This window comes from Ctenopharyngodon idella, chromosome 14 (assembly GCF_019924925.1).
Source record: "Ctenopharyngodon idella isolate HZGC_01 chromosome 14, HZGC01, whole genome shotgun sequence".
Classification (NCBI taxonomy): Eukaryota; Metazoa; Chordata; class Actinopteri; order Cypriniformes; family Xenocyprididae; genus Ctenopharyngodon; species Ctenopharyngodon idella.
The window spans coordinates 7,054,680-7,198,858 of record NC_067233.1 but is presented as its reverse complement, the minus strand read 5'-3'; the positions used below and the strand labels follow the sequence as shown (position 1 = coordinate 7,198,858).

Below are 144,179 nucleotides of genomic sequence, written 5' to 3'. Positions count from 1 at the left end.
TACGTAATTCTATATTGAGCACATCAAATACTTCATTTATAGTGGGGTACAGGCTATTTGTAGTGTAGATAATATTTCATCACTCCGTGGTAAAAAAAACTAAATAGACCCAAAAGCCAACGGTATGCGGGTGCCTCTTGCTTTGCTCGCTCCACCTCTATTTATTGCTAGTGCAAAGGGCACGTTTGACGTCTCGTGTTGCCTCCCAGACAGAGAGTAGAGACCTCATAAAAAAGAAAAGAGAGCCCGTCTCACCCACCTGTTGTTGCTGAGGCGGGATGCCATAGTATGGCTGTGGCGTGGGGTCTTTAAAACCCACCTGCAACTGAGACGCTATATGGAAACTTCATCTGCCACATCTTGACCAGGCCCAAAACACAAGGATGAGTGGAACTCCCCTCATAAAGGGTCGAGCTTCCTGCTTTGATGTCCACTTATTTACTGAATCAAATGCTCATATCAAGCTTCATTAAACACACAAACAATCCACAACAAAGGCTCTCTGAAAATGTGTAACATTTGTGTACAACTGTTCATAGTTATCAGCATTTGTTTTAAAGTCAAATTGTTGTTTTGGGAATACCATGAAATCGATTCATCTGGCAATGTAACTGATAGCTTACATATAATACTTTGCAGCAGTACTTTAAAATTACAGTGTTTTACTGTAAATTAAAAAAGGAAAGAAGCATAGCATGACCAATACAAGTCTGCTATCAAATATGTTCTCTATAATTTAAGAGACAGACGACAGACAGACAGATAGATGACAGACAGACAGACAGATGACAGACAGACAGACAGATAGATAGATAGATAGATAGATAGATAGATAGATAGATAGACAGACAGACAGACAGATAGATAGATAGATAGATAGATAGATAGATAGACGACAGACAGATAGACATAGATAGATAGATAGATAGATAGATAGATAGATAGATAGATAGATAGATAGACGACAGATAGACAGACAGACAGACAGACAGACAACAGACAGACGGACAGATAGACGACAGAGACAGACAGACGACAGACAGATAGACGACAGAGACAGACAGACGACAGACAGACAGACAAATAGACAGATGACAGACAGACAGACAGATAGACATAGACAGATAGATAGATAGACAGACAGACGACAGACAGACAGATAGATAGACGACAGAAAGATAGACAGACAGACAAACAGACGACAGACAGACAGATAGATAGACGACAGACAGACAGACAGACAGACAGACAGACAGATAGATAGATAGACAGATAGACGACAGACAGACAGACAGACAGATAGATAGACAGATAGATAGATAGATAGATAGATAGATAGACAGACAGACAGACAGACAGATAGATAGACGGACAGATAGACGACAGAGACAGACAGACGACAGACAGATAGACGACAGAGACAGACAGACGACAGACAGACAGACAAATAGACAGATGACAGACAGACAGACAGATAGACATAGACAGATAGATAGATAGATAGACAGACAGACGACAGACAGACAGATAGATAGACGACAGAAAGATAGACAGACAGACAGACAGACAAACAGACGACAGACAGACAGATAGATAGACGACAGACAGACAGACAGACAGACAGACAGACAGATAGATAGATAGATAGATAGATAGATAGATAGATAGACAGATAGACGACAGACAGACAGACAGACAGACAGACAGACAGATAGATAGATAGATAGATAGATAGATAGATAGATAGATAGATAGATAGATAGATAGATAGATAGATAGATAGATAGATAGATAGATAGACAGACAGACAGACAGACAGACAGACAGACAGACAGACAGACAGACAGACAGACAGACAGACAGATAGATAGATAGATAGATAGATAGACAGACAGACAGACAGATAGACGACAGACAGACAGACAGACAGACAGACAGACAGACAGACAGACAGACAGACAGATAGATAGATAGATAGATAGATAGATAGATAGATAGATAGATAGATAGATAGATAGACAGACAGACAGACAGACAGACAGACAGACAGACAGACAGACAGATAGATAGATAGACAGACAGACAGACAGACGACAGACAGACAGACAGACAGACAGATAGATAGAAGACAGACAGACAGACAGACAGATAGATAGATAGATAGATAGATAGATAGATAGATAGATAGATAGATAGATAGATAGATAGATAGATAGATAGATAGATGACAGACAGACAGACAGACGACAGACAGACAGATAGATAGACGACAGAAAGATAGACAGACAGACAGATAGATAGACGACAGACAGACAGACAGACAGACAGACAGACAGACAGACAGATAGATAGATAGATAGATAGATAGATAGATAGATAGACAGACAGACAGATAGACGACAGACAGACAGACAGATAGATAGAAGACAGACAGACAGACAGACAGATAGATAGATAGATGACAGACAGACAGACGACAAACAGACAGATAGATAGACGACAGAAAGATAGACAGACAGACAGACAGATAGATAGACGACAGACAGACAGACAGACAGACAGACAGACAGACAGACAGACAGACAGATAGATAGATAGATAGATAGATAGATAGATAGATAGATAGACAGACAGACAGATAGACATAGACAGATAGATAGATAGATAGATAGATAGATAGATAGATAGACAGATAGATAGATAGACAGACAGACGACAGACACAGACGACAGACAAACAGACAGACAGATAGATAGACGACAGATAGACAGACAGACAGATAGACGACAGACAGACAGATAGATAGATAGATAGATAGATAGACGACAGACAGACAACAGACAGACAGACAGACAGACGACAGATAGACAGACAGACAAATAGATAGACAGATGACAGACGACAGAAAGATAGATAGATAGATAGATAGATAGACAGACAGACAGACAGACAGACAGACAACAGACAGACGACAGACGATAGACAGATGACAGACAGACAGACAGACAGACAGACAGACAGACAGACGACACTAAAATCAAACTAGAAATAACACAAAAACACTTACAGTATATAGATCCTCCTGTTGCTTGACTGCTTCTCTTCTCTGACAGACAGACAGAGAAATAGACGAAATATTTATATATATTTAAGTATATTTATATATATTTATATTTTTTATATATATAAATATGATATGATATGATATATGATATGATTGTTGTGTTTTATATATATAAAACACACAATCACACAAACACTCATATACCCCTACCTATACACACTAAAAAATCTTATAGTATTACAAAGCACATTAATTTGTGCACATTTTTGTTCTCCTCACTCGTCCCATCTTTGACATTGATTAGTTTTTATGGGACACTGTGACACTGAAACCCTAAACGGGTCGTCGGCAGACTCCTGTGGTGAGGTGAGTCATCCCTGTATCGCTGGTGGATGGAGGGAATGGGAACACATGACAGGCGAGGTTGGACAGCACTGAACTCTCTGTGTGTTTGGTGATGTGACTGTCCGCTGTTGGAACAATGGCAGGATTACAACAGAGGACTATTAAAAGACCAAAGCTGTGCATTGTAGCGGTTGACTCAATCACACTGGAACGACCATGATCTCCACCATCTGCCAAGAATGCCTCTAGGGCTCCCCTTCACTAAATGAACAGATAAGTGTTGGCAAAAGTGTTTAAGCAAAATCAAGGTCCTGAGTCAAATTTTATGCGTGCGTATGTGTGTATTTGTAGACTATCGATTTAATTTTCCAGTTCTTGATTGTCTTTGATGTTTTTCTTTTTTTTTTTTTTTTTTAAATGTATGTGACTTTAAGTGTGCGTATGTGAGCTGGAATCGAGGCAGAAACCTGAGATGCACATAAATTAATCGCAAAGAAACTTTGGCAAAAATTCAAACGAAAAGCTGCCTTATTTATTACGACAGAGAGATTGACCCATTAGGAGAGTCATAACTTCAGCCTGTCATGGCATTGGCATGTTTTTAATGGCGGAGGGACTACCTCTCTCCAAGTGTCATGACAAGTATTGATGGCTGAATGAAACCTCGTCCAGACAACAACCAAATAGGAGCCACTTGTGCTGCATTGTTTCAATGCTATCCATGCCACTTATTTTTAGCTGCTTATACAAACTATTCCACAGGTCCTCAAATGGTCATTCTTGCAAGCTCCCACATTTTCATCAGGACACAATGGGATACCTAACCCTTTATTTCCATTTCTTATCTCTATTGTTTTTCTTCCTCTATCCTTTCCCTTTTCCCCTTTTCTGCCTTTTCAGCACATTAACTCAGGTCCTATTAATAATTTTAATATTAATAATAAAAATAGAAATTAAAAACTACGGTATGGCATAATCTCAGAAAAAAAAGAGTTTACATTGAATAATAATAATAATAATAATAATAATAATAACAACAATAATAAATTAAATTAAACCCCCCTGGGACCTGCAGCTCTATGGTTTTGAAATTTAATATAATAGATAATATCTTTAAATTTCAGCTGTTCAGCATGAGTCAGGGTTCATTCAGGGGTTCAGAGTTTGAGTTCAGGGTTCATTTCACACAAATTCTGACATGACAGCTGAACTGCACCATATACCAAACAAAATAAATAATTAATTACTCCATCTAATGCTATTGATATTTTGACTTTAGAAAACCAAACAAAATAAATAATTACTCTGTCGAATGCTATTAATGTTTTGACTATATAATCTTAAGCTTCCCCACACAAAATATTACACTGCTTGCTATAATTTGTGACAGTAGTTGATGGAGTGGGGCATTCAATGAATCATAAAAGATGGAATATTACTTCAAATCCATATTGATTCTGCTTATAGAAACAAGGTGTTGTGTGGGTGTTGAGTCTGGCTCTGAAAAACTACACGGCGTTAGGAGGTATCACTTACAGTGGCTCAAAAAGAAACATCTGGGCAGGCACGACTCCAAAAAACACAAACCCTGCTGAGACTAGAGGAATATTGGAGACCTGGCAACCCACACAATTAAACTCCACCTCTTACTACATGTACATAAACACACTAAATATATAGCTTTTTGTAGTGCTTCTTTTTTTCAGAACTCACTAGAATTACTATTCAGTAGGTGTGTGTTTTAGGTTAATAACTAATAAACATGAAATATTATATGATTTGAGATCGTATATACAACACATCTGTTTTGTGTTTGATTCTGGCGATTTGTCAAAAGGGTGTAGTTAATATAAAACCCACATTCACAAGGATAATGTCTTTTAGCTACCAACGCATGAAGAAAAAGAAAGTGAGAATAAGAGCTAATATCTGCCATTAGGACTAGCAGATATTTACATAATTTTATTGATTAATTTTCATGCTTATTCAATAACAGTGTTGATAGCTGAAGATGAATAGGGAACGGAGCTTGTTTAGCCACTGGATTACTAACAACCCTTTATTGAGAAGCGGAATTACTAGTTCTCATAAACACTCGCTTATTCTGGCTGTTAGCCCTCTGCTCTTGTTCTGCACTCCACCTTCCTCCGAAAGAATCTTCCTCTACAACTCTCATAAAACTTCCTCGGGTCAAACCGTTCAACCACAAAGTAACACCATTACGACTGTCGAGCCAAACTGTCATTTGCGTTACGGAAGACAAAGAGTGTGTGGTGATACTACGTACAGTAGATATGAGGGTTTAGGAAGGGAGGTGTTAGACCAGAAACAGCATTTGCACAGCAAGCTGTAGTTCCTAGAAAGCAAAGTGTTAATGCACGGGGTCAGTGTCACTATGTTTGACGCTGATGAGGACAAAGGGAAAGCTTATGTAATGCAAACTGCACACATAGGGTTTTTCCCCTCAGCCTGACCTGATTCTGCTCAAAATAGATCAAGTCCCAGAGAAAGGAAAGAACGAGGGATCTGCAAAAGAACAGCTAAGACCGGCGGAGAGAGGAAACATTGAGGAGGAGAACAGCAGGATTCTTGGAACAGTTTCTACAACTCTGACACGTCGGGTTGTTGATTTACCGCAGAAATCTGGCCGTGAACCTGCCTATTATTGTTGCATGGATTTTCTTTTCTTTTTCAAGAATTTCAACTTCAATCGTTTGCTGCAACATCAGCATTTTCTGCAAAATTACATATGAGGGCAGTCCTTAAACATAGCAAACTTCCAAAACTGCACTGGAGACTACTTTGTGGGAGCAATGCTACATTTCACTGCTATAAAAGTGAAAGTGACTCAGTCAGCAGTCAATGAAAGCCCTTGTGAAACACTTTTACCCTTACGGTCTATGGAAGAACAAGACACAGAAATAGACAGAGTGAAGAAATCTGAGCACTTCAAAACAACTTGTTTTCAATAAAGTAATATTATAAACACACACACACACATAAATTATTACAGAAAACAATTCCATCTCTCACTCAATAAAAGATAAGTTTCAGTTGCCAAAGATAAGTTTCAGAAATCGCTGCAGTGATTATAGTCTAAAGATAGTGGATGTACCCGCTGCATTTGACACTTACGACACCATTTAAAGGGTTAGTTCACCCAAAAATGAAAATTCTGTCATTAATTAGGCTACTCACCCACGTCGTTCCAAACCCGTAAAACTTGTGTTCACTTTGGAATGCAAACCTTTTTGATGAAATCTGAGAGCTTTCTGTCCCTCCGTAAATGAAACTTTGAAGCTTCAAAAAGTTCATAAAGAGATCAGAAAATTAATCCATATGAATTGAGTGGTTAAGTACAAATTTTCTGAAGAGACTCGATCGCTTTTTATGATGAACAGATTTAATTTAGGCTTTTACTCACATATAAACATTGATCAGCGAACATAAACAGAAGCTCAACCGAACCTGAATGACACACGAGAACAAACCTCTTGTGGAAGCTCAAATGTGCTGCGTGACACCGTGTCTACCAGACGCGAGCGCTGCGACGCAATGCGTCAAAAGACAATAGAACCCATTATAATCAGTGATATTGTCTACACTGGATGCGGCGCGACGCGACAACAAATTCAGTAAACGGATTCTCCATTCTATTTCTGACGTAGTCCAAGTGCTTTGCAACGGTCGGTTTGTCACGTTCAGTGTAGACAGCTTTTAGCTATTGTGGCGCGATGCGACACGACAACGGTCGCGTCTGGTGTAGACATGGTGTAATTCTTTAACGTGCTCTTGGAATTATCGTAAATACAAGTTACCTAGGTAGGGCTGGGTAAAAAAGATCGATTTCTCGATTTTAATATGAAGCAAAGTCTCAGATTTCAAATAACATCCATCTTATTATGAAATTCAAAAAATAAATACCGTTTTGGCGCTGTTAAATGTGGCGTGACAGATGGCTGTTGCGCCTCAGTTAAAGAGAAGCGGCAGCACGGAGCGCATGTGAACTGATCCTCTCCGCTTTAATACCAGTTATAGCGCGAAATAAACATCTAAAGGTATGTTAAAAGATACAGTACAACTTACCGAAATCCGTATCATCATGTCACATGAAATCGCTCAATCAGTGTTTCAACCGCGTAAATACATCGATAAAACAGCTTGTAAACAATGTCACATAACGTCACATTTACTTCAGAAAAACCATATTCAGTGACCATATACTCATTAGTCAGCTAGAAAAATGAACTCTAGAGAGCAGCATTCTGATAAATATATGCACATTACATATTTATTATAATTTTTAATGTTCTTCAATATTTAATGCATGTTTGAATAAACCAGTTATGACAGCCACAATTTAAATGTTTATATTTCAAAAAAATTAATTGGAGTAGAAATATGATTATGTAATTCTAAACTTTATTTATTATAAAAACATCATTGAGTGTAATTTAAGTTTGTATATAAATAAGTTACATTTTAACCTTCAGTATTATAGTAATGTAGCCTAGTACCAACTGACTCTACAGCATTAGTTGAGAGATTTTTTTTTCCTCTAGAAAATTTGCCATGTATTGTATCTGATATACATCCAAAATAATCGATATCGAATCGAAATCGGAATCGAATGGAATTGCAAGCATATGAATAGAAATCGAATTGAATCATGAAAATTGTGTCAATACCCAGCCCTATTCCTAGGTAAAAATTGCACATGAACGCTCTCCCATTTCGAAACTTGAATGCGATGAGCTCATAATCACGACTTCAGAAGTGGGAATTATTAAATTTCTGATAGCATGTGAAGACAGCATAACACACGTTGAACCTCATTGGTTCTCGCGCATCAATCAAACATGCTTGAGCTTCCGCCACAACTGATGTGTTAGTTGATCATTGTTTACATGTGAATATAAGCCTCAATTAAATCTGTTCAGCATATAAAGCAATCATGTCTCTTCATAAAATTTTGGCTAAACCGATCAATACATATGGATTCGTTTTACAATCTCTTTATGAACTTTTTAAAGCGTCAAAGTTTCAATTGCGTAGGCTTATGGAGATCTCTCTATGGAGAGACAGAAAGCTCTCGGATTTCATCACAAAGATCTTTATTTGCATTCCGAAAATGAACTAAAGTCTTACGGGTTTGGAACGACATGAGCGTGAGTAATTAATGACAGAATTTTCATTTTTGGGTGAACTAACCCTTTAACTTCTAAAGCGAGTGTAATTTAAAAACATTCATAGACAAGAACAACTATAACCATGTACAAGCACCTCTTCATGAGAAAACGAAAATGTTTCCTGGCGAGACACAGAGGCTTATTTCAAATGACGAAGGCTTCTGGTCTGCAGAGCACAGGCTGTGGGCTAAGATTACAGACATCTCAAGTTTAAAAATGCCACAGCACTCTCTCTCTCAACCGGCAAACTGCATCCCACTGCACTTTTGCAGACGCTCTACAAATTAATTGCGTATGAACATTTCTGATTGAGCCATGCCTGGCAACTTCTTTGTCCACTAACAGACTGAGAAACAATTTGTAGAAAACTGGCATCTTTCAACAGCAAATTTATGGGTGAAATTTTCTGCTCTTTTTATGTTTTACATGGTCAATTTTTACCAATTTACTTTGGCAACGCTTAGCGAGGAACAAGCCTGCACCCTGCACGAGATGTTGCTTGTAAATTATAACTGATGAAATAGTCTTGTTAACATACATTTAGCGATTTCATGGCGAGTAGCATTATTGATAAAAAGACTTAGTAGGCCTAGGCCTATGACTTACCGAGCCAAACAATACAGGTTCTTGCACATGCATTTTGATGCCAATGCGGACGAAAGACAGCAGCTAAATACTTATTCAATGAAGCCGCAACACCGCTAATGAATCTGCATCCGATTACACAACGAATGAATCAATCCATTTTGTTTTAGTGATCTGATAACATACAATGCAACTATTGAGAGCAACTAGCCCTATTCTCAAATGAATAACTCTTAGGAATTGGTTATTTTAATGAATCAAAATAGGCTATACCACACAACCAGTCAGATTCCAGAACAAATTCATCTAATTAGTCGGTTGTTCAATCAATCAATCAACCAACCAAATAGATAGATAGATAGATAGATAGATAGATAGATAGATAGATAGATAGATAGATAGATAGATAGATAGATAGATGTATAGGCCTATATATCATGAATTGTTCCCAATTTTTTTTTATTTGTTTTAAAAAAGATTTGAATAAAAAAAAAAAAGATTATTACTATAGTTACTGAAACCGTCAAGGAACCCTTAACAGGAATCAGAACTGGAAACCGGAAGCATCATATTATTTATGATTCCCATCCCTAGTTGTCCCTAGTTTTTTTTTTTTTTTTTTTTTTTAATGCAATGCTGGCTCAACAATCAAAAGCAGAAATATCAAACAGCCATTCAGGCTTCTTATCCAAACTGCTGGTCTTCTAGGATGTAAAGGTTGAGCAGCAGCATCTGGGGTTGTGATCTCAAATATGGAAAATAATAAAAAGTAGACACTAAAATATTCCCTTGGCCAAGATGTTCAGCCACAGCATCACTCCTTTTCCCTTTCCGCACAATCAACACTTTTTATAACTTCCCTAAAGCTGTCAGACTAGCTAAGAGCAGTGAGGAGCACTCAAGAGTGGAGTGGAGGAGGAAAAAGAGATAGAATCATCATCAGCTACTGCTGCCTAAAAAGAGGGAGAAGAGGGAGGAGAGGAGAGTCTGCCAGTGCCTCTCTGACCTCCACAGTTTGATTTGGCAGAGGCAGCGGATAATAGGTCAACATCAAGCATGTAGAAGAGGGTCAGAGCGAGGCAGGAAGAAACAAAGAAAATGAAGATGAGAGAAAGTCTGAAGATGGAAAGAAATGAGGCAGAGGGAGGTAGACAGATAAAGAGAGGGGGTACGGTATCCCTCTTCTGTCTTCTGGCCCCCTGCCCTGCTGGTGTCTTCTCTGCAGTGTCGAATCTCTCCTTCACACCGTAGACAGCTGGAGGTGTCAACACTTGACTGGGCCTAAAGCTCTTCTACCCACAAGCCCAGCCTCCGTTTATGCTCACAAAGCAGCCGCCTGTCACAATACACACACATCCTTCTGATGCAAAGCCTTGTGTATCTTGGTGTAACTCTGTGGGTCTCTAGGCCCCGCCCTGACCTGAGGTACCGTATCATTGACTTCCCAAAGCAATTCCAGGACTGTAGCTTTTCAGCGTCTTTGTCAGAATAGCACAGAGATCCCTGTAATATGTTTGGCTATACGCCCTGAGTTGATGAATTTTTAAAGTAGATTGCTCAAGAAATATTCTTTTGATGGGCAAAAGACATAGCACAACCCGCACATCTCAAAGCTACAGAGAATAAGGCTATCACCGTAAGGGGGCAGGAAACAGTTTGGTGATGCCAAAGACAATAACATTAACATGAACTATCTCAATCCAAGCTATCACTTTCCTGTCAGGGCTCTGCATCTACAAAAGCCTTGATACTAGTTAGGGGTTAAAGTTCCTACTACAAATCACACTGTGTGGGAACACACTTAATATACTTTCTTAATAGGTTCCAGAGAAGCAAATGTCTGGTAATCAAATGTGTTTCCTTGAAATGCGTCCCATGTACCTTTTAGTGTAGACGGCCCAGAAAGAAGAATAACTGGAGAAAGACAAAAATGACATAAGAGGGGGTTATTTCCATTCGCATTTTAATTTAATAAAACAAATGAATGACTGTACTTAAAAAAAAAACAGTGTGTGCTGTCTTGCCACAGAGCAAAAGAAGATAGGAAGAGAAAAAGAGTGGAGGACAGCACATTCCTGTGGAGTGAGTTGGACTGGCTGGCAGAGATGGCCCAGAAAAGCTGAGAGTGATGAATACCATAGGCCTGTAAAGTGGAAATAGACAGTAGGAATCCTTATGATGCTTCACCAAAACCATTATACCAAGGTCATACCTCAAATTAAAAAAAAAAAAAAAAAAAAAGAAAGAATTAGAATAAATATATAAATAAAATCAAAATTTAAACAATGAGACATTAACTCCTACATTACAGATGCTGGATGAATGGACCTGGACCAACTGCATCCCAGACGAGCAAATCTCCAAACCCACAAGGGTTATTTTCCAAACCAGTATGAGATTTAAACTGAATAGAAGCATCCAAAACTAAAACTCTAAAAACAGACTACACCATTGTTTCTTCAGGTGGGTATGGGACACCAAAATATCAAGGAAGGAACTCTCTGAAAATATGTTTCTAAATAGGTATAGTTCATTCAAAAAATTTTAATTCTGTCATTATTTACTTACCCTAATGTCGCTCCAAACCTGTATGATTTTATTTCTTTATACAAGAAGATATTTTGAGAAATGTCTCAGTGTTTTTTGTCCATACAGTGGAAGTCAATAGGGTTCTTTTTGATTACCAACTTTCTTCAAAATAATTTATTTTGTTTTCCGTAGAAGAGAGAAAGTCGTACAGGTTTGAAATGACATGAGGGAGAGTACATAATGACAGAATTTAGACATTTGCACAAAGAATCGCTTAAAAGTAGCAGGTTTGAAACCATATTTCCCAATTCAGGCTTCCCAAATGTATGGTAATTTCCAAACAGGGGTGTCTAATCCTGCTCCTGGAGGGCCACTGTCCTGCAGAGTTAAGCTCCAACTCTAATTAAACACACCTAAACCAGCTAATCAAGGTCTAACTATAGGCTAGAACCCTCCAGGCAGGTGTGTTGAGGCAAGTTGGAGCTAAACTCTGCAGGACAGTGGCCCTCCAGGACCGAGTTTGGACACCCCTGTTCCCAAAGCATGAGATTTCATCTTCATAAGCATCTCTGCAAAAGTTGGGTGAGAGGTAGATATATGGAAGGGATGTTATTTTTGGAGAGCTCTTAATTTAAGATATATCTAGCTAAAAGTCGCCATAAATGTGTGAGGTAAAGCCTTTAAATACAACTGATGCCATGGCGGAACAATTTCAACATGGAGAGTGTTATTTTTCAATCCATACTCAAGTAAAACACTTTTTTTTTTAATTACACAAGGCACATAAGCATATATATTTTCAAAACCTTGTATTTCTACTTGACCGAGCCCGACATGATTTGAATCTAATCTCTTGTGATATACTTCTATTTCCAACATTTCAGCCCTGCATCACCTATACTCAAGTCATCACAGAGACACAATAAATAATAAATGATCCTGAAATTTCTGATGGAATTCCCATTTGCTGTGTGGACGTTTTTTCAGCACTACGGATTACTGTTCATTTCATGCGGTGTCCTTTTCAAAAGTATCTGCTTGTCGGCAAGCACAGATATCTCTCACAATCACCAACCACACCACAAATTAAACCAAGCCGTCAACACATTTTTAGATTCAGGTTCAGACATTTTAGATAAGATTTTAGATGAAAGCTTCCAAGGTGTTGGAAGTACAGCCAATTTCTCTGGATCACTCCCGCTCAGGTGCTCAGACTCATTTTCATTAGGGATTCCCACCCTTTTGAAAGACTGAGGTCACAGACTGTTTGCTAATTCCTCCTTGAGATACATATTTTGGTGTTGTGGATGTGATGAAGCACCAAGCATTTCCAATCAAGAGATGTGAAATTCTTCAGTCTAACTATTAGTCCAAGACAAGTGCTTACAGGAAAATAACCATGTGTCATTTTACATTCTTTCAAAGCAAGAACTCATATTTATACTCTTTATACTCACAGCTACATAAAGTCTAGACAAAAATCTTGAGATTTGAATTTGTTTCAATCAAGAAAGACAGCTTTCATCTTTCCATTGAAGAAACATTATTAGTATATAGCATTTTCTCGCCCTCAAAGTGCCATAGGCTGGCCAACAGGGCGTGCAGAACAGCAGGGGTGACAATGATTGATTGAAAGATGATTGATGACTGCAGCTGACCGTGAATCTCAGATTTCAATTGTTGTGGTTCAGGCTCTTCGCACCTTGTAAAGCGCTTTGAGAGGAGAGTGTTGCATGAGAGGCAGGGGAGAGCAAGGGGAAAAAAAGAGGAAGGCAGTGGGTCCAACAGGTGCCAGTATAGCCCCCCCAAGTCATCAGCGTGTTGCCATGCCGCCATTACTGTTCGCTGGGTCAGCAGGGGAACCCAGATGAAAGGGAAAGAACAAAGTGAGGCTCGGAAAAACAAAGCAGAAATACAAACTGAGAAACCTGAAGGAAGAAAAATGTCAAGGGATTAAAGCAGACAATCGTCAAATTAAGGTTTGATTAGTCTGATCGATGCAATACAATTTTCCATCTCAGACTGCATTTTTTTTGCACTTTACAGATCTTATAATCACAGTATAAGCCATCAACCAACTTCACTTGCTTGGCTGGAGGACCGTGATCTCCTTCAGTGAAGTCTATATGTTATAACGAGAGACAGGGAACATTGGATCGATTGGCCTCTTCTCTGGATGGGATTGTGCTGAGGCAGCTGGTTCAGGGCTCCAAAGTGACCCCGCTGGTGTCACAACTGGCCTCCATCCTTCAGTAATCAACCCCTGAGAGAGAGGTCAGGGGTTATTCAGTGTCCAGCAGCACAACCAAGCCTTCCACAACCTGAAGGATTTCCACATATATGCCATAAAACCAGGTTCATGAGTCCTGAGGTAACATCAGTGTGTCCATAGACGCCGATTTATGTTTCTGGCGACGGGTGCCACACTCCACCCCATGTAGAAAAATCACAAACATTTCTGTTGATTTCTTGAAAGCAATGGCCAATCAGAGGTGTTTAAGATAGCACTGAACAAAAACTGTGAGTGGAGTTCTGCACGCTCGCAAATCCTCTCATTATAACAAACAAAGTGTAGACATTATTATTATGAATTCATACGAATTTGGTAACTCGTAAAATACGTACGATTTAGCAAAAAATGTACAAAATCGTACGAGTGAGGTCATATGAATTCCTATGAATTAACCACCTCGTAAAATACTTACGAATTGCCATGTTGGCCAAATCCTGTATACAGTATGCTTGCTTTTCTGTTAAACTTAACAATGGTTTGTGAATGTAGATGCTTTAATTACAAATAATTTATCGGGAGTATTTATGCTGAGATGTGTAGGCGGTGCGGCACACATAAATTGAAACTATTACAAGAAAATATGTGTTCTTAAAGGGGAAGTGCATCTCCTTAAGGCCCCGATATACTTTCATCAAAGTTCTTTTTCGTTCTTCGTTTAGGAGTAAAACGAAGTTCGAAATATGTGAGCTGCGATATACTGTAATCGAACATCTGACGCCGCCCACACTGTTGAGAGCGACGGTTAGATGAATATGTAAAAATGCTGCGCTCAATAACAAAATAAACACAACAAAATTGAGAAACTAGCAAGGATTTTTTAATAAAGCATAAGAAAAGCATCTGACCATGGCAACGTGGATAGCAACGTTTGCTTAAAATCAAGCAGCTTTACTGTATTAAACACGAAAAACAGTGTCAGTCTCTCATTTCATCAGAAGCACAACTTCGTTTTCTACTATAAAGCAGCTCTCCAGTGTTCATTTTTTTACTCGCGGACGTCTGACTTCTACGGACTCGAGAGGAGAAATGAACTGGAAAAGATTTTCCAAGTGAAAGAAGGCGGAGCCTCAGCGCCTTACGTAATGGCCACTAACCAGTGGTAGTACGAAGGTGTTTACCAGCCGAAGCGAACTGTTTCAGAAAGTTCGCTTTGGCAAGCTGTTTCTAAAACGAACTTCTTTTCGGCCTGATTTTGTTCGAAATGACGTCATATCAGTTCGTTCTTCGATTTTGTTTGAAGTAGATCGGGGCCTTTAGCATTACCCTGGGTTTGGTTCACGCTCCGCCAATGATTATCAACCAAACTAAAACACATTTCTTACCGTGAGCGTTGTCGCGAGTCGCTCTCTCACTGATATACCTAATGATTTTGAAGTGAATTACGTAAAATACAATTTATCATTGTGCGAAAAAGCACAAGCTTTTGTTTCAGGTTATGTTATGTTGTAACGCTAAATATAACTGATGTGAGATCCACCAATCAGAGAGGTTCCTGAATCTCAATCATTTTTTCAGATAAATTGAATGGAGAATATGATGTGCTCGGTCATTTCCGTGGGTGCTGTGAGTGTCAATGACATGAAACTCATTTTTTATCTATCAATTTATTAAAAATATATGAAAATGACATTCATATCATAATATCACAGAGAGGACCCATGAGGCCTAAAGACCCTCATGACTGTGCTGAGGTCAAAAAAGTTAGTTCAGGTTGTAAAATGCCATGTGGTGGAAACTAAAGAAAAGGTAATGATATTTCTGAATTAATAATTGATGATTAGTTACAAAGAAATACATTGTATATTTTTTTTTAAATTATTGTTAGGATGTGTACACACATCTATTAAAGGTAAAAGGACAATAAGTTATTACTATTTACTTGAAAGTTACACCACAGTGTCATTAATTTGATCTACAAAATCATATGAAACCAACATGAACACACACAAAAATAACTATATTTAAAAATATAAATATTTTGCCTTTGGTTATCATGGACACTAAAATATTCGACTTCATATACAGGGGAGAAAAATGATCCAATTACAATGTTGTATGTCTTTGATTTGTAATGTAATGTGTGATACATTCTCATACACTGAGAAACTGAGAAAAGAATTGGATAGACATTTAGGTTACAACCCTAAGGTTGGGTTAGGGTGAAAATTAGACTTTTTTTCCCCTCTTAAAATCATTCGAGAGCTATTCATCTGCAATATAAGTACAGCAAGATGAGGCCAGAAATATCACAGAGCATCCTCCTCTCAAATACCCCTCATTGTCAGAGTCCAGATAACTCCATCAAGATACGCAAGGTGATTTCAAAGGCCTGTCTGTTGTACAGAGTCACGCCATAGGAATGCAAGGCAATAAGAACAAATAATGGCAATAATGAAATTTCTTTTTTGTCAGGGTACCTATTCATCACATAAGAGAATGGACACATGAGAAAGTCCCACTGGGGGTGACTGTGGTCAGAGCCAAAACCTCTCACCCTCTTCCAGACATGCAAAATGAAGTCATTTTCTACACAGATGGACCTAAAAGAAAGAGAATTTATGCCTAATTTGATGAAGTTGAATTTTGGCTACAGCAACCACACGTGTGAAGCTTTCGAGAGCCTTTGAGAAGGTGATAAGTCTAAATGCCCTTTGGCAAATCGCTAGAATGTAAGCACGTGTGTGATGTTAGGGGCACGCAATCTGACGGGCTTTTGTCCTTGTAACTTTAGCGCCAAAGACAAAAAGACACGTTTGGTATGTGTGGTTCCACGCACCTTGAATTACATCTGTCATCTTTGAAGGGCGCTTGGACAGAAGCAGAACTTTTCCTGTTAGCCAAGAAGTAGCGTGACAACTCACATTGAGGTATTGCCACATACAGGGAGCAGACTGAACACTCAAACTAGCCTTGAGCGTTGTATTGCTATACACCAATAAGAGAGAAGCTATGCTTGGCAAAGTTCTCCAGTGCACTTAAGAAAGGCCTTTGAACTGAGCAACACTGCCCTTCATTCACAGAATGTCCCATTATTGGTTTAAAGGATCAAGGATGACAGAATACAACTAAATAATTTCTATAATTTGACTGTGATTGCCACATTTCAAATATATAGTGCAATACTTTTACATATAAAATCAAATGAGGTGACTCACTGTTAAAATGATAATGGTGATGTAACTGCAGGAAGCCGATACAACCCTGCAACCTGCAACCACGAGGGCATTTAAATATAACACATGCTGTTGCTGTTTCCAGATAAACCAGCTTAAAGAAAGACCTCTGGAGTTAAAAACAACTGAAAACTTACTCTTGCGAATGAATTCGCGGGGAGAGTTTGTATTCCAACTTCGGAAAGCCCCCTGATGTTTGGCTGCATTTGGTACATACCAGGGGTTACTTGCCATGCGGGAGAGCAAGGTGCCATCAAGACCTCTTGGAAACATTTTATTTTAAGCAAAATTTACGAGGTCAGCACCTGCCATCAAAGTAAATTATGATAACGCTTAAGCTCGGCCCATTAGGCATTTATTCAGAACTATGTAGCACTCAACAAATCACAGACAGTCAGAATGGAATTTATGATGCCTGTCGCCCTCCATGCATTACGGCTATAAACTTTCAATGCATTTGCCGTGCATTAAATGACACTGGTGTGACTTCAGCTTTTTTAGATCTTTGATGGTTGCCCTCTACTGTGATGAAGATATCTTAGGGAAAGCTATATGTAATGCAGTAAAAAAAAAAAAAAAAAAAAACTGTACAGTACATATTCTTTATTGTTAAACGGTTAGTTCACCCAAAAATGAAAATTAGGTCATTAATTACTCATGTCGTTCCACATTCCAAGACCTTCGTTCATCTTCGGAAGACAAATTAGGATATTTCTGATGAAATCCGATGGCTCAGTGAGGCCTCCATTGAGAGCAATGCCACTGAACCTCTCAAGATCCAGAAAGGTACTAAAAACATATTTAAAAAGATGTGAGTACAGTGGTTCTACCTTAATATTATAAAGCGACGAGAATACTTTTTGTGCACCAAAAAAAACAAAATAACGACTTTTCTAGTGATGGCCAATTTCAGAAGCAGTGTTTTGAAATCGGTCATCACGAGACATTGTTGAAAAGTCGATATTTTGTTTTTTGGTGCACAAAAAGTATTCTCGTTGCTTTATAATATTAAGGTGAACTCACATGAACTGTTTTAAATATGTTTTTAGTACCTTTTTGGATCTTGAGAGGTTCGGTGGCTTTGCTCTCAATAGAGGCCTCACTGAGCCATCGGATTTCATCAAAAATATCTTAATTTGTGTTCCGAAGATGAACGAAGGTCTTACGGGTGTAGAACAATATGAGGGTGAGTAATAAATGACATTATTTTCATTTTTGGGTGAACTAACCCTTTAATACACTGATTTTATTAAAATGTTGGGCCACTACCATTAAAGGGCTCTATGTCCAAGTTTTTCACCATTTTAAATGCCATTTGCTGTAATGAAAAAAAGTAAAATGCTGTTTAAAATAATTTTAGTACACCATAGGTTGTTAACTCCCCAAAAGTGTTTAAATGTCAACAAAAAAAGCTTTCAATTGATGTATGGTTTGTTAGGATAGGACAATATTTGGCTGAGATACAACTATTTGAAAATCTGGATTCTGAGGGTTAAAAAAAAAATCAAAATATTGAGAAAATCGCAATGCATATCCACACAATTTTTTTTTTTTTTTTTTGATATATTTACAGTAGGAAATTTACAAAATATCTTCATGGAACATGATCTTTACTTAATATCCTAATGATTTTTGGCATAAAAGAAAAATCGATAATTTTGACCCATATAATGGATTGATGGCTATTGCTACAAATATATCCGTGCGACATATGACATATGGTTTTGTGGTCCAGGGTCACATATAGTGAACCACAACAGATATTCAAACACAAAAACTCAAGCAATGTTGAGAAGTAGAGGAGTATTCAGTGTTTCCCTTCTGTGGCGGTGCAATACACTGATATGAATAAATGAGCATATGTTTAAACTTGGACAGGAGCGTGCTACTATAAACGTAAATACGTTGTGCCAACAAGCTTGTGTCTTTAGCAAGCAGCACCCTGCTTATGTGCCAAGAAAAACTTCTCAGGTTCAGACATTCATAGTGGCTTTGAGGGTTTTCAAGCTGGTTGCAATGCAGTTATCGGGCTGATAAAAACAACAGATCATAAGGTAAACTTGCAGTGATTTTGCGGTTTTGCTCATCTGTTGGACCTAATTTAGTGATAAATACAACTGGAAAATAGTTCTGGTCCAAATATGCATACATATATCCAATGTTATTGAAATATCCTTCCACCATTAAGCAAAGTCAAAAAACAATTCAACTACCATCACATAAGTGGGTCAGATACTTCAAACGCATTGCAGCGATGCTTGTGAGTGAAACATCATACCAACAATGAACAGGCTCAGAGGAGCAGGCCATGCTAGATTAAAGTCTGAATGATGCTTAACCCTGGCCTCTGCTGAAATGAACGGGACTTTAGCTCTCTCTTGCACACACAACACACGCACCCATACACCAGCACAAAGGCTTTGATCCACACTAAAGTGGCTTTGATGGCTGAGGTACAGGAGCCTTGTGGAATCATCACAACCTCATCTAATCTTAGCGACCGATGCTTATTTGTACTAAGCATCTTAGAGTTACAGTGTCTTACTCTGAGATACTTTATACATATGGGCCCTTGTCCAAAGAAAATAGCACAGGCTTGGCCAAATTTGGGTTTGGTAAATTAGTGATATTTATATTATTAAAAGGAGATGTGATTCCCGTGCTACTGTGCATATTTCTGTGTGCTGTTTATGCGATTTGTGTATTATTGTATGTGTGTGTGACTAGATGGGAGCATCTGCAGGCTTTTTCATACTATTTTATCCATAAACAAAATAAAATCATTCTCTTTTGTCCATCAAAAATGAGATAAGCTGAAACAACTTCAGATCGTATTCGTACAATCAAACATTTGAGGTCGGTAAGATTTTGTTTTGTTTTTGTTTTTTTCTTCTCTTATGCTCACCAAGGCTTCATTTATTTGATCAAAATATCAATGTTTAAAACAGTTGTGCGACTTAATATTTCTGTGGAAAAGTGATACATTTTTTCAGGGTTCTTTGATTTAAAAGTCAAAATAAAACTGCATTTATTTGAAATGGAAAACTTTTGTAACTTTATAAATGTTTACTGTCACTTTTGATCAATTTAATGCATCCTTGCTAAATAGAAGTATTTATTTCATTAAAAAAAAAAAAAAAAAAAAAATCAAACTGACCCCAAATGTTTGAACAGTAGTGGTGTACAAAATCACTATTTATTTTATTAAAGAAAAGGAAAGTGCATATGCCATTCTAAGTAACCATATTTTAATAGTAAGATTTTTTAATCCATTACTATATTTTACTTGCTGCACTCCAGATGTAATATTATCATTGTCTTAAATTCCCCAAATTATTTCAACTTATGACCCTCACTACCTGAAATACATCTTGAGGAGTTTATCCAAAGGTCTGTGGAAACTAGAGAAAGAGAGTCCTCAAAAGTGAAGATCCAATAGGGAGAGTAAACATTTTAAGATTTTCTCTCTTTTCATTTCTACTTCGTTTTAGTGCTTTAGGTATGAAATAGAGGTAATATTTAGTTTCTATAAATAGAATTTGCTGCACTTATCATGGATGTTGGTGCTCTCATTATCACATGATGACACACACACATCAACACAGGGTATTAAAACGTTTGTCTCATGACAGTATCTAAAACAGAATCATAAATCTTCATAAGGAAAAGCACTGTGTATTTTCTAACGTCTAAAAGTAAAACTAAAATAAACTATTCAATTCATGCAGTCAAACAGACCACAAATGATATCATATGAACGTCATATCAGCTTTTGGGGCATTTGAAAACTTAAAAACTTAATTTCTGTGACAGTCGTAAACATTTCACAAGACAAAAAACAAAAATCTTACGGTAATGACAAATCACGGATGTGTCATTATTTTAGAGTAGAGACTGATCCATCTCTCTCTCTCTCTGTGTGTGTGTGTTAATCTCCTTTATCCTCGCATCAGGGCAGGGCGTGTCTCCCTGTCTCCAGTAATAGGCAGCAATGAGAAGCTTGAGTAAACACAATCAATGTGAAACAGTACAGCACACACAGGCAAGATACACACTCTGACAAACATGAACACACATATGAACACACACCCCACTCTCCCTCCTGCCACCCACTGCACCGTCCACAGCCACTTCCACTGCCAATTACTGCAAGTATCGATCGGCAAAAACTATCCAGCCCAAAGAAATGATTGTAGTCACTATCGTCAATTTAGAGGTAGACTTGAAATAAAAACTGCACCGTTGGACAGCGGCTGTCCCCCTCTCACACTTTATTTGATGATTTCAGATTACAATCTCTTCATCCATTATTGATGAAGATAAAGTTGTGGCATGCTGAATGTGTTGCATAGGAGATTTGGGGCTAATCCAGCAGAAAACAGGCACAGGCACATAATGAAGAAAAAAAGGCACAAATGTCAACAGTTTCACATAGGGACTGGATTAAGCAACCCCCCACAAAGAGTGTGTCTCTTCGTACACAAACACTCACACAATGTCTCAACCGAGGATTAACGCACAACCAAATAGTAAATCTGAGCTGATTTGTGTGTCAAAGTACCTCTGGAGGCGCCAGGATGAACGTAACATATATTATTCTCAGTATCAAGGTAAAAGCACAAAGGATGCTTGCATTGTCAATATTGATAATATGACCTTTCCTTTTCACTTTCTGTCTCACTCTCTGTCTCTCTCAGCCACAGTGGACTAATTAAACACTAAGCTGACTCTAGTGGAGGTTTGTGGTGCACCTGAGCAGTTGTTGTCAATGGTTCAGTAACCATCTGATCTTTTTTGCTGATGACCGAGTGCTGGCGTCCATCATGTTTGTCTCATTACCTCAATTTCATTCTTGGACAATTTTCCCTCCGGCAACCCAGGGGCATCACCACAACTGAGCACTTTCACTCGTTCACTCCAGCTGTTTATTGGTCCCCCTGCATCAGTAATTAACACTGTGTGCTCACATATATATTTTCTACTCAAAAAAAGAAAAAAAGGTACTTAAAAAGGTACTTAAACTTAATTTAGTTATACATTTAATATATATAGTATATTTGTGTATATATATATATATATATATATATATATATATATATATATATATATATATACACCTCATGTTTAAACACTATCTACATAAGAGTCAGCGGCAAATTCCCAAAGGACCAACACGATCTCATAGCAATTTGTACGTATTTTACGAGGTGGCTAATTCGTACGAATTCATATGTTTTTTGCTAAATCGTACTTCACGAGTTCACATATGCATATAATTAGATAGAGAAAAGTAATGCGTATTTGGCGTGCTGTCCAGGGGGAGGGCTCCGAGCTCGGAATTTTGGCCCGAACCCAGAGTACTCCCCCGGATGTGGTCATGAGAGATAGAATTAGAAGTGAGGAGATGGGGTGGTGGAGGGATGCTGATAAACTGTCAATCGAACAGAGGTAAGTCTGCCGTGTATATATACCTCCGTTGGCTGATTGGCTGAATGCTTTCCACCTGTGATAATTAGTCTAATTATCTGCACCTGCTCCTCCCGAATTTTGTTAATAAAACATCATGTATTTTACGAGTTCCCAAATTCGTATGAATTCCCCTAACCCCGCCCCTAAACCTACCCGTCACTGGGGTTTAGACAAATTATCTAATTAGCCACCTCGTAAAATACGTACGAATTGGTCGTGAGATAGCGTTGGAAGGATTGGTCAAGATGAAGCTGTTCTCTGCGGGTACATGAGCGCTGAATGGTCGCTGGCGGCCTGGAGCTCACATTTCCGAAAGCATCTAAACAAATTTTTACATATAAATCACATATCTGAGGTCTAAACAACTATATTCTTGCCAAAAAACTACATTCTGTTACAAAATAACAGTAGTATCTATAAAAATATGGTGGGTTTGCTCGTCCGCCATGACATTCGCTGTGAGAATGCTGACAGCGGAGTGATGGAGTGATTCAAGCGGTGAAACCGTTCCCGTGGCGATATTGGTAGAATATCACATGGCTGGAAAGACCTCTCAGCCAATCAGATTCGAGAACTAGAAAGAACTGTTTTGTGTGTGTGTGTGTGTGTGTATATATATATATATATATATATATATGGTTTGTAGATTAGATATAAAATACAAAATAGGAAGACTAGACACTCTAAAAAATGCTTGGTGAAAAACAACCCAAGATGGGTTGAAAATGGACAAACCCAGCAGTTGGGTTCAATATTTGTCCAACGTGCTGGGCAGTTTTTGTTTTTTTTAACCCAACTATTGTTTAAAAATTACTATATGGCTGGCTTAAAATGAACCCAAAAAAGGTTGGAAATTAAAAATCAAACACATAATTACTAGAGGCAACAATAATAATCAAAAGGTGAACATTTATTAATATGCAATTTAATTAATTTTCTATTGTTTAATTATTATGAATTAAACATTAATAAATGTTCATTTATTAAACATATTAATAAATGTTCATTTCCCAACATACTTTGGGTTCATTTAAGCAATACAGTAATTTTTAAACAATAGTTGTGTTAAATAAAACTACCCAGCAGGTTGGGCAAACATTTAACCAACCCAATTGAAACAACCCAATTGCTGGGTCTGTCCATTTTCAACCCAACTGGGTTGATGGGTTGTTTTTAACCCATCATTTTTTAGAGTGTAGTTTAAGCTGAAGTAACACTGTCTTGCAATAAACTAGAAGATATTAAATCATTTAACATTCAAAACCACATTACATCAGTGAAAGTTTTTGCTACCATGGTAAATGAGATGTTAATACCATATCGGCCGAAGACAACTGAAGTTGAGTGTTTTTTAAATATATACTACAGCGTTGTTGGGTTCAGTGTGGAGTGTGTGTGTGTAGGTACTGACTCCTACTGCGTGCCATATTTGTCCTTCATAGGCCCAGTCATGACAGTAAATGTTAACCACAGTGTATACTATGTGATGGCATTGCGTTCCAGAATATTCTCACGCTCTAGACGCTATATTGAAATCCTTTTTAGCCATTTCAAGAACTGTCTGTAAAACAGCCATCAAGGCTAATGAAGGGCTCTTGAGTCCTCATATTAGATAATCTTACAAATCAACCTGGCAAATGGAAATTCGCAATGTCTTGAGATGTTCCCTCCCTTTCCCCTTTTCTTTATTTCCCTCATCAGGCACTTTTCCATCTTCCTTTCTAATAAAAAGTAGTCATCGTAAAGAATTTACACCCACAATAAAGTCTCTTGTCATGGTAATACTGCTGGTCTAACATATTAGCAGTACATAAACTGATTTGTTTAATGGTTTGTGGTTTTGTGTGCACTACTTTGACAAGCAACACTGGAAATATCATAAAAACACTGCGTGAAGACAGTAGTGTGTGACAACCCCTGTTTACAGTAATTGTTTGAATATAATCTATGAAGCAGCACTGTGATTATAATCTGGGTTACATCAATAATCTGTCAAACTACAGCAGTTTTCTGCTTGAGCTTCTTGTGTATTGAATGGCATCATAATGAAACATACAATTATTTCTTGTGCCCACAGCCTGACATACTAAGTCATATTTAATTGATTCCTTGTGTGAAACTCAGTTCACCCTTAATGAATCCAAACTGAACAAAAGCAACAATAATTTGTTATGCTGAAGCAATTACCCAGCATGTCAGAGGGTCTAAACTGTGATAGAAATAGATCTTTCACACCTTCCGTCTTTTGACAGTATTAGTCAAATCATTGCACCGTACCAAGAAATATGTTGAAAACTAATTACATTTTAGTCAAATAACTGTTTTATAGGGCATGAGAAATATGCTGTCAGTTATTTTATATTGTTACTAAGATAAACAAGACATCTCAAAAGACAAATCATTCATGGAAACTACTCCAGAAGCAAAAGCTGAAAATTTTAATGATCCAGTTTCAGAACACTGTAAAAAAAATATTTTCATGATTTGTTATCACAACATTTTTTTTCTTCTGTCAAATCAACCTAAATAATTCATGTGGTTCAGATAGCATAATATTTTGAGTTTCTGTTGATTAAACCAATCGCCTTTATTGTATTAACTCAATTTTTTAATTTCAATGAACTCAAAATTAAGGCAACCAGATAACTTACTTTTTAAAGCTAAACCAACAATTCTTGTTTACAGTGAAGTTAATATTTAAATTTAGATACTGATACTCTGAATTCCATTTTAACTAATTGGCTGGTGCATGTACCATCTATTGGACAATTAAATCATGCTAGCATCACTCAGTAGTTCATCTTATTGACCTAGACATATTTCTAGCATCTCGTTATATTTATTAATTAAAAGTGATCATATGCACACCACATCAGAGTCTTATGATGAAGAGGTTTATGTGGTTGTGAAGTCTTTGAACAGAGTTTTGCTCGGGTCATTTCAGCCCACACATCAGAGCCCTGTACGATATTCTTTCAAGTGTCCTTCTACGACGCCGAAGATGACAACAGCGAATCGATAACGAGACAGAAATGAAAAGAAGCCGCCGGTCTGCCCCCGAGGCATGAAGATCTTCGAGCGACCCCTTTTTCTGAACTTTGGGCATTCCTTCGCAGGCTTTTTCAGCGTGAGAAAGCAAAGGCTCCAGCTGCTGCTGGATGAAGGTAAGAACGACGTAAGGACGCGTCGCTCCCACAGAACCGCTGCGTTGGATGTGATCGACATTCAATCGATCAAAAAAATATTAGAGGGTTCTTTAACGCACCTTAGGTTTAGATAAGAAACCTTGGCTGTATACGGTGTACACGATCAAAAAGTTTTTGATATAATTATTTATCTATATTATTATGGTTCAACAGATTTTTGTGGTCTTTAAAATCACAACAAGTGATTTTCTAAAGAAGAGAATAAAAAAGGTATTTTTGTGGAAACATTTTGGTTATAATTGTAAATTTTAAAAAGGGGGGGCGGGATTACGGAAATGAGCACTGTGATTGCTAAATAATTTTCTTAATTAAGCCGTATTAAACGATTACAGAACAGCTTTAACAAATTATTGAAAAATTATCAAATATTTTAGTATTTTGAAGCAACAATTTAAATACACTTTGTGAATTCAGGTTGATTGGGACACTTTTTCCCAGTCATCTCAATGGCAAAAACTGTCCCCATCAACCTGAATTCACTCTATAGCTTCGGAGGATGAGGGGGTGTAGATAGCGACTATATGCATCTTTATTTTATTTGCAAACAAACAAAAAGACGCTCATTTGGGTTAGTTTTTCTTTGATATATTTGTATCACCAGTAGGCTAGATAATAACCGTCAGCGTGCAAAATTATAGATAAACATGCATGTCATTTTTAGGCTCCCAGGCCTATTAACGCTGTGACAGAGAGAGCGGGGTATTCCAACACAGGCTTGGGAATTCCCCCATGGCCGAGCGCATTAATTACTCGCTTAATGGGTGTATGACCCACAATGTAAAAAACGGATTAAGCGCGTGAAACCTTCGTCCGGTCTGCTTTGCTCGCGTGAGATGCAGATGGAAACCAGTCCGGTGCACGCGGATCTTTAAAGATCATTTGCATCCAAGCCAGCTGTTCACTTCATTTTTTAAACCTGACCGACACTGTTTAAGCACACACACTTTTCAACAGAAGTTAGTATTTTAAATTACAGCAATGTTATAACAATAACAAAATTAATAAATCAAACTACTCGATTTATTGTCAGCGGATGATTAGCATCTTATCTGCAAATAGGCCTTCTCACTTTTGGATAAAAATAAGTCTAGACTGTCAAGACTACCTGTGCTATAGGCTAGCTGTAATAGACAATCATTCAAAATAGCCTACAATAACTATTTTAAACATTTCGTTCAATTCTGGTAGCCATATATATATTTATATAATTGGCCATATATACTAGTATATATATGCTAGCATATAGTAAAAAAAAGTGCATGTTTATTTAAACATTTTGGATTTCTTAATGTCAGTCTATATTTCTGCTGCTCCATAACATAAGAAAAAATAACGTAGAAAGTCTAATGGCATAGACCAATTAATTGTCAGCTATTTAAATAAATAAAATATCTTGATTTGATTTATATTTAGCCATGACAGTTTTAGCGTTCATCGGGTTGAATTTGTTCGTTGAATTAACGTATTACCGTGTTTTAATGGCTAATTTGTTATCTAATTTAGCCTACCGTTTCGCATCACAAAGTTTACCCCTTACACACACTCTACGTGTTGGTTGTGCATACAAACACACCCACTGTGGCACGCATGCACACGCACGCGCTTATACACACAAACTCTCACTCACGCCCACGCGCTGACAGTCAAAGCTCGTGAGAGGGGGGAAATGCACCACTCTCTGCGCCTTTGTACGGAAAAAAGTTGCGGTCGTGGAGGCTCTGCAGAAAATATGAGTTACTAAAGTAACTTAGTTTAAGAAACTCTGGGTTTAAGGTAACATATGCATGTTTTCGTGTTCTTTGAAAGAAGCCAGAAATATCCCTAATCGTTCTCATTGAGGAAAGAAGAGGTTACGTTCCTTTTGGACCTGGTAGCAACAGTTTATGTATCCGGACATCAACAAGGGCAAAGATAAACTTGTTCGGAGGTGTGGAATTTATCTTTTTTTAAAAAAAAGAAAATCAAGACTGGCACGGCTGCAAAGCGCCGCTTTTCAACAACCACTGGTAAGTGCACATGACACCCTATCTTGAATGTGAGACAATGCAAGTGAAGGAATTCGTTCCACCTCAGGGTTGCAAGCCATGGGTGAACTTCAGCTTTAGTGTAGTTAGATGGAGAGGCATGATAAGTGATGCTCTGGCAGCTCTCACCTTGACTTTGCAGTTGATAGTTGATAATAATATATCGTTAACACTGTGAGACAAACGGCACAGGGATAACTTTATAGTTAGAGCGTGTAATTTACATTAACACATGTAGGCTATTATTTGTTTGCATAAGCAGAAATAAATCATGCTAACGAAATTTGCTTTCAAAACTATAGCAAACAACCTTTATATACTGTTTTTAATTGCTTTAAAAAAAAGAACTCGTAGCAACATTCCTAAAATGATTTTTTTTTTTTTTTTTTTTTTTTTTTTGTATTAACATTTACGATGTAATGGGTAACTAAATTAAGAATTTAAATTAAAAGATGAATATTACATTATTATTTATAATCTTTGTTGATAAAGTTTACATTTATGCAAATAAACCAGTTAATTTTTGAAGAAGCTCTTGTCTTGTGGTGAAATATTTCTGTAAACTAATACAGTGTTTTAATTTTGTTAAATTATGTAAATCAAGTTTAGCTATAAAAAATAAATAAATTAAAAAAAAAAAAATCACACACAAATTAAGCAACACTAAAGTAAATCACCTTCAAACTCAATACCAAAATCTAATTTTTTTTTTTCTAGGCGCAAGACTCTAAGATTATATGGTCCTTTCCTTAATATTAACTGAAAACAATATCACCAATTTTAAAAAAAAAAAATAAATAAAGGTTTTTTTTCCCAATTACTCATTGGAACAATTATTATTATTATCAACATCAGTAGTAGTAATTTGTTCTGTTGTTGTTATTGTGTAAACTAAGTTTTAAATAGACTAAAATAATAATAAAAAAAAAGAAAAAATACATTACAAAAAATCTACAAGTTTTCTATACATATTTTTCTCTGTTGATGCGCTTCATTAACCACTGAATTTGCATTGATGTAGTCCAAATTATAGCCTAATCTTATTCACTGTAACGTGTGTGTATCTTACCTTTTCCATCTTGAAAATTGCCTTGCCAGAGTACATATTTAACATGACATTTATATGAAATTCAGGTAACAAAAAACAAAAAAACAAACCTACAAATATAAAAAGTAGCCGAAATAAGTAGCCGAAATCAAAACGGAACGGGGGCCCTGAACACACTCAGAAGAACGAAATAAACAACTTTACTTTGTCATTTCACAGACTACTTAGAAATGAATATGGTAAATAATTTAGACACTTATTTAGAAACACTTATTTTGTACAAATAATCTCAAAATAGTATTTAGATGAATGACTTTCGCCCTCACACGAATTGCATATTAGGCCTACTCGGCACTCGTACAAAGAAACGCACACAAATTTAATTTCCAGAGTCTCAAGCCTTCGACTAAAGGCACAGATGCGACTGCGAGGCAGGTGATATAAGGGGAGGGCTAAAGTAAAGCGTTGCATTCGGAGAGAGAAAAATGGAGAGGGAAAACGGTTAACAGCAGGATTGCATGCAAATTTCCGACTGAAATTATCATAAGCAAACAGCTGAAGCCTGGGCTAATAAAGGCCCATCTGTGTTACTTCATATCGGGTTAGTATAGAGCTGCGATAATGAATTTTGTAATATCCAACCGACAGACATCTCAATCAGACACTAATCCTCTGATTTTACCGCGGAATCACTCAACTTCGTGCGCTCAAACTGCTCTTTCTCTCACCGACACACGGTGCACTGTCTCTCCTCTTTGTGCGTTGTTTTGGAGACACGAGTCTTAATTAGGAGGGACTCGAGCAAGAGCTAAGGGATTTCAAAACAAATGATGAGGAATGTGCACATCCTATTATAGACAGGAACCATCCAATATATTACAATAAATATATCTGGTCAGATAGCTTATATATGAAGTGATGGACATGTGTAAAAACTGAATGTACTCAAACAGAAGTTGGCCTACACACGATTATTCCTGACATAATATAAACATTATATATATATATATATATTTAAAATAACATAAAATTAACGTTTCTCTTTTTTTTTTTTTTTCACAGGTGCTCAAAGTATAATCTATCAAATGGACTCCCACTGCCGTAAACTTGCATCAACCTGTGCTCAATTAGGTAAGATGATCTTGGTGACTGACAAGACACCCTCCTTGTTAGGTCTCCAGAGAAGGTCTGGATTCATTAATAGTCTATATTTGGTTGGTTTAAACAAACACCTCAACATTGTCTGTATCGCAGGTAGAAAAACGGGTCTATGTAAAAGTAAAGCGTGAGTAAAACACCTTTGCTGGTGTTTGACGTATGACTAGCTATAGGGAAAGCAGTAGCCTACCATTAGACGTTTATAGTCAAAGATGGACATCTGGTGGTAGGACAGGATCATACACGGGTAAGTGAGGACATCTTCATGATATCGCGTAGCAGTTCCTGACTGGGAATTTATCATTTTACAGCCAAAGTCTGTGTGATGTTAGAGGTTTGTGGTCTCTAAAATACTTTGAATTTGTTCAAACAAAATACTGACGTGATTCTTCGAAATGATTGGTAATAAAATGTAGTTAGGTGGTCACGTGCGTCATCAATGAATGTAAATGTAAACGTAGCCTATATCTTTTACAAGATTTTAAATGAAAATAGATATAAATTGATATATAGGCTATACATTGATATTCAGTATGATAGACGCAGGTAGATTAAGTGATCAAAAATATCCAAAGAACCTTTTTTTTTTTTTTCAAGTAGGCCTACTTTATATTTTGCCGCACAATAACCATTCTAACAGAAACGTTGACAGATCAAATTAAAAGTGTTGGGGAGAAAAACTGTAGGCCTACAGGCTACTAGAAGGCTGATACTCCATATAATCTGGCATCTTCATTAAGTTAATTAAAGCAAACTGTGAACAAACCAAAAACGCTTATTTAGTCGCATTAGTCCGTTTACCATTTTCCATCGCCATTTAGGCTACTGTTGACTATGGTAGCCTATATGATAAGAGATGAAAGGAGAAAGTGCACAAAAAAAGAAAAAAACAGCAAAGTAAAAGGGAAAAGACATTCGAGCGACTTGATTACCGACAATCTTGTCTCCTGCAGTAATATATGCAGCGCTTGTTAGATAGACTCGGGGGGAAAGTAAATGTGTAATGAAAGCCTCCTCGTGAGGAGGAATATACTAATGGAAGAATCTAATGTCCTCTTAATCCTATGGAAAAGGCTTTGTCGTCTCCCTCATATTGACTGAATTGGTAATTAATGGCTCTGTGGTGCGCCATGGCCAATAATCCACAGCAGGCAGTGAGAGCGCTCTGAAGAATTTTGAGGGTCAAGAATAAATACAGAGCAACAATCTAGTCTATAGCTATCAGGAATCGAGCTCTGCAACTTTTGCCAATGGAATTTCGATGCGCACAATTATAATTCATATTATATTTAGTCTATTTGAGGTACAGAATAATCATGGTATTATTGTAATGGTTTGTTTTTAGATAGAATCACCTGAATATAGGCCTAGACATTTTTTTTTTCCCCCAAATGGAAGCAGCGTCACGAAATAAATAAAATAAAACTGAATGGCAAGTGTGAGACAACAGACCGAGACACGATCTTTAATAACGTGCAGTGTCTGGGCGCAAATGCATTGAACACGAGGTCATATCAGCATACAAAAAACCTGCACATATAAGATTTGTCGGTTCCAGGTTCATATATTATGCCATAAATTAATATCCAGTACCAAGAGCGTGAGCTGAATCAGTCATAGATGGAGTTGGTCGAGTCATTTTCATAAGCACCTGACCTGACTGCCTTTTCTTTTCTTTTTCTTTTTTTTTTCTCCGTTTTTACCCTACTTGGAGTTTCACGTGATTTTATAGGACAAGCATGGAAGCAAAAAGGCAGATTTCAGTGGTTTACTCATTTATGTTTTAATAATAATTATGAAAGCTGCAATCAATGCTTTAATGAGATCAGGTTGGCCGCTTCTCCAGTTAGTTTCTATTTTTTATAATAGCATTTACTGTGATATTTTCATTTGAATGACAACTAAAATATCATCAGAATTTTAAAAGAAATCCAACCAGGATTTCTCCCCTGTGATAATATCATTTTATAATTTTAAATAACTAAGTTATTTGCGTAAAATAATTTCATAATAAATATATATTTTTTTTTTTTAATAAAACAATGCAATTAGTTGTGATAAGTAAATTAACGCAATGATTTGAAGGACAACAAGGTGAAGAAGCTGGAAGTCATTAAAGATGGCCAATTAAAATTCTTAGGCAAATAGGCGTCTTATCATATTAAAAACTCAGAAAGGCAAAGTGAGAGCTCTCTCCCGCGAAATAATCACGCGCACAAATATACCTCGCCAAAGTGTTTTTAGTCCCTAAATCAAATTATAAAACAAATAAAAAAGCAGGAATGAATTTAAGTAAAAATTATTTTTTTTTCTGATATTTCTATTTATTCTATAGGCATATTTAATGCCATAACAGGACTGAGATACTGTTTGTTACCAATGAATTTAACGAGGTTTTTGATACCGTCAACTCACTGACGCGAAAAATCGTTCAATTAATGTGTCAAAAGCGGAACTTTCATTCAGAAATGAGCATCTTTTAGAACATGTTTTCTTATTTTCTTGTCATTTGCTAATGATATTATTTTAATTTGACAGACCTTAATTAAAACGCTAATAAGATGCTGTATTCTGATAATACCTGCTGAGAAAAGGTTAAAACAACGCGTTTTGAGCGCCAGGTGTGCAATAAGAAATTTTAGGCGCTCTTTGCCTTCTCTGAAGCCACTTTGAACGCAGTGTCTCTTTATTTACATGCTGTTAGAGGGGGAAAAGCATCTCAAACTGCACAGGATGCATTTTCTCATTTCTTAAGGCCGTTTCTTAGTCAGTTGGCCATAAAAGCTGTCATGTATAGAGTCTAATGGTCCGTCAGATTGTGGGCGGAGTTTTTGGTGACGTCAGGACGCATAGAGCAGCTCGGTTGGACGGATAGAGGGACAGCTGAAATGAAGAGCGAGCGCTGTGATGTGCAAGAGAGTGTGTGTGTATGCAAGTGGATATAATATCACATACCTGTCCCTGTCACTCTGGCTCTCCTTGTTTCTCTCGGCTGAAACCGAGATATCTTTTTACCCAGTCGAAAAGAAAAAAACTTTAACTTTCTTTAGCACTGGGTTTATTTTATTACGTTTAAAGCCGTTTGTGGAGTGTCGCTTTGAGTGTTTTAATTGGGAAAGGAGCACTGGCAACGCTTGCCGATACTTCACTACTGGACACATTAAATTTTTTTATTATTTATTTATTTTTATATATATATATATATTTGTGATCTTCGCTGAGGAAGTTATAGCTGTTTGCGAACCCTCCGTAAATCGCTTGTATTATCCATGACCTCTATGAAGGATCCGTTGAGTTTGGACCACCATCACCACCACAATCAGCACATTACCGGGAGTAAACACGCGCCGCTTACGATGGCCTCTAGTCTGCAACCGCTTCAGCGGTCTGTGGACTCGAAACATAGGCTGGAGGTACACACGGTTTCAGACACCTCCAGTCCGGAGTCCGTAGGTAAGCCCTGCTCCTCCGGAGAGATGTTTAACTGGAGTGTTTTCGGTTTTGGTGTCAGTTATCATGAGCTGTACTGCCTCTGAAAAAGAACTGTTTAAAACTTCTCTCAGTGTGAAAACAGAGCAGGTTATAGAGAGGCATGCAAATATATCAAGGCATCGAACTGGCAGTTAGTTGATTATAGGTCTATTGAAATAGGCTACATAAGTCATGCCCTTTGACAGGACTTTATTTACTTAAATTGTGTGTGGAAAATGTGGGCTTCTCACAAATGTTTGCACTGTGGCTATTGCATTTTGTATAGAATAATGCAAACATTCCCCAACTCTAATATAGCCTCTCTTTTTTTTTTCGTATGATGAAAAAGACATATTGCGTTCTTTGCGGTTAAACCATTTCCTGAATCTTGGTCTAAGAGCATTTGTATTTGAGCCACTTTTACCGGTACTGTTGGCTTTGCCAGAAATGTTAAACATTAGCGTTTCATATGAAAATTAGTTAAGGAACATCGTTATTAAATTTAGCACGCTATGTTGTTACCAGGGAACCTACTTGATATGTTACTATGATGTCAAATATTTTCAATTCAATAAAACGGAATTAGAGATTTGTCTCCCTCACGCAGACTTCTCCAATGTGTCATAAAGCCTGAAGCTTGTTCCTCTTGAATTAAATAATTATTTAAACATACTGTATCATTTTGAATTGCAGAGAAAGAGAAGGGACAGAGTAAAAACGAAGATTCGACTGATGACCCATCGAAAAAGAAGAGACAGAGGCGGCAACGAACGCATTTTACTAGCCAACAGCTCCAGGAACTGGAAGCCACTTTTCAGCGGAATCGCTATCCGGACATGTCCACTAGAGAGGAGATCGCCGTTTGGACAAATTTAACAGAGGCCAGAGTCAGAGTAAGTTTGATACATGACATTGAAATAACATGTTATAGCCATAAAAATCGAAGACTTGATTTTTGGAAACAAATTCACGATTCAAATTCAATAAGCTTTTAAATAGCCTACTGAATAAAAAGTAGGCCTATTAAAATAATTTTAGTGTAGCCTATATACTAGCTTATTATAGGCCTACTTAACATAAAAAACTTAAAATAACTTTAAATCTTAAAATAATAATTAGCCTATAATTATAGCCTACTTTGTGCTGTAGGCTACCTTTTTAGAATGGTTGTAGGCCTGTTTAAACTATTTTGTTCATACAGGCCTATTTTATATTTGATTACAGGCGCTACATAGTGCTACAATTGCGTGATGTTAATTTAGTTTACATGCTAAATATGACTTTATTTAATAATTTAAATAAATCTGTCACTGTTTGGTGAGAGGCTAATTATAGGTGAGTCAAACTGTTTGCAAATCAACACAAGTGACGCCCTAACGATGACCTTAATGGAGTCACACAGTCTCTTTTTAAGAGGTGTAAAGCTTGTATTCTGTGATTGTCATTCTCGTGTAGTATACTTAAGGTTAGTGTGTCTCCGCCTGCTTAGGGAGAATACACATTTGAAGCGTCGGGTGGCCCATTGACTGCTATAAGAATGGATGTGTATTGGGATTCCCGGGATCAGACACGATTCCGGGTGACTGATAAAAAGTACTTAATTGGGGAACCAAACTGAGTTTGACACCAACACCCGAATCATTTAGCCTATCTACCAAAAACAAACCGAGCAGTGGCTAATTCATGTTGTTCTAATGCACACGGTGACAGCAGTTGTGAAAAGTTAGCCTACAGGCTAATCGTCGCTTTCATTGTTCTCATTATGTAGGCTAATTATAAATAAAAATTATTTTGTACATTTGTTGCAGGTGTGGTTCAAAAATCGACGGGCAAAATGGAGAAAAAGGGAGAGGAACCAACAAGCAGAGCTATGTAAAAACGGTTTCGGCCCACAATTCAACGGACTTATGCAGCCCTACGATGACATGTATCCCAGTTATACGTACAACAACTGGGCTGCAAAGGGGCTCACGTCGGCCTCTCTATCTACCAAAAGCTTCCCCTTTTTCAATTCCATGAACGTCAATCCGCTGTCGTCTCAGACCATGTTCTCCCCACCTAACTCCATCTCTTCAATGAGCATGTCCTCCAGTATGGTTCCGTCTGCTGTCACCGGTGTACCCTGGATCAAGTTTAAACAGCCTCAATAACTTGAATAACCTCAGCAACCCTTCTCTAAATTCGGGGGTTCCCACGCCGGCGTGCCCTTACGCCCCACCAACACCTCCGTATGTTTATCGGGACACTTGTAACTCCAGTCTTGCCAGTCTGAGACTGAAAGCCAAGCAGCACTCGAGTTTTGGATACGCGAGCGTGCAGAACCCGGCCTCCAATCTCAGCGCCTGCCAGTACGCAGTGGATAGACCGGTGTAAGAGACGATTGTAGAGTTTACAATCCCGAATCCCAGGAACGAGAGACTACACTTTTTGTTTCAAGGGCACTAGAAGAAGAAACCACTGAAACGCGTCCAATCCTGTGATGGAATGTCAAGCGGGAACGGAAGGCAAACGCGCCATTTCTAATAAGATTTGTTCTCGACACTAGCAAGTGCACACTAGCCAGTGAAGAGTTTAGGACTCCAGAATATTTAATGAAAAAAAATCTCATTTATTTTGACGTTTCAATTTTTGGACAGTAATTGACTGAACGGTTGTATATAGGCTATACATATATCTTAATATCATCTCCAATTTGTAGAGGCGAAAGCTGTAACTCTTAAGCATTTTCGAGAATTCAGTTTAACACAGCATGTGGAAAACGTACAGGAATCATGTCTTGCTTGCGATCAAGGGAATGTACATACTAAACGCACCAGTCGTGTGTGTGATATTATAAATTTATTATTAAATGTCTGTGTGAATATAGATCTAGAATAGCAACCCTGGGTAATAATACGCAAATGTTTCTGCGAAATGAACTTGGTTTTTGCTCTGTGTATAATATTTGGTACGGAATTTTTTGTTTCGTTTTTCAACATCCCAAAAATAAACTATTGTGTTTTATTTAATGGAAGTAAATATATTGTTCTAAAACATTTCAAAACGTTTTCTTCACAATTATTGCATTCGCCTGCTTGTATGTGGCACACATTGTTGCTTTGTGGCATTTCTAAGGTTTATAGATAGAGAGAGGGAAGGAAAACGTATCTAATACACATCAGCGTGACATGAGAAGTCCGGTGAAGAGGGCGAGATGTCCCGAGCAGATTAGGAGTCGAATATACAAGACTGACTAGAGGCTGGGCCTCCAGTGATCACCGATGCTTGAAATAACATTGCTATAAGATCGGGACAGACTGGACCACACATCAATGAACCATCTGCCGGCTGAACTCCTTTAAAAAAAAAAAAAAAAAAAATGAAGTGATGACGGTCCAGTATTAAGCTCATCAGTATCTCATATGAATAATGAATGACTTTTTATAATATATAGGCTAAAGTGTCATCCTACTGTGCAAACAAAACAGTGCATTTTTATCAGACACATCACAGTAGGCGCATATAATTAAAAGTAATCGCGACATCGAGTGCCAATTGACTGGCTGTTTGCAAACAAAGAAAGCTCACAGCATCAAATTACTGTATAAAAACACTATACAATAAATAAGGAGTGGAAAGAGGATTAAGGGAAATGTCTCGTGCTCATAATACAATGTAACTGCTATTGTAAAGTGACTAGCCTGGTTATTAAATTCTAATTTAATGAGCACTTATTCTCTCTCGGAATATTTACATTGTTACTATTGTTAGGCATTGTATGTTGTCCATCATTAGCTGCACTGAAGCATGTAGCGGATAAAAGACCTCTATAGCACAGTCAATCTCATTTATAGAAGAGCAATCAAAACAGAGAGGTATTCTACAGAGACGGGCGTGTGTGAGAGAGTGTGTTTCTGTCCATGAAATTCATGTCACAGCGCGTACAGATCAGAATATGTGAGCATTTACTTTGAGTATAGCGTGGTTGGAACAACACAAGCGTGCTGTTTAACATGAATGCTCTCATATAGTGATGATTAATGAGGCAGACAGAACAAGGGTGGAGGGAATTGTAAAATTGAATGCTACTATTACAGTTATTCAAAATAAGTATTTCTGCTGAATGAAGAGTAAAACGCCTAGGTTGATTTAGAGCGTCTACATTAAAACAACTAAAATTTATCTAAAATCCACAAAACATAAATCAGGTGTGCACATTCCTGATTCTCTCAGTGAAGAGCTCTCAATCTAACCAGGCCTAAATTATTCATTCCTAGCAACATGACGGTCTGGGGTCCCAATACACATCTCAATAAACACTGTGAGCGGGGGGCCCACGGGAGCAATACAGAGCAGATCCAGAGAGGAACCCTTCAGTCGGCCTAAACACAGCCAAGAAAGCTGTTCCCTCGATTCTCTAGAAGACTGCATAAAGGTAAGGCATTTTATTGCGCATTATCAGCAGAAAACTAAAAACATGTCCTTGCATGACGAAGAGAAGCGCCAAAAGTTTGCATTACTCGAGTTTTCTTATAGGCTTCCCTGCACGGTGTTGTCTTGCCGGGTTATTTTACGCGCCGACAGAAAAAAAAAGCTAGGCTACTTTAGTAGTTTCTTTTGGGAAAATGTTGTGAAAATGTTTAATTAGATATTTCTTCTATTGCGGCCTGAATTCTTGCTATCTGAAAAGTCCATGCAAACAATTAGGCTATGTTAATTTGTTAAATTAATTTAATAATGCATTTTGTTGCTGACAAGTACGCTACGTTTGAATGTAAAGTAATTTAATATCAATTACTATTTTTCTATTTCCAAAATTACTGTAACCCTTAATGTGTCTGTCTTTTTGAAAGTAGCAAAAAATTTATATAGCGGAACTAAATATTCCTCAGCGGCTGCTGTAATACCCAAATATCCTACCCGATAGTCTTATATTGTATGACTACTATAATAAATACTAGTAGGCTATCACTTTTGATTTCCATAATAATAGGGGATTTTGGAATTCAAACTGTGCAGTGGTCTCTTATTGGGTTTCGAAACCTTAGTTATCGAAATACAATTTAGCCTATAATTTAGTTGTATTTTAAACGCATATTTCATACTGAGTTTGAAGTAAATTTGGAAAACCATATTTAAAATTTTGCATTGGGCCTTTTTCGTTTTGATGAAATACTAACATATGCACCAAATAACACCAAAACTAATTTAACATACCGTCACAAATTTAGTTTAATCCCGTATACTTTCTGAAATCCAGCAAGGTGTAATAATTCTGAACTAGTCAAATACTCACAACTTAATTAACTTCCAAGTAAATATATAGGTCTATGATTATTGTCTAAGTAATAAGTGTGAATGGACTGATCTACTGAAAAGTTTGATGATAAAATCGGATATAGCGTTAAAATTTTAAGTAATACGTAAAATCCTGTTTAGTAAAAATACAAATAGCCTACTATATTAGGTTGTAGAGGATAGGCCAAATATGTTTTTGCACATTTTCCAAATACCTTGCCCATGGATTACTGGCCAACAAGCCCGTTTTATTAGGTTTGTTGACAACGTCGCTGCATGAGTAGTCTATATTGGCCCTAATGATATGGCGATGTTGTAACCACTTCACCTCAGCCAATCAGATGTAGCCTAAGCGATTTAAGCGCAAGGTCGGGGTGGGATGACCTCGCACATTCTCGCGCTTACCTAGTTCTCCATTGAAAAAAAACAACGACTGACCTGCAACACATTCAGAATTTAAAAGAATGCGACAATTTTCAAATTTCCAAAGTTACTCAATAAAATATTTACTTTTTTTCACAATACCACTTTTGGTAACGTCCCATTACAATCATCACAAATTGTCCGTAGTTCTGTACAATAATAATATTGGACAGGCCAATTTATCAGCTGACATTTGGCTATTTTGAGATGATTATTGGCACTGTCCAAAAACAGGTGTCCACATGGCTAATTAATGTTAAGGTTATGTATCAGTTCCAAAATCCACTGACAGTCATGTCATTTGATAATGAGCTTTCCATTTACTTTTTTAAGTCAGTAGAGTTAATTCACTTTCAGACATCTTATTTACAGTCAAATAATCTGCATTATAGGCTTGTGATTGCATTCATTGGCTATTAACCATAAAAGGCAACTACAAATATCTCTCTTGCACAACAATTACTAAGTTATTTAGGGTTAGGGTTACAGTAGGATGCCTCATTCAATAGGTTCTGAAATGCATCTCTCTCTTTTCTATCAAGTAATGCTAATGCACTTGGGGAAAGTGAGCACAGACCAGCTTGTGCTGACCCAAAATGACTGTAGATCCTCCAGTCACTATATGTGCAGACCCACTGATTGAGTTGAAGGTTTTCTAAAGAGTGAGCAAACATCGGATGGGGGTGAGCTTGAATTGTTGGAGGGAATGTATGTAAGGATTATGGGTGTGGAAGTATGTATGGAAAACCTCACGTGTCATTGCCTTTAGTTAAAGGGCTAGTTCACCCAAAAATGAACATTTTGTCATCATTTACTCTTGGTCCAAACTGTATGACTTTCTTTCTTCTGTGGTACAGAGAAGATATTTTGAAGAATGTTTTTATCTGTACAACGAAAGGGGGCCTAAAGAACCCCACTGACTGTATGGGAAGAAAAGAGAGAAAAGATATGTTTAAAAAAAAAAAAAAAAAATCTTCCTTTGTTTTCCACAGAATAAATAATCTCCTACAGGTTTGGAACAACATGAGGGCAAATAAATGACAGCATTTTCATTTTTGTGAGAACTACACCTATAAGTCCAGTCCATTCTATAAAAAAACAACAAAAAAAAACGTCATGATTATATGCTTTCTATCTGTCTGTACCTGCATCTGTAGATGTGCCTCTTCTCTCTTTGTGTGCGTATCTCTTTTCTTTTTGCTGGCATACTGCTAACATGCATGTCTACCCTTTCATCCTATGTGCTTGTGTTTCGTTGGTCAAAGTGTGTGTCTACCTCTCTTAGGATGTGCCAGAGCTTGTGTGTATCCGTGTATATATCCTATCCCTTGTCATGCTTGAGTGTTGGTTTTTTGTGTATTTGGGTGTGTGTCTGACACGGCCCTGCCTTTGATGAGCTGAGTGTGACGCCGGGACGGCTTCTCTGGCCGCAGGCGTGTGCTAGTGTGGGAGCGTGTGAACGTTCAGACATGGAGTAAACTTCCATGACTCAGACACTTCCTGCTTTCTCAACTTATATTAAAAAGAAACATCGCAAATGTTTTGACTTTAAAATGAGGAATTCCACACAGTGAGTACCGTGAAATCACAAATGCACGGTTGTGTGTGGAATTAACAAAGAGGCCGTACCAACTGCAACTTTTCTCTATTATTTTGCAGTGGGAAGAGAGTGACGGAGGACTGATGATGTAATGCAACACTTAAATAAAGCCTATAAGCTGTCCAGACTGCAAGAAGCTTTAATTTTGGATACAGAGTATTTTCCCAAAATAACAGCCGTGATTCTGTTCTAATAATATTGTGAGGACATAATGCATGTTGATATGCACAAGTACTTACAAAGCATTTTAATACTAACGAGAGTTTAAAAATAAATGTACACTTATGAGCTAAATGCTGATGAATAGTGTGTGTGGTGCATATATATATATATATTTTATATATATATATATATATATATATATATATATATATATATATATATATATATATATATATATAGTTCAATCGTAAATAACTTGGGACTCTTTAAACAGAAAAAAATGTGGAACACAAAGGAAGATAAGAATGAAAAAAAAAGTTTAATAACCAAATACCTATTGGCTGTTCTCTCTGTAAAAATTATTTTCATGGTTTGTTATCACAACATTTTTTTTTTTTTTTTTGTCAAATCAACTTAGATAATGTGGTTCAGATAACATAATATTTTGAGTTTCTGTTGATTAAATGAATCGCCTTCATTGTATTAACTCAAATTTTTAATTTCAATGAACTCAAAATTTGAAGGCAACCAGGTAACTTACTTTAAGTTAAACCAACTATTCTTTTTTACAGTGTAGCTAGGAAGAGCACACCCTAAATCAGACCAGAGTTCTTCATAGGCTAAAAATATGCACTCTTCTCTATTGTACTGTCAATTCTGCGTTTGCCGTGCAAACTTTTGAAAAGCAGCTGATTACACACACACACAAAAGTTGTAATGTATAAGAGTTGCAACCGGTGTTGATTTGTGAGTCTGCAGTGCCTAAAGAATTAAGGGAAAGGTAAGAAGAGAATGAATGACAGCATTGTGAAGCTCAGTCTTCACAGTAACAAGAAACTCCAGCTCTTTCAACCTCATCACCTTTCACAAATATGACATCAACAATCGCTTAAGCCTTAACACATCAAATGTGAAAAGAACAAGAGCATTAAGCCTCAAGCAAGTCAAACATATCAACACTCTTACTACTCACTTACTCACTATAGTATAGTGCTAAAAAATACTATATGTCGACTGCATGAGAAAATATTCAAGATGTCAGTTATTATAAGCAAATCACATTCTGATGCAGGATGTTCTGCAACCCTGGAAGTTTTATGTTAATACAAAACCGCAGCCTTCATCTGACGTTTTAATTTTTTACAAGGGGGGAGACATGTTTGAACCCGCAGGCGGCCTAATAAACCAGTCAAAGCAATCTGCTGCAATTCTTTTTCAAACATCCTCCTCATTACGTGCCACAGTTTGCGCTCTAAAATCCTGCTAATCTCAGTGGAAAGATGACGTGAGCTGATCGACATTAATGGATCAGTGGATGCAGAAGTGCAAGACACACACAGGGCAGAGTTTAGGAGTGAGGAATTTTGCATCCTTCCATCAGCTCTGCCTCATTGTGTCTCTGTGATGGCTTGATTAGTTCCAGTATAGAGCTTGCCAAATGACTTTTTAACATCTTACTGGTGCAGTTTTCCCTTCGAGTTGACATATAGCACAGGCCGCTGTCACCTGCTGTGATTTCATTTCAAATTCTGACAGGAAATCTACATAGATAAGAAAAAATACAGCTTTCAATTCCAGTCTGATGTTATAAAAGAATGTGAATGTAATGGTGTAACTAATGATAAAGAGTATGGTTGCCTCTTGTAAAAATACTATTTGTCAATATTTTTAAGCAGATGGGAAATTAATTTGTATACAAAATGTATTGTACTCACAAAAACATCATCTACTGCCCTGCAGTATTCAAAACTCCATCAAACACACCTAACCAAATCCTAAATGCCCTGAAGCACAATTTCAAACGTTTGTAAAAGTGTAATGCACCTTCGTGTCCAACAGGGGGCAGTACAACTAATCAAATTAAGAGCAGAGAGTGTATCCAATATATTGTCCTACACACTGATGCTCATTTGTTACACAAGGACATTAAATGCACAATTTGTTCAAGCTGTCACAACTTGATGATTAGCCATTTTTAAGGGCAATAGATCAAGGAAGATCCCTGCAAAAAATTAAATGGTAATCATTGGTAATATTTGTAAATTAATTGATGTCAGATCAACATCTGTAAATAATGCAGATGATTAGTAATAAATAATATTAATATTAGCTATTTATTCATTTTAAAGTGTTTTTAAGTATAAAATGATAAAATAAAAATGTACAAACAGAAATGGCTGATAATTCACCAGAACGGTTGTTTCAGTATGTCACCACCAGATGGCGCAGTAAGTAGGAAGGAAGAAGACAAGAAGTTTACTGTACAAATTGATTGTGCAACAATAACAAAATAAGATCAATGTTTGTTTGTTTTTTTGCTAACCAAAACTAATTTAGTTCAAATTCGTTGTGCTGCTATATGATGTAACATGACAAACATTTCAAATAAATAAAAGTAGAAAAGTGAACATCCATTTATTTATTAAATGCTGTAAATATAAATCTTTGACTTTATATTACAGGTTAATTTAAAGGTTTCAGGTTCACATCCACGTCCACAGATGACTTGTGAACTAAATGTGTAAAATCGCCTAATTACTATGCTTTATCAGATTGCACATTGAATCTCTTAAATTATTGTACTATAATTTCGTATCTCTGCCATTACTGTAGTAAATGCACCTGTTAAATGACAAGTAACCATTAAGAACAACTTGATTAACACATACAACACTGTAACAGCTTTGGCTCAATATCAAACAAGGTCTTATTTTAACAACCTACAGGATCTGGCATGTTTGATCTGAGGATGACAAATAAAGATTGGACGCATCTGTTAAACCAGTTTTTAAGGAAAAACAAAAAGCTCCACAGGCATTATGCTATATGATTTGGCTCCGTGTATGGAAGGTATACTAAAAAAATGAACTGAGCAATTTAACATTAAACATCTTGGCATGAGTGTTCTATTTTCATAACTGAAACCACTTTCTCTTTACATTATTAATAGAATTTCAAAAGATCAAATGCAAGTAGGCCTATAGTACTTTCAACAGACCGGTGTGATGCATCACTAATCATTTGGCCTATACCATCATCTTCCACAAGAGCAAAAACACAAATGTCAAAAGTAAATAATTGCACATGTTGACAGATAAATCAATGTCACAATAAAAATATGGCATCTGATAATATATCTGGATATCTGTAATTGACTAACTTCCTCTCTCTCCACTGTGACTCACATCCTCTCGTTTAGCCACACCCTTTGACTTTAATTCACTTGCAGTCTCCCTCCAAGTAGGTTTGCTAAACTTGCTGAACTTCTTCACCCGTAGAGAGCACATGATGTTCCTACAGTGAATTGTTCTTACAGTTGAATCAATTTTGGTCCCTAGAATCAATACAATACTGTCCCCAGAGCTGAAATAAGCTCATTGTTGCCGGAGCTCCTTAGAGGGTCCTTGATGAAGTTAATGAAGGTATTTTAAGATCCACTGACACTAGAGCATTTGAATTCATATGGGTAAATTATGAAACCAGCAGTAATGACATCGGAGATATACAGTAGAGCCTGTGTGTACAGTATAGGCCATAGTAGAGATTCTCCCTTGTTATTGTTTTTCAAATAAGTGGCTTATTTAATTTAGTCACTTCAAAAATGTATGTACATGTTAAAGTAAACTATGATATTCTTTGTTATAACATTTTAATATAAGCTTAAAAAGAATAGTTCACCCAAAAATGAAATTTCTGTGATCATTTACTCACCCTCAAGTTGTTCCAAACTTTTCTTTCTTTTGCTGAACACAAAACAAGATATTTTGAAGAATGTCAGTAACCAAACAGTTGATGGGCCCCATTGACTTACTATGGAAGGGTGAGTAAATGATCACAGAATTTTCATTTTTGGTTGAACTATCCCTTTAAATTTGTAATTTAACTGATAATCTTACTGCATTTTTAGGGGACACACCTGTGAACGTTATAGGCCAAGCCCATAGGCATATCCAAGAAACCATTTAGTTAATTTCTGTGGATTTCTTCCACGCCATGCACAGCAGACAAAGAAATCATCTCTCCTCTAGGCGTTGGCTCAGACTTTAGACTACTACTCCTGTGCTCCTGCTTATCACAGTCCCAGCACCAATAACTGAAGAATAATTAGGTTAAAGAAATCAAAATAATGATCATCAGTCAACACCAAATATTGTTTTGTGATCAGGAACGATACTCAATACTCATGAAACTGAGAACATGATAGCACAGTTCCTCACGCCACCAAAGATACATTACTGTTCAAATGTTTGGGTTCAGTACAATTTTTTAGAAGAAATTAATACTTTTATTCAGCAAGGACGCATTAAAGGGATAGTTCACCCAAAATTGAAAATTCTGTCATCATTTACTCCCCCTCAAGTTGATCCAAACCTGTATACATTTCTTTGTTCTGTTGAACGCAAAAGATGATATTTTGAAGAATGTGGGAAACTGAACAATTCTGGGGCACCATTGACTTCCATAGTATTTTATTTCCTACTATGGAGGTCAATGGTGCCCCAAAGTGGCCTGGTTACAAACTTTCTTCAAAATATCTTCCTTTGTGTTCAGCAGAACAAAGAAATTTATACAGGTTTGGAAAAACTTGAGGGTGAGTAAATGATGACAGAATTTTCATTTTTGGGTGAACTATCCCTTTAAACTGATCAAATGTGACAGTAAACCCTGTTGAAATATCCAGCATAATTCAGCATGAATTCCATATTGGTCTAGGCTGATTTGTGCTGGTTAGAGCAGGTATGTCATGCTGTTCTCAAGCAAGATCGAGCTGATGTAGCTGATCCGCCAGCATTGCCACTTCCCATGCTGAGGACCAGCAAACCAGCAACCAGCATCCCATGCAAAACAACTTATGCTAGTGACCAGCAATGCTGGATTTTTCAGCAGGGAAGACACTTATAAATGTTACAAAATACTTATTTTTCAAATAAATGCTGTTCTTTCAACTTTATATTCATCAAAGAATCCTGGGAAAAAAAAAACATATTTACAAAAATATTGGAGAATGATGCTGATAATTGAGCTTTGATTACAGGAATAAATTACATTTCAAAATATATTAAAAACAATTAACAGTTATTATTACTGTTTTTATTGTATTTCTGATCACATGAACGCAGTCTTGATGAGCATAAGAGCTGTCTTTCAAAAACAAAAATGTACAGTAGTTTACATAATAGTCTGAGATTATATATATATATATATATATATATATATACACACACACACACACACACATATATATACATATATATTAAAACATATTAAAAATGGAAAATATATTTAAACATTTGTACACACCTAATCATTCTTTATTACTACTATTTTCAACATTTTAGAATAACAGTGAAGTCATCAAAACTTTAAAACAGGAAATGGAAAGATGGGAATTATGAAGTGACCAAAAATGCTAAACAAATCCAACTCAAACCCAAACCTCAGACTGGTAGTGTATAGGTTTTTTAAAAACATATTTAATTTCTTAAAATCTGGAATAAATGTATCTTAAACTGGGTTGAACTTAAGTGAGATGAATATATACAGGTCTAATGCATTTGGTTTCAACACCTTGTGCAAGAGTGCAGATAAAAGATAGGCCTATCATTGTCTTTAAATTTTTTTATTAAATCAGTATATTTCCATTTTTACTTATAATAGTGCTGCAGCAGTGACCGGTCTAGAAGGTAAACATTTATTTATTTTTTTTAATTAAAAGTCATAAAAGAAACTCAGAGAAAATTATCCGGGTTGGATAAGAACCTGTAGGCTAAATGATGGATTGGTTTTGTTTACTTTTGTTTAAAATATACGTTAGGCTGACAGGAGTGACAGCTGATTTATTTTCACAATTAAGAAGTGTAGCCTACAGTCTGAACATCGACTGAAAATGATGAAAAATGCCTCGTTTATGAATGTATGCCAAAGGTCACCGCAGTCTGAGATGACGACAGCTTAGGAGGATGCATCAGTTCTGCGGCATTAGGACCTTGCGCTCCTCTTCCTCAGAAGAGAGGAGGGCGTATGCCGGCACGGGCTGAGAGTTAAATAGGCTGACATTCGAGAACAACTCAACGAGTGTGCTGGGGGTGGCTAGAGCGATGCGAGGGCAAGGCTGGAGCTGAGCCTGCGAGACACAGATAGGAAATCCGTGAAACTGAACTCATTTAGTCGCCAAAGAAAGGCTAACGTTCTTCAGTAAGCGTTTAAAGGACGAGAGACCATGTCGGTGCTGGCTTTGCAAGAATACGAATTCGAGAGGCAATTCAATGAAGATGAAGCCATTCGATGGATGCAAGAGAACTGGTACAGTAGCTCTGATGCATGACAAATATGCTGGACCATAACAATCACGCCTACAAACCCCGTTGTATCATCAGATAGCTTGTATAGGCTACTTGTCTTGCACTGACTAGCATATTCAATATTTGAACCATGCATTAAGCCTAATGCTCAAAAACGGGTGACTCTTGAAAGTCCCTGGCAGGTACCATCCAGACCACGGTATATGCAGTGTGGTTTTCCCCCTCGAGACTCATCAATATTGTTTCAGCATCGTGTTCTATTCAACATCTAAAATGATCTACGTGTAATGAGCGATGCTATATTTGAAGCATCGCTGCTCTAATCAGATTCAAAGCCTATTTAAGGTGATGCTCTGCTTATGTCCTTCGTGACAATTGGAACTTTCATCCTAGGATGCCTCGCGTGTTCAGATTCCATGCAAACATTTATTCGAAAAACATACGTAGATCGCCTTTTGATATTTTTTTTTTTTTTTTTCGTAAACAAAACTGAATGTATGTTTCATATCGGCCTCCATCCTATAGGCTATCAAATACCTTGCCCAAAGTAGCGATGTCCGATTCGTGAAAGAATCGTTCTTTAGATTCGGACCTTTCCAATAAATCGGCTGAATGCTCCCGAATCGGACGGAATTAGAGGTTGTACGGCAACAACTAAACGATTCATTAATCCGTGAGTTGCTTAGTTCGAATAGGCCTATGTCCGATTTGTAATGAGTCGAAAACTGATTAGAGTGAATTATTTGTCTCATGAAATGGTACTTTAAAAGCATTACAACATAATGTGTTACCATGTTCATTTTATGACAGTTAGGCCTAAACTTTAAATAAAATAGGCTAGAACTGTTTTTTATTAAACTTAAACATTACAATAAACACCCTTATAAATATGCCTAAAACGTAATAAACAAGAATATATACATGAATATGGCTTTGTTGTAGGCAAACGTTATAGTGTATCATACAATGTCAGGGACCACGTGGTGACAATCACGCCATGACGTAAAGAATAGCTTTGAACCGATTCCTTTAAACGAACTGTTCAAAAGAACCGATTCGCGGAAATGAGTCTCACTTCCCATCACTAGCTCAAAGCCTAGCCTAGCCCACAATCTCTGTAGCAAAATGTCAACGCCATAATACAGGTAATCATATGGAATAACAACAGACGTGCAGGAGAAACGTTATTAGATTCGTTGCTCCGTACAAGCCTGATTCTATAGTTAATGGCAGAAATCATCGTTATTTTATTGCACATTTGTCACGTTTCTCGTCTGGGGAAATCGTGCCGCTTGTTAATAGTATCTGACACATGGTAACGTCGACACGATTACTCGCTATGGATCAACAGTCACGCTTTTGTAATTCTGTAGCGCGTTTGGAGACAGAGAAGTGAGGCTGGTTAACAGTTCATAGCAACCAATGGGATGTGGTTGTTGATGTCTGCTGACACAAATCTGACCAATCGTGTTTCCGCGTCACTGTGCCGACTTCTCGGGGTTGCTTGCATCACATTTATCATCTTGTATCCCTCCTGTGTGGAGAGCAACACCGACTATCTTTAAAGTAGGCTACGTTTTTAGGTTTAATGTGCTTAATAATAATTTTGTTTTGTTGATCACTTCAGCCTGTTGGTTTTCTTGTCTGTACTTAAAAAGGGAATGATGGGGAAGCGTCTTGAGCTGTTAAATGACTGTCTACATCCCTGAAATGCGGATTTAAAGGGATAGTTCACCCAAACATTCTAATTCTTTATTTCATTATTTACTCTAAAACATTTTTCCAACACTTATTTTCTTCTGTGGAAAACCAAAAATGATTTTAGGCAGACTGACACCTTAGTCACCATTCACTTTAATTGTATGGGTAAAAGGTGCAGTGATCGTGAATGGTAACTGTCATTCTGCCTGACTTCTCCTTTTGTGTTCCACTTTTGGGTAAACTATACAAACATATACAGACAGGCATCTGATAAGCCATCCAATCATGCAGCCTAAGTCATTAATATCAATTCAACACAGCTTTGTAAAATCATGCCAGGTTTTCAGTTAACTTACAACAGTCACACGTTTCACAATACTTCCTTGTAGTCAAATTAACTTTATGAGTAAGATAATGATAATGGCCCTTGCTGTCATCATTTTTTTTTTTTTTTTTTTTTACTGTTCCAGCTTTGAGCTTTACTCATTCCGTGCCCACAACTGTTTTTACAAATTAGTTTAATACTTTTTTTTTTTTTTTTTTTTTTGTGCTTCCTATCAATTTATCACATACTAAATTACAAGATCCCTGGCTTTAGACTATTATAAAAGACATTCCTCCATTTGTAATGTGATTTCACATGCTATATTTCTATAGCACTTTCTAGCAGCTCAGGGTTAGTGCCAGGATGATGCCTGGGTGGACATTGCGATGTTTCAAGGGGGCCAGTGGCAGAAATTGTGGTCGTGTAGGGGGACATTTTACATAATTTAAATTATGTAAATGATCATTTTCAGTGAAAGCCTATTTTCAGATGTATTTATCTACTGTAACCTATCACATCGGACAGTTCATCAGGAAAATGTTACCAGGACACAGCAAATAGAAAAAAGGATCTTTCACTGCCCTGATGAGGGAAAGCAGATGATGTTTGCACTGCAACACTGGTGAATGAAGGATCATGTCCAAAATGAGCAAGATCTGGGCAGTTGCTGGGATGTAGGAAGTAGGAACTAAATAGCATTTAAAATTACCAGTACCCTGACGAAGACATTGGTTGTTAGCACAAAGGTCATTCAACCAAGTGAGGTGATGAACAAAGGGGTTAAATACTAATTAGCTGTACCGTTACTCAGCATTTTTAAGACTGTAAATCAGCTCGGTAATTCACATTGTGTAATTACCTCCTTTGCATTAGAGGGAAATGCATAGATACAGAGAGTCAACGTTTGCTTGAAAAGCATTTTTCAGAACCCCTCCCATTCGTTTTTAAAAAGAAGCTGCGAGGCAGGTCTCTCCTTTAGTAATCCCACGTTCCGCTCTGTGATTAATGACTGCAACACTACAGGATCCATTCGTACATCTTCCTGATGATTAGGGAAACAGAATGTCAGCTCTGATAAACAATTCTTGCATTATTTATGCTAGGCAAGCACACGTGCTTCAGCACAGACTGTACTGAAGTTCTGTGAAGAAAAGATTTTCAAGTATATGAATAGATTGCTGTAATACAGATGTGGGAATAATTATCACCTCAATATTCAGTGCATACTGTGTTTTCATAAATGGCTGTTAACATTTTCTCATTTTCAACATTACAGGATACAGTATTCTCAAGAGGCCCATTTATTTAAAGTATTTAAAATTTAAATTTAAAATTCTTTAAATCTCACTCCCAACAGGTACTACTGCATTTCAACGGCCACGTCAGTGCTCATAAATTCATTGTATGTAGCAGTAAAAGTGTGTGCATGCGTTTTACAGGCCACATATATGTTATGTAAAGCATGACTTGTAAAATTAGTTCATTAATATTTGACAGTGTAGAGTCATAACTGCTAGTGGGCCAAATTGGCATCTGTTCTTATCTTAAAAAAAAAAAGAAAAAAGAAAGTATTATTTGTTTTTGACTGGCAAAATAATTCTCAGCAAAGATCAATAAGACAGAGCTGCTATAGCTTGTGCAATGAGCCATGTTCTGTGTTGGTCTGGCTTGACCAGAGAGAATTAGCCTCAGGTTGTGAAGATAGCCACAGGTCATCTCTAATCTGGGTGTATTTTTATCCTCTATCCTCACTACACTGCACTGCCCAAAGGTTTCTTTAATGAGCTCTCATTGCAAGAGTCTGTCTCTCAAAATAAAGACAAGCAGACAGGAGGCACAGAAACATTGTGGATAAATAAAAGTAGACTGAATTCCGACTGCCAGGCTTACGTAATAGTGACACATAGTAGAGTAGAGTTTCCTAGCACCATTAAACCTGTTGTCCCCTGCAATAAATGTTACTCAATACAATTTTATGAATGCAGACAGCCACTTTACTACGACACATTGTGAGATTACGGCCCAGTTCCACAGACAAGGCTTAGATTAAGCCAGGAGTAGGCCTTAGTTTAATTAGGACATTTAAGTAGCTTTTATAAATGTGCCTTAAAGGGTTAATTCACCCAAAAATGAAAATAATGTCATTTATTACACACCCTCATGTCGTTCTACAGCCGTAAGACCTTCGTTCATCTTCCGAACACAAATTAAGATATTGTTGATGAAATCCAATGGCTCAGTGAGGCCTCTATTGAGAGCAAAGCCATTCAAACTCTCAAGGTCCATAAAGGTACTAAAAACATATTTGAAACAGTTCAGTGGTTAATCTTAATATTATAAAGCGAAAAGAATACTTTTTGTGCGCCAAAAAAACAAAATAAAGACTTTTTAACAATATCCATATGGGCCTATTTCAAAACGGAGCTTTACGAATCGAATCAGTGGATCGGAGCGCCAAAGTCACGTGATTTCAGCAGTTTAGCCATTTGATAGGAGATCCAAATCACTGATTCGAAACAAAAGATTTATAAAGCTCAGAAGCTTCATGAAGCAGTGTTTTGAAATCGGCCCATCACTAGATATTGTTGAAAAGTCGTTATTTTAGGGGTTTTTTTTTTGGCGCACAAAAAATTTCTTATCGCTTTATAATATTAAGGTAGAACCACTGTACTCACACAAACTGTTTCAAATATGTTTTTAGTACCTTTATGGACCTTGAGAGTTTGAATGGCTTTGCTCTCAATAGAGGCCTCACTGAGCCATCGGATTTCATCAACAATATCTTAATGTGTGTTCGGAAGACGCTTTTCATGCATCCTTCAGTTGACACTTAAGTCTAAAAAGTCTTCGACAAATCTTAAGCCTTTGCTCAACTCAGAGCACACACACAAAAATTGCATTTCAAAATCTGACCTCTGAAAGAACAGTCACCTTGATTCTGTTTTCACCGCGCGTAGCCCTGATTGCAGTTGATGTTTAGAAAGAGTGGCGGAGAAAAACAAATACCTCTGGCTAAAGCCCTTTCCACCATGTCACAAATTATAGCATCAGCCAGGGGTTTGTTTAGTCTTAGCCATGTTATCGCACTCAGATCTTAAATGCAACAGCAATTAAGACTGTTAGACAGAAAACTACAAGAAATAAAGTAGTATTTCAATATACATCTATATTTTACAGCTTAATGAAAAAGGACTGCATTTGCATGTCCTCATGTCAGGGTTTTGCTCTGACAGAAGATATTTTGTGTGCTTGAATTCTACCGTCCTGCACTTTTCCAACGTTGTGCTGCGTTCGGTTAAAAATCACTGAATCTAGCAGAATAGATTCTGCTATCGTCATTAGTCTAAAACTGCTATTAGGCTGCAGATTCTGTTCATTTAGCTCTAAATGACTTGGGAAGCACTTCTAGCTCAAACAGCTTGTGCCAGATGTGATCCCTTGCAGGTAGCTTTACCATCAGTCTTTGTCCATTGCAGGTCTGATGCTCTCAGCTGGAAAAATGAGAGCATAGACAAAAACACAGATGAAGTTGTTCAAGGAATTGATGGTCTTGCAATACATGGACCTACTTACTGTGCGTTGATGACGCAGGACCTGAATCTGTTTTGCTGATAGAAAATATTTGTTGTTTAGGATATTTCTGTCCTAAAGCTTTTCCTGTATCATTTTCAGGTGCATTATATGGAAGCTGCTGGAGCTTTGGTTTCTTTTCTTTTTTTCGGACATAGTAACAAGGCCTAATGGGAATAGTCTCACACATCTCCATTGGATGGTCAGTACTAAGAGGCAGGGTTTTACTGCAGCCTGTATGGCACTCTTCTAGCAGGATATTATTTGAAGTTATCCCCAAAACATGTCTCCTGATATGGTGCTAATAAAAAAGGGAGTGATGCTGTTGTTATTCACTGCAGCACAGCTCAGTTACCCATCTGAACATCCAATCTTAACCTGGCATTTCTTTGCTGCATCTAGGGCTGGGCAATATATTGAATACTGTAAATATATATTTGAGATTATTTTGCTGGAGATATAGAATTAAGCTATTGCAATGATGTAATGCACCTTTTATTTGACAAATAAGTTCCCTAAAGATTGTCATTAGACAAGTTTAACAGCTCTTTTTAAACTCATTTTAACGAGTTTCATTTTACGGGTTGTGCCGATAGACGATAGTATCGTGTATCGATGATAGTCAGACATATCGCCCAGGGCTGATGCCTTTGACGATATCAAGACGATAATGGTTCATTTTCCCATTAAGCTATATTATTATTATTATTATTATTACTATTATAGGGCTGTTATTATTATTATTATTTAATTAACATTAGGGCCTACAATTCATTTGCCTTGCCTAATTTTATAATGACATTATGTAGGCTACATAACCACACTTGCGACACCGACGCACGCGTATGAGGATTGAGGACTCCTATGAAAATGTTAAAACAGACTACAAAACTGTTGGACATCAAAATTGAATTAAAGGTGATCTATTCACAAATTGTCAATAGTGCTTGTTATAAAAGACACACATCATTCTTGTTTAAGCCAAGATGAAAACGGCATTGCTGTTCGTCAGCATTTTTTTGTTTCCATATTCACATAATATTTAATGACACTAATAACACTACAATTACAAATTATTATTCTTAATAATATCACTAAAATTATACCTATAGGCTTAGCTAACAGTCTTTAGGTCCGAACAAGGCAAATCAATCATCTGTGTAAATCAAAAGCAGCTTCAAACAATTAAAATGTATTCTCATTTCGTGCAGAAGTACAGTCAAAATGCTGCATGCGTAACGGCATGAGAGGATAATATGGGTCCTTGAGTTTCTTGCTTGCATTGGAATACTCTTCAGTTTTTAATAGGCCTACTTTATTGTTTAGGCCTACATCACAAGACGTAATAAATGGAATACTCAGAGTCAGCTACGAATGATTATAGGCTATATTTTTACCTCACTACTGGGAAATAACCTGATTTATTAATAAGCACTCCATCTTTGCTCGCAAAATGATAAAGATTCTCAATTTCTGTGATTATAATAAGTAAAATAAATAATTAAATAAACGACTAAAGACCACCCCCCCACCACCGCCACCCCTTCTGCACGATAATATCATGTATCACAGATCGAACAGGCTGACGATTGGACGATATGAAAATTGAGCATATCGCCCAACACTAACTCATAGTAGATGTTTTGATACCATAAACATCAGCAAATACAGCATGTTACCATTGGTAAGTTTGATTCATTTTAGTGAATCAGTTCAAAACTCTGATTCAGTGGTTCATCATTCAGAAGTCCCCATATAACATAATAAAAATACATGTACATTACAGCTACTTTTTTTTTAATGAAATTAATAATTTTTTTCAGCAAGGACACGTTAAATTAATTAATCAAAAGTGAAAATGAATTTTCTATTTATCAAAGAATCCTGAAAAAAAAAAAAAATCTCACAGTTGGCACAAAAATAGCACAACTGTTTTCAACATTGATAATAATCAGAAATGTTTTTTGAGTAGCAAATCAGCATATTAGAATGATTTCTGAAGGATCATGTGACACTGAAGACTAATGGGATAATGACGCTGAAAATACAAGTTTGCCAGCAAAGAAATAAATTAAAATATACTAAAAATATCAAATAAAACAAAACAGTTACAGTTATTATAACAGTTTCTGTATTTTTGATCAAACAATCGCAGCCTTGATCAGCCTAAGAGACTTCTTTCAAAAACATTAAAAAAAAAAAAATCTACAAATGTTGTAATGTAGGTAAATATTGCAGTTTATTGTTATATGAATGCACATAAAAACATTATAAATGAAAGTTATTAAATTATCTTCCTTAGTTCATTATGTAAAGAAGATTTTAACTAGATTGTCTTCCATTAAATGGTTATTATCTAATTGGCTACAATGGCTGTTTGATCAAAATGATTTGACTGAAAACAAAAATCTTTTAAATATTGAATATCTTTTCTTTTTTTTCTTTTTTTAAGCTTTATCACACATCCCTAGCTGCATCTAACGTTCTGGCAGAATACATAATGAAATGCAAATTAGCAGAACATGCAGAATTACCATTAGCAGAAGCTGTTTTCTCTAGTACAAGCTTCTTGCTAGCTGGCACTGTAAAGAAAATGAGCAATCACTGCATTGCAATAACCAGTGTATTTAACTGAATAGCAACCAGTAACAAGAGTTCAGTCTTCCAGTAACACTGATAAATCGGTCCTATAATGTATGTGCATACTGCTGCAGTCTCCCTTTGTACACAAAGAACAAAGCAATGACAAGTCAAGGTTGGAGGGGGCTGTATATATAGAATGGACTCACTGTTATAAGCAGAGTGAGGTCAGTGTTTCTCACATCCAGTAGGCAGAAAAATAAAAATGATGCTCACATTACTTTCACAACCTACACACAAGCCTATAAAGGTCATGTGTAACAAAAAAGATGATATTACTATAAAAAGACAGAAGTACTTCTATTGCATTATATTTTGACTTAATTTTATGTATTATTTGAATTTTGATTAATGGAATTGTCTGAGGCTTTATCCATTGGGGTAATTAAAACCCTGAAGAACCTCTGGGGCTCCTTGTTCATCTTTTTGACTGTAGTTCTTGAAAAGAGTAGAGTCACACATCATTCAGGAGATGATACTGGTAGAGAGAGACATGACCCAGTTTTGGTTCATAATGCCAGCTGGATGCTGGACTGGCAAAGCTCCCATCTGGTTGACTTCTGCCATTAACTGGAAAAAAAAATGCTGTCATTATTAATGAAAGCTTGTGTTTTAAGGGATGTGAGAAGAAATGCAGTTCATTGTAATTAAAGGCCAGCTTTTCAGCCAAATTCTGAAAGCATCGAATGAGTATTAATACACATAGCAGACTAAATAACCAACCATTTAAGTTGATTTATTTGATCATATTTACTTGATACTGATGTTAAAGACTAAGTACTTCAACAAAAAAAAACAAAAAAAAGCAATAGAACAATTTATTTTTATTAACACAGAACCATGAAACTCTCATGTTGGTATTGAAAGTTTGATAATGTTAGTACCCTTGAACATAATTTTATCATTATTTATGTTTTTAATAGAAATACTTTATATACATACGTTTCCTAATGGTAAACGAAAATAGTATTTTCTTTCAATTCCAATTACCTCGGCATTCTTTAAAAAAGGCATGGATGGGGCGTTATGGAAGCAAGTTTTTTGCAAATCAGATTAAGGGGGATCAAAATGCCCTTAAAAATGAATTAGACTGCAATGTGGATATTTCCAGCTTCCATAGCACTGCCAGATATGAGATCCTAAAAGCAACACAAGCTGTCAAAATAAGCCCAATAAGCTGTTTGTGATAAAAAGCTCCAACAACAGTTTATTTCATTTTGGCAACGGATAAGAGATGAATATAGGATTTAAGAAACAATTACATATTTATGTAATGTTTGATGCATTTGGACAGAGTTGCTGAGCCAAATGCATTACATTAGGATTTAATGTGATATTTAAAAAAAAAAAAAAAAAAAACATCAAAACCTATTTGTTTTTTTACAGAGTACACATTATAGAACACTATGCAAATGTCTTAAGATTGGAATTGCGAGTTACAAGAAAAAGCTCTGGCTTTGCTTATTTAACAGCTATATATCTGCATTATAATATAGTCAGAATAGTCACAGGACCAGTTTGCAGGTGGCCGTGTCACCATATGCAAAGTCAACAAATTTGACAATGTAATATGGGGCTTGTGTTATCATACAAAACGTGCCAAAATGCAAATTGAAAGAAAATGCAGTGCTTGTGAATGAAATGTTTTGTCAGTTAAAATATAAGCCATTAAAGAGGACCTATTATGCCCCTTTTCACAAGATGTAATATAAGTCTCTGGTGTCCCCAGAATGTGTCTGTGAAGTTTCAGCTCAAAATACCCCACAGATCATTTATTATAGCTTGTCAAATTTGCCCCTTTTTGGGTCTGAGCAAAAACACGCCATTTTTGTGTGTGTCCCTTTAAATGCAAATGAGCTGCTGCTCTCTGCCCGCTTTCCAAAAGAGGGCGGAGCTTTAACAGCTCGCGCTTCGGTTGCTCAACAACAAAGCTGGAGAATCACATGCAGCCAAAATGACCATTGTCAGCAACGGTGTTCAACCTTACATTGTTCAAACCGGAGTCGGACACTGATGGAGAGACTCAGGAAGAAGTTACAACTTTTAGAATGCACCTGGACGTTGATGAATGGTTAGTGGATAAATTTATGTAGTTGCTGTGGAGTTGATTCAACTCATTGACTAGTGTCGTCATGTTAATCTTTTGTGCAAAACCCGTATGGACGCTCACTATACATAGCGTACACAGCAGGCTAACGTTTATGATTGCTGTCAAATGCTGCGAATGGTCTAAAAAATTTTCCATAATATTGCTGGGTCAGAAACGCTCCTTTTTTAGCAATCAAGCTAGCCAGGGTCAACTTGCAGGCTATCCAAGCTAACGAGACTCTAGCTAATGAGTGTTCTGTGCTCATCTGTGCAGCCAATGACAGAACAGTTAGCATGCTTTGCTCAAACTTTTGCCATGGCCTTAGAACTAGTACACCGTTTTTGCTTGCGAAAGCAAAATGGCGGCGCCGTTGGTGAAAACGTGCCACAGTAATATTATAATAATATCCCCTTCCTACGTCACTAGGGGAGAGAAATCTGAGCGGCTCGTTTTCTCACATGCTTACAGAGAAAGGCTTACCAAAACAAAGTTACTGGGTTGTCCTTTTTCATATTTTCTGGGTTGGAAGATGCACCGGGGACCTGGTTATAGCACTTAAACATGGAAAAAGTCAAATTTTCATGATATGTCCCCTTTAAGCATACACTACTGTTCAAAAGTTTGAGGTGATTTTTTAAAAGAAATTAATACTTTTGGATGCATTAAATTGATCAAAAGTGTCATTATAAATTTCTACTATTTCAAATACTTTCTATTTATCAAAGTATCCTGAAAAAATGTATTACAGTCTACATAAAAAAACTTTGAATGGTAGTGTACATAAATATGAATATATAGTTTGGATAAAAGCATCTGTTAAATGACCCTTTATAATTGGTTCTGGTATTCTAAAATAAATAAAAATACTGCTCTTTGAATTATCTGTGAGCTGATGGACATGCTGAAGGTTGTAGTGGATACTCGAGTTTTCTTGTACTATACTAATTTTTTGTCATCTCCCTCATTACAGGAAGAAGTCCTTCCTCTTCTCTGCGCTCTACGCTGCCTGCATACTTGGTGGGCGGCATGTAATGAAACAAAGGGAGAAGTTTGAGTTGAGGAAACCTTTAGTACTATGGTCTTTAACACTTGCAGCCTTCAGGTAAATATGTCTATAGGTAAATGGGTCATACATCTTACATGCAAATGTTCGAGTGTGTGTATTCAAGGGTGTTACGTGCTTCTATTAATTTGCCTACAGCACCTGTTAATGCTAAAACATATTTGCTCACTTTTGCTGTTATTATGATGGAAATATTAATGTAGTATGTAAATTAGTAATATGTAGGTTATTACTAACAAGGACAGTTGAGTGATATTTTTACATCACATGCAATACGAAGATTTCACTGCACATTAAACCAGACGTCATAATGCGATGGCAGTGCAAGATTAAAGCAAAGTTTGAGACCTCCTTCCCTTGTTATTTTCTCAGTTTTGCTAACAGATTATAGTTTAAAAAGACTGAAACCAGTCAAAACGGAAGACACTTCACATTTATGTGATGTGCACTTTCTGTTTTTTTTTTTAAATGATGTCGCTTTGCACATTACAATACAAAACTGTAGTGAATACTGTGTATTCATAAGTTGTTTCATGTTTTAGCAGATTAATGATGAGCATTATAGGCAGAAAAACAAGCCACTTCCTCGTTCCAAGTTACTTCATAAAGACCTGCATATATGGTACATAAGAGGCCTGCATATATGATTTTGTATTGACATCTAAATGATACAGTATGGTAAATGGTAAAATGATATATAACCTCGCACACTTTTCTAAGTGTGGAGATCAGCACTATAGTGACTGTAGAAAGGGGGTGACACAGACTACCTTGCACTTCCAGGCTTTTCACATGATCCAGCCATTGGCAGCTATTATAAGAAACCTAAAACTTGCACCTGAGTGCCAAGTAACTGCCCAGCCTTAAAGCATTGAATAAAGCATTGTTATTAGTAATGCTATGCCCTAACAGTCAAATAAAGTACTATACACTATTTAAAAAGTTGATTGTATTTGATTTTAAATGTCTCTTTTGTTGTGTTGCACCTCCTTCTTCAGTATATTTGGTGCCATCAGAACCGGAGGCTACATGATGAACATCTTGATGACCAAAGGCCTAAAGCAGTCAGTGTGCGATCAGAGTTTCTACAACGGACCGGTCAGCAAGTTCTGGGCCTATGCTTTTGTCCTCAGCAAGGCACCTGAACTAGGTGAGATTATACATGAATAGGTCCCATTTCAGCTTTATGGGTTAAGATTAAAAGGTGAATTAAGTTTAAAAGATTAAGATTAACTTTTAAGATTAAAAGCGATTTCTGAGAAACGCTGTTGACAATTAAAATCAAAACCCAAACAAACAATTTTGTGAATATTTGCTAGATGTCTGTTCTCTGTGTGTGCTGAAAAAAAAAAATCATGTTTGCATATGGTCCTCCTGGCTATGTAAATAGGAGAAAAAAAGTGGACCGGACTGTTCACCACAGCACTCTTTTAGCCATTCAGCAATAGGGGAATATACGCTCATGATGCGGAAGGAAAGAGTGTGAGCGAGAGAGACATTTGTAGAAAGACTGTATCAAGAGAGATATTACCACAGAGGAAAAGGTCAAGGGAATATAATTGGAAAAAGAAGGGTTACAATCACACAAGAAGACCCGCATTAATATTAAAAAAGCTTTCCAGCACTGGAAAGGCTTCAGAGAGCGAGAAGGCCTGAAAACAGATGAGATTGCTTTGTTTCTGCTCGATAAGTAACATTGGTTTTGCTGTATTTCACAGAACCAAGATATGCTGTTGTTGTTGTTGTTGAATCACAGCTGATTCATCCATACTGTTATCCTTGCCTCTGTTGTTGCATAGTGTGTTCGTTATTTTGGGGGCGGAAGCAATGAAGGGAGGGGTGTGTTTTTGTTGGGTAGTGGGGTGTTTGTGTGTCAGTTTCAAATATAAACAATGTTTCTCAGAAATCTCTTACTACACCTTTAAAGGATTAGTTCACTTTCATATACAATTTTCCTGATAATTTACTCACCCCCATGTCATCCAAGATGTTCATGTCTTTCTTTCTTCAGTCGAAAAGAAATGAAGGTTTTTGATGAAAACATTCCAGGATTATTCTCCTTATAGTAGACTTCAATGGCCTCCAGACGGTTGAAGTTCAAAATTACAGTTTCAGTGCAGCTTCAAAGGGCTTTAAACGATACCAGACGAGGAATAAGGGTCTTATCTAGCTAAACAATCGGTCATTTTCGGAAAAAAATGTAAATGTATATGCTTCATATAAACAAATGATCGCCTTCCAAGTGCTTCCGCCAAAACCGTACTTTCGTATTCTTCAAAAAGCTTACGCTGTATGTCCTACGCCTTCCCTATTCTACTTACGGAAAAATGTAACTGGCGCTGCGTTCGTTCCGTAAGTTGAATAGGGAAGGCGTATAAAATAGTATAAAATTGTATATCTGCTACATGAAAATAATTATTGGCTTATCATATCAGCCAGAGTTTTAATATTAGTGCATGCCTTTTAAAAAGGTATAAATCTAGATACCACAAACTGAGTATCACCAACCTCAGGCATAAAACTGCCATCAAATTTCTGCATCACGGCACAGTCACCAAACCGGTGTATATTTGTGGTGTAGTAAATATGTATAAACATACCTACACAAATTTCAAACCTGTTTAAAGCAAAACTATAGACTAAAAAAAAATCATTCAATAGTAAATAGGCTACATTTTTTCCAGTTGTAAAGTTAGACTCCATTCTCACACTGTTGGATCTGATACAAAAACAGTTAATGCAAATAAATGACCACAGAAATGTATAAACAGTTGTAGCACATTACCAGGGGTCGCAAATCCTCAACTCCATTTAAAACAACTTTAATAATTTAACACAGAGAGAGAGTTAAATACATTCTGCCTATGTAGCCTAGCCTGTTCCAATGACAAAGCACTACTGAGAAGCCTAGTGTTCATCTGCATGAATATAATTGGTTGTGAAAGCGTAACAGAATTTGTTAGTGTGAACCTTGCAGCATAACCCCAAGTCTAAAAATGTGGGATAGTGGTTCTATTTTCCGCCTGCCTGGGCCTATTGTGTTTGCCACATCCTGGCAGTTTATGGGCTACCAGGCCTATTGTACAGACAAAAAGACAGCACTAAGACAACGTGAGGACCTTAACATCCCTTCTAGGGCAAGGCCAACCGTGATGAGTCGTGATGCCCTGTCAGTGATATATAGCAAGAGACACCAACATATATACACTTTGTTTTGTCCAACTGAAAACATGCACTTGTCCTCTGATATATACACTGTTTCCATCCCATGTGTTCAAGAGAAAAAAAATTTCACTTCCTGCATGGGAAATTGACGTAAAGTATCAGTAATAAAATACTAAAAAGTAGCTGTAACCAGAGAAGCCTGTGACGCATTTTCCTACATAATAAATTACTTGGGCCTCAGAGCGAGCAGATAAAATGCAATAAAAATGCTGTCGTGTTATCTTGTGTTTGCTGGAAAATGCCTGATGTTTAGAAACCAAATCATTTTGGTGACAGACTTTGACTAAGACATTTCAGAATGACTAAAATAATGTTTTAGATGGTTTGGAATGTGATTGATCTGCTCGTTAGTCCAGTTATCCAGTTGAGGCAGATCCGTTTTTTGTTGTATATCCAGGAATATACTTGGTAAATGTGTTTCCATCATAGTTTCGATCGCATTTTCTTATCAAATAAAAAAAAAAAATTGAGCGTACAAGTTTTATGCGCATTAAGGTTTTATGCGCATTAAGATTTTATGCGCATCTTAGCATTTCCATTCAATGTTTTGTATGCAATAATCCCAAAATTCGCATAAAAATGTGGATGGAAACAGCTAATAGTACCCTCATGTCACGATTCGATACATATCACGATACCAGTGTTAATTTCGTTGACGAATAATTTGTCATAATTTTCGTCACCGACATTTTTTCACGGCTGAAAATGAGATGGTGACTAAATAAAAATGCATTTTGAATAACTAAAGTTATGACTAAAATCTACTCTAATTTTCGTCAACGAATAAAAACGAGATGAAAATGATAGAGAGGGACGATTTGGGAAGATATCCAGTCAGGACTGCTGTCCTGTGTGGAAGATGCGCACATTTGAAGTATTATGAGCTGATCTAAATGCATGAAAACGCGGCGTTGTTGCGCGCTCTACAGGCTCGCCCAGCAGCACTTCAGACTGCTTCGCAATGAATGAATAACGCACATTTATGCCAAGCGATTGCTTATAAGCTAATGTTGATGAATTATGGCAATGTTTACTACACAATGTTTATATGGTAATATGTTTTAGAAGGTTGTAAGAATGCATATTTTATCTCCCTCATCTGAATTAAAGGAGCAGCCTGCTACAGTACAGACTGCAGACATTTCAAAATAAGAGTCACAGTGTATTTCGGGATAGTTTATAATTATTATTTTTTCCTGGTCATTATTGTTACTTTGTTTACACAATAAACTGTATTTAATTAAATTTTTATTTAATTCAGAGTTCTGACACAGGAAGGAAAGATTAAGAACATTATTTGACACATTATTCAATATATTTTACAAGTATAAGGGTTATTATAGTTAACTAAACCTAAAACCATAAAAAAAATCTTCATTACTTGAAATAAACGTTAATTGAAATAAAAAATAAATATAAAAAATGTAAACTTATTTTATTTAATCTAGTTTCCAAGCTTTAGCTTAACCTGATGCACTAAAATAACTAAAACAGAAATAAAAAACTTTAGACATTTAAAAGCAAAAACTAAAAGACTAACACAATAAATTATTAAAACTTTTAACTAAAATTACAATGAAAGCAGAAAAACTAAAAATCAAATCTAATCAAAATTTTAAACAAAAACTATAATAGTACCTCAATGATAAGTGTGTCAATCCCTGACAAGTACTGAATTGAGCTGTCTTTCATGTCTTTTTGCACTTGACAAAACCGTCCGCTTTGAAAAGTAAAATACAGTTGGTTGTCTTAAGTGAACATAAACAGTTTGGAGAATATCAGATGTGTATCAGTGTATTGGATCTGTGTATTGTTAAGAGAATTGCTTACTTAATGCATTTACAATTTACTACTGTAGATTTAGTCGACTAAAATCTTATGATATTTAGTCGACTAAAACTAGACTAAAACTAAAACAATTTCCGATGACTAAAACTCAATGGCATTTTAGTCAAAAGACTATGACTAAACTAAATCAAAATTTGCTGACAAAATTAACACTGCACGATACGATATTATTTCGATACTCCAAGACATGGTAAAAGGATAACAAAAAAAAATGTACTGTTGAATAAAATGCTAAATTTGGCATTTCATTGGGGGTGGAAATGAATAGGCTTGGACTTGGTGACACCAAAATAAAAATATTCATGATTCTGAAGCTGAAACACAGATTTGTTTTAGATAAATATGTTTGCACTCTGTCGCTGACTAGATATATTTAAAATTATGTAGGCCTCTTTTTACTGGTAACATAAGACATTTGGCATTATCAGGACCCACAAATAGTCCCCCATTGCATTATTATACATCATATTCAACATTATATATAGTAGTTTAATGTAGTACTGACACTAAAACTCTGTAAACGTGATTTTTTTCCCCTCGCACAGTAATTTTCATTTTGGGTGAACTATACACAATACATATTGTTACTATCCCCAATATGATATTGTTGCATTTTTTTTTATTGCGATATATTGTGACATGATATATTGTTACACCCCTAATAGCTAATGTCACATCATTAGTTGAGCCAATGTGGCTTTACTTGTAGTTGTCTCTAACTTTAATGACCTAATGCAGTGGTTCACAAACTGGGGGGCACGACCCCCCGTGGGGGGCGGGCAGAGTTATAAAAAAGGGGGGGTACGGAAGGCTAAGGGATAGTCGACAGTCACCAGATAGTTATGCACAAGAAACCTCTTTGGGGTGATACAAGACCCCACTTTGAAATTATGCTGCTTATGCAGCTACTATTAAATTAAACAAAATATTAATTAACATATTTTATTACCTCAGGATAACTCGCAGTACCCACTTGAGCAGTCTGTTATTAGTTGCAACAGACCAGATTGCACGACTGGAGAATCAGAATCACAGAAAAACTGACCTAATGTGTAACGTTAAAAACTTGTCTTAATGAATCATTTTGACCATTCTACAGCACAGTGGTGTTTACACTGTTTGAACTAGCTACATTAGCCAAATAAAACTTGTTTTGTCTAGTGATTGCTTTGGTAAACTTTGCCTTGACTAGATATTCAAGATCTAGAACATAAACATTTAGTTTAATACCTTAATCTCTACTCATTATTATCAATAACACTACACAATCACCATGTTCAAAACCCAAAGAGATAGCATATCTGAGACAGCCAACAGTTTCACAGTAACCAGCGTTTTTGTTTTAACAAACAATTGTAAAATCTTTTACTTTCTCCATTCTCCATCTCACAATCAGTTTCTTGCTTATGCTTTCAGGAGACACACTATTCATTGTGTTACGCAAGCAAAAGCTGATCTTCCTGCACTGGTATCATCACATCACAGTGTTGCTCTACTCATGGTACTCCTACAAGGACATGGTGGCCGGCGGGGGCTGGTTCATGACCATGAACTATCTGGTGCATGCCGTCATGTATTCTTATTACGCTCTTCGGGCCGCCGGCTTCAAAATCTCTCGCAAGTTTGCCATGTTCATCACCCTGACGCAGATCACCCAAATGGTGATGGGCTGCGTGGTCAACTATCTGGTGTATTCGTGGATGCAGCAAGGCCAAGAGTGCCCGTCCCACGTGCAGAACATTGTGTGGTCGTCCCTCATGTACCTCAGCTACTTTGTGCTCTTCTGCCAGTTCTTCTTCGAAGCCTACATCACCAAGACCAAATCCAATGCAGCCAGGAAAAGCCAATAAATCAAGAAAATGATTTTTAAAAAAATGAATCAATGAGAGATGGGGGAAATCAAAGTGGACCAATGAAGGGATAGTGGATGGATGAGTCTTTACAGTTAGGGCTTATGGACTTGCAGAAGAAAGAAGCGAAGACCATGAGAGGCTACTATCAAAGCTTGTGCATACTGTACTACTAACGTATAGAGATAAATCTCCCCGCCACTAGGGGCGCTCTCTTGAGCTGCACTGAGAAATCATTATGATTATATCAGTTGAACAAAAAAAAAATGTGTCTTTATGTGATGTTTATGTGCCCAATTCAATTCTCTGCATTTAAAAAATGTACAGATTAAAAAGGGATGCAAAATAAATTAAAACAGAATTAAGAAGTTGAAATGGACTGAGACATTTTGAGAAAAAAAAAATTCTGAGAAAATTATATGGATAGAATCAATATATGTGTGGTTATGTCTAAACATTACATGTTACTGTTGCATTTTTATTTTGTATTGGTACTAGATACTAGAGTGTGTATGGTAGTTTTGTACGAAAGCCATGTCAATGGATGACTGGTCAATGTTGAGCTAAAAATGCCACAGTGTGTTCAGCATCGCAGCACCAAAATCCTCTCAGGTCTTAAGAGTTTTCCATTTGATGTTCATATCATTTTAGAAAAAAAAAAGGAAAACAAAAAAGGGCAAAGTAGTCAAGGTAGTCTAACAGGCCTGAAATGTTAATGGCATTGGATCACACATACACAAGCAACCACACAATTATTTAAAAAGAAAAAAAAAAAAAAAAAAAAGGCAGAGAGAAGAAAAAGACCAATGATGGCCATTTTGAGGACATTTCAGCCAAATGATCATCAGAACACCTGAGGCCCTTATGGAGTATGAATCATCGGACCTCTCTGAATCTGTGGTTGTTCTGACCTCTGAAAGGCCTGGCCTTCCTCCCATGGCTTAAGGTCATAATTATCATCTGTTCCAAAGACCGACGGCATAGAGAGTCCAAACAAGCCCTGTCTAAAGAACCATGACGTCAAGCATACTTACACAAAATGTCTATATTCACTGTAACAAACCTGAATAATCTCTTTCACTGAATTGTGTCTATTGTGCTCTTGTGCATTTGCACTGTATACATGTAAAGCATCTATAGACGATTTTAACAAAGAGCCAAGAGTGCTGAAATAATAATGTGTCTGTGTTTTTTAATTCAATTTCTCCTTGTTTACCTTGGTAGGACTGTGAGATATTCTTACTGGTACATATTTTGCTCAGAAAAGACATCTGAGCTGTCACTCTTGCGGTGAACAGGCTCAGCGACATGCCAGATGGGAGCACTATTGCCTCAGCGACAATGACATAAGACATAAGTTCAGACTGTCCTGGTTTCTAAAGCCATACTAAGCAGCATGTTCTGTCTGTTGACTGTGGTTGGGCAGTAAATATGTGAGAAAGAGTGACAGAAATTATGCTAAAAGACATTTAAACCTGGTGTTTAAACGTACTATGAAATGGCACAGATTTCATCACATAATGCCATATTTGACTGGAAATCTTTGGACAGGAGACAAAGTGTGATAAAATGCTGTCCAATAAGTGTTAAAATGATTTACATTTAGAAATTAAAATATTAACACAATCTTAATTAAAATGCTAAAAACATTATACAAACATATATTCATGGCATGAAATAAATGTATTTATTTTTTATTACATCAAAAGTACCAAAGGTAGATATCAGCTTAGATAGGAAGTTCTTCAAATATAGTCTCGGACAAAGGCCCTGGAGTCAGGATTTTGGCGAACACCACAAAATTATAGGCCTGTGTAACTATTAAATGGCAACCAATAAATCAAAAACATCCATCTTCAAGTCACAGCTATAGTATGTCACTTTTCAAGAAGACATTTTAAGTGCCAAGTAAACATAGTGACAGACACAATGAGGATACTCTGGTAAACTAAGTGTGCATAAAACGTCAAATAACTTAGAATTAACTTCAATTTTGGTTGTACAAATCAACTGAATCTGAATGAAAAGGATTTCAGGAATTATTGTTCTTTGTACACATTTTGTGTGTTGTTCCAGTACCTTAAGTCATCAAGCAGGTCCTTTACAGTTTTACTTTCCTGATCATCCCTGCATACTTATTGCTTCCGAAACAAGAAAAACTGGTGAAAAAGAAAAACAAAATGTGGCTGACAAGATGAAAGTTCAGCCCTTCAGGACTCATTCAACCAGTCACGGGCTACAGGAAAAATTACAAAAATTACTTCAATGCACTATTTGAAGTACTCAGCATCAAGGGAAAAAAGTAAGTAAATCTGTTCCATCTAGACAGACATATATACTGCCTCAGACAGTAACATGTTCTCTAAAGTCTAGATCTAGTGTACTGTCAACTGAGTTATCTTCCTTTGTGACACCAAAGTTTATATTTCATTCTCGTCTTTGCATTACAGTCACGTGTTGGGCAATAAACTTGATTTGACTCACTCACTGCCCTATGGAGAATGCCACACAAAGCCTTAGGTCAGATGTGCCATGCTCTGTCTAGCTCACAAAATATCACTTATCATTTTAAAAGGTCAAAGACTCCACAGACTGTGCAGCATGTCAGTCAAGACTGGGATAGACTTAAAATTGTACTTCTTTCAGAAATTTGTGCATAATTATTAATAACCAACTACAATGAATTTAAATACAAATTCGGCAAAGTTAATAAATATAAATTAATGGCTTGCAAGTAGGGATGCAGTATCGGTATCGGCCCGATACCAAGCTCATGTACTTGTACGCGTAAAAATACCCCCGATACCAAAGACCGATACCTCACGTGACGTAACTGACAGAATTGTCCGTGCACAGAGACACCCACGGCAGCAGCAGAAACAATGTCAGCCTCAGGGGTGTGGAAATACTTCAAATTAATGATGACAACACACACATTGCATGCTTTCAATCACAGTTCGTTATCGATTAGTGAAGGCGGGATAGGCGGAATCGCGCTGAATGACACAGACCAGACGCTCCCTCTCGCGCGCGACCCCAGTTCTCTCAGACAGCGCGTGATCAGTTCTCCTTGCGCCTGAATGGTCAAATGCACACACAGTTGTCAAAATGTCCATCGTGTGGCGTATCTCACGTAAATACAGTCGGTTATGGCTTAAGTGGACGTAAACATTTGGGTGAAAACAGGATATGTGTCAGTATCCATGGATTCGGTCTTAAAGGGACTGTAGCCTATATTTGTCATTAATGTTAATAAAACAACAAAATATGTTAAATAAATGTGTACATGGTAAATAAACCTACTGTATGTGAAAAACAAGTTTATTTCATTTGTATCTCTAGTATTTGTTGTATTGTTCGTAATTTGTTTGTAAATTTCTTTTTATAACAACAATTATATATAGTGGTAATTATGCCCTTTGAAGGTTATTGGACACTGTGAAATTTTTGTTCTTTAAGTTTGTGACAAGCACATAAAAATTATTACTTTTTCATTAGAGTAATAATAAAGAAGCTGTCCTACATTCATTAGTCTCACTGTGTTGTGCTTGGAAAGTATCGGTACTCGTACTCGGTCCTTAAAAAATGGTATCGGTGCATCCCTACTAGAAAGTCTCATTTACAGTTAGGGAAAGTTACTTTTAAAAGTAATCTGGTACAATATTGAGTTACTCTCTAAAAAGTAACTTTTTCTCATCAATTTTTGGCAAATATAAAGGCCCTTTTACACCAAAAATGAAATGAATAGGGCTCAGGCTGCAAGGAAATGCAAATTCACACACATGTACAGCTGAATGCGCAGCTCAAACAAACCTTTCAGCTGCGCTGCCATTCTGGATTGTACAAAAATAGGATGCAGGAGAAGAAAGTTCAACACTCTTACTTCACACAACGCCTTTGCCTCTTACCCCGAGTTCTCTCAACATTGGGACAGAAAAGGTAGGTCTATCAGTCTGAATGGGAAAACTAAGTAACTTGTGTTATTTATTGAAAAAGTAACTCAGATATTTTGTTGTAAATTTAAAAGTAATGCATTACTTTACTAGTTACTTGAAAGAAAGTAATCTGATTACAAAACTCGCATTACTTGTAATGCGTTACTCCCAACACTGCTCATATAAGTCTGAATAAATATACTTTATTTACACTGGGTATGTTCAGAATTGAACAGTATAGCCTAGAAGCTACTTACTGAATAGTGTGCACTTTAATACAAATAAGTATACAAATATACAAAATACAAATTACATTTCCTTTGATTTCTCCATTCTCATTTTCTTTCCTTGCATCCTTCCCTCACATCCTAATGGTGGAGCAGAGGCATGAGGAAAGGAAACGAGGATGCACAAATAAGAAATGAGAAATACCCCAAAATAAAGGTTTTAAAAGTAGTATGCTACATTGTCACATGACCATCATGTTTAATTTAGTGAATGAAATTCAATTACAATTTCCAAAAATATGTTTTGGAAATTTCTGATCAAATCTGAAAATGTCTGCAGTATGATCAAATAATGAGTAAAGAAAAAAAAAAATCACAGTTGATATTTTGTCTGGTTAAATCACACAGGACATGGTATGTCATGGTAAGCACACTACATTATGGAGTATGATACCCAATACAATGTTATACAGTACTTATTTTGGCAACTGTAGCATACATCGCACAATATATATGCACAACAATAATAGTGTGATATGCCTTTCCAAACACTGTTAAAGCTAACAACCAATATCTCAAATAAAAAGTTAAGCCCATATATATGTCCCAATGATAGGCCATTTTTCAATAAATGCAGTAGATAAATAGAAAAGACAAGATTGTTTTCCCCTTACCCTAATGTACTTTTAAAGCTACAGCATAAATGCCCAAAAACAGGTCAAATAAAACATGAGCAACTATTAAAGAATTTTCCCCATGTTGATACCTCCCAATTACAGTAATAAAAAAAGACTAATATGGTTATAGCCAATATATACTTTGAATACATTTCATCAAAAGTAGTATATGCAACATAAGGCCACACAAAACACAAAAGGCACTTGTCCAAATAATGCTGCATCCATGATGCACTTATTTATCCAGTTCACACACTGTAATTTTTAACACCATCATCACTATTATCATTATAAACAACAAATGTTGTAAACGTAAAAACAAGCAACAAACAAAATAATATTTTCCAGCAAACCGCAGCTTAAATAATCTGTCACAAATCGTGTGCGTGTCAGTGTCAAAAAACATCTTGTAAGTGCAGTGTGAGTCGTTTCGTTGCAGACCTGGGGTGGATATAATAAGGGCAACAAACACCTATTTCATATCCTACCTGTTCCACATGGTCCACGATACTCCACAAGGGCTGAATTGGTCGTGAGATAGCGTTGGCTGTTAACACCTGCATATTAACTCACGCTAACTCTTACTGCTGTTTCACATCGCCCTCTACTGGACAGGTGACACTAACGCAAGCTTTCTCTAATGGAGAGTCATTACTACAGAAACAAATGTATTTTAAAAGTATTTTTCATTGCTGTTTTATAGGCGGATTTATGTATTTATGTTCTACAAAATAGTTGTGGATGCAAGTAGTAAATCTGCAAGTAAATAAGAAATTGTAGGAATAGGAAATTTGAGATATGTAGCCTATATTTATTTATGGATTCAATCCAAATATATATATATATATATATATATATATATATATATATATTTTTTTTTTTTTTTTTTTTTTTTTTTTTTTTGGATCAATCTTAGTAAGTTTGTTAATATATTTCCCTTGTACTCTAGGCTATTATTTCCATTTCCGAGGAACCCTCAGTTATGCTACAGTAATGCATAAGCATTCCTGATAGTGAGTTAAAGGGTTAGTTCACCCAAAAATGAAAATAATGTCATTTATTACTTACCCTCATGTCGTTCTACACCCGTAAGACCTTCGTTCATCTTCGGAACACAAATTAAGATATTATTGATAAAATCCGATGTCTCAGTGAGATCTCTATTGAGAGCAAAGCCATTCAAACTCTCAAGGTCCATAAAGGTACTAAAAACATATTTGAAACAGTTCATGTGAGTTCAGTGGTTAATATTATAAAGCGACAAGAATACTTTTTATGCGCCAAAATAACGACTTTTCAACAATATCCATATGGGCCTATTTCAAAACACTGCTTCATGAAGCTTCCGAGCTTTATGAATCTTTTGTTTCGAATAAGTGATTCGGATCTCCTATCAAACGGCTAAACTGCTGAAATCACGTGACTTTGGCGCTCCGATTCACTGATTCGATTCGTAAAGCTCCGAAGCAGTGTTTTGAAATCGGCCCATATAGATATTGTTGAAAAGTCTTTATTTTGTTTTTTTGGCTCACAAAAAGTATTCTTTTCGTTTTATAATACATGAGGGTGAGTAATAAATTACATTATTTTCATTTTTGGGTGAACTAACCCTTTAAAGGTGGATTCCCCTCATTACAAACGTAATTGAGAAAAAGTTTTAAATCAGCAGCCTATAAGTTTTGTTTTACAGAGAGCGCCATGGGACAGATGTTCTGAGATCACATGACACCCTACTACAGATGGGGTCGTTTGCGAACGATTCAGGACCAAGCGTGCTGCACAAGTCCTGAAAAGTGAAGCCAAAGCATCTCGATCGCCCCCAGGTGGTTGGTCCCAGTATAGGTCATAAACCCCGCCCTCACCATGTAATATTATGGACATAAGACCTAAACAATTAAATTACACTGCAGATAATTTTTTCTGTCATAATTGGTTAATTGGTTTCTATCATTTAGGCAGTGTTTATCACGCTGATGTAAGTTTAAGTGTTTGTTTTTTAAAATAAGTTTGGTTTTAGTTAGTTAATTGATGCTATAAAAACAGGAGTGTGACGTCATGATTGACAGTTGTGATTGACAGCTTCTCTGAGCGAAGTAGTCACTGAGGCACAAACAGACTTTTTTCGGGATCTTAGGGAGGAGATTGGAGCTTTAAAATGAACTTCTACATTTCCATAACTGTTTATTTCACACCGACATAATGAGGTGTTCTGCAGGCCTTGATAGTGCGCGGCTCCACTTCATGCTCACTACTGCGCGGAGTCGAGTCCCGAGTTCACTGTTGCGCATGTCAGCGCCATATTGGGACATTGGCTTCACTTTTCTACAATGGAAGGGAGTGGAGGTGCGTCATCCATATTTTTTAGTGTATGTTCAGGACACTACTGTCCAGTGATAACGCAACTGACTCAATAATTACCTCAAATGTCCCTTGTGAATATTTTGTTTATATTGATTGTATTTCATGTTGCAACGGAACGGAGTAAAGGTGCAGTCACATTTGCGAAATTTCAGTGAAATTATATGAGCAAAAAGGTCCATTGTCCATTGTCAACATAATGTATGAAACAGCTCACAAAAAAGTCACTTTCAAGCAGCTTTTTGTTGGTCAGTACTCCATTTCAACATAAAATGCAATCAATATAAATAAAATATTCACAAGGGACATTTGAGGTAGTAAAAAGGTTGCAGCAGTTTTGTTTTCTGCCAGGGTTCTTTTTCCTTGTTTCCGGTATAGATGGTCCAGGGACTAGAAGAGGTTTTCATTCCTGTTCAAACTTGTATTTCAGCATACTATGCCAAGATCCCTGCAAAGTAAGAAATTTACCCCAGTAAAAATAATTTCCTCAGCCTTGTGTCATTCCAAACCTGTTTGACTTTCTGTCTGTTGAACCCAACAGCAGGTCTCAGGCATAATGCAACCCCAGTCACAATTCACTTTCATTGCATGAAACACAAGCAGAAAAAAAAAACTGTAAATCATTCACGAATTCATTCTTATGTACACTTGTCTCGTTCAATTCAATGCAACAATTTATGTGAAAATAAATGTTGAGCATCAAAAATGTCTAAGAAAACATCCAAAAAGGTATCATATGAGTCCACAACTCATGTGTTATGAGTTGTTATAAGTCTTCTAAAGCTGTATAATAGCTTTTTGTATTAAAAAAGACTAAATTATAATTCATTATTAACCTTACCCTCAGACAGAGATCAAATGTCTTATAATCAAATTGGTCAAAATGCAAATGATTAAGGCATACGAAAAAAAAAGACATCTAGCATCATTGATGCCAAACTTGTCATATTATTTATCTGAGTAAAGTGAATGAGATTTGAGAGTATGGGGAAAGATTTTCAGAGAATAACAGATAAGGCTGTTCATCACACATTGTACAACGTGGCACTCTCCCAGAGTCCTCAGTCTATTAGGGGACTGACGAGCATCCTTGTCGATAAAACTGAACCTTAAGCACATGTGCCTGCGCCCAAATTCATGCATTATCCCTTGTGCTAAATCTACTCAAAGCCTAGCAAAGCAGCACAGCTCTGGGCAGGTCACAGGCCACAGGGGCTCTGCGCTGACCTGGAGGATCAACAACAAAGCCTTTGAGTGGGCATCTAATGCCTTATTTAGTCTCCTCATCTGTGCACCTTTTGCACAGACCAACTGCTTCCTGTCCGATGGGAGGGGAAAGGATGGGGAAAAAAGAACTGAAAGCGAGGTACTGATCCGTTGGCGCAGGCCAACCGCAAACACCTTTGTTCGCACACTTTTCCTCTCTTTCTCGCCGTCTTTCTCTTTCACTCTCAGGTGGATTAACTCTCTCATCCTTTGATCCCCCCATTTTAATTCCCTACAGCTGAGAGAGGGAGTGTGGCCAGATTGTTTCAGATCTTGATTCACATTTTGTCAGTTGGAAAAAGTAGGAAAACTTGGCTCTTTCCAGGACATACTGTAATTGTAATAGCAGCAAGGATAATTCAACCAAAAAAGTAAAAAAAAAAAAAAAAAAAGCATTGATGATAATTATATTCTAACAATATTCTTTGCAGAACTCATATTTAATCCATTAAGACAAAGCATACAATCTCACACAAAGATTTTGTGCATCCCATGATTCAGTTCGCTTAAAATCAATCAATCAATTAAGTTTTGCAGTGTCTGTTTTTGAAATGGTAAGGGATTCTCAGGCTCAAAATAATGAACAAAAAAGTCAACATTATATTACATTTATCTAAATACTAAATGAAGTTTAAATTGAATTTTCTTTAATTTAAGAAAAACATCCTGATGTTTGCAAACGTTTTCAAACCGAATAACCCCTGCAACTAAAAATAATTTATCACAACAGCATCACATGACGTTATTTTCTTCTGTGGCGGACATTTTGAACACATTATTGTAAAAGTCCTCTATTTTTTTTTTATTCTAAATAATAACCTATTATCAACCTCAAAAATAGCCAAGTATCAACCTGCTGTTATGGTTTTCTATATTTTAGTGATCTGAGTTTAAATATATATTCAAATTGGAGTGTAATCTAGTCAAGAAAATAATGTGGCTGGCCAGACAAAGCCTGCCATTGAAATTGTGGGTCAAAATGGTGAAATTGTTACCTGTCAATATAATGATGAAATATATAAACTGAATCCAATAGTAATAACAGTTTATAGAATGAACCAAATTGGCTCAACTGCAGTGTTATAAAATTAGACTATGATTATTCACTTAAAAATAATAATAATAATAAAAACACAGTGAACTATTGACTTTGCAAAGAAATATATTGACACAAATATGACCCCAAAAATGGCTGTTGGTGTGTTGACACCATTGAAAATTAAGATGGCAAAATGCTGAGAGGTTAAAGAAAAACAAGTCCACCCATTTTGGAGTCTCTTGGCTCTTGGAGGATGTGTTATCAGAGAAATTGACGTAGGTTCAATTTCATCTCTATTACAAGCTCCATTCCCCCCAGTTTGGAGTGCAACCTGGGCTCCAGTGTTCATCGTATCAGAGAGCAATATATAGATAAGTGGACCTTCTCTGAAAATCAATAGATACGTAGGCAAGGGACGGCAAGAAAAAGAGATTAAAGGACAGAGCATGTGTGTGTGCTAAGTGTGTGGGCTGTTCTTTCCTCCAAACAAAAGGCTAGCTAACAGATAGTTGACCTCAGCCATGAGGTCAGATGTTGCTGATAGTAATTTTTCTCCACCTTTACTTCTGCTGTATAACATTAGTATGGTAGTGCTACTTGTGGCTTTGGATACAAGTGTCTACTATATAAATAAATGGAATTACCAATTTGATTATAAGACACCATATACACTTTGTATAAATAAATAGAAGAAACAAGAAAAGAACTTTCAATGAAATACTAATGTGTTCAAACTTAACTAATGACCATTTGTTTCATTCATAGATCTTTATTACCTGCAAAAAGACATGCATTGATCCATTACACCAATAAAGCAGCTGCAACTAATAGAAGAAATCATCACAAGTATTCCGAAAATAGATGTTAACAAAGATTTTCAACTGAAGATTAAAGGGTTAGTTCACCCAAAAATGAAAATAATGTCATTAATTACTCACCCTCATGCTGTTCCACACCCGTAAGACCTTCGTTCATCTTCAGAACGCAAATTAAGATATTTTTGTTGAAATCCGATGGCTCAGTGAGGCCTCCATAGCCAGCAATGACATTTCCTCTCTCAAGATCCATTAATGTACTAAAAACATATTTAAATCAGTTCACGTGAGTACAGTGGTTCAATATTAATATTATAAAGCGATGAGAATATTTTTGGTGCGCCAAAAAAACAAAATAACGACTTATATAGTGATGGCCGATTTCAAAACACTGCTTTATGAAGCTTCGGAGCGTTATGAATCAGCGTGTCGAATCAGCAGAGCGCCAAAGTCACGTGATTTCAGCAGTTTGGCGGTTTGACACGCGATCCGAATCATGATTCGATGCGCTGATTCATAACGCTCCGAAGCTTCCTGAGGCAGTGTTTTGAAATCGGCCATCACTATATAAGTTGTTATTTTGTTTTATTGGCACACCAAAAATATTCTCGTCGCTTTATAATATTAATATTGAACCACTGTAGAGTGAGTAATAAATGACATTATTTTCATTTTTGGGTGAACTAAACTTTTAAGCACTCTAATCATCATCTGAAAGTTGTGTAGCACACAATTAACAGATCAAATTAAGCACCAACAAATTATCTTTACATATATTTAGATATAAAACTATTTTTTATTATTTAAATGCTTTTAGCGTCATCATTGTCTGCATGTTTTGGTATGCTTTTTCTCTCTTCAAATGCTATATTTTGTGCTTTAGTGCAAATGAGGATTGGGAGATGATGCACAAGGAGCTTCATTGTCTTGTTTATTCTGGGATGTTTACATGTCTATATCTATATCTATATGTAAATCCAACATGACATCAATAACAAAAAATAAGATGATAAAAATGGAGAGAGAACAAATGGCATTAGGTCGGATGTTGTACTTTCTGGTCTAATTTATTTTATTTTTGGCTCAAAACAGCAGATGTAGGTTAAAACCTAATAATCCCAGCATATACATTGTCTGATAGATACACAGATATACATATAACTTGCTGCCAAAATACTGCTTTTAATTTCCCATGACTTGTGAGATATTTGACTACTAAACTTTCCTGTTCTTGAATAATTTAAGCGTGATTCATTCACTAATTTCAGACTTTAATTCTCTTAAATATCACATTTTGAAATCTGTTTATATCTTTTTGATAGCAAATGTTATCTATCTAATAATGTTTTGATACCTGAGATTTTATTGTTGGTTCATTGTAGATGCATTTCATCTAGTAATATCTTTGTGACACCAATGCTGATGTTAGCAAGTCCGGATATGCTACTGAAATGTTGTTCTATAACACCTAAAGCAAAACAGGCCGAGTACATGTTATTTTCTGCTCATAAAGCAGTATTTTCACGCTCCATTAATAAAACAATGACAGTTTTCATAACTATAATACAAAGACAAAACAATAAGCTGCTCAATATGCTCTGAGGTGGTGTATTGCATACTATAGCTCTATTTATAGGTTTTGGATTCTGCATCTAATGTGGCTTATGGCTCAAACGCAACAACCTTCAACCTTCTTCAGATGAACAGGACTCTCTTTAGACTGCCTCAACACATCCTACAGCTCTTATATATATCGCATAAAACCATATGAGGGATGTGCACTGTTTTTACAGATTCCCTGCATGGCTCATATCCTTACTTCAAATAGTGACCGGATAGTGACCTACTTTTCTGTCAGGACCACTATCGTCCAAGATTATTTACAATTAGCATACAGTTTGGATTGGCAGTATGGTTCTGTTCTGTGCAAGAACTCCCATCCATGCAGCCTACCATGGATAAGAGCAGGGAAAGCAGCAATAACCCCCCTAGGGAAAACAGAGCAGAACCAACATAAATGTATTGCAGATTTCATTAATGTTCGTAATGACAATAATTTAATGTAACGACATAAATCATGACAAATGACAATCTGATTCGAAGAGGAATATCAGAAGGCCAAGTCCTGACTGGACAAAAGGAGGAGCTGGGGATGGACGAGGGCTATTATCTCCTGAGCAACGCGATAAAGCTGCTAATAATACTGAGTGGACCTTATACTGTATATTTGGATGCTGTGATAGACTTTGTATTCCTATAGCTAGACATGGATCAGCTGAGAGTCAGCTGATGTGAGCATGACTGGCATATTTATATCTGACCAGGAGTAACATTTCACTTGAATTGTATGAAATGTTGACAAATAACTGGTGCAACTTGAATGTGGAAACTTGTTCAAACAACCTCGTTTTGAATGCTGTCCCATATTTGACTGTACTGTAACACTGAATGACAGTGACTTTGAACATTGAACATATTGACATTAGCAGTTCATGGGTCAGCCACCAATGAAGTATTTTTGTGGTGAATCACTGGGGTGCTGCCTGAGGGTCTTCTAAGGAGATGAGATTATCGGTGGCCTTCTCTGTAACCAGAAATTTGTGCACATCGCAGGATACAGAGCAGTTGGCAACATCCAGACTACAGTTGTCTCTCTGTAGCTTCTCAGTCTCTTCTGAAGCAAAACTGTCTCCTAAAAGAAAAGAAAGAAGAAAAAAAAAAAGGATATAAGAATTCAGACAAATGACGACACATTTTTTTTTTTGTCTTGATCTATTAATTTATTCAAAATGCAGTTCATACATATGACTTATATACACCTCTTATCATTTCTGAATTTTGGGGGCATAATGTAAAAAGATCAGCAACTGTCCTGATATCATAATGAAGAAGAAAAAAAAAATGATATCAAGAATAATAAAATTATATCATTATGATATCAAGACAGTTGCTGATTTGTTTTTATCAGGATAGATGGGTTGAATGACAAATTTGCCTATATATATATATATATATATATATACACACACACACACACACTCGTGTGTGTGTGTGTGTGTGTGTATATAATTATATGCAAATTTGTAGGTGAATTTGTCATTCAACCCATCTCTATCCTGACTTTAATTTATGGGAGAAGATAGGAAAGAAGATTTTACCGGCGTCTGAAGAGCAAGAGTGGAATATTGTTGCTCTGGGACACCCTACAACATGAAGGACCTTTTCATCACCGCAGGGAGAGGTGTCCAAAACTACATAGACCTACATACACACAATGTGCAAATCTACAGTATTGTCTAATAAAAGCAAAGAAGTCACTTAAAGAAAAAGCAAAAACTGACAATAGGAACAAGCATCTTACTTGTGGAGTGGTTGTTGTTGTCTCAGTGAAACTGTCCTCACTCATGCTTATGTCACCCACATCATCCTCTGAGGGACATGTTGCAAAATGTTTTTTAGACCTGATAAACAGTAAAACATTGACATTGTCTGGTTCAGTTATGAACTCTGTAGATTCAATGACCTTTGAATACATTTCTTTTGTTTGCTTGTTTCTGAAAGGCTAAATGTCACATTCATTGAACTGGCTCCTATGAAATGTATTATAGTCACATAACCCTCATATCTATGTAAATAGTAATCTGAGGCATTTTGATCTTTTCCGTTCATGGATTGGCACCCTGCTAACTGACACCGAGGGCAAAACCAATCTCTGGATCCTGTTGAGTGAGAATGAAATATGAAGACCTGCAGTGAGACGTGAAGGTATAATAAGTAGCATTATTACAAACATGTGTATTTGATATGTGTGTCTCACCCTTACACCTGGGGCAATAATAGGCTTTGGGATAAACCAAACCAGTATTGTGTTTGTGTATGTGTGTGTATGTGAGAGAGTTAGTGTGTAAAGTTGGTATAGATAGAAAAATGGAAGAAAAATAAAATGGAAACACGAGTAACCAAGTGAAAAACGCAATTTTAGACAGAAAAATTGCCACCCATGTAGCTTTTAAATAAGGTTATAGATCACTGAGTCCATTTTGGGGCATAAGAATGACCTATTTTGATGTGTAATTGCTGTAGTACAAGCTAAACCAAGCATGTAATTGAAAGTGTGCAATTGCTGCATTGAAGTGCAGGGGCCAGAGGAACCCGACATGAGTATGCTGCTTTAGAAAACACCACACCACGGCTCAATGTCACTAAACCCCCTAAACACAGGCATAGAGAATTAGATACTTAGCCAGGGTGAGGAAAATATCACCCAGCTGTTTTGATGTGTGTGTGTGTGTGTGTGTGTGTGTGTGTGTGTGTGTGTGTGTGTGTGTGTGTGTGTGTGTGTGTTTAAAGTCTTCTGACACATGCTCAAGGGGATGAAAACATCTTTAAATGTTTCATTGGCTTTGGCTCCAGCCTCCTCTCCTAATAAACAATTTAATGCCACTTTTACACGCCATTCACCCGGTAAAGCAGGGAAATGAACCCAGACCAGCAGCAATCGAACCATTACAGGTGTTTGATGAAATGGAAAAAGGCCGTTTTTGAGCCATTTTCATCACAGTCTCTATTTTCATCTTGTCCCTTGAATCCACTACAAATCGGAGGCATTAAGATTGAAATGTGGCAGATGCTTTGGTTTTGTACCTTTTTCAATTTTATATTTTTAGTTTTTCTTGACCATGATACATTATATGGCAGGGTTGTGCAAATTCAGAACTGAAGAACTAGTCTCTTTAATTTGAACTGGAAAGTTATAGAATTTAAAATTTTAATTCAATTCTTGAGGTGTCCACATACTTTTGGTCATGTAGTGAAGATATTATCTATTTCTATATAATCTATTTCTAAATTATATATATATATATAATTTAGATTATTTATTATTTATTCTTTGAAAATCCATTGCCTCCATTCATCGAGAATAACTATATGCTAGCACTGCCTATCACTCTCACCCATAGCAGTAAGTGATGCAGGCAGCGATGGACAGAAGAGTGATGAAGAGCACAATACACATTGCGATAGCCATATTCCTCCTCTTCTCTTCTTCAGCCTGCTGCAACTCCCACCATTCAAGATCACTGAACTGACAGCGCTCCCCCATGTAGCCTAATGCACAGCTGCAGCACACACACACACACACACACACACAATCATTAAATGCAATATTCATTATTTCAGTCAGATGACATAGAGAACATAACATAAGAATAAAATGGTAGTCTATGGAATATGTTTAACGTGTGTCCTTTTTGTCAAGGGCAAATGTTCAATAAAAAGCCAAATGATTTTTAGTGCAAGACTGCCATCTACTGCGTATTACCTAAAGCCACATTTTAAAAATTGGCTTAGCTTTTAATCTTAAAGGGAAATTGTGGAATATGCAAAAACAGATAATGAGAATCTGAAAAAAATCAGGTCAAAGTTTCTGCATGACAAAAGCTACGGTATATAAGCAAACACTTGCTTGCAGGCATAAGACTCCATCTCAGGGAAATAGAAGCACACTCCATCATACAGACAGTACGAGTCATGAGTGGAAGGGCAGCTCTGCACAACGTTATTGTGTTGCCATGGCGATGTGACATCAAGTGGACTGCCCGTACTCGGCCAAGAGGGGGCGCCCTTAGACTTCTCTGCAATGAAACAGAGCATGAAAATTAGGTCACTATTTCGTTGCATCATACATTTCTACTAAATGTCAGTGCATTACTCTTTTTCACGAACTCAGATTAGCAAGTCCTATCAAACAACTGCTCATGGTCTCAAGCCATAACGGCACATAATACATAAATCATGTAGACAACTCAAACAAAAGCTACAATGCATTTAAACATTCAAAAGATGAATCTTACCCTGACAGCTGAATCCAGTGCCTGTGAACCCAGATCGGCATCTACACTGATATTTTCCTACAGCATTCAAACACTCTGCGTTTACATCGCAATCGTGCATATTCAGTCTGCACTCATCTATATCTGTAAAATACACATGTGCGCACACACATAATGATCTCTATATTTGGGAAAAATATGTACCGCATACTGTTCAAAAGTTTGAGGTCAGTACATTTTTTTTTAAAGAAGGGTCTTATGCTGACCAAGGCTGCATTATTTGATCAAAAATACAGTAAAAAACAGCAATATTGTGAAATATTATAATAATTTAAAAAAAAAAAACTTTTTCCATTTTAATCAATTTAAAATTTTATTTATTTCTGTGATGGCCAAGCTGAATTTTCAGCATCATTATTCCAGTCACATGATCCTTCAGAAATCATTCTAATATGCTGATTTGCTGCTCAAGAAACATTTCTTATTATTATCAGTTTTGTGCTGCTTAATATTTTTGTGGAAACTCTTCGAAGAATAGAAAGTTCAAAAGAACAACATTTATTTGAAATCTTTAGTAACAAATGTCTTTGACAATACACTTTTGAACGGTAGTGTATATCATACATTTATAGTCATATAACTGATATTCAGACCAGTGTGAATATTGCCTTTAAACAGCAGTTCAGTAAACAAGTTGATACTGAGTAACTTACATTTTAGTCATAATATTGCCACCACTTTACTTTGTGTAGTTTTTCAGCATCAACGAATATCATTGCAAACAAATCCAATGCAGAATGAACTGTTAGAATATTTCAAGAAACTCAGAATGAGTCTCCGTAGTGATGTTACTGAATAAATCAATGTTTCTGAAACGAATTGGTTGAGTGAATGATTCAAATGACTACTCATAAAGACAGTAACAAGCCACAAATACACAAACTGACAGTCTGTTTGGTCCCAATGCTTTTGGACTGTTATATCCGGGGGTGCACATAACTGGTGCGCAGGTGTGCATGCATGGTAAAAATAAACGATGCACAACAGAAAACATGGAGGGAAGCGTTTTTGAGTACCAACATATTTGGGGAACGGTTCACAGGGACACATTTACTTACTGGAGTAGGATTTTTCTCCATCTCTGGTAAGATAGCAATCATGATGATAAGTGTGTTCTTTAATTATTAGGTGTGCAACGGATCGCAGTTAATCCGTGATCCGTACGGATAAGGCCCAACGGTTCAGCACGCATGTGTTTTGTCTCACCAAATAACACATTTAAATGATTTTAAAAGCAGAAAAAGAGGCGACACCAGAAGCGCGCGCACGCAGCGAGAGAGCGAGAGAAAGACAGAGAGAGAGAGAGGCGCGTTTCAGACAGCACTCGAACACCAAATTGATACCTGTTTCGCATTTATTTTCGCTTGAAGCGACACATACAAACAAAATTATGTCAAAATACCTGTCTCGGAGAGTATTCTCAGTTATATCATTAGCGAACAGTTGAGAAAGAAACCGGATGTGTTTCAGTATATTCGGTCCGTGCATTCCGTCTTAAAGTGACAGCAGCCTAATATTCTTTCTGTTGTCTGTGTCATTAATGTTAATTAAAAAAAAAAAAAACATTATCATCATCTACCATATTCGAGAGAAAAGAAGATAGTGAGGAGAGCAAAGTGTGAGTACCAAGCAACATCTCCAGGTGCTCCCTTGAGAACCAGACCAAAAAAGTTATGTGCACCCCTGGTTATATCAGTATATTTGGAACGCTGCTAGACCAGATTTGATGACCGAAACTAACTGTAATTATATATATATATATATATATATATATATATATATAATGTATTGAATGTGTTTTGTCGTACCCATACAGTGCTGACCATCTCCACTGAATCCAGTCTTGCATTGGCAGAAATATCCACCTGCTGTGTTCATACACTCAGCCTCAGAAACACTACAATCTGCCAGGCCTGCTTTGCATTCATCAACGTCTGTGCAAACACACAAACACATATTGTCAATACTGTATGTGCTCATCTAAACAAACCTAAATTTACATAAAGCCTGATCAATACATCCAATAACAGGTGCATACCGCACCCACATACACATCAATATCCCTACACTCGAATTCAGTTTCACACATACATCACAAACCTGCTGCTTCAGTCTATACGAAATCAAAATCATCTGACATGTAGTGCAAACACACACAGACTTACACACACTTACCCACACACAGTTCTCCATCTCCGGTGAAACCTCTCACACACTGACACACGGCTCGGTCCTCCTGCAGCACACACTGAGCGTTCGCATCACATCTGAGAGAGTAGCAGTCATCTTGGTCTAAATGAAATGAACATCATTCTCAAGTAAATTTATGGAATACTTGATTTCGATTAGTCAATCACAGTATTTTGCAACCAAAATTTGTATAATGAAAATAAGAAATAAATATTTTGTCTATGATGAATCAATTAGTTGTGGATATTGTTCTACCTGAAATCATCTTCTCTGTGTAAATCATGGCCAGTGGTGTGCTCTCATCATTCAGTGTTTTATTTCTCAGACGATCACTTGATTCACCGTCATCTGATTCTATGTGGAAAAATGCAGAAAGTTACTTTTCAAATTGCTTTGATGGTTTAATGTGATTTTTTAGGATTTAAAAAAAAAAAAATTGTATTTTAACTTGATTCTCATTACACTGACCAGTGAATGATGTATTAATCGCCAGACAGTCTTTTCCATCAGCTGAAAGAATGTGTGTTGAGTGACATGAGCAATGAGCCAATCCCAGTCTGCTCTCACACACTTGGGCACATCCTCCATTTTCATGAAGACAAACATCCGCTCCTAGAAGATAAAAAACATGAATTGCTCCATAAGTTGAGTCATTCTAATTATGCAGCATATGTCCCACTATACTGAATAAAATATCACAATTTTTTTTTTTTTTTTTAATATCACATTTTTTTTATCACAATAAGTGAAAATTCAGTGGAATAATATCACTACATTGGTTTGAGCAGATGCTGCCATTTTTCTTTGTCAAACTGCCAGTTTTTCAGGTTAAAGAGTCAAGAGTAAAACAAATATTCCATCATAATGTTTCTTTTTCTTTTCTTTTTTTTATTGTGTAAATCAAGTTATTATTAACAAATTTTACGTGCCTAAGCTTGATCAGAGCATATTTCATATTTTGGTAGCAGTTTATTTTACAGTCCTTTTCCCCATGTACATATTATGTACTTATTATAGTAATGAGTAATAACTAGGTACTAACCCTTAACCTACCCCTAATCCTAACCTTAACCCATATAAGTTATATTACCCAGTACTTTCTTAGGTAAGTACACTGTAAGTACACATAAGTGCATGTACTGTAAAATAAAGTGCAACCCATAATCTAAAAGTTTGGGGGTCAGGAATAAGAAATTAAATACAGCAAAGATGTATTAAACTGATCAAAAGTGACAGTAAAGACATTTACAAGTTACACATTTGTATTTCAAAGAAATGTTTTCGATTCATCAAATAATCTATGATTTCCACAAAAGTATTAATCAGCACAACTGTTTTCAACACAAGAGACTTCTTTCAAAAACATTTAAACATCTTAATGATCCCAAACTTTTGAAAGAGAATGTACTTTCAAAGACTAAAACAAAGGCATGTTTTTAAAGTTATGGAGTTAAAGGGATAGTTCACCCAAAAATTACAAATTCTGTCATCATTTACTCCCCCTCAGGTTGTTCCAAACCTGTGTAAATGTCTTTGTTCTGCTTGATACAAAGGAAGATATTTGGAAGAATGTCAGTAGCCAAGCAGATCTCGCCCTCCATTGACTACCATAGGAGATCTGTTTGGTTACTGACATTCTTCCAAATATCTTCCTTTGTGTTCTGCAGAACAAAGAAATTTACACAGGTTTGAAACAACTTGATGGGGAGTAAATGATGATGAATTTTCATTTTTGGGTGAACTATCCCTTTAATGCATAAAAGGAATGATCCAGTACAATTTGTTTCCCTCTTTCATTACAAACTAGCTAGTAACAACCTCCATTTCCCTATGCCCTTATACATGCCAATAAAAACAATGGTTAAACACAAAGCAGATATATTAATAATGGGACACAGCATCCGTACCCGGTTTGGCAAGAGGGTGGACAACAGCCAGAGCAGCTGGTTGGATAGTGTCATCATGGACATGTTCAAGGTTTCGTCCAGTTCTCATGTCTAGCCGGTGAAGCAGGTGACCCTCCCAGTCACTGACCCAGAGCACATTCTCAAATACTGCAACGTCAAACGGGTGACCTGAGCCAAAGCAAAAATGATCAACAGAAAACATATTACACACAGAAAAGCATGTTGTCTATAGGGTGTTTTGTCATAAACCAGCATAAAATCAGGTTAATTGGCAATATTAGTTTGTGCTCACTTCCATGTATACATACAGTTTTTGTTTGTCTGCTGAAGGTGTGTGCCTCACCTACTTGGTTTTCACTTAGTATATGGCGATTTGAACCATCCAGCTTGGCTGACTCAATCACACCTCTGCTCAGGTCACACCAGTACAGATGCTGGGAGCCGTGATCCACAGCTAGTCCACTAGGAGACACCAGACCGGTGCTGACCACAACTTCACGCATCTCTCTGTTCAGACCTGACCGCTCCACTGCAGGACGACTACCCATGTCTGTCCAATATACCTTCCTCCAGACACACAGACGAGAAGTTCATGTAATAACATGGGTTACTGGAATAACATGAGAGTGATTAAATAATGAAAAAAAAAAAAAGATATTCAGAATAAAATGGCTATGGCCACTGTACAATTTTAAATTGACAGGATTTAGGCAAATTGCATAGAAGAAACATGCAGTTTCAAAGGTCTTACTGTGCCTGAGGATGTAGGGCAATGCCTCTGGGTTTCTGGATGTCTTTATCTATAAAAATCTCCCTGTCAAGGCCATTTAAACTGCTGCGGGAAATAGAGGATAATCTGAAAAGCAGAATGTTAAAGTCAAATAAGTACGTTTTTAAGAAAGTGTGTCTGTATTCGTCTGCAGCCCACCCTCTATCAGTCCAGTATAGCTTGCGATGGACCCAGTCTACAGCCAGACCCTCGGGTGAGTCGAGTCCAGTGGAGAACAGCATCTCTCTGAAGCCTCCATCCAGTGAAGCCCTCTCAATACGCTTCAGGCCTTTATCTGCAAAATACATCTAAACAAACAAACCCAAGTGACTACTTTCATATGAGACATCATTATTTGGTCAAAGAAAAATGAAACAATCATGTAAAAATCTGGGAAAAAAAATTTGTTCTGATTTGTAAAGAGTAAAGAGTGTATATATATATATATATATATATATATATATATATATATATATATGTCAAACCAAAAATTATTCAGACATTTTTGATATTTTTAATATATGTTACTAGTGGGTGCAGGACACAATAGTTCATTTATGTAAGTGAGGCTAGCAAAATAAAGTAAACTGTGACATATTATACCCAAAAATTCTTCATACAGTGGACTACCAGTAAAATTGATAAAAATTTGGGACCAAAAATTATTCAGACACTTTGACCTGACCATGTTTTGCTTAAGTGTTATCTGACATAATTAAGATTATTTTTTTCTGACACAGTTTAACTTTGAGATCTTGTCATATTTTATTACCATTTTTTAAACTATAGTGAATAAACTGTATTAATGAATGAAATGTTCAAGGTGTCTGAATAAATTTTGGTTTGACTTTATATATACACAAAGCAAAAATACTAAACTACATACAGAAATAAATAAAAGATTAAAGAAATATAGAATTAAAATTTTTTGCATTTCCTACACTATTTACCTGTTGTATATTGTATTATTTCTGCATTGATGGGGGCATTCATTTATATATGCATTTATTTAAAAAAAAAAATCTCCATGCACACTTACATTATTTATATATGTACGCTTAAATATGTGGGTATAATTATTGTGAATTTATTTAATTATTGTAGATTTATTTATTAATTTACTATTTGTGCATGTTTCATCCCCACACTCATTAAGCTTGGGGCAGAAGACCGTCTTGAATGCATGTACTATATAAAATGTGCAAATGAATGAAAATACAAATGCATCTTCTTGCACTTATAATCTGTGGCCACTAGATGACAGTAAATACATTTTGAAACATTATTAACGTGAGCCAAGATGTCCTCGCTGCAATCTGTTCAAATCCAATACGTAGTAGACGTGTGATTTTTTCCCAAACCAGGTTAAGGTTAGGGTGAGGTTTGAGCTTAACTGGGTTGGGTTGGGGGGTACAAGATTTAATCCAGTACATCATAGCGCTACAGTCTCACATGAGCGCTGAGCCCCTGCATCATATGGCATTTACATCTTATTTCCACTAGATGGCAGTTATCATAACAGCAGTAGCCTCTTCAGCCTGACCAATCCATAAACTCTCACAGCCATGTGTGTGATTGTGTTTGTGTGATCTTTTACCCTTTTCTGCACTGGATCATAATCCACAGCAATGATAGTGCCTCTCGGCTCCTCCAGCAGTTTTCTGCTCTGTTTGCCATTTGTGTTAATCTTTCTTATATCCACTACATTGGCAAACAACAGGTACGATGGAGGTCCTGCTTGAAAAAAAAAAAAGTAGAGATTCCAGAAGATTCCAGACGTTCTAGGTCACTGGAAGCAAATGCACTTAAATACTGATTAACTACATGCTTAACCCAATAATTCTAGGAGACAAAATGTGGAAGACAGACAGGCACCCTGGCAGAATGTAGAATATAAAAGTTTGTAGGACTCGCCTGTGGCAGCACAGTGTTTGCCATCCGGCTGTAGCTGGTATCCAGGCTGGCACTCACACACCCACCTGCCTGGAAATAAAGTCACACACAACTGACTGCAGCCCCCCTGATTCGCAGACAAACAGCCTGAAACACAGGTGAAGAAAACAGTCATATTTGCATGCACTGTAAATCCGAACAGTACTTCTAACTTATAAAGATTGAGTACACTGCAGTTAAAGTCAGTTAAATCATTGATGCAACTTAAAACAATTACATCTGAATGAGGAGTTTAGTTTTATTTTTGTGTAGCTCAACATTTTTGAGTAAACCCTTACTGAAGAGTAGTGACTGTGGTTAGGTCGAGAATGGGCTGCGAAACTTCAATGTTGATTAACAGTTCATGCAAGTAAATAGTCTCTTTGATGGATCCTGCTGAAGGATCATGTGACACTGAAGACTGGAGTAATGATGCTGAAAATTCAGCTTTGCATCACAGAAATAAATTATTTTAAAGCATATTAAAATAGAAAACCATAATTTTAAATCGTAATAATATTTCACAATATTACTGTTTCCCTGTATTTATTATGAAATAAATGCAGCCTTAATGTGCATAAGAGATTTCATTCAAAAACATAGTAATGTTTCCAAACTTTTGACCGGTAGTGTAATTGTTACTTATAATTATTGTTTACTTAAAAAATTTGATTTGCTTTACTTACATTTTTTTAGGTAATCAGTGTCTACAAAAATTTTGAGTATTCTGAACTCATCGGGTTTTACAGTGTACAAAATGTGGCTTTTAACATAAAAAACCCCACACACAAACCTGTGCATGAACGGCCATCAGAATTTAGCACAGATCCCTCTGGACACACACACACATCTCCTTCTGCTGTATGTACACATCCATGATCACAAACTGTACCATTCTCCACACATGGTTTAGTCTCTGTAGACACATAGGGACAAAGGTAAGCAGGCCATTCATTCTGCCATTTACAACAATATATTACTAAAACAAATTCATTTTATTGAGTATATACAATATATATTTTTTGTAAAAAAATAAATAAATTATTTTATACATGCAGGGAATTCTCAACAACATATTTTGTTTACTGTATTTTCTACAATGCAAATTAGGAGTGAAATTGAACAGAAATAACATTACTTGAATGAATACTGGTTATCTATCTACCAGTTTTTTTATTCATTATAATAAATAACATAGTAAACAGAAAGTCAATTTCAAAATTACTATTATTATTTTCCAAATAAATCATTCTCTGGGACACTAAACATAACAACAATAAAATCAATATCAACTGTTAGGGTTTAAAATGTCCTTTTCATAACCCTGCCATTTCAATTTAATTGTCACCTCACATATTCTTCTCAAACCAAGCATTAATAGGATGGCGTGGTCACTTCGGGAAATGGAATGACCTGTTGTCGCCTGAACGGCCAGCTGCTGGATGACAAGATAACGCAAACAAGTCTAAAGCTAATGCCCTCAATCTTTCATTTCCAAAAGCCCTGTCCTCAGATGATCAATTCTCACCTCAATGTTTCCATGAACACCTCTCAGTCTGAACCAACAGACCTTGTGGCACTGTGCCTATCAGAGAGTCCTTATTTTAACACCTAACAATCCCAAATCCAATCATCCTATATGTTTATTCTTATTTATTCAGGTTAACAATGGATACATATAAAAACAATGCCTCCAGTCAAGTTACATTAAATAACAGCAGCAATTAAAACAGATATAAATACAGATTTAATTCCAGAGAAGCTATTTTTATCCGAAAATGGGAATGGGACTGTCACCAGTGGCGATGATAGGTTTTGAAGAAGCCATATGGTGGGAAACAAGCTTCTTAACGGGACACTCTCTTCAATCCTGTTATGAAGTCAGGACCATAATCCCACCCACAAAGGTGAAAGTGCGAAAGGGGTCTATTGCTCAGAGCGAGTGAAAACACGTGACGCTCTGAGACAGTTAACAAGATGATTATGTGACAATTTCACTCTCAAAATAAGCTTGAAAGCATGAAATCAAAATTTATCATTTCTATTTTTTTTATGCAATATTGTAGTATCTATTATAAATGATTTATCCGTGCACATAAATTAATGTGCCCTCATGATCTTTAATCAAAATAACTTCCCTTCCCTCATACGGCGACATCTCTTCTCTTCTCTGATGATGCGTTTACTGGCGTGAGGGCGGGACAACCTGTCACTCACCTGGGATCACAGCAATAGCAAACCACAACCATCCAATCATCCAATCAATTCCTAATGGACAAAATCAAATCCCGCCCTACATTTTGTCTTGTTCATGCAGCTGTTTCACTCAATATATGTCAAAAGACTATCGCAACTTCTGTTTCAGGCCGACTTTTTATTTTTTTTTTTGCATAAATTTAAGTTTTTTTCTGCATTCAAAACTTGAATGTATTTATTATCCTAAATTAATTATTCACAATAAATAAAAATCTATTACTTATTTTATAATTCTTTTATTGTCATTTCCTCATCACTAATCATTCTGAATATTCTGACAGCCAGAAAACATGACAACATACTTGACTGCATGTGCGTATGAGTATCCGATGGTGCACAAGGGTTAATCTCGCTGTTGCTTTGCTACTGACCTGCTTAGCAAGGCAAAGCTGCTGACTAAATATGTCCCTTATTACTGATGTCACCTCATTATCTTATCGCACTGCGCTGTCCGGTTCTGCTTCAATGCACAATTAGAGCAGAAACAATCTAGAGATGATTCTGCCTCTTTCTAGCCCTTTTTCTTTTATAATTCCCTCTCTCCCTGACCCATGACTTCAAGCTCATTGACATGTATGCTAATAGTGATAGTGTTTCAAATCTATCCCCCATTCTCCCCCCAGTCCTACCTTGGCAGGTCTTCAAATCGGGCAGTAACATGTAACCCTTAGGGCAGGTGCAGAAGTAAGAGCCCGGGACGTTCTCACATCCCAGTGAGCAGCCGTGATTCCACAGGGCGCATTCATTGATATCTAAATGAGAAGGAGAGAGTTTTTTTTTTCTTCTTCTTCAGATGAATACATTTTGAACAAAAAAAATTAGACAGCTGTAAATTTCTACACTAATGCTATCATGTATCTTAGATAGTACTGATTCACAAAGGAAACAGAGTCTGTACCTTCACAGTAGTTGCCTTGTTTACTGAGGGAAAAACCATCCCTGCAGTGGCAAGGACCGGTGTCACTGGGACTGGAACACACTTTCACACACTCTCCTGTGTGTCGACTGCAGCCTGCACAAGAACAAACAGCATCTCCTTCCATGAACAGACCACCATTATGTTATAAAGTTGCTCTTTATGTGATGTTTAAGAACTTTTAATTACCTGATTTGATACAAATTGATTATAGGTAGTATGGTGGAATAATTAAATAAAATTAAATAAAAATTATAATGAATATTCAAATATGTATTGTTTAGATATTTTGAATGCAAATTCCTATATTTTTTTTTAAAGGATTAGTTCACTTCAGAATTAAAATTTCCTGATAATTTACTCACCCCCATGTCATCCAAGATATTTATGTCTTTCTTTCTTCAGTTGAAAAGAAATTAAAGTTTTTGAGGAAAACATTCCAGGATTTTTCTCCATATAGTGGACTTCAACAGGGACCAACAGGTTGAAGGTCCAAACTGCATTTTCAATGCAGCTTCAAAGGGTTCTACACGATCCCAGATGAGAAATAAGGGTCTTATCTAGCAAAACAATTGGTAATTTTCTAAAAAATACATATTTATATACTTTTTAACCACAAATGCTCGTCTTGCACTAGCTCTGAGATCCGCACGCATGACGTAATCATGTTAGAAAGGTCATGCGTGACATAGGCGGAAGTACCGATCCAGCGTCTACAAAGCAAACATGCAAAGATAAGCCAAACGGCCTTTACAAAAAACAAGGTAAAACCTTTCAACGTGATGCGTGGCACATCACAGAGCAGTGCAAGACAAGCATTTGTGGTTAAAAAGTATATAAATTAAAAAAAAAAAAAAAAAAACGATCGTTTCGCTAGATAAGACCCTTATTCCTCGTTTGTGATCGTGTAGAGCCCTTTGAAGCTGCACTGAAACTGTAATTTGGACCTTCCACCCAGTGAACCCCGTTGAAGTCCACTATATGGAGAAAAATCCTGGAATGTTTTCCTCAAAAACCTTAATTTCTTTTCGACTGAAGAAAGAAAGACATAAACATCTTTGATGACATGGGGGTGAGTAAATTATCAGGAAATTTTCATTCAGAAGTGAACTAATCCTTTAAAGCAATTAACTCTATTTCCGTGTTTTCACTGTTAAACAGTAGGGGCGGGGGGCGCTATTTCGCATCTTCTGAAAGAGTACAGAAGCTCTGGATCAAAACACAGGCGAAAAAGAAGCAGAAAAAAGCGATAGCATATGTAAGCAGATGCATATGTAAAATAACGCCATCATCAAACATTAAACAGCATATAAATCAAAACTGCCTAACGTTACCGAATGAAATGTCGACCCAGGAAGTGGTATAGGACTGTGAAGCTTTTATATTAGTGGATACTGGATATTTAATTAAACATGCTCATTACATATAATTTTACATTTAGATTTAGACTACTTTCATTTAACACACAATTAAAGTAATTATCACACGGATGACTGGAATACTTGATTCTGATTGGTCAATCACCACAGTTTGATTATAGATAGAAGGTTGGAATAATTGGAGCAATTAAATAATTGTTAGAAATAACTTAAGTGATTATTCAAATATGTTTAGATATTTTGCATGCAAATACTCCAGCATATTAAGATTATGTGTATTTTTATTACCAACCTGGATTAAATGGAGTTGGAATTTCCACCACCGGCTGATTGATGGGATGTACCACTTTGACATCAGCAGGGGGGTGCGGCATCCTTTTGGAATTGACATTCTCCCCTCGGCCCCCTGTGTACTTGTTTACCCGTATTATTCTTTTTGACTTAAAGTCTGTTAGGTACACATAATCCAGGAAAATCGTCATCCTCAGAGCCTGTGGTCTAGAGGTAGAGCGGGGAGGACATCTTTACTGTAAAAATACTTATTCCTTTACTAGAAAAGTAGGCTATAATTTGTGAAAAGTTTTTAATATATAAACATAGGAAGGCACAGTATTCACACACTTATTGGCTGTTTGTTTTTTTTACTTTATCAGTGGATATTGTATATTTAATTGAACATGCTCATTTCCTATATATTTACATTTAGATTTAGACTGCTGTCTTTTAACACTCACTTAAAGTAATTATTACATGGATGGCTTGAATACTTGATTCTGATTGGTCAGCTGCCACATTTTGAATTCAAATATTATTACATAATGACTGCAAAACTATACAAAAATGACTGATGTCTGAGGAAAACTATTTCCTAAATAGTTAAGAACTCAGAGGAGAACTGGCCCCTCGACTGAGCCTGGTTTCTCTCAAGGTTATTTTTCTCGATTCTGTCACCCGATGGAGTTTGGGTTCCTTTTTTTTTTTTTTTTACATTTTGGGTTCCTTGCCACTGTCGCCTCTGGCTTGCTTAGTTGGGGACGCTTAATATTTAACAATAATATTGATTTGACTGCACTGACACTATTGGATAAGAACTGAACTGAGACTGTATTTCTGCAAAAATGCTTTATACATGAAATGAACTAATTTAATAATTGATGATCTTTAAAATGGAACTGAATCAACATTGAACTGACTTCAGCTGACACTATTTTCTTTTTAGAGCTGCTTTACAGCCGAAATGAACTCTGTTCGCATCATTAAATCATTTTCTTGTTATCACTGTAATGCTGCTTTGAAACAATCTGTATTGTATAAAGCGCTATATAAAAATCTCTGCAATAAGGGAGATCATTTACTTTCAGGCTATTTCGTAAAATACTCCATTAAGGGTGATAAAGAGCTACTTACTTAATTACTAAATAAATAAATGAATAAATAAATGAATCGATGAATGAATGAACAACCATGTAAGGTGTACATTATCCTTTACATAAAGGATGGATCTCAATTTTACCTGAAGGGCTGATTAAAGACGTTGATAATGTTGCCATCATAGTTGCAGGAGCCCATTGCAGTGAGCCCTCCTTGGCCTTGCTGAACCCAGAACAGTCTCCTGTCCCGGTGGTCTATTGTCAGAACCTTTAGTCTGTCTGCAACTTTCAGCACTGTCACCTTCTTCCCACCTGTCACGTCTGAACGCTGGATACTGGGAGTCACTCCATCTGACAACCAGAAAATATATCTGGAAAAAAAAGTTGTACATATCAGTGTAGCATTCTTATACAACATTCACATAGATCATTTTGCATCTCTGTAACCTTCAACTTACTGTAAAGGATTCATTTAGATTAATTCAGATAGCTATGTAAAGTGAAATATTTAGTCTAACTACAGTTTTTGATAAATATAAATTAGGGAGGCACAATATATTGCTACTAGGGTTGTCAATTTAAGACGTTAACTTAGTTATGAGAAAAAAATAACGCATTAAAATTATTAACACATTTAGCGTACATAATTCATCTTACATTTCATAAAGTTGATTGGTGACGCATGATGCAGGGCACCAACTATAAAGCAGAGTCTATAAAGCAGTTAGAACGCCCCTAAAATTCAAGATATCTGGACAAAAATGCCCCTGTAGTTTTTGTCTCATATTTATATCAAGACATAGTTCAGCAATATCACACAAGTAACAAGCGCAATTTCACACAAGTGCAATTTTATACAACAATTCAATAAGAAGTTAATATTGTGTTATTTTAGAGACAATAATGTCTTCTTTTGCTCAATTTTGCCAACGAAAATATTACCTATAAAGCCAAAGCAGAGCTGTTGTGCATCTCCAAGCAACACACAGCGGTGTTTCGTTTCTGAATGAATCAATGTTTTGAGCAAATCAGTCGGGTGAACCAATGATTCAATGGCCCATACATAAACTTCATTCCTCAATGAATCAGCTGTTTGAACGAATCGAATGAATGAATGACTCAGTGACTGGCAGTTTCTTATTTAGAGTATCATTTCATTAAAAAAAGTCCTATTTCCATATTAATACAAAAAACTTTAAGATATAGCTCACGCAAAAATGAAAATTCTGTTATCATTTACCCTCATGGCCGTTAAAGCCTAAAAGTTTATGCGTAATAAATTCTATGTCGAATCAAAAATTTTTTTTTTTATAAAGCTACTTTTTGTAAAGTCTATTTGATGCTTTTGTCATTTAACACAATAATGACTTTAAATTATCTTTTGGGGGTAATTTCTCAGCCCAATTTGATGTGTGATTAATTTGCATTTAAATTAATCACCACATTGTTTAATTAATTAGATTAAAAACTTGCTTGACAGTCCTAAATTCTACCATATCATTTAACCGGCTGAATACATTTTTAATGTATTGTATTAGTGGAAAATGTATATTTAATTGAACATGCTCATTATTGCAGTCACACTCACGTAAATTTAATCTTTAAGAAAATGTATTACTTAATACTGTTAAATGTAATCTTTAACAAATCTCAAAATGAATATCCATTTTCATTCTGTACATTATAATGTTGTGATGCATAAATTCATTTAAAAATCACTGAAAAAGACAGATTTTAGTTTTTAGTTTTTTATTTCTTATTTATTTAGCTAAAACAGTATAAAATTTTAAAATAAGCCATTTTCAGTTACTGGCCATAATAAAAAAAATTATCAGCATATCGACATTTATATCAGTGCATGCATCCCTAATAAATATTACATATTATATATAATATAAATATTATAAAAATAGTATTTTTAAATTAAATTATCCATTGTGCATCAATACAAATACAATACAAAAACCAAAATGGTTGCTTTATTAACACTTGATTATCTCTTCAGACTAGTCCTTTGACTGAGAAGTGAGGTCAGTGTGCATCTGTAGTATGCTGTTGGAGACACCCTGTTAAAACTGCACCTATGTGCCAGCCATGTTCGAAAGAATGTGAACGTCTGAATGCTCCAGCATTTATAGCTAGCAAGCAAACTAGGATTTGAGCAACACAGTCCTGAAAAGAACTGTGAAAATGACAAAGTCTTTAGTCATCCTCGTTCTCCCCAAGAGTCAATAAGCACACTACTGAGAGAACAGAGTAAAAAAATGTAAAACATGTTGTTGTGGGTAACAGGTCTGACCTATTGCTCCACAAGCTCAATATGCTAACAACTTTATTGCCATTGAAGTTTATGCCCTTTTATGTAGGCCTTATGTATTTTTTTTTTTTTTTTTTTTTTCAAATACAAAATAAAATATTAATTTTCTGGAGAGATCAACCTGAAATGAGTAAATTATTCCAATTTTTGCATTTTTCTTTTCCACGAACGACTGTACAGTTTTGTATAATAATTATTTTTACCTCTCATTTGGATCAATAACAACACTTTTGGGCTGAGAAAGGTCTCTCAAGACAGTCTTTTCATTCCTCCCATCTGTGTCCATTCTGTGTATCGATCCTTTATCTGCATTGCTCCAGAGGACTGAGTTTTCAATCCAGTCCACAGCCAGACCTGTGATTCTTTTCACTGATGAGAGAAGTTCCTGAAAGAATAAACCAAAGGCTTGGAACAGGCTACAAACAATCACTGTTGACATTTAAAATGAAAATACTGTATTTATAGTATTTTTACTGTATATATAAAAATCAAATAAATAAATAAAGTAGTACCTGTCTGCCTGTTCCATCCAGTCCTGCCCTGTTGATTTGTCCTGCATGTGTGTCAGCCCAAAACATTGTCCCCTCACTTAAATGGAAGTCTAACAAGATAGACCTTCCCACCCTAGATACGATCCTTCTCTGGTCCCCACCATCAAGGTTCATCCTCTGGATGCCATTTCCAAGGCCAAGTAACAGATAAGGCTCAGGATCTTTGAAGACACAAATACAAGCTCTGACAAACCTAATCAAAAAGATACAAACTGAATGCAGTGAACACAGACATCATTTCTAATTTGATTCTTATTTGAAGTTAACCATTTTAATAAGTTTGTGTGCACATCTTATTTTCCTGTTCAAACCTCTCTTCAAATCAAACTAATTCTAAATCCAATATTAAATTAAACAGCATGGCCACAAACAATATATTTACAATATCAATATAGTTGACTAATAAGAAATAATTTGGCAATAAAGGTAAAACATGATTTACAAAAGCGGGATATGCTTACTGAACACCATTTCTATCAGCCAATCACAGCCCTCTGATCTTTGGGGTGGGGTAAGAGGTTGAGGTCAGGGCTCTGATTGGTTGGTAGGAATGTTTGGACCCTTTTAACGGACTGTGATGACTCGTTTTAATGGTCATCAGCATCGTAAATCTTGCAATGTTTTTTATATTTTCATTTTAAAAAAAATGTATTTAAAACATTACGCTTAGTATTGTATTACCTTTTCATCAAATTACAAAACAACTAGTTAACACTATGTGAGGGTGTTTCTAAATACAGCATAGAGTGCCTCAGGGATGACGTATTTTTGTAGGCCAACCAGGAAGTTAGCGGCACACGGGTTCCCTCGATCGAAAGCCTATGCATTTTTCCCATAGACTTTTGGAAAATCGCAAAAAATAAACTTTGTGTTTAACAAAGGGTTTTGACACTTACACGTTTTGTCTATCAAGATAATCTTTACAAGTTAACACAACATTTATGCATTTCGAAGCCTAAATAAAGTTGTCAGAGATGAAATAAAAGATAAAAAGATAAAAAGATAACAGTAGGCTATAAACGGACTACAGCACACCATGGTCGCGGATCAACGTCACCACCACCAAGCTTCCTCAAACTTTATTTAGAAAACAACTTTATTTAAAACATGCTCATGGATTATGATTTGCGCTGTGTATGAATACTTATCCACTTTTTCATGAGAAATGCTGTCCAAATGTCTTGTTTGTCATGATGACGTCTAAAGTCCCCGCCAAAGGAAGTAGTCCCTTTTAGCAATTTGTTAGCAACCGCCGTTTTTAAGACACAATAAAGGTTTAAAAAATCACAAGCGGGTTATAACTGGTGTGTTTTATGTCATAGATCAAAACGTGAAAATATTTAGAGGCTTTGTTAACCACAGACCTTATTTCAGGCGATTTAGCAAAAACCCATTCAAAAAACCCATTGACTTTAAGGCGATGGAACCGGAAGTCCTAAAATGCTAACTCGCTTCCAGGTTTTGCCTAAAAACCACGTCATCCCTGAGGTACTCTATGGAGACATCAGCATGAATCATTACAGTGATTCATAGTACTTAATTAAAAGTTGCCATTAAACAAATATTTAAAATATTCTGTCTTTATGTTGTTTCTACATTATTTTGGAGACTCAATGTGAAAGTATTACAATATAAATTAAAAAAATTAAATGCGATAATCGCTAGTAATTACAGAAAATGTGTGAATTGTGATTTGTGATATATATATATATATATATATATATATATATATATATATAATATACTGTATATATATGTAACATATTTTAAGATATGTTAGCCTACAATGTTCTGCAATAAAAGGTAGAGTCATAATCATATTTATTTGTTTAAATAATATAGTGTGTCTAAGTAAATAATATAGACAAATTTCAGTAGAAATTCAAGGATTAAATATTGTCTCACAAATTCATAACCTGAATTAAAACTGGTCTGTAAAGATCAAAAAGTTTTCATTTTCTGTTAAAAGATTTACTAATTTGGAATTAGTAAGCTGCAAGCTCAGAGTTGTGAGGAAGAAGACTTTATGTTGATTTTATTGTATGTTAGTGGCTGTATTGACTAAATGAAATTAAATAACTTTAACATGAAACCTCCCAGAAACCTTATGGTGTGACCCTAAAATGAAGCCATTTGATAAATGAGGCCTGTCGGCTAACAAATACATTCTTTGTTGGTCATAAAATTGCTAATTATTTTCTTTTTATTCCCTATACTCATATTAGCACCTATAATGTCATTCAGAATGTGAATTAATGTTGCTTCGTGACAGGTCTTTTCATGCTTTAATGGGGAGAGGTTCACATCTATCTCACAGATGCCTGTAGAAGTAAAGCATCTGTATCCTAGCAACACACACCATAGTGGAGGCCTTCAAACTTGTTTGAGTGGATTTCACAAAGGCACAGCCATGTTGCTAGGATATATAGAGACAAATAACGGAAAAAGATTATACATGGTTTTGGTTACAATCAATAGCCACTAATTTACAAGAACATTTCGATGAGTATATTAAAGCAATTGAATTCTGATGTTCAAGTTAAGCACATCATGCAAAGTTTTTAGCTTTTTAAGGAGTTTTTCTTTATTTTAAGGACACACTCTGATTTAATAGATATTTAACAGACTTGCTTACAGTAAATATTATGATTCATGAAGGGAGGGTAAAGTTATTTTCTCACTGCAGCAAAAATCTGGGCAATGAGTCCAAAAACACTTATGATTAAGTGTTTCCTAAAATGACTGGTTTCCAAATCAGATTTTATCTCTTCATAGACAGTAATAGTTCACCCCCAAAAATTACAAGTCATCATTTACTTATCCATATGTCCTTCATTCCTGTATGTATGACTTTCTTTCTTAGCAGAATGTTTAAGGAGCTTTTTTTCCAATGGCTGGTGACCACAATTAAAGTGCCATAAAAAGTCATTTGCTACAAATTTTTCCTCTGCCGTAGCTCTCAAATCTGATTTGAGCTTGTGTGCATTCAAACGTGCAAATAAATAAAAAATAGAGATGATATGAAATAAAAGGTCACTTAAGTGTACTTTTATGGCTGTTTCTTAATACACTTCAGTATACTTTTAATAAGTGCTCTTTGTGATAAAGTGTGATTTGTAATAAAAGAACATTTAAAATTATTGTAAAATAATTATTTGTGTCATGCTTTAAAGAAGTGCCTATATTTTGATGTGCTGACTAACTAAAGCACATATTATTAAAGTACTTAATCATTTTAACTGTAGTGTGTTAACTGTAGTTTATCATGCTTATATTTGGCAGTACAGTTTAACCATATCAACTAATAATTTCACATAAATTTAAATTATTATACATATTCATTTTATTGTGAATAACAAGCAATTAAGTGTCCGAAAACATTACATTCAGTTCACACTTAAGTTTTTTTTTTTTAAAGTAATTATTTCCATAGTAAGTACTCATTTTAAAAGTGTCTTTTTCACAAGGGTCCCTATAATGCATAACCTGTTTTGGTTCATAATACAATCGCACGTTCAAAATTTCAATGATGCACTTACCCACACAGCTGAAGTTCCCAGCAGCCCAGGGTCGTCCACCCCAGCATGACGCTCCCTCAGCAGGGCCTGAAGCTCTAGCAGGGCCCATACTCACCATCCAGAACCACAAGTGAAAGGTGGCCACTATCGTCCTCCAGAACATACTCCTATCTCAGTTTCTACAGGGCTCTCCTCTTAGGTATTTCCTCGATCACTACACCCCACCATGCAGCTGTAACCCCCACACATCTTACACACACAGCCAACCAGCTTCAACTAAATGACAATCTGGGAGAAAAGACTCCAAAAAGCGCATCTATATCCCAGAGGTGTCCTTTTGGCACAGAGCTGGTTGAAATTGAGAGTCCTGTAGGACGGCCAGGTTTGTGTCAGGCACACACATACACACAGAGCCTCAATCTCTCCGGTCCTCCTGCTCTCTAGCTGTTTTGGAAGCAAAGTATGAAATTCCTGACAGTCCCATGGTAAATTTGACACATGGTGAGACCAGCAAGCGCTCAGAAGAGGGTTTTCCCTGATGTAAGGGAACTCAAGCAACACAAAAACTGCACTTCTACAACTTAAAAGAATAACACAAGTCGCCCTGAGTTCACCTCCTGGCCTTCCTCAGTTTAAGCATGTGATTTAGTAGGAGTGGACACACCTTTTTGTGCTGCTCATGAGTAATGGGATGCTCCCTCACACACACACACACACACACACACAAACCATTAAACTAATGTGTTGTTGTGTCTGCATAGTCTCTGTCTGGCCCCCAGAGTGAAGAATCACAGGGGTTGGCGATGGGGGCGGAGCTTGTAAATGCCGCTACACGCAATCCTATTATAAGAATAACTGTCATATTGTCACAGGAATTAGAAGCACTGCTCTGGGAAATATGCGGCAGGTACAGGGACAACAGCTGCTCTATTCTTCTACTTAAGCAGGACAGGAAATGCAGCACAATGTCCGCTCTGATACACACTCACAGGACCTGCTATGACGTCACGCTGGACAGAATTCACTAACTAATTGAACTGACATTTAAACATGATAGAGATAGACTAGTACTGAAAAAGATAATAATGCTTTTCTGATCACTTAACTACAGATCAATATTAAATGGGTGTCATAATGCCACTTTTCCAAGATGTAAAATAAGTCTCTGATGTCCCCAGAGTGTGTATGTGAAGTTTTAGCTCAAAATATGCTACAGATCATTTTTTATAGCATGTTAAATTTTTGGGTGAGCAAAAACACTCCTTTTTGTGTGTGTCCCTTTAAATGCAAATGAGTTGCTGCTCTCAAAAGAGGGTGGAGTTTCAGGAGCTCTTGTTAGCACTTAGCAGCTCCTCACATTACCTCATGCAGACTCACTGAAAATGTCAGAAACTCTTCGGCCTTTTATGTTCAAAACGGAGTCGGACAATGATGGAGAGACTCAAGAATAAGTGACAACATTTTGAATGCAACAGGACGCTTCTGAATGGTTAGTTGATGAATTTATGTAGCTGATGTGTAGTTAACTATTGAAGTCATTTTTTAGCATATTCTGTCATGATAATTTATAAATCGCTCGTGTTGGAACTTTTATAAAATCCTACAGAGCCAGAAAATTATGCTGCATGAAGATAGAACAGGTATAGTTTAGTTTAATTACGGTTATAACTTGTCATTTTGTCATCTTGCTTTTATGACCTGCTATTGCATTTGTGTTACATACTGTAATGCAGTAAAATGGCCTCACCCACTTTGTTGTGTGTTCTCGGGGGCGGGGTTTATGTAAATTCTAGGGTTAGTGATGTCACCAACCCGGGAAGAAGCTCGTTGTAGTCCCTACCAGCCGTTTGTTGTAGTCCTTAAACAGAGAATTCTTTAAAAGACAATATAACCATTTGCATTGAACTTTCAGCGCTGTAACTTTGCAGATACTGTTTATGCTCAAGCAGCAACATTACACACTAACTAAAGTTAAAAAAGTGAAATTGCAATGAACCACCCCTTTAAAGGTGCAATATGTAAAATTTTCTGTCCGCTAGAGGTCGCTAGAGGCCTATTCAAAACAAAGGCGTAGCTTGATGACGGCAAGTTTGAGTGCGGAATCTTGGGATATGTGGTTTTCACATCACAGCTGGTGGAAATAATCGGGATAGGACTCGGGAAGAAATCATGTTCATGGATGCGATTATTAACGTTACTATAGTATAAAGCAGAGCAGGTCGAGTGTTGTGGGAGCTGAACGAGGCCACTGGAGCGATTGCGCAACACACGCCTCACGAGCAGCGCAACTTTTATTATGCGGAAATCGTGGGTAACGCGGGTATGACGCAATTGACAATTGATTGCAATTTTCTAACGATTTACAAATAGTTGCAAACATTTGGGATATTGTAAGTACTCAGGTGAACAAAATATATAACACTGGCCTAGTGGTTTTTGGATATTTTACTGCAAAATTCTTACATATTGCACCTTTAATGAATTTATGCAATAATGAATTTACACAACCGTTGTAGTTTTGTTTACCTTATGCACATCCAGGCTGCATTCATTTGATCAAAAATACAGTAAAAACAGTAATATTGTGAAATATTATTACAAATAAAATAACTGTTTTGTATGTGAATACATATTAAAATGTAATTTACTCCTATGATGGTGGAGCTGAATTTTCAGCATCATTACTCCAGTCTTCAGTGTCACATGATCCTTCAGAAATCATTCTAATATGCTGATTTGCTGCTCAAGAAACATTTCTTATTATTATCATTGTTGAGAACTGCTTAACTTTTGCTAACGAAACAAAGTGGGGATAAGGATATTTCATTGACATGCATGGCACACATACAGATATAAAACAAACACAATTGCTTACACAAACAGTGCACATAAATATCCTATTAAACCTGTAAAGATAGAGAGGAAGAAACATAGAAAGACACAAAAAATTGAGAGAGGACAGCAACATCAAATGCACCTGTTGCATTCAGAGGAATGCATAATATAATCATTCAAACTAACACACATCGCCTCGACTATATGTATGATCCTTGTAACAAAGAAAGTGTCTATTTCTGTTTGATTTTATCCTTATCTGACATACTTGAGATATTAGCTATTTTAAATGTAAAACTGAAAGAAAGAGAAGCTGGTAACCTATTGTAAATTGGGCATATTTGACTTTTCATTGCCATTCATCAACTGCATGCACATAATACCAAAAAAGGCAAGACACCTTCAATGGTTTCTAATGAGTAAAATTTTTTTTAAAAAAAACATACATTTTAGGCAGTAAAAATGTTTAATAACATTTATCATGAATCTATATAACACTATATCATCATATGTTGGCATACACAATAATACACATTTATGTACACTGCATTTCTTAAAAAGAAATACAGAATTGTGTGAAGAATATGGCTTTTAAAAATGGGAAATGAGACAGAAAATGCAAAGTGGAGTCAAAATAAGTCTTGTAAGGCAATGAGTTTGATAGCATATCAAGAGATAATCTTTTAAAACCGATGTTGCCACAGCTTGTGTGTGGAAAGGATAACACACAAAGCCGATATGCCATACATTAGCACAGGTACTCAGATCTAGAGCTGTCACTCTTGTACGTCATCTGAGAGTCGATGCTTGAACGTGAGCACAGGAGCATCCTCTCTGACTCCTGAGTCTGCCTTCGTGCCCACAAATCATTCGCTTGCCCGTTCAGAGTCCTTTGTTTCATGGTGAGCGTCTCAAACTTTACGTATGTCTCTTTTGAAAGGTCATCGTCTGGTCCATTGTTCCTACTACTGTTTTTTTTACAGTACAGACACAAGATCTTGTAGAGCAACACCACAATGAGAGGCACCGCAACTGCGCATGCAATCGCGCTTGCGATCATCAGGACTTTGTTCTGCCCATCATCTCCACCGTTATCCAGAGTACTGAAATCCACACATTGCTCTTTCCCAGACACCGAACCCTTAGTAACCAAACACACCGTGTAGAGCTGGTTAGGCATCAGATACTCCAAAAGCAGCTTTCCTTGACCAACTACCGTATCGACTGACTCCTTATCGTCTTTCGCATCATATGGAAAGTAGACCACTGTTAGGGGCGCATCGCTTGGGAAACCTTCAGCGGTCCATAATAAGACCGCTGTGTCACTTGTCTCCTCCACTACCTCAATGTCTTTAAGGTCAGCTTTCTTTTTGAACTTGTCACTCATCATTAAACCTTTGCCGCCCTTGCTTTGCTGGATCTTAGTTGGTTTGTCTCCAGCAGGTGGGGACCTCTGAACTCCTTCGCCTGGTCCCAGACTCTTCCTGGTTGGCAGCAGTGGCATTGTGGTCATGGCAGCTCTGGTTGTGAGCGCAGGGCTTAAGGAAGTATACAATGGCATCCTAGTCCCTGCAAAAGAAGTCACGGGTTGACTATTGGGCAGCTTGGTTATGTTTATCGGTGGGGACTGCGTCGTGGTCTGCATCCCATCCACAGACAGGGTGATGGATGCCTCGGCCTTTCCTGCGACATTCTTGGCTTTACAGAGGTAATCGCCTGCATCCTTAAACACGATGTTGTGCAAACTGAGGATGGACCAATGAACCCCCTCACCTGGAGATTGCTGCACAACTACAGAGAGATGAAATGGTGAGTAACAACTTAAACAATAAGTTCATAAGGATGCTTTATGTATTGCTAGAACTAAGTAGGTTTACATTAGGGATGAACCAATATTACTACTAAATATAGAGATGTAGATCTGATAAAATACATACACTACCACTCATAAGTTGGGTCTGTAAGATTTTTTAATGTTTTTGAATGAAATATTTTATGCTCAACAAGGCTGCATTTCTTTGCATTATTAGGGATGAACCGATATTAAAATTCTGCCTGTAAATGTTTCATGTTATGGCCTATAACTGATAAATATTGATTTATCAGAATGAATTCATGTATATATTCAGGGGTGCACATATGTGGTGCGCAGGTGCGCATGCACGGTAAAAATAAACGATGCACTCCAGAAAACATGGAGGGAAGCGCTTTTGAGTACCAACATTTTTGGGGACCAGTTCACAGGGACACGTTTACTTGCTGCAGTAGGATTTTTCTCCATCTCTGGTAAGATAGCAATCATGATGATAAGTGTGTTCTTTAATTACTAGGTGTGCAACGGATCGCAGTTAATCCGTGATCCGTACGGATAATGTCCAATGGTTCGGCAGGCATGTGATTCACGGATTAACTACTGAATTTAACCATCATAGAGTGAAAGTTTATCATTTGGACGTGGTTTGTCTCGCCAATTAATACATTCAAACGATTTTAAAAGCGGAAGAAGAGGCGAAAATCGGGACTCGCGAGCTGTTATCTGTGCGCACAGCCTCACACCCCGAAACGCGCAATGCAGAGAAAGAGAGTCAGACAGCGCTCGAACAATGAATTAATTCCTCTTTCGCATTTACTTGCACTTGAACGGACACATACATACAAAATCATGTCAAAATACCTGTCTCGGCAAGTATTCTCTCAGTTATGTCATAAGTGAACTGTGAGAAAGAAACCGGATGTGTGTCAGTTATTCAGTCCGTGCTCTCCTTCTTAAAGTGACAGCAGCCTAATATTCTTGCTGTTGTCTGTGTCATTAATGTTAGTAAATAAAACATCATTACCATCATCTACCATATTCGAGAGAAAAGAAGATAGTGAGGAGAGCAGTCAGGAGGAAAGAGATGAGGACAGCTTTTAGGATAAGTGTGTCGCGTAAAATGTGAGTACCAAGCAACATCTCCAGGTGCTCCCTTGAGAACCAGACCAAAAAAGGAATGTGCACCCCTGTATATATTAACATGTAAAAATAATGTTTATATAATATTTATATTATATATATATAATATTTATATTAGGGATGCACTGATTCATAAAATTTTGGCTGATATGCCTATAATTATTTTCATGTTGGCCAGTCATTAAAATTGGCTAATATAAAAATTATATTATATTATTTTGTCTAAATAAATAAAAAATAAAACACTAAAAACTAAAATCAATCCTTTTAAATGATACTAATGAATATAGGTATCACACAACTATAATGTACAGTATGAAAATGGGATAATTATTGTGAGATTTGCTAAAGATTACATTTAACAGTGTTATTAAATTATTAGTGCTTTTAAGGATAAACTTTAAATGAGCGTTAGACGGCAAAGGTAATCAAAAATGTAAAAAAAAACAGAGAAAATGAGTATGAACAATTTAATATCCAATATCAATAACACATTTTTTTAATCTAATATCATGCAGTCCTAGGTTACATCCACTTTAAAAGTTACATTTTAGACTAACACAATAATTTTACGAGTTCACACTTACATATAATTAAATAGAGTAAAGCTTATGTGTATTTGGCGTGCTGACCGAGGGAAGGGATCCTAACTCGGAATTTGGCCCAAATCCAGAGTACTCTCCCTATCCCAGGTTGGGATAGGAATAGTTATGAGGAGATGGGGTATGGAGCGATGCTGGAAAACTGTCATAGAACAGAGGTAGGTCTGCTGTATATACCTCCTGATGCTAATTGAGTTGGTTAACTGAATACACTCCTCCCGTGTTAATAAGGTTAATTATCTGAACGTGCTCCTCCCGAACTTTGTCAATAAAACCTAATTTTTTTTTTTTTAAATTTTTTTTTTTTTTTTTTATTTCATGTAAACGTATTAGTCCAACTGTAATTTTACTAGTCTGACTTTGTCCAGCATATATACATGTTAATTGGTCTACAAGTGGCGCACACTCAAAGTGTATTTAATCCCTCGTATATTTTAGTTATTTGTGTTGTAATTTTTACTGACAGACAGGGGAAGACTGTCATTCAACTACACAAAAAAATGGCATTGTTAAATTATAACTGCAGACAATAACATACTGTGAGACCTCATACCTGTGTTGTTGAATGCAGATCCATCAGCTCTGGTCCAGGAAAGGGTTGGGGTAGGAAAACCAGTGGCGTCACACCGCAGAAGCACATTGCTGCCTAGTGATGAAGTGATCTTAGTGGCTGAAGTCATAACTGATGGCTTGAGGCACTGATCCAGTTCAGCCCGCTGGAACAGAACACCAGCTAAGTTCTCTGGTCCACTGCATAACAGAAACTGATCCATCAACACCACAGGTATGCTGGTCATCTTGGACAACTCAATGAGCTTGGAAATCCGACAGTCACAGTACCAGGGATTGTCCTGCAGACCTGCAAATATTGAAATATAAGAATATGTTTAAGAATGCAATATGTTAATTCTTTGATAGATAGATAGATAGATAGATAGATAGATAGATAGAGATCATCATTGTCGTGATTCCTATGGGAATACATTAATTGATAAAAAATCATAATGCATAAATGTAAATGCAATGGTGAAGGACAACTTCACTTACTGAACATCTCAACATACTGAAATAAAGACCACAGGTTTACTTATTCAACTACTATACTAAAACAGTAGTTTAATGTCATCAAATACGAAAGTTGTAAATCTTTCTGTAAATTCTAAAGCCAGGATGTCTTGTCTGGCTCGCACGCATACATCAGGTGTTAGACATTAATACCACAGTCCACCCATAATTCTGTCTATGGCAGGATGAAGATCAGTTGACTATAAACAAGGAATTAGACGGTTCACTGATGCAACTCAACAGCTGGATGGTGGCAACTGCTAATATCCTGATAATACAGGGTAAAGCACATTGTGCTTTTGGTGCTCATCTTTACACTTGTATGGCATCTGGTGAAAGTACAGAATATGCAGTTGCAGTAACACACGAGCAGAAAAGCTGTTGTACTAAGTCGCGCCTTAGGCAAAACCAGTCACACTGTCTATTCAGACAAACCGACATGATTGCTTTATTAACTTGATTATTAACTTTCTCTTCAGCTGGAATCTGTTCTTTAAATGTCACTGAGCAAACACATGTATCATCCTCTTCTCAGATGAGCTCTTCAAAGAAACTCAAATCTCAAGCTTCAGACACAGCTGGAAGTCCCATTAGAAGATTAGCTTGTACTTAACTTGGGAGAGCCCGTGAAGACACAAGCAAGATTTAGATATTTAAAGATCACACTTGGACTTACTATTTAAAGACATGGTGAATAGAGGGATATTGTTGAATCTTGCTTTCAATTTTACATATTGTATGTACAGTGTCCACTCAGATTCTTTGCATTTTAGCATTTTAGGAAGAGCTAACTCTTGTATTAAAAAAAAAAAAAAAAAAACTTTAGCATACTTTTAAAAATGTAATTATTACAGAAATAATATGATTAAATGCAAAGTGAATTTTCAGACACTTAATTGATAGTATTTTACAATTGAATGAAAATGTATTATAGCCTGAATGTATATTAAACACAATTGGTTGAATTTTGGTCTGATACTTTAAGATATTAAGTACGCTACAACTGTACATTCAATACAATTATATGTACAATACAATACAATTTAGCATGCTTCTTTTTTAAAAGGGAAAGCTCATACCAGTAATGTGAATCCTTAACTACTGAGTTTCTTTTGCTGACTCATTTTATGTCAACAAAGTAAACTAAGGTAATTTAGAATGATAAAGTAAGACCCCTTAAAATGAATATTTAAAAACAAACAATGCATGTTCAACACCATTTTACATATTTAAGGTGTGTCATCAACATTTTTACCCACCAAGAACAGTCTTTTGCGAAGCATTGGCACTAGGCAGGACGCCTGAAAATGGAGGCCAGATGTCCACCAGGTCAGAAGGGAGGGTAGTTAGCTTGTTACTAGAAATATCTAGGTAGGTGATGTTAACCAAGTAAGGTGCTGCCTCCACAGGAACACTAGTCAAGCGGTTATTGTGCAGGTCCAAGGTCCTCAGACTGGGCATCTCTTTCAGAGACTCCCAGGGAAAGGTAGCGATCATGTTCCCATCCAGCCGTAGCTCATGAAGAACTTTCAGATTGTAGAAACTGCCAGGATCCACAGAGGTAATTGAATTGTATGTTATCCACAGGTAGCGCAACTCTGTCAGGTAGTAGAAGGCCTCAGTGGGCACTCGACGCACAGCTGTCTTCTCCACCCGCAGCTTCACCGTGTCCACGGGGACGTTGACTGGAATATCTGACATGTCAGGGTCATTGCATAGAACAGACCTGTGGCAGATTTTTAGAGCAGAGATTAATCACTTTGATCAGTATGAGTCTATGTGTTTTGATGTTCATTGTGGGTTTTATTAGTTTATATTAGGAATATAGCCTCTTAAAGAACACAGAGTAAAATTCAAGAAATTATTTTACATGTATAATTTACATTTACACTAGTCTTATACCCCTTACAAAACATTTTGATGATTCAAAATGGTTTCCAGTGTGTTCACACTCTCAGGCTAAGCTCTTAAGATAAACACAAGCTAATACCCCACGTGAATCTATTTTTATTTTTATTTTTTTATTTATGACTTGTTAGGATGTTTGAAATCCAGTATATTTATTTAAATGTATGTGAAAAATTAATATAACTCTATACATTTACATATTAGACAGTAATAAAATGAAAATTCTTTAAAAGACTTATAAATCCAAAACTTAAAAATATCATTACAACAATGTATAAATAAAACATTTAATTTAGCAAATGCTTCATATAGCCTACATTAGGAAGTAAACAGATTTCCCTTCAATGCCAATCCGTCAAAACAAGATTAACCATCTTATTTATACATATGAAATATCTGTCTGTGGTTTAAGGACATTTCTAAAAGTACTTCATTAAAAGCTACAATTAAAACTTATATCGATATTTTTCCCAATGCTACATTAATTTTCAGTTTATTCCAGTACATAACTTGTATTATTATTATTATTATTATTATTATAGTGAAATAGCATCCTTACCTGCTGCCAGTGCCATCGCTGCGTCCGTGGTACACACAAGTGCACTGGGAAGGACAGAAGGGTTGTGCCACACTCCAGCAGCCCAGGAGAACCTGGGCCACCAGCAGACGATACATCCTTCAGTCAGACGAACCAGCACGGACACACACACTCACACACATCAGATCCCACTCGATCATCAGTGAACAAAAAGCCCTTTAACAGTCCGCGACGAGAATGAATAAAAGCAAGAAAAGTGCATTGCTGCATGCATCCTGTTTAGCATGCTAACAGGTGAGAGGCGCACAGGAAGCTGAGAAGAGTGGGAGGATTGGGAGGTGCTCGGGCCGAGATTAGAAAGAGGATTTCTCAAGGCTGAGTAGGTCACTAAAGTTGAACAGTGTGGGATGGGAAGTGTGTACGAGTTTATTTGTGTGTGTGAGTGTGTGACTGTGTTCGAGGAGGAGGATAAGTCCTGTAGGCACACGCTAATCGGCTAATGCCAAGAAGGTTCTCTCATATCATCATGTGACCGCTCACTCCCAGGCAATTTTCCATCCTGCACCGCCTGTATGAGACTGATTTTGGCTTCCGTCACCTCCCTCGCCTCGCGATGCTAAGTTGCGTGCATTGAGGGTAGATGACACCTGTGTGTAAGCTGAAGTACAGGTCATGATTTACTAATAGCAGACCAGGTGGCAGACAGGCCAAACTGTTCTGTCTGAGTTGAGAGATATATGGCAGAGCTGCCAACTTTTCAGTTCAGCATGGAGTGAGAATTGGGAGATATAAACTAGTACATTAAAATCTTCCTCAACTCATGCTGTAAGCTAGGCAACCCTGTCAGCATGGTACATTATTATTAAAGGTTAATTAACAACTGGTTTGTACAAGAACTATGATTGATTTAAAAAAAAAAAAAAAAAACAAGCAAAAAATAATAAACTACAATTACAAACACAGATATGAGCAATCAGCGTATGAATCTCAACAATGGTGACAACAAAATATTCAGACAATCAGATCAACTCTGGACATCACAAAAACTACTAAAAGAGAACAAAAAACAGCAAAAAATAAAAGCAAAAAATTTGAATTAAAGAAAATAACACTGTAAAAAATTATTTTATGGTGAAGTAAATACTACAGAAAAAACAAATGTAATTTTTTACATGAAAAAGTTAGTTCAGTCAAGAATTTAAAAAACTAAGTAAATTCTATGTTAGTACTCAATTTAAGCTTGTAGAAATTAAAGCGTAAATATCAACATTATAAAATAAAGCTACTCAACTTTTCTGATACTGGTTTTCCCATCATGCACTGGGCCTTGAATAATTAATGAGGTCAATTTTTTTAGCTGTTTTTACACTGTTTTATCATTGCTTTTGTGGTTATGTTTAGTAACTTGCCATTTTGTGATATTTGGAGTTCATTTTCTACTCAAAATGCCACATTCAAACTTAAAACGATCCATTGAATGTTACCATCATTGTGTATTGTGTACCAAGTACTGAGGTCTCTGTGTTCAGGTGCCGCATAACTTCTAATATGAAGATATGGTGTCTGCATAATATCTATTGTATTATTTACTTAGATGTTTTTAAGTAAAGCATAAACTTTAAAAGCATGGTTTAATTCAGTGTTATATTGTTTGAGTAAAATGTATTTGTGTAATTTTTTACTGGCCAAGATAAATTTAACTTTGTTAATTTTACTTATCTTAGTTAAGTAGAGTTACTTAATTCCGTATTTGAAATTTACTTAAAAAATATGCGTGCAAAAACTTGCGAAAGAAAAATTAAGTAAATTTTACTTTTTGTTTTTTACAGTGTAGGACAATTCAGCTGCATAATTTATTCATGCTGTGATGCATGCTGGGAGTTTTGTACTATTGTTCCCAGCATGCATTGCGGCATGACACTTTTGATTGTCACCATTGTTGAGATTCATGTGCTGATTTTTGATGTCTTTGTGTTTCATCTTATTCTAATAAAGCAGGGTTTGTAATGTAAAAGTATTACACTGCAAAAAATGCTTTTCTTGTTTAGTGTTTTTGTCTTGTTTCTAGTCTGGATGTCTTAAAATTCTTGTATCCAAGTATTTATTTTGTTAAATAATTAAAATGATGTAAAAAAAAAAAAAAAAAAATCAAAATGAAGTGAGTTTTTGCTTAAAACAAGCAAAATTATCTGCCAAGGGGGTAAGAAAAATAATATTTTTTCTATTCGAAATCTTGTTTCTTGCTTCTGTCCCAAACGTGCAAAAAAATCACGTCCTTGGCACACATAATTTTCAAATCTTTACCGATTTTAAAACTCCATCTTACCACAACACACCTGCCTGGAAGTTTCCCTGTATGCCTTAATTAGCTGCTTCAGGTGTGTTTAATTGGGGTTGGAGCTAAACTAGTGTTAGTTTTTCTCTTGCTGCTGAAATTGTGTTAGCTGTGGCAAAAGGGAAAATGTGGTCAGGTGATGTTGACAACTTGATGATGAAGAGTGTTTTTTTTGTTTGTTTGTTTTTTTATCATGTAGATGTAATGCAGTAAACTTCAACTTAATAGAATGCACTGCGGAATAAAGAATGTCACCATTGTTGAGATTTGTATTTCTATGTAAGAGGGTCTATGGTTGGAAAAATGCTTGAGAAGTTCTGCAGCAATCAACCTGAAGCTTTCATCTGCACACCCGCTGAAGCTAAGAAGGGTTGAGCTTGGTCTATATCTGGATGGGAGATCTCCTGGTATACTGGTAGCTGCAGAAAAAGGTGTTAGAGAGGTCAAAGGTCTGATCAGCATGTAGCCTGAGTGGGTCCTAACATCTACTTTAGCATATCATTAACCATAACTGCTCTGAAGCAAGAGAGTCAGAGAATATCCCAGTATATTTTTCTGTTTATATAAAAAAATGATGAACTATATGCCTTTCTCCACTGACGTTAAGGTGTTCAAAGTGTTTCTAGGGATACTAATTTTTAGAAGACAGCTGTCTGACTCATGAACAGGAACATGGTTTGTGTAACATTAGTAACACATTAGCTGTTTGATAATGTAGTCAAGCAAAAGGTTAATCATATTAATTACTGTTATGGGTCTGGCGTTGTAAAAAGCGATACCATTATGACGCGTTTACCTCAGTAAGTTGACCGAGTGGATCTCTTAAGTTCGTGCAAATGAGTGGAGGCGGGGTTAATTAGCATATTTATATATCCACATATAATAAATAAGGCACTTGGAGAAGAGTTACATTCAAGCTATTTTAAGGCATGAAGAATTTTTTTTTTTCACAGGAAAATGTTTAAATGTGTCACTTTGGTGATCAAAGATGAGTTTTAAGGGATAAAATGATTGACTACAGGGGGACTTTAAAGCAGGGGTGGGGAACGTTGATCCTGGAGGGCCATTGTTCTGCAGAGTTTAGCTCCAACCCTAATTAAACACACCTGAAGCTAATCAAGGTCTTCAGGATTAATAAAGTTACAGGCAGGTGAGTGTTTTTTCAGGGTTGGAGATATAAAGTCTGCAGGACAATGGCCCTCCAGGATCAACGTTCACCACCCCATCCTAAAGGAACAAAACTGACCATCATTGAAATCTTATAAAGGAACAAAATGACCGTCATTGAAATCTTGTAGCAAAACGAAACTGATTGAGATCTCGCAACTAAACAAAACCGAACATCACTGATTGTTCTAAGATGACACACAAAGACATCAAGAATCAGCACATGAATCTCAACAAAGGTGACAATCAAAAGTGTCACGCCGAAATGCATGCCTGGAACAGTAGTACAACTCCCAGCATGCATCACAGCATGAATAAATTATACAGCGGAATTGTTCTATTATTTTATTTAATTCTAACTATTTGCTTTTATTTTTTGTTGTGTTTTTTGTTCTGTCTTTTAGTAGTTCTTGTGATGTCCAGAGTTGATCTGAATATTTTGTTGTCACCATTGTTAAGATTCATACGTTGATTGCTCATATCTGTGTTTGTCAGTGTAGATTAATACAGGCTAATCAATCACTGTTCAATCAATCTACGCTAAACATTTTATTTGTGTAATTAACATGTTTAAAACACTATTCAACACCTCAAGCACAGGTGGAGTGCCTTCAGAAGGATGCCAGATCATAACTACTCTAAAAACTTTTAGAGCTGCTTGGGTTCAACCCACTTTGTTTTCCTCATAAGAAACAACGTTTATGGGACATGTTAGATTTTGTTGCTGATTTGAAATATATTATTTAATTGTGAGTTCACCAACCAGTTTTTGAGATTTCAGGATTTCCCCATTTAAATAGATGTGTATGTAGATAGAAATGGAATAAAAATGAATAACATCCCTGACAGCAACATAATGTCAGCCCAGATCCGGCCCACATCTGGTCCGTGTGTAATCCACATGTATCAGATGTGGGGCGGATCTGGGCCACATTATGTTGCTGTCTGGGATAGGCCTACTATCTAACAATGTATGAATAAAAAGTTAAGACTGCTTAAGGTAGGGAATAATTTCCCTTTAGTACCAGTTTGTCAAAACAAAAATATTCCCAAGGGTGTGTTTATACATGCCTATGCGTAAATTTACACTGCTTGAGTATGAGTGGAAAATATGCATAATTAAAAACATCATTATGAAATGTGTCCATCCTTATGTAGCAACATCTGGTTTGCATGCATTTACCTTAATCTCAGTAATTTCTTCTAAGTTTTTTTTTTTTTTTTAGTTTTCTGTTCACTTTTGATTGTTTTCATCAGAAAATTCTGTTTAAAAACTTGATTTTTTTTTTTTTTTAGCTTTTCTTCTTTTTGGTTTTAGTAAAACCTTTCAAACTTTTATTTTTCATTTTTAGTAGGTTAGGATTTGTAAATATTTTTACATGTGCGTGTGTTAAATGAACATATTGACATAGAAACCATATGGATAATTAAAAGGCCTTTATCAAGTTTGCTACAGTGGTCCAAGACAAGAGCGATATGTCCTTTTGTAGTCTGCCTCCATGTGGTTTAAATGAAAATAACAGACCTGTAGAAACACTACAAATGTTTGGGTTATAGTTTAGGTTTTGAAAAAAACTAAACAAAAAAAAACTTTTATTCATGGATGCATTAAATTGATCAAATGTGACAATGAAGACTTTTACATTGTAAAATGTTTCTATTTCAAATAAATGCTGTTCTTCTGAACTTTCATCAAAGAATCCTAAAAAAAAAATGCTTCTTGAGCACCAAATCAGCATAGAATAATTTCTGAAGACTCATATTATAATATTGCACATTACTGTTTTTTGGTCAGATAAATGCAGCCTTTGTAGCTTTCGAAAACATTTATAAAATGGTTAGTTCCTGTCTTTGATTCTGATTGGTCAATAGCTGTGTTTTATTCATGATAAAACACGGCTATGACCGCTTCACCCAACAGTTCTGTGTATCACTACTACACAACACCCTTAGCAACCACTCTTAGCAACGTAAACTGTATGTTCTCAATTTATATTGTTCGTTGAAGCTTACTGTATTATGTAGAAGAGTATTGTGAGAAAGAGATCATTATTACCTGCATTCAGATTTAGCATTTTCCTTCAGGTCAGTCCTATGTTCATAATAAAAAAAATTAGTTTAAATGTCCGATGTATTATCTTGTCCTTTTAACAGTTAAGGGGTTTTCCCGTGACTGACTGTGCCAGTCAAAGCATTTGTCAGTTGCGTCTTGTTCCGTGTTCACAAAAATTCACTCTTTTCAATGTAAAAGTCTTCGCTACTGACTGACACACTCATAAAGACAGTCTTTGCCGCCATCTAATGGCGTAATAATGTAACTTCTGTAGCTGTTCACGGTCAGGGACAATTTCTTCCGGCAGAAGGAAGGCTTTAGTGAAAGTTTACTTCATGAAAGTTGCATTGATACATATTTTTGGCTTTAATATTAGTATTGTGTGGTAACCGTTTTATAAAAGCAATAAGGTACTCGAGGCTAGTGCTGTGTCGTGAATAAGTCACAGCTGAAGGGGTTGCAGGCACTCCGATTCGTGTTGTGCCTAAAAACACCCTTCAGCCGTGACTTATTCACGACACAGCACTAGCCTCGAGTACCTTATTGCTTACTTAAAAACTTTACTGACTGCAAACTTTTGAACCTGTGAGTTCTAAATATTTAATGTTAATAGTGGCAGTACATATACCACAGAATTTTTTTCTGATATTTTTGTTTTAAGTTTATGAAAACACCTAAAACCTTAAAGATATAGTGTCATGTGTATGTAAATTTGTCATATAACATGCAGTATATTGTAGGTCTAATGTGAAACATATATACAACACCAGTTCAAAATACTGTAAAAATGCAATTGTTCCCTCAAAGTACTTTATTTTTTTCCTCATTTGACCTTTACAAATTACTTTCATTTGTGTAACCCATTATAGTCAGATTATTTTACTAGGTAAAACTAATTAATTTAGATTTTACCACAAGGTAAACTGAGGAAATGTTTTAGAGTGTATTTAAATTCCAACATAATACACAGATTGTTAAGAACAACAACAACCATAGAGTATTTATTAACAAGTACACCAGTGTAGTTTATTTATGCAAGCAGTTTGTCCCTACAGATCAGAAAAGCCACTGTCAAGCGGTTGGCACATATATGTACAAAACAAATTAATGGTACAGCTTTCTACTAAGCATTCTTTAGTGAGTACAAAAAGACTATACGAGGACAGAGAGAGTGAGCCAGAGTAAGAGAGAGAGAGAGAGAGAGAGAGAGAGAGGTGAGGGTTAGAGAAAGCATTAAGTTAGGGGCTCAACAAGCAATAGTAATAGAAAGGTGAGAGGAGGACTCGGAGGGAGTTAGAGAGATCACCACAAAGTAAACAGGCACAAATCAAACACTATACCATCGAAGAGTAGGAGTTTCAGCGCAATGTATCAGCATAGGATTCAAATTACTGCACATTATGAGAAAGGGGATGACCCAGCAAGACAGTCGCATATAACAAACTCATAAAAAGATGAAATGAAAACTGTTTTTCTTGTTTTTTTTTTTTCATTATTATTATTATCATCATTATTATTTCATTTTTATTTTTTATTTTTTTGATCCAGTAAAAACGATTACCATTGAATGCATGACCATGCCACAAATAACACTTAGGTTCACAGTCTTTACCTAACATTACAGGGGTCTGACTTGGCAGCCGGCACCCCACTGCACTTACACCAAGAAAGAGCTCACAAAATGGTCAAATAAGTGCACGAAACTAGCTCTTAGAAACACTGACGGAACATGACTTGCCAGGCATTAAAAGAATGAGAAGACATCTCCATCATCCAATATAATAATGACTTGTTAGCAAGACAACGAGTAACTGTCATTGAGATAGTATAAGCTCTTTAAATATTTGTTTTCATCATCATATTCCCCTTTGTAAAGAAAAAACCCACCGAAAGAAAAAGTGAAACTTTCACAAAACATTACTGTGTCTCACCTGGATTTTGCTCCACCACTTGTCTTTTTTCGCTTTCAGAAGAACACCCTCCCTCCGCCCACCCTATCCTGTCATGGAATGTGTTTTTCAGTCTAAAACGAATTCACCTGAAGTTTAAGTGCTAACATACAGTACATACATTTACACATTGATTTTGTACAAAAGCTGAAAATAAAAAGCGTCAAATAAAAACCCTTACGGCTTTACTGTGTCTACATCTATTTGTGTAGGAAAATAAAAAAGAGGGGGTCATAACGCTGTAGGGTTGTGCATGTGGCGCTTGCTTCCAGTAAAGGGAGAGTTGCATTGTTGCCGAAGAGGGGGTCGCTGACACTACAGTAAGATTTAAATGCTTAACGTCCACTTAAAAGTGGTCAGAAAGTTCCTCTCCCTCTCAGAGAAGTTACAACGCCACCTACTGGCACGATGCGGTCTGAAAACTTGACTAGCGCGGCAAGCAAATAATAACCATTTTGTTATTTTGTAATCATCTTGATAAGCTATGCAATGACATCTGTAGAAAAATAATAAATAAACACTTTATGGTACATCTGTTATATCTTAATTTTGTTTTTTGTCTTTTCTGTCTCAGTTTTTGAGTTTTCTTTTACCAAAATAATGCAGAATGAGCAAGCCATCTGCTGGTATCGGGCTTCATACCTTCTGATGATTAAAAAAAGAGAGAAAGAGAGGGAGAGAAAGAGAGAGAGAGAGAAAGAAAGAGAGAATTGTTTATTTTTTTTACCAAATTTTTTTTTCATGATTTAAGTCTTTGATAATGAGACCTTAAAAGACAGACACACATGAAAAATGTGCTTTTCCCCCCAATAACCGACCCTCTACATAAGAATGATTCATGTATTGATGCTAAAATGTTTAAAAAAAGAAATATATTCAAAAATTGTAATATGTGGTGAAAAAAAGAACCAGCACAATCTCTTAAAAATGAAATACAATAATGTGGAAAAAACTACAACACTACTGCTAGCACTAATAATAATAATAATAATAATAATAATAATGTTTGTGCGAGAGGTAATGGGTTGGCCATGGGGTTGGTCATACGACACACCACCTGGACTGCACCAGTGCCAAAACTCCCTTCAACAGGAAGTGAAAGCACCGAGGGTCCTCTCGCCCCCGCTGCTGCTTCCTGTCTTATGTGTAGGCATTGAGCCGTTCCTTGGAGCGTGTAGAGTGGATGTCATGCAGCTCCTGCTCCTCCTTGGACTTGCAGTCTTCATATTTCTGCATTTTACATGCATCCTTCACATAGGCCCAGTTGGCAGACAGCACCATCAGGTAGTGGATCTGAAACAACACCATAAATAGCGTCAACACAGAGTCAACTAAACCTTTGCATTTATATTATTCTAAAACAATTGTTCTTATAAAACATACTTGCACTTCATATAGAATGATTCTCATTAAAAAAAAATCAATTTATTATTCAAATAACATCAACAAAGTCAACTAAACATTTTAATTTCTATTATTCAGACACTTTGTTTTTTTAAATTTACATACATGGCCAGACTGAATATAACCCTCTGGTCCTCTTCGTTTAGGAGTAATTTGGCTCCTTCACGGTCAAAAGAGACCGAAGCCTTGAAATGTAACTTTTTTGTTTTTAAGGAAAACCAATGTAATATATTTTTGTTCAATAATATTTTTTGAATATTATTTAAAATTTTGAGGGTATTTTATGATACTATGCAATATTTATACAATTTTATTAGCTATTTTTTCCCATTAAAAATAATACACAATTTTTTTTCTAATATGTTTTTTAATTAAAGCAGTATTTTTTTTTTTTTTTTTTTTTTTTCAATTAAAGCAGTATTCCATGTTAAAATAGAGACAAGGCATTTAAAATCCAATTTTTTAAAGGTACATTAGTGCTATCTGGTGGGAGTAAAAAAAAAAAAAAAAAAAAACTTATGTAATGCCATGTGTACCTACTAGATTCCTATATAAGTATATATAGTTCTATACAAAGTGGCTTTTAAATTCTCTAGTGGTTTTTAGACATAAATATTTATTTTTATTAAGTTGTGGATTTGGATTTATACTTAAGACATCCTCAAAGACTACTTTTTGTCAAGGTTTAGATGTTTTTGGATTGAAATGTTGATTTGAAGTATGAGTTTTTGCATTAATTTTACTACAGTCAAACCTGAACATAGAGGAGGTCATTTTGTTACTTATACAGTAAGATCAAATTTCAATAAAAATGTAACAAACATACGGAGCCCTGCACATGACATGCAAGAAAAAAATTAAATCATGCGCAGGATTTACAAATTCGTTCCTTCGATTTACTTAATCGTGCGCATGATTTACTATTTCGTTCCCTTGATTTATAAATCATGCGCATGATTTATAAATCGAGGGAACAAAATAGTAAATCGTGCGCACGTTTTAGTAAATCGTGGGAACGAAATAGTAAATCGTGTGCACGTTTTAGTAAATCGAGGGAACGAATTAGTAAATCGTGCGCACGATTTAGCCTACGATTTTTTTCCTGCATATCATGTCCGGGGCTCCGTACAAACATGAACAGGTATGTTTTATTACAGCCTAATAAATCTGGGTCTGATCTGATTTCAACCTCTTATTTGAATCTTTTGGCTCAATTTTACCATATTGTTACAGCCACACCGGTTCATTTGTGTGTGTATAATAGTGTGTTGTGTGTGTGTCTGTGAGTGTGTGTTTGATAGGGTGTGTCTGTTTTGTACTCTCGATGTTTTAGACTAGAGTGTAACCACCTCCTTGCTGTGCTCTGTGTTATAGTTACACTAGTTCATACATGTGTGGGGGGAGGGGATGGGGAACTGGATGTGTCTATTTTGCACTCTTGACATTTTAGAGTGTCACCCCTTCAAGTGCTGTGCAATTTTTTTTTTCACAGTGGCTGATTTGTAATTTGTACCACCAAAAGATTCTTTGCGTTTTGCGAATTTACTGTAAACCTAAAAGTATCCTTATTTTGAAAACAATTTTATTAAACAACTAATTAATTTTATTTTGGATATTTCTAATTCATATTTTAAATTTTGAATTCATATATTAATATAAAGACCACATTGACAGAGTGTGTTAAAGATGACCAGTCATTTTCTTCTATTAAATTCAGATTAGTCCAAAATGCAGCTGCTAGAGTTCTTACCAGATCGAGAAAATGTTCATATAACCCCAATTATATCATCTCTATACTGGTTACATTCCATATCGATTACAAAGTATTGCTACTGACCTAAAAGGCCCTAAATGGTTCAGCTTCTGTGTATCCCATCGCCCTAAAATCCATCACGCTCATTAAGGTCACAAAACTGTAGGCTTTTGCTGGAACCTAGGATATCTAAGTCCACTAAAGGAGGGAGAGCATTTTCGCATTTGGATCCTAAACTCTGGAACAGCCTTCCTGATGATGTTCAGGGCTCAGACACACTCTCACAGTTTAAATCTAGATTAAGGACATATCTCTTTAGCAAAGCATTCACATAATGCATCATAATGCTCATCCAGAGGTAACTAGAGATTACGCCAACTCATTTGGATCCAGCCTCTTATGAAGATTTCAGATGACCCAACACCTGTGAAGAGATGACGCAAACCTCTGCCAGGACTTCAGATGATGCCAACTCTGAATCAGCATGCATTGTGTAAAGCTGCTTTGAAACTATACAGTATGTATTGTGAAAAGCGCTATACAGATAAATGTGAATTGAATATATAGGGTTTTTAATACACTACCAATCAAAAGTTTGGAATGATTAAAAAAAAAGTGTTTTTTTTTTGTTGTTTTGTTTTTGCTTTTTTGAAAGAAGTCTCTTATGCTTACCATGGCTGCATTTATTTGATTAAAAATGCTAATATGCCTGTTTGAATATTTTAAATAAGATAGACAGATCTCAGCAGACTGCGATGACGCATGTTTGTCACTCTAAAATTAGCAGTGACACCAGCAGGAGGCAGTATTGTAAAGCAGCCAGCCTCCTCGTATGTGTGCTGGCAGTGTGCTACAGTCTACTTCAATAGCCTATGCACAAAATACCTTGATGAAGACCACGTCCAAATTCTTATGAAAACTAGCAAAAGGATTTACATGCGTATATATAATGTTTGGGGGGGGGGGGGGGGCTATATATGAAATCAAAGGACGTGTGTGGGGTGATAGCAGTCTTGATTTTAAATATTTTATATATATATATATATATATATGAAATAGGTTAAGAGTGAACTGTTTTCCTGAATGAGAGAATACACTATATGTTGTTTACTTCAGTGCACCATTATGCAAATCAGATTTACATTATGCATGCTCATTTGAATAGGGCCACACCCTGAATTTCTCTTCTTCACAAAGGAAAAGCTTGGTTATTATTACCCTTCCCAGAGAGTGAAAGGATGCATTATGTTTAACAATCAGTTAAATTTTCTCTTTCCACAGTAGGGGACAGAAAAGCTCTTTCTATAATTTGCTACATCATACCAGACTAACAACCACATTCTCTTTTTCAGAAAATGGTTCCTCGCAAATTACTGAGTGCTGCTTGCTACAAGCTCTAGGGCCTTTCTTCTCCTAGTTTCCATGACAACAGAACGACATGCCCAGCGTCTCTCCGTGTGTGTGTGTGTGAGAGAGACGAAGAGAGATGGGGGGGGGGGGGTGTTAAGTAACAACAAAGAAAACGCAAGAGAGAGCTGACAACGCCCCCAATGCTTAACCCCCCCCCCCCCCCCCCCCATGACTTTATCTCATTTCAGTTTAGACCTACATGAAGGAGCTGAAGCAGGTGATGTCATTAGTTTAGCTCGCATCACACAAATAAACACACTGTTGCCAGGAGGAAAAAGAAGGAAATTAAACTTTTCCCCTAAACAATTTTTTTTTTCTTGTCAGCTTGAGGACTTTAATTACCATTATATGAAATATTATGCTGAAAGGGGAAAATTCTTTGCATTGCATTCATTTACAAATGCCAAAAAAAAAAAAAAAAATTAATTTATTACCCGCTATGCAGGGCTTGACATTACCGTTTTCACTTGCAGCCACTGTGGCTAGTGGTTTTCCCAAGTTACTAGCCACTCAGCATTTTCACTGGCCACAATTTTGACATTGATCAATGGCAAAAATCCCATGGCAAAATTCAAGCCCTGTAACACCAACAACATTCATCCGGAGCAAATGAAACGAGTGAGTGAGGGGAGGCGGGTCTGTGTGTCAACCCGCTGTTGGAGAGATGATAGAGCAAGAAAGCACAGCTGATATCGTGTACCAATTCAGCGAAAAATGAGTATTGGAAGCGTTTCAGATATTTCTGTATCGATATGTAGTGAAAAATTAATATTTTTGACAACACTACATTGCATTTAGTTTATTATTTCAGATGACTTTTCAAAAGATTACAACTGAAAAATGTATAAATATATATACATATATATATATATATATATATATATATATATATATATATATATATATATATTTCAGCTAGCCGTGCCACTATGATTAAGCAAGCAATTGAATAGACTTTGTAACAAATGTTAAAAATATAAATTAATTCTCAAAAAAGATGGTGCAAGTTACATATTATATAATTAATATTATTATTTATATTAATAATATTATATAATTATATTAAAAACTGTTATGTTATGATCCATACTTTAAACCTCCATTTAAAAAATCATGATTGATGTACAGAGTAATATACTTTAAATTTTACAATTAGGTAGTTCATTTTAATGCGTGAGGAACATAGAAACATTTAGCTGAACTTTAGCGGTTAACTAATTTTGTTAAATGCATTTTTTTTTTTTCATAAAAAATTAGTTTAAGACATTAGTTTCAGTAATGAATCCATATGTGACCCTGAACGACAATTTTTTTAAATTGAGCTTTATACATCATCTGAAATCTTAATAAATAATCTTTCCACTGATGTATGGTTTGTTAGAATAGGACAATATTTGGCCGAGATACAACTACTTGAAAATCTGGAATCTGAGGTTGCAAAAAAATCAAAATATTTGAGAAAATCACCTTTAAATTTGTCCTTAGCAATGTATATCCACTTACAAAAATACATTTTTGATATATTTACGGTAGGAAATTTACAAAATATACTTAATATCCAAATGATTTTTGGTATATAAGAAAAATTTATAATTTTGACCCATACAATGTATTGTTGGCTATTGCTACAAATATACCCGTGTGACTTACGACTGGTTTTGTGGTCCAGGGTCACTTATGTAAAACCACTTTCTCTAAAGGCTAGAATACACTACATGACTTCTGCTCATATTTTTGCCCCGATTTGCAGTCTAGAGGAGTCGACAATAGTTGCAGAAAGTCTGTGCCAGTCTGCAGATTTTGGGCAGTTGCAGTTGACAAATTTCACAGAAAATCGCATAGTGTATGATGGGCACGGACTCTGATTTTTTTTAGCTTCAGACTACTATTTCATCCATTCGGAGGACATCAAAACATTTTTGATATTTTGAACACATATCGTATTGTATGACGCGTCGCTACTGAAACCTACACTGTCCTCTATCTCCCAGTGTTGCAATAAAAAACAATACAAATACAATAGCAAATGAACAGAACACACATAACAAATTAGCCTCAATATTTATCTTATCGGCACAGATAAAACATGTGACTTCACCACTCACCTCTAACTCCCGTTATAATTGAGTCCATATTGAGCGCATCTACCCACCCAAGAATGAATCCAAATGCACTTGGCTCATTTTTTCTTTTGCGACTCAGCACACAGAGTCGCTACAACAACTACAACTGCACATCCACGTTTGTTTCATCTGTCATGCGTCTGCTAGCAACGAGGCACGTGTTTCTGTCTGAGTTTGTTGTTTTCGGAACAATTTGAAAGTCTGGTAGTGTATGATCCTCAGTCATTTAGTGTATGATGCCCTGTTATATCCCTGTAACCATTTACAAAGATGGCAAGTGTATGATGCCTAGTGTTTTAAAATCTGTTCAGATTTTAAGAGTTGTGTAGTATATTAAGAGTCATTGTAGGTATTAGTCAAAACTCACCATGGCAATGACTGCAGCTCCAGCCCCAGCCAGCGCACACACAAACAGATGGAAAGTCATATCCAGCTTTCAGAAAGAAATATTGAGAGAGAAATGAGCCTTAGATTGCTTTTCATTGTGGAAATGATTTATACAACTATTTGAAAACACTGGATTTTTGTGAGTCTATACTTCATACAGATGTTTACTCACCTCATTCGATCCACACATTTTGTTGAACTTATCTGATCCTGAACATACAGTCTTCTCCTCTCCAATGGGCACAACACCTAAAATATATAGTTTTTGTCATTCCTCAAGAGCAATCTGTGTTTTAGGCTATAGGAATGGATATTTCACACTTTTATTTGGTTATTTGGATAACCAACCAATAAGAAAGAATAAAATTACAGCAACAAAAGAAATTATCACTGAAACAACTTCTTAACCACACCTAAACATTTGGAAAACATTTGAAACCTACAGATTTTGAAACATACCAAACTGGCGTGGGTCAAGACATAAACTAGCTCCCTCCAGAATGGTCGTGTTTTGGCAAATGGTCCAGATGTTGAAATACATGAAGACAGGCAAAGAGGTGAACGCTGTCACACCCAGCCAAGCCAACATGAAGATGTACGTCAGCATGATGAACTGAAGGAAAAGAAGGATTAAGACTAAAGTCCAAATACTCAGTCAAACACTAAATAAAAAAAAATAATAGAATACAAGATAATTAAATAAAAGCCACAATTATAAGCATCAAGAATTTCATATAAACTCCAACATGTAAGGTAAAATACATAGGAAGGAAAATATCTATTAAACAAAATCTTGAACACAGATTCAGTTTAGCTATCAGTGTTATAAACTAATAACAATAATAGCAACCACACCATATCTTTCTTGTTTCACAAGTGAGAGGAGAATAACTTGCAGAGTTCAGTATGTTATCTTTTATTATAGCCTATAAACGGATGCCATCTTTATGTGCGGCAGTTACTCTTAGTGGCTTTGTCGTTGCCCTTTTCTACATTACAATGCATGAAGTTCTCCCAGTGATTTCTCACCCATGCACTGACGCAGCGTCCACAGGTGGTGATCTTGAAGTCTCCATACAGGTCCTTGATGGCTCCACTGGTGAAGAAGCCTTCGACCATCAGAAGAATGCCATACACGAAGAACGCTGAGGCAATGCCATAGATCACATACTTGATAATGTCAATGCTGAGGGAAACAGAGGAAATAAAGTCAATAATTATATATGTGTGGGTAAAAAAATCTTTTCCACATAAGCAAACCAAAATAGATAATTGGGACATTATTACATTGCCATTTATATCAATGTAAACTACAAAACATGGTCATAAACTTAGCATAATTTGGATCTGGAGCCAATGTGTCAAAATGGTTGTCAGTCATGGCTTAATTTACCCCCTAAAATGTACTGTAAATATGTGTAACTGTGTACTTAACAGTGATTTTTTTATATTTATTCTACAGATAAGATCAATATTGCAAAGCAGTACAAAAAAGACAAATAGAGAGATTATCCACCACATAAATACATTTACACACATACACTTACATGCATATGCACTCGTGCTCACGCTCTATCACACACACACACACACTCTTTTTGTGTGTCACCATTACATGCAAGTTCACGGTAATGTTCGCTGTTATTAGTGTTGTAATACTGAAGTAACAATTACCTAATTATTACAAATGTTAAGTTTAAAGGGGACCTATTATGCAAAATTCACTTTTATAGGGTGCTTGATGGAAGGTGGAGACGGAATCTGCCCTATTAACTTAGCTCCTCCCCTGGGTGAGCTGTACACAGTCCGCCATGTTTATCTCCTCGCCAGAGCATTTAACAGCAGCATTCAAGTAAGAAATGTATTCTTATTAAAGCTAATAAAGTTATTTAATCAAGAGCAGTGAGTGATTTTCTATTTTTCTTTTGTTGTTTGGTTCATATTAAAGGGTTAGCTCACCAAAAAATGAAAATTCTGTCATTTATTACTCACCCTCGTGTAGTTCCACATCCGTAAGACCTTCGTTCATCTTCGGAACACAAATGAAGATATTTTTAATGAAATCCGAGAGGATTCTTTCCCTCTACAGAGATCCAACGCAACTACCACTTTCAAGGTCTAGAAACGTAATAAAGACATCATTAAAGTACTCCATGTGACCCTAGTGGTTTAACCTCAATTTTATGTAGCAATGCGAGTGCTTTGTTTGCACAAAAAAAAAAAAACAACATAATTTACCACTTTATTTACAAAAATATTGATCTGCATGTATGCGTGTTGTATTCAGACTTGCGCGTCAACCCAACGTACATGCGCAAGTGTTCAAGAGAGCACCACGACGAATGCGTTTTGTGTTCACATATTGTTGCTAGACATGCTCTGGATAATATTTTGTAAATAAAGTCGTAAATTATGTTGTTTTTTTGCGCAAACAAAGCACTCGCATCGCTTCATAAAATTAAGGTTAAACTAAGGCTGGACGATTAATCGAAAAGTAATCGAAACCGAAATTCTGAACCTCTAACCGACTTATTTTTCCCATGTCGTTTATTTCGCTTTTTAATCCTGTTAATACTTCCCACTTAAAAACATACTACCGCGTGTGTAGCCACGTGACTCCGCCCCGTCCAGTCAACACTGAGGTAAACGCAGAGTCAACACACAAAGACGGCGCGCGAGTGGTGAGTCTTGCGTCTTCACTAAACTTTGTCAGTTGTATGTGTTTTAAGGTTTGCCAGATTAGACATTCAAGCGATTTAGACGATCGGATGTGTATTATTATATCGAGCTACCGTGCTCGGGCAGCTGCATTGTGGCACGAACACTCATACAAACAGTAGCTGCGCAAAACGTGAAGATCGCGCGCACTGAGGACTGGTTGTCAGCGCTGTCCTCTGATTTATCACTAAAGTAGCTTAGAAACTCAAAACTTATTATAGCATATATTTTTCTACTTTTGAAGTAACCATTTACAACCCACAGCTTCACAATTAATAGAGAGATGTTATGACTAATTCACACACGCAATCGCTCTCTTTACGTACCGGTACTGTACTAATTTATCTTTATCTGATTTACAACGAGCAGAAATCTGTAAGAAATGTTACGAACCATAGATAAAATAACTGCTGAAAGTGAGCTGTTATGTCAGATCACTCTTTCAAAAGGAAAAATATCACACCTTTAATAGTCAAGCAAATTTACAGTACAAACCTTGTAAGTGAACTATGAGGGCAAAAAAAAAAAAAAATCGTTCATTAATCGTAATTCGAGGTTTTGATTTTAGGTCATAATTTTCCAGCCCTAGGTTAAACCACTAGAGTCACATGAAGTACTTTAATGATGTCTTTCCTCCTTTCTGGACCTTGAAAGTGGTAGTTGCGTTGGATTCCTATGGAGGGACAGAAACCTCTTGGATTTCATTAAAAAATATCTTAATTTGTGTTCTGACGATGAACAAAGGTCTTACAGATGTGGAATGACATGAGGGTGAGTAATTAATGCCAGAATGTTCATTTTTGGGTGAGCTAATCCTTTAACGGCATATACAGCAGTAGGTAGCCTACTGTATATTACGCTGCTGTCACTTTAATACACAGATCTAATATACACATGCGATTTCTTTCTACAATCACAGACATAACCTGTGTTATAAGACTGTGTTTGTGAACTTTGTGTGTCTTTGACATAACCTTGTGTGTATTTGACAGTTTAAGTTCAATAAGACATGTAAAAGAAATCAGTTTAATATTCATAGGATGCACAGTCTGACAGCCAGCTTTCTGCGCGTGTGCTCTGGATGTGTGCACTCAGAAAACCATATATCAGAAATTAAACTGTTATGGCTATAAAACGAATGCAAATAATTAACTTTCATGATGACGAAGAACTGCAATGTCATGTAATCGTGGCAGCGATAGAGATAATAATCAAAACCAAACAGATGGGGTTTTTTTTGTTGTTTTTGGCAGAGTACCTGGAAAGCGGGTGGGAAGCAGAAGCTTGTTTGCATTTAAAGACACATGCACGAAAACAGCATGTTTTTTCTTCCACTCAAAAATGGGCATTTACAACATAATGTAATATATGATCTGTGGGGTATTTTGAGCTGAAACTTCACAGATATGTTCTGGGGACACATGAGACTTATCTTTACTTATCTTGTAAAAAGGGGCATAATAGGTCCCCTTTAGGCCAAATACAAACATGCTGTACGTATGCACAAAAGCTCATTTACTAATACATCCTTTCTGTAGTTAACACACAAAGATCAATTTAATCTTTACTGCATAAACACTTAAAAGTATGAGTTTTCAAAGTCAAAGACAGTGGGTCTTCCTTAGAACACAAACCACACACACACTTTCCATACCACAGCAAACCTAGCCTAATATATGTAAGAAGTTTCTTAAGCAATTATTGAAGTAAACAAGTAAACAATCAGTAATAGAATAAGAAAAAAAGCAAATTACAAGCAAAAGGACAAATAAACAAATACTAGTAAAAATACTAGTTTTATTAGGCTGCTGTCTCTTTATACAAATAATTTACACATCAGTTTTCCCAACTCAGTGTGTTCAATGTGCTGCTCTCACTTACATTGTAAACACATCCAGACCATCTCCAGGTCCCCTGATCACCTCAAAGTAGTTCTGGAGGATGGTGACCGTTCCAGAAAGAGCTTCATGTCCACATCCACAGAAGAGCGCCACTCCAGCATACAGCAGGATGGTGGCAATCAGGGATGGATAAGGGATGCCTCCTAGACATTTCAGACAACACTCCATACATCCTGAGAGAAGAAAGAAAAAAAAAAAAAGAGGTCATGTTATTCATCTGAAGGTACGGTTGGGGATGTTCTTTAAAGATGTTTTGTTTGTCTGTGTTTGATTCCATTGTTTTATTAACAGTTTAATTTCAACAGTTTCTACATCATTTAAGAAAGCACTATTCTTGCACAGAAAGCAAAGCTAGTGTAAGTCGTCTTCTGTGCTCCTCTTAGTGTCTAGCCTCTGCCTGACAAGACTAACAAGTACCCAGACGGTTGGAAGTAAATCCTCAATCCATTCACTCTGACGCTCCAGTGAGGTCCAGTTCATTCTCTATGTGTGTGTGTATTTGTTACTCTCCAATGATGTGCAAAATTGTCCCTGCAGCAGACTATTTTAAATTCTCCCCTTGGCATCATATATCAGAGTGAATCATTATAACAGTATGATTCATGAATAACAAAATGGATGGGAGGATGAAAGGATGGACTTTGACACTTAGCCATTCTGATTGAGTTTTTCCAAACGATTGCCTTCATGTGTTTCCTTTCAAAGTTTCATTACTTTGAGTTTAGATCTTACAGAGACAAGTGTGTTATGTTTAGAACAAAACAAACTTGCAGTTAATTTTAAGTTTATGACACTTTCTAGGGGGAGTCTTTTTTTTAATGAGCATACTTAATGTTAAAATAATGCACTGTATGAAAATGTTTAATTTCACGGTAAAAAAAAAAGAGGCAGCTGTAATTTCTAGAAATGTACTGTAAAAATACAGCAAGAATCTTTCAGGCATTATGAAATTACATGACTTTTTTACTGTAAAGCATAATTTTAACATTAGTTGGATGTATTGTTAAGTCTAATATACATTATAAGATAAGATAATTTGTATGTTATAGTAATAAAAAACATACTTTTTTTAATATTACTATATATTATTGTATTATTACTATATATTTATACTATTACTATATTTTACAGTAAATTGACATGCATCAGAGTTCCCACTCTTTCATGAACACCAGATTCAAGGACTTTTTAAAGCACCGTTTATTTTATATCAAGCACCTATCAAATTCACATCCAAGCATATGAAGCGTCATGAAAGACCTCTTACAGTTCTTAACATTTTAACCCTCCTATTGCATTTGCATCCATTTTAACCCGGAAGAGGTTAGAATCATTTGTACATTAATTTTGGAAATATATTAAAACCAGTTGCAGCTTTCTTATCCCTAATATTAACAATCTTTCCACACTAGTTTTGGTTTTCATTTTTTATGAATCATTACTTGAGTAAAAACATTATAATATAGAGAGAATATTGTAAAAAATAAATTTTAAAATTGAGTGAAAAAAAAGGATCATATGGATCGTAATTGTCAGAATATATACAATATATTATAGATATAAGCTTGCAATTCTGAGAGAAAAAAAAGTCAGAATTGAGAGAGATAAATGAGCACTACAAAACAGAATTGCAATTTATATATCACAATTCCGACTTTATAAGACACAGCTGTGGCTTTATAATCACGCAATTCTGACTTTTTAACTCACAATTTGTGAATTTAGGGTAGAGTGGGAAAAACGCCCCCTTGGGGGAAACTAACTCTACACAATATGCATAATATTCTTATTAATAAGTATGGGTGGGTGATATGGCAAAAATATCACGTTTCATGATTTGCTCACAAATCTTTTTCATGTTTTTACTATTTTGCCAGTGACTGAGCAGTACAGTCAAACTAATTTCCCTATATATTAAAAAGTAGCCTTACAAGGTAACAAAATATAAAAGAAAAAAAGAATGACAGACTTTCAGCCCAAAGTGGATGAAGATAAGCTTTCTTATTAAAGCTACTGTATTAAATAAATTTTAAAAAAAAAAAGGAAATTCTGTCATTATTTACTCACCTTAGAACTTGTTTTAAACCGGAATGAATTTCTTCTGTTGAAGTTTTTTTTGAAGAATGTGGGTAACCAAACAGTTGCTGGTCCCCAGTGAGTTCCATATAGGAAAGACAATACTATGGATGTCAATGGGTACCAGCAAATGTTTGGTTACCCACATTCTTCAAAATATGTTCTTTTGTGTCCAGCACAAGTCAGAAATACAGTTTTGGAACAACTTTAGAATCAGTAAATAAAGACAGAATTTTCATTTTTGGTTGAACTATCCCTTTAAGGACAAGTCACATGTGTTGTCTGTCCCTTTAAAGCTCATGCGCGCATCTTATATATTGACACGCATTCGATTGTCTTTCAACTGTTTACTTTCACTTTACACTTAACCAATGGTGTAAACCTTGTGTGTATTTGACAGTTTTAGCAGAATAAGATATGAATGATAACTTTTTCCAGCAAATGCAGCGTTTGACAGGCTTTTAGAGTGTGCGCGCTTCGGGTGTATCCGCTCAGAAAAGAATGTCAGACCAGAACTGCAGTGTTCCGTGAGTATAACTCTACCGCTGTTAGGGATCTGACAGAAAGCACTATAGCATGATACAACGATATCTCTTCAAAAGCAGGTCGTGGAGACCTTTAATTGTTCACGATCAAAATCGCACACCCCTATAAGAATGTTCATTTCGGACACAGCAAGTGTCACAGCCCAAATGTCCAAACCCCGCCTAATAAGCAAGGGGAAGTACTGCAATGGAAAACACTTGGAAACTGATTGTAAAATAATATTCCAAAACAAATATACTATAGGACTAAGGGGATGTGTTATAATTTTCATAAAATTTATTTCAAATTTAATTCAAGCACTTTTAAAGACCAATATTAATTTTCAAGGCCTTGAATTCATGTGTCTGAAATCCAAGTACATTCAAGGCGCGTGGGAACCCTGAATGCATTGTCTTTTTTTTAATATAGAGCATTTATCACTTAGTTAATTAATTAACAGATTGTTTTTACTGTAGCATTTCTACATAATTTTTCCAAAAAAGAATCTTCTACAGTGTGGGTTGTTTGGAATTTGTACTTCCTGAGGAAGAATAAATTTGAATTCAGCTCGCACATGTTCCCACTCAGTGTTTGTTTGCCAGTCCTTATGAAACGAGTGCAGGAACTTGTGAAAGAGTTACAACCATGGATTGGTTGAGGCTATTGCTCCCATTTCAGGCCTTTGAATGTGAATTATTGAATACTGTCAAACACCGCTGCTATAATCAACCTCAGAACCGGCTTTACAGTGGCTTTGGCAAGGGATCAACTTGTTGCCTTAGCAACTAGGAGTGAGAACATATACAGGATCTGATTCTTTGTAGTGTTTAATAAGACACTGTCTTTGTTGGCAAAAAATTTTAAATAGTTTTTAATAATAATATACTTTATATTTTATCATTAAAGGAACACTCCACTTTTTTTGAAAATAGGCTCATTTTCCAGCTCCCCTAGAGTTAAACAGTTAAGTTTTACCGTTTTCGAATCCATTCAGCCGATCTCCGGGTCTATACTCTTATTCCGGCGTAATAATCAAGGAACTAGCCATATCGGCCTAGAAAATCGCAACTCTTCATTTTCCGTCGGTCTTAGTACACGTTGTAACTACAGAAGAGTCAAGTTTTAAATAGGAAAAATATCGAAACTCTTGGTCATTTTTGAGCGAGATGCTAACGGTCTAATCAGATTCAATGAACTATGCTAAGCTATGCTAAAAGTGGTACCGCCAGACCCGGAGATCGGCTGAATGGATTCGAAAACGGTAAAACTCAACTGTTTAACTCTAGGGGAGTTGGAAAAAAAAGAGTGTTCCTTTAACAGACTAACACATTCTATGCGTAGTAATACATTATTTTAAGTATAACATGTTCTTTTTATTCTATAATTCTATAACTACATAACCGTATTAGAGTTTACACAATATTGCCCTTTTGATCCTGTTATGAGATTCTTTGCACTGTTGAATCCACTGCATGTCTCCTGGTTGGTTGAGAGTATCACATGTTCTAAAGCCACCACAAATTGCATTACATTACAATACAGCCTTATATTCATCACTCAAGGGTGTTAGATGAAACAGCATTACAAATGCATGCAGATTGCACACTTTGTTAATGCAGGGCCTGATTTACAATACAAATTCTCACAGGATAGCCTCGCTGGCAAGATTCAAAACAGATCACATGCAGACATAATGTTGCAATCTCATATTCTTGTAAAATGCAGCCAAAGACAGAAATGGTTTACCAGACCAATGCAACTCTCCATTATGAAAGCAACCAAAATGCAGCCCAAGATACTAAACTGAACCATAAAATCAGTGCAAACATGCTTGAATATTAATTGATAATGTTCACCTGCCAACTACTGGCACAAAAGATGCAGTAAGTTTCTAGACAAAACACCTTTTTATTGATAAAAATAAGCTAAAAACATGCATGTATTTTCCATCCATTTAGATCATGAATGATAAATCAATATTTTGATTAGCTTTTTTTTTATCATTAGATCAAAAATTTCTTTATCAGCTTCTTTTAGAACTTTAGATTCTAATTTTGATATGTTTAATGTAATTATCATATACGCAATTTAAAATGAACAGTTTGAGGAGAAAATTTCATTAATTAATAAGATATTAGATATACATAAATAGATATACTTAATCTACCGCACAATTAAACAAAACAAACTTTTCCAGATCAACTTTACTTTAATGTATTCAGCAGTGTTGTTACTGTTAACTAAAACTATAAAATAGTATAATATTTTATTAATTTAAATAAGTAAGGAATAAATTGAATAAATAAGTTACACCTCAGGTGTGCATTATTTTCTAATAATTCAACAACTGGAGTCAATTATTCCGTCAACGAACTGGAGTCAATTATAGCCTATGATGATTGCCACACCTGAAGACATCAAGACATTTGTCAGCTTTTTGTCCTCAAAATGCTTGTGTGTAGGACTAATTTCTTACGCATCTCATCCTATGCCTCCATTGCAAATTTCAATATGTAATTTTAGAGCTAGAAACTGAGGCTTGAGCCATTGAAAGCAGACTAATGCAGTAATTAGAGAGAGAGAGAAATACCCGAGTCTGTCCGTCTCTCAACAGTGTTCGGCAGCAGCGTCTCTACTAATAGCGAAACTGTAAGTTTATCTGCTTCAAGAACAGTGCCGTTATTTCCTCACTAGTGAGAAATGTCATGTAGCTAACCTAAAGTTGCTAACCTATTTGACTGATAAAATCAACACATTTCTTTGTGTGTGTTTCCGTACTGTATGTATGTGCACTTGAGTGGGACAGAGACCGGGAGAAAAATAGTATGTGCTTTCCGTACATAATAAAACGTAATTTTGTGGCAAAAACATGGAAATAATTTGTCATTTTTATCCTATTGCTTACTATATTTATTTGCTTGGTCAGTGTTGTTGTGGGTTTCTGGTTCTTTTGCTGTTGTAGGCTGTAAAGACCTTTAGTTTGAAATTACTGAAATCATTTGGCGAAGTGATATGAACATGTAATGCGGTCAAGACCTGCCTGGAACTACTTTAGCCGTGCGTTTCCCTGAAAATAATTGCCACCTTATTCGTCAACCAATCAGATTAAGCATTCAACAGCCCCGTAACAGAAATACACTTAAACTTTAAAAAAAATGAAAACAAAAACTTAAAAAACAAAAATGAGAAATGTTTCTTTGGCACCTAACTGAAATCAAATAAGTTGAATACTGAAATTACTAAATCTAAAACTGAAATATAAAGAAACAAGCTAAATAGAAATATTTGAAAAAAAAAAAAATGAAAATACTAAAAAATAAACTATATAAATAAAAAGTATTATATTAATAAATACTATAATAATATGTAAATAATACTAAAATAACACTGGCATTTGGATACTGTTTTCAAATGTTACAGTTAAACCAAAAATGATGCACACAAAAGAAAGGCTTAACCCGAACAACATAAACAAAAGCACTATCCCAGAGGGTCCTCTAATCATAAAGCAATGGCCGCTCCCACCCCACAGCCCCCATACCTCCCCCTTGTCCCTCGATCACCCCACCCAACCCTAACGCCCATCTGTCAGTCTGACAGCCACAGTGCCACTCCCGCCTCACCCCACCCCCAACCTCCAATTAATCCCTGGAACTGTGGGGTCACTGCGAACCAGTGCTCACCCTGATATCCAGACATGTTCGGAGGGGAAACATTCTCAGGACTCTCAAAGACCGTGCAACAAAAGGCCGTAGTCGCTAACGCTAATCCGCACCACAGAGGGGAAAGAGAAAGGGAGAGTGAACGGATAAGAGATTGCGACAGATGAAAGAAAAAAACAGTGGGAGTCAGAGAAACAGGCAGATGGAGAGGAAAACAGATGCAAGTGTTGGTTATCATGTAGTAAAATAGCTTTTTTTGCTATTTATTTGTACCTTTTTACACCCACAGTCAAATATCCTCCATTCATAACCAGCTCAATCTGACCCTCTTCGGCCTTTTTTTTTTAAAAGGATTTGAATAATTTGTCAATTTAAAGTGATTAGCATTTCATTACGCTGAATGCCATTTTTTCTGTTCAGATAAAAAGAATTAAAATTCAATTGAACTCAATCACATCAAGTGGCTACATGTGTGTCTCTATCACTGGCCCCTCCCTGCAATCGAGCGGGTTTTCATCACCGCACGTCTACGCGACTTCTCTGCGCATGTTTAATCAACCAGCAGGGTTGCTATGACGATGGAGGTGCGGGCCCTGAGAATGGGCCGGGCCTTTGCAAGCTCCATGACCCACTTACAGCACTGTGTGTCAACACATTCAGCGGCAAACGGCTGAATGGGAGACACATTCACAAGGATTACAGGGAGGAAAACACAGTTCAGCGCTGAACGCACTGCGAAGACGACACGACTTCATCCCTGATGGGGCAGCTAGAAGGTTCTAGTACTTCCGACATCTTCCTTGATACCTTCCCTCAGCAGAAAAGAGCGCATTTAGACTCCTTTCTATGTAGCTCATTTGAAATGCACCAAATGTGTAGAAAACGGCAGTCTTGTGAAATATTAAATAATTTGAAAAACATGCTTCATGTTCCACTCTCTATTCTCATGGTCATTTGACCTGCTGGAAACAATAGTGAGAACAATAGCGCACTGAATTCACTTTCTATTAATAGCCATGACTCAATTTTAAGGACAATTAGTGAAACTTCACTGTCCTTGAGAGGTTTGACCAGAGTGTGGGAACAGTAGGAGTGTCCAGATTAGAGGGATCACACATGGTCGTGTATTTGGGAGATATAAAAAACAGGAAGGAAACGAGATTGCCAGATGTATTCCGCAGAGGTATAGAATTCAATCACGCTTTCATTTCTATTTCAACATCGCACTTTAAAACAATGTGGTGCTTCATGTTTACACCACAGGATTAAAACTGATGCCATAATTCAAACCGCATGGAAAAAATATAAATGCTCTCAAAGATGCGTAATGCATCTGACAAATCAAATCAAATAACTATATAGATTTGGACATTAATAATTAATTAGGAGTTTGTTACAAGCTGGGCTGCTAAAGACAGTCCAAGAAGCATCACAACATGCTCTCTTATAAATGAGTGTTCACATGTACAGTACAACAAAATACAGGTAACTATCAAAAATCAGCTCATTACATTTGACTATGCAAGCAAACGTTACCATTAGATTTTGAAATTGCCCAGTTTTTGTCCGTTTCTGACGTCAGAACATAAACACATGCGCAGAAGACATGGGTGCACTGACTTGGCAGACAAAACACCTGTGAGGTAATGAGCAAAAATCTGTGTGCACAACCATTTATCATCTTTATATGAGTTTGAAGCATGGCTACACTTGAGTGCCCTCACACTGTATCATTTTGTGAGATTCTATAACGCTCACTTTATGAACATCCTATCAGAATTTTATCAGAGGATGATGTTACACAGTCAGTAGAGACTACTAAGAGCCCATCTAACAGACTGTACTCTGTCAACAGTGGTGATGACATAAATTTGGAGGTAAAAGCCATAAATAAAAGATGAGTGGGATGGCATGTGTGTGTGTTAACGGCCTAATGTTCTCTAATCCAATAATCATGAGAGGTAATGAAATGTCCACTCTCCCATGAGGCCGCTTAGTTCCCCACTTCATCTATTGTGCAGCGGCAGGGTCAGAGCACCGGTCAATGCACGTCTGTGAATAAACTACAGCTGATTGTCAAACTTCAGCTTTTCTTTTATTGAGTTAAGGAACTAGTGCTTTGCAGTTACTGTAGCTCTAGTAAGTATTACGTATTAGGAAAATGTTGCATTATATACATTTCCTTTTTTTTTTTCCTAAATTGTAAGGTATTCCTGTAGCTCAAATGGGTTTGATCCCTATGGAAGCCCGTTTCCGCCACTAAATAAAAAAATTAAAAAAGTAATTGCGACTTTTCATCTCAGAATTCTGACTTTTTGTTTCGCAATTGCAAGTTTATATCTCACAATTCTGACTTTTTTTCTCACAATTCTGACTTTTTTTTTCTCACAATTGCGAGTTATAAAGTCACAATTCTGAGATATAAACTCACAATTGAGAGAAAAAAGTTTCACACAATTGTGAGTTTATATCTCACAATTGTGAGAAAAAAAGTCAGAATTGCGAGAAAAAAGTCAGAATTGTGGCTTTATATCATGCAATTGCGAGTTTATATCTCAGAATTGTGACTTTATAACTTGCAACTGTGAGGAAAAAAGTCAGAATTCTGAGATAAAAATTCACATTTTTTTTTTTTTAGTAGCGGAAAATTTTTTTTTTTTTTAGTAGCGGAAACGAGCTTCCATAGATTTCCACGGAATACTTTCTTTTTTTTTTTAAAAAGAGGGAGAAAAAAAAGTATAGGCTACCTTAAATGCAAAGTTATCCGCTTTAGATAAAAGCTTCTGCCAAATCCATAAACGTAAATGACACAATATTGAACACCTCAAATGTTTTAATAATAATAATAATACCCGTAAGAATATTTATGGATTTATAAACCAAACGAAATTGTTCATCGGTCAAAGCTCTCGTGAAGTTCTCATGTAGTCTCACTTTTTGGGATTCCCAGATCAATTTGGGATTCTTACTCAGTACATGTGGAAAGAAAACCAGGTCAAATGAGACATACATCATATCCTAGACTTGCATTTTATATCAGAAAGTTCATCTGGTGCACATTATGGACAATAAGCATTTTCTATATAAAAACAAAACGAACAAACATCTAGCTATTAAATGCAAAACAGCTTAAAAATACAGAAAAGAGAAACAAAATAGATCAGTGTTAAAAGGATTGATGCATTTGTGATTCTCGGATTAAATTGCTAGATCCAGCCAATCGTGGCATTTATTGGTTCAAAAAAAAAAAAAAAAAAAATTAAACAAACAAATACGAAGATAAAACAATAAAACACCCTGGCAGGTTGAGCATAAATCAGTGATCCTCCCATATTTCATGTGCTAAATATCACACAAGCTCACTGACAGTCTAAGCACAGCAGACCTGACATGGCTGCTATCATCACACTGCTTTAGAAAGGAGGAGGGGGGGAAATCACTTAAATATAAAGAGCCATCATAGATGGAGAGAGAGGAGGAGAAAATAGTTCAGAAGGCTGGAATTTCGATTATTTTTATTCCCTTTCTTTTCGCTTCTCGCCATACAATTATGTGCAAATATTTTCTCTACAGACCACCAAAGAAGAAGAAAAAGACAATGATTTCCTCTCCGAGCTCGAAATCCAGCCCCTGCAAATGGTGGTATTATAAATAGCAAGCTCCCTCTCACACAAAGCAAACAAATGCTCCTGCACACAAATGAAGGAGCAAGCCAAGGAAATGAAATGAAAGAGGGGGAAACAATTGCTTTATTTGGACGACTATTTACACGCCACTGCAACTAGAAGACGAATCTCCTGTCTGTCTCAGCCTCCTTCAAGACAGACTGACAGAAATGCGCGGCAAACAAAGACAGACCCATCAGATGGTCCACACACACACACGCTCATGCAGGCTCCATCCCCTGCACACACCCCTCTACATAATCACTCTTATCTAAAATCTATCAATCCGTTTTTTTTGTTTTGTTTTGTTTTTAAAGGATCATATTTGCTCAGTCAAGTTATTTTCACAATTTCAAAAATTCATGCGGTGCATCACAGTGCATTAAATACATCATCGGTGAATTAATTAAAAAATTCTAAAGAAAATATGTCAGAAAACACTTCTTTCTGCACTAAAAAAATATATAATAACCTATTCAGGTATTTTAATAACCTCATTTTATAATCCACAAGATCAGAGACAATGAAAAGCAGTGAGGGATTAGACACAAAGGTAAACAACACAATCGGAAAGATGGATGGGAAAACAATGGAGATAAAAGGCATTCCTTTACCCTTCTGAGTCTGTCCCTCATCCATGTCCTCCTCCATGTTGCCTTGTCCTTTGATTTCGTGGGTCTCTACAGCGGTGACCAGTGTTGCGCCTGTGGGTTTAAAGTCCGCTCCTTAAACGCCTTCCCTTGCCTGCTTACCACAATAGAGGCTGAAGCTGGTTCTCAGCGCACAAGTCTCTCTCTCTCTCTCTGTCAGACTCTCTCTCCCTCCTCCCTCTCCTCACTCTCTCGCTCCTGCTACTACCCTGTTCCTCACAGAGGAGAGCTGCTGTCAACACCGGTTTTTTTCAGTTGACTTCTCTCGTGTGAGGAGGTTCAGTGTGGCATCTCAGCGCAGGCTTGTGCAAACCAGTGAGTGTTAAGACATTCAGACCTCTATATACTGTATTTATGTGTTCATACGAGGTAACACAAGCTCAAGTGTGGGATACAAAAACAACAAATCGACAACCGCCCAAAACATGGATCAGCACACTAGGCAGACAGAGAAAGGTGGGTTTTTGGGGGAGTCAAGCTGCAAGCCAGTAAAAGCCTCCACTTTACACCCCTCCTCTAAAAGAATGGTTAATGCTGGCTACATCCCTGCTGCATTAAACTCGATATAAAAACAAATAATCAATTTATCAATGATTTCCTTCTGACATTCCGATAATTACTATATATATATATATATATATATATATATATATATATATATATATATAGGCCTATATACACATAGATAGATAGATAGATAAAAACTGCATGACAATATAAAATAGTAGTAAATCTGAGGGCTTGAATTATAATGATGACATCTTGAGTGTTTTTTTTTTTCAGCTTCGCTGCTTCTGTGCGCAATATGGATGAAATATAAATGCTTGTGATGAATATAACATCATATGGCATGCTCACGTGATTCTTTATACGTGTGTGTGTGTGTGTGTGTGTGTGTGTGTGTGTGTGTGTGTGTGTGTGTGATGAAACATAGTCACTGTCATTCCAGGGGGTGACAAACACAAGGCATTAAAAAGCAGTAATTTTTGTTTTGTCAAATTTTACGCACTTAATCAGCCACATTTGTTAGAACATACAATTTGGCATAGAAGTGTCATTAAAATTTAATTAAAATTTGTATTTCCTCCTCTGTACAACCAGAAATGTGTGCAATTAATCAGCTGTTGGTGGTTATGTGTTCTAAGACAGCCAAAATCAACTAAAAGCACGCTCATCTCCAACACAACCATCAATTTATAAATTATTAATCACTAGAAAATGTATTTAAACAGCTCTTTTAAATCATTTCTAAATTCTAGGCAATCATTATAGATCTAGAAATGACTCTATTTGTGTTGCACTTGAGTTTTCACTGGCCCCATTACTTTAAATACTGGCTTATGATCTGCTGACACTTTAAAGATACATCAACATGTCCTGGCCAAAATGCTGACAGATTTACTTTCTACAGGCAGTTTGAAGTTCTAAAATTGTGAAGGCTGACTTTTTTATTTAGAATCCAAGAATAGCATTTAGTATGCCACTGGGGTGCAGTCGCCACTGAAAGTGTCTCACACAGGAGGCATTCTATGTTAACAGCCCCTGACCCCCCAAATGCATGTCTTCTGACAATAACAATTTGTCTGATGTGTTGATACTGCTATGCCATGTTTAACATTCCTGCCCTGAGTGCCCACATATATAATGATCTATTTCAAGAATAGCATCACTGCGCAAAGGCACAAAACACCAAATGTAGACTATAGCATTTGACACTAAATATAATATGACACTATAAATATATTTAACCCTGCTCCTGGAGGCACATTAACAATACACATTTTCAAACTCTTTCTAATCAAACACACCTGATTCAACTCATCAGCTCCATGACGGAGACTCCAAGACATCACATGGATGGATGGGCAATAATTGTTAAAAAGCTGTTAAAAATCTTCTTTCATCAGTTCCAAAATCTATTGTAAATGAATAATTGTATTTTTCAGAAGATTTTTAATATGTAACATATAATGTAACTGCTATCATTAAATTTTATATACACATACATACATGATATACACTGCCTGGCCAAAAAAAAAAAAAAAGTCGCTGTTTGGATTTTAATAGGCAAATACTTAAGAGACTATGGATGGATCATTATTACAGCATGTTATCTGTTTGGCAACGATTCTTTTAAAGATGGAGTGTGTAGCTTTTCATTTCTTAAACAACTATGTATTACAATGTATCATGGCCATATTCCAGGATGACAATGTCAAGATTCATCAGGCTCAAATCATTTTCACACATGAATTGGCACTGACCTTAATCTCAGTGTAAGTTTTTGGGATGTGCTGGAGGAGACTTTACAGAGTGCTCACCTCTTGCATTGTCAGTACAAGATCTTGACCAAAAATTGATGCACCTCTCGATGGAAATAAATGTTGTGATGTTATTTCCATCAATTTTTGGTCAAGATCTTGTATTGACAATGCAAGAGGTGAGCACTCTGTAAAGTCTCCTCCAGCACATCCCAAAGACTTTCAATGAAATGAAGGTCTGGACTCAGAGGTGCTAATTCATGTGTGAAAATGATTCTTCATGCTCTCTGAACCATTCTTTCACAATTTTAACCCTGGTGAATCTTGACATTGTCATCCTGGAATATGGCCATGATGTGTCTTCCTACATGGTTGTTTAAGAAATGAAAAGCTACACACTCCATCAATTAGGGTTAAAAGAACCGTTGCCAAACATATAACATGCTAGAAACATAATAATCACTGTAATAATGATCCATTCATAGATTCTTAAGTATTTCCCTATTAAAATCCAAACAGCAACTTTTTTTGGCCGGGCAGTGTATATGATATATTTAATAATATCTAATTTAATAATAGCATACAGTGATGCTATACATTAGATATTTCTAGATTAGAATATTACATATTTTTTATTTATTATACATACACTACCGTTCAAAAGTTTATTTACACACTCGTGCCGTCAAACTGTTGTATAAACACAATATCACACCCGTAGCTGTGCAATACGCTGTGATTACCTACGGCCGAATCACAGCCGTGCTGATATACAGCCATATCGCACAGAAAAAGAAAAATTGTGTAAGAAAAATATCAATATTTAACAAGTTATAAAGTAAAATATCAAGCTTCCGCCAGACCGCCTTCTGTATTCAACGTATGTAGAAAGTGTAATGCCTCTTGCGGTTCAAAGCGCTTAGGCTACGTCCTGCGCCTTCCTATTCAACTAACGAAACAAGCGTAACTGACGCGACGTCAGTTACACTTTGTTCATAAGTTGAATACAGAAGGCGGTCTGGCGAAAGCTAGTTATTTTACTTTATAATGTGTTAAATATGGATATTTTTCTTGCACAAACGCATTGCTTCTCTTCAGAAGGCCTTTATTAACCCCCCCGGAGCCGTGTGGAGTGTAATGTTAAAATAATAATAAATTGTATACATTTGCTATCATTAAATTACATATAAATTATACACATAATTTATATTATCTAACATTCTAATTCACATTCTAATTTATTACATTTATTTATATAACTATAAGGAATTAACAGAAGAAAAATGATCTCCAA

The 144,179-nt window shown here is 36.3% G+C and overlaps 5 protein-coding genes across 8 annotated transcripts; 2 read left to right on the top strand and 3 right to left on the bottom strand.

Annotated features, from left to right (window-relative positions):
• The first annotated feature begins 25,660 nt into the window (after nt 1-25,660).
• Nucleotides 25,661-36,589, top strand: pitx2 (paired-like homeodomain 2). Its single transcript, XM_051861032.1, is given in 5 exon segments — nt 25,661-25,811; nt 29,988-30,056; nt 34,248-34,447; nt 35,363-35,674; nt 35,676-36,589. Coding segments are annotated over 5 exon segments (933 nt in total). The 5' UTR covers nt 25,661-25,711; the 3' UTR covers nt 35,928-36,589.
• A 10,475-nt stretch (nt 36,590-47,064) lies between these two features.
• On the top strand, nt 47,065-66,807 carry elovl6 (ELOVL fatty acid elongase 6). Of its 3 annotated transcripts, none has more exons than XM_051860060.1 (5): nt 47,065-47,319; nt 58,614-58,745; nt 59,252-59,328; nt 59,705-59,856; nt 65,196-66,807. In XM_051860060.1, the coding sequence occupies exons 2-5, from the start codon at nt 58,719-58,721 to the stop codon at nt 65,627-65,629; spliced, it is 690 nt and encodes a 229-aa protein (XP_051716020.1). In that variant the 5' UTR covers nt 47,065-47,319; nt 58,614-58,718; the 3' UTR covers nt 65,630-66,807. The 3 variants fall into 3 exon arrangements, with proteins under 3 accessions (XP_051716020.1, XP_051716019.1, XP_051716018.1); XM_051860059.1 differs by having other exon boundaries at nt 59,249-59,328; XM_051860058.1 differs by lacking the exon at nt 59,252-59,328.
• A 9,758-nt stretch (nt 66,808-76,565) lies between these two features.
• egf (epidermal growth factor) lies at nt 76,566-101,530 on the bottom strand. Its single transcript, XM_051861038.1, has 24 exons — nt 100,967-101,530; nt 97,389-97,588; nt 97,080-97,261; nt 94,703-94,930; nt 93,482-93,687; nt 91,793-91,906; nt 91,524-91,646; nt 89,432-89,554; nt 88,621-88,746; nt 88,304-88,440; nt 86,866-87,014; nt 86,689-86,793; nt 86,281-86,504; nt 85,938-86,105; nt 84,499-84,642; nt 84,286-84,384; nt 84,016-84,132; nt 83,649-83,774; nt 81,802-81,924; nt 81,414-81,582; nt 80,902-81,066; nt 79,308-79,407; nt 79,105-79,207; nt 76,566-78,638 (listed from the first exon to the last, which is right to left on the bottom strand). Exons 1-24 carry the CDS (start codon nt 101,106-101,108, stop codon nt 78,475-78,477), a joined length of 3,537 nt encoding a protein of 1,178 aa, XP_051716998.1. The 5' UTR covers nt 101,109-101,530; the 3' UTR covers nt 76,566-78,474.
• Nucleotides 101,531-104,250: 2,720 nt separating this feature from the next.
• Nucleotides 104,251-112,100, bottom strand: lrit3a (info leucine-rich repeat, immunoglobulin-like and transmembrane domains 3a). 2 transcript variants are annotated; one of them, XM_051859957.1, is made up of 4 exons: nt 110,868-112,100; nt 109,660-110,126; nt 107,889-108,194; nt 104,251-105,571 (listed from the first exon to the last, which is right to left on the bottom strand). In XM_051859957.1, the coding sequence occupies exons 1-4, from the start codon at nt 110,981-110,983 to the stop codon at nt 104,529-104,531; spliced, it is 1,932 nt and encodes a 643-aa protein (XP_051715917.1). In that variant the 5' UTR covers nt 110,984-112,100; the 3' UTR covers nt 104,251-104,528. The 2 variants fall into 2 exon arrangements, with proteins under 2 accessions (XP_051715917.1, XP_051715919.1); XM_051859959.1 differs by lacking the exon at nt 104,251-105,571 and having other exon boundaries at nt 106,967-108,194.
• Nucleotides 112,101-117,399: 5,299 nt separating this feature from the next.
• Nucleotides 117,400-140,999, bottom strand: gpm6aa (glycoprotein M6Aa). Its single transcript, XM_051860536.1, has 7 exons — nt 140,589-140,999; nt 130,027-130,219; nt 126,457-126,613; nt 125,887-126,040; nt 125,600-125,676; nt 125,408-125,473; nt 117,400-119,643 (listed from the first exon to the last, which is right to left on the bottom strand). The coding sequence occupies exons 1-7, from the start codon at nt 140,623-140,625 to the stop codon at nt 119,491-119,493; spliced, it is 837 nt and encodes a 278-aa protein (XP_051716496.1). The 5' UTR covers nt 140,626-140,999; the 3' UTR covers nt 117,400-119,490.
• Nucleotides 141,000-144,179: the final 3,180 nt, after the last annotated feature.

Bases quoted from the DNA above. Each gene is read 5' to 3' on its own strand.
- elovl6 (XM_051860058.1), top strand. From the start codon at position 47,237: ATGTCGGTGCTGGCTTTGCAAGAATACGAATTCGAGAGGCAATTCAAT. The intron at 58,746-59,704 runs GTAAATATGTCT...CTCCTTCTTCAG, and splicing joins TTAACACTTGCAGCCTTCAG to TATATTTGGTGCCATCAGAA. The intron at 59,857-65,195 runs GTGAGATTATAC...TTATGCTTTCAG, and splicing joins CAGCAAGGCACCTGAACTAG to GAGACACACTATTCATTGTG.
- egf (XM_051861038.1), bottom strand. From the start codon at position 101,108: ATGTTCTGGAGGACGATAGTGGCCACCTTTCACTTGTGGTTCTGGATG. The intron at 91,907-93,481 runs GTTGGTAATAAA...GTTCTTGTGCAG, and splicing joins TCCAACTCCATTTAATCCAG to GCTGCAGTCGACACACAGGA. The intron at 86,106-86,280 runs GTGAGGCACACA...GCTTTGGCTCAG, and splicing joins ACTAAGTGAAAACCAAGTAG to GTCACCCGTTTGACGTTGCA.
- lrit3a (XM_051859957.1), bottom strand. From the start codon at position 110,983: ATGTATCGTCTGCTGGTGGCCCAGGTTCTCCTGGGCTGCTGGAGTGTG. The intron at 110,127-110,867 runs GTAAGGATGCTA...AATCTGCCACAG, and splicing joins AGCGATGGCACTGGCAGCAG to GTCTGTTCTATGCAATGACC. The intron at 105,572-107,888 runs GTATGAGGTCTC...ATCTCTCTGTAG, and splicing joins ATCTGCATTCAACAACACAG to TTGTGCAGCAATCTCCAGGT.
- gpm6aa (XM_051860536.1), bottom strand. From the start codon at position 140,625: ATGGAGGAGGACATGGATGAGGGACAGACTCAGAAGG. The intron at 130,220-140,588 runs GTAAAGGAATGC...TTCTTCTCTCAG, and splicing joins TGAGGGACAGACTCAGAAGG to GATGTATGGAGTGTTGTCTG. The intron at 125,474-125,599 runs GTGAGTAAACAT...TCTTTCTGAAAG, and splicing joins AAATGTGTGGATCGAATGAG to CTGGATATGACTTTCCATCT.